This window comes from Mustela lutreola, chromosome 7, assembly GCF_030435805.1.
Source record: "Mustela lutreola isolate mMusLut2 chromosome 7, mMusLut2.pri, whole genome shotgun sequence".
Classification (NCBI taxonomy): Eukaryota; Metazoa; Chordata; class Mammalia; order Carnivora; family Mustelidae; genus Mustela; species Mustela lutreola.
The window spans coordinates 110,471,951-110,616,129 of NC_081296.1; the positions used below are offsets into that span (position 1 = coordinate 110,471,951).

General features: G+C 41.6%; 1 protein-coding gene across 2 annotated transcripts; it reads left to right on the top strand.

The window, feature by feature from the left end:
• Positions 1-38,017: 38,017 nt before the first annotated feature.
• On the top strand, positions 38,018-106,240 carry TMEM260 (transmembrane protein 260). 2 transcript variants are annotated; one of them, XM_059182175.1, is made up of 16 exons: positions 38,018-38,297; positions 43,366-43,397; positions 44,120-44,271; positions 60,809-60,986; positions 62,082-62,195; positions 74,729-74,908; positions 76,905-76,945; positions 80,809-80,892; positions 82,554-82,668; positions 83,965-84,134; positions 86,733-86,904; positions 90,953-91,101; positions 98,039-98,215; positions 99,702-99,755; positions 101,219-101,309; positions 105,288-106,240. In XM_059182175.1, exons 1-16 carry the CDS (start codon positions 38,138-38,140, stop codon positions 105,540-105,542), a joined length of 2,124 nt encoding a protein of 707 aa, XP_059038158.1. In that variant the 5' UTR covers positions 38,018-38,137; the 3' UTR covers positions 105,543-106,240. The 2 variants fall into 2 exon arrangements, with proteins under 2 accessions (XP_059038158.1, XP_059038159.1); XM_059182176.1 differs by lacking the exons at positions 82,554-82,668; positions 83,965-84,134.
• Positions 106,241-144,179: the final 37,939 nt, after the last annotated feature.

Here is a 144,179-nt window from a genome sequence, read left to right on the forward strand (position 1 = left end):
ACGGGCCGGGCATTCTTCTAAATCTTCTCTGGAGTTAGCTCATATAATCCAACAGGAACTCTGTAAGGAGCCGCTGTCATTATCCCCTTTCTGCACTTGGTGAAACTGAGGTGGGGGAGGTTGGTAAGCAGTGGGTCCGGATGCAGCTCAGGTGTCCAGCTCCAGAGCCTGTGCCCTTAACACCACCCTACCCTTCCCACGTAGATGCCCGAGCATTTCCTCTGGAAACTCAAGCAGTCCTAAGTTCTATTGAAGTATCTGGGCCGAGAAATCTTCTGACCTCCTAATGCTGCTTCCTGAATGAGGGTGAGGAGATCTGCTTTAGTCCTAGCTCTGTCACTAGTGAGCCACGCCTTTGGCAAGTCACACAACCACTTCTAGGCCTCCATTTCCTCAGATACAAATTATGTTGCTAGGTGAATTCTGACCATCACATCTAGCTACGAAGCTCTAGGATCCTAACTGCTTTGAGATTATACTTTGAGACAATCATTATACAGATTCTTATTGCAATCTTTTTAGATATATTCAGGAAATACCTGTAATAATATATAGATGACTTGCTAATTTGAGAGTAAAAATCTTCAGAGGGCATATGTCTTATCCTTTGGATGTTATTTTAACACCATGCACCTTCTAGTATTTTCAAATGGGATCAGGAAAGAAAAAAGGTTTCTGAAGGAGTTTTTTTTTTTTTTTTTTTTTTAAAGAGACAAGGCTGAGACGTGCATTAGGGTAAATGTTCTAATTATACATGGACATGTCGGGTGGGGAAAAGCACAACGGTTTCATTCATAGAGTCCCTTGTCCGTAGTTTGCATTAGCTGTTGTCCAGTGAAAGAGCATGGTCTAGGCAGACTTGAGACAGGGATTCTGGCTCTAGGTCTGGCGCCACCAACATCTCCTTGCTTCCCCGACCTCAGAATTCAAAGGGAGCTTGTTTCTGTTTAGTTCAACTAATTTCCTTGTGGGTCCAATGGTGAAGACATGGGCGGGGCCTCCCCAGAGGGTTCGGTTCTGGGGCCACGCCCCTAGTGCCAACAACCGAAGGCAACTGCACTGAAAGGAAGTCTCATTCTTGGCATCTCTCACAGGCTCCATCAGATATAGGGTTAAAGCTGGGAATTTCAAAGTTGTATCAAAATAATGCTGAGAAAAGAACAGAAGGATGAGTGCCCCCTTTCCTTCTCCCTGGCTCGGAGGATAGGATCCAGTACCTGCCCCGTGTATCATACCCAGGAGATAGACTCCAAAGCTCATGTTTTCCTCAGAGTGTAATGCAAGGCTACTGTCTCTGTGACTAGTTACCTTAGAAGCAGGGCTCTCAGAAATAATTCTCAGTTTTCACTAAATCCTAGCATCGTCCCTATTACATGTGTGTTTTGATTCACTTGGCCCTTTGGCGAGGAGGCCACAATAGATTCCATCTGGATCTTTCCCAGAAAGTCACTTTAATTCAGTTCTGTTCAGTTCCACATAACCCGCCTCTGGATATGCCTCCTGAGGGAGGAGAGGTCTGGTCTGATCTCTCTCACTCTGTTCTAGACCTGTGATCTTGGACAAGCCCCATTCCCTGTGACCCGCTCTAGGCCCTTCCCAGGAATGCTCTATCCCAATTCCTAAGCTAATCTTACCATGTTTTGCTGGCTGGAGAACTAGTCCATTAACTGCTTTATGAAACGACTGGACAGGTATAAGAGACAACCATTCCTGTCTGTGGCCTGTGTGTGTGTGTGTGTTTCCCAAAACTTCTTCCAAACTTGAGTTCTGTTAACCTTAAACACCTTTTTGGTTCTTCCCTGGAGACCCCTGAGTGTTATTTTTGTACCAGTATATTTGGTACCATATTTACCAACCCTCCAGCAGGCACTAATCCCCCACAGTGATTAGCCCTAACCAATATTTAAGTGCTTAATTTTTTTCTGGTTCTGTTTGTTTTGCCCATGACTCTAATTCATGGGTAGGCTATTACAGTGGCGACCATTTAGATTGCTAGAGACCTTATTTTGGGGAGAGGAAAAACAAAAAACAAAAAAAACCTAAAGGGTTGTTTATGTTGTCATTATTTTTGTTTTAAAATTCTGCCAGGATTTTCTCCCCACACCTTCCTTCATTCTAGGTATTTTAGGAATAACTAACAGTGAACTTGTCAGTGTAAAACTGCCCTGAGCTATTCTTTAAGTTAATTATCACTTCTTTTGGTTCTGTGAATGGCTGTTCAATGACACTGTCAGCAAGTGGAATGAACCAAATTACTTTAATTATGGAGTAATTGCACAGAGTGATGGTAATTAAATCTTGATCAGTTTAAGTGAGTGAATTAATTGCTTTAACTTGGAATGCATACCACAGCAAGAGGAGTTGTTTTGTAGTTTAATTAACACCATCCACTAAAGTCTTATCGAATCTAAAATGTAGACAATTAATGAGTTTGATATTATTCTCACCTTCACAAGAACTAGGACAGAATACATGCTGAGAAAGGTAGTGTATTAGGGGAATGAAAGAAAACTTAATATTCTTGTCCCTTGTATAGATGTATTGGTTGCAGTCTCTACTTTGCCTTCTGGAGAAATGTGCAAATAGAAGTATTTTCATATAATTAGCTTCTGGCCCCATTTCATTTCAATATTCCCTGATCTGTGCAACAGTACACATTTCCAAATTTGTTAATGTTTTTCATTTCCACAGCCTGAATTTATCCATCACTTGCTTCCTTTTCGTTTGGGGGAGTCTTGGCCTCGTGCAGGTGTGCTTGAGGTCTTCATAGAATTTGATCATTTATCAGTCATCACTTAGTGGTTTTCTATTTCCATGCTTTCTATTCCCCGGTGCTGGGAAAGGCTTTATGCCCAGATCTACATCAGCGATACTCAGCCTAGACTCTGAATCTGATCTGCAGAACTTTAAAAAATTGCCAACACCCAAACCCCATCCAGAATTTTGAGGGGGTGGAACCTAGGCATGAATATGTTTTAAAAGCTCTTCTGGTGAGTCTAATGTGCATCACAGGTTGAGAACTGCTGCTTTAAAAAGTCTATGCATCCCACCCCATTAAGCCTGAGAGAAAGATGGTATTGTCATGTATTTCCCTACAGAGCCCTTCTGCTTCTTGGAGTGGTCAGGACCTGGATCCAATCCTCAGACTCTCTCCTCCCATGTCTTAAGAGACAATTCCTCATAAATCTATTACAGCTGTACTCTAGAATAAATCAAACTGATAAGTCCTAGTTTGCAAACTAGAGAAGCAAAGAAGCAAAGATTTATTTGGCAGTCTTGGACATTGTCTTATTAAGCTCCAAATAAGGAAAAGATGTATTGTTCTAAGCCCCAAGACTGTTAATATGTGCACAGTTGGTTTCAGGGTCATTTCTTAAGTGTCAGAGAGTCCTGATGATTAAATAGGATTAGTTGGGGGGATGGCATTTGCCAGCTCGGCCCTGATTTGAGTTATAAGTAAATTTCTCAAGGTCGTACATTACCAGAACTTGAATCTGGTCTTCTCTCATTTCAGTGTCCACAGATGTGAGCCTCTACTTTATAGGATCTGGTTCGGAGTTAATCCAAGACAATGGCAACTTGGCCCAAGAAAATGTACAGTTTTTTGGAAGTGTTCACACACATGAGTTGACAGGTGAGCTGGATTCTGAAAGTAAGATAGTTTTCTATGGGTAGAAAGAGAAAAGGTCCTAAAAGCCAAGGTGCTAAAAGTTACGTGTGTGGGAAACTGCATGTGGTCTTGTTCTGGCTACAGACACACTGTGCAGGGTGGAGGTATGTTAAAGTCAATGGCCCCAAACCATCAATAACTCCTCCTTGGCCAGAAAAGCAGCTTGTTGTAGCAAGAGAGAACCAGCAGCAGAAGGTCCGTGGAGCCTCTCAGTAATAGAGAGTTGGGAGGGGCTCATGACTGGATGCAGGATCTTGCTGGGCGGTTCTAAGGAGCATCTGAGAAAAGTGCAGAGTGTTCTGAGAAAGTGTTCCATCTGAAGGGCTATTAAGAGCAGGGGCGATTCGATAATTGGACGTTTAATCATTTTATCCAAGGGACAGAAGCATCGCACTGCGACTAGCCATCATCCCCGGTGAGATCTTCTGTATTAGCTGGGAAAGGGGGATGGTCAGCCATTCTGTGGTCTGTGAGCTCTGCGAGCCAGTTCGTGTTGTGTTGGGCACGTCACAGGCTAGCTGCCAGGGATGCTTTTTCCTTTTCAAGGGTCCAGGCCTTTGATTGTCATTTAAGGAGCTAAGACTAAAATGTTGAAGTGTTTTGCAAAGTGGAATGACATAGCACAGTCTCTCTTTGGGGGAGACCAAGGGTGGCAAGACTGGATTCAGATGGCCAATAGCAGCAGAGGCAAAAAAAATGCCCCAGGAGTGGAAATGCAGAGGAAGGGACAGCGAAGAGATGCCACAGGGCAGACAGGGGACACTTGTGTGACATAAGAATTCAAAAAGAAGGGATGATACCAAGCTACGTGGACAAATCAAGCATGCCTCTTTATCTCCAGTGTTTCACTGGGGAAAACCATGACATTTTAAAGAGTTTCCTTTTCTTTGAAAACTAAAAGTCAGTGTTTACTATGTTCCTGCTGGGCGAATACAAATTCTTTGGCATGTGAAACTTGTCACAGCTCTGGTAATGTCACCATAGTAGGCTTTTCGTAGTCAGGATACTAAGTTTACAGTGTATTTGTCCTGGTACAAGTTCAGAGTAAATACACCAAACAAAGGGACTGCTGGTCCCAAGTTTTTTTTTGGGGGGGGGGAAGGCGGTGGACGATGGAATCTATATGTTGGTCTAAGGCCATGAGTCCTGAATCAGCTGCCAAGGGACTGAGCGGCAAAGAGGAAGGACAGGTGGGGAAAATCGGGTCTGACAGTCTCCACCCTCTCCTCATCCCATTCTACCCCAATGGGCAAAAAAGAGTAAATGGACTATTATGGGAAAACAAGGAATCAGTAGAATGTAGTAGAACTCTGGAGATTAGGAGAACAAGAACCACAAAAAAGAAAATTTTCTTTAGGGTAAGGCAGAAGATTGGCAGCCACTGAACATAAAGGAGAGGAGACCATCTTATTTTGTAGAAACAGTGCTAATCATATCGTTGATCTGCTTTTTTTTAATCCATGACATCGTCATTTACTGTTAAAAAAAAAAAAATCGATGTACAGAGAACACTCAAGTGATAGAATGGAAAATGAACCGAAGGATGAAATCCATCACCGTAAATCACAGAGCATTACAGCTACTAATGGCCATAAGTTAAAGTGGGAGAAAGGATAGGAAGAGACCCAAAAGTCTTTCCTTTTAGTCTTTTTGTTTATTTTTTGGGAGATTGCCACAAGTCACTTAATTTTAATCTGTGGCAGCACATTTATATAAATAGCTTTGCACAGAGTGCTTCTTAACACTTACTTCTACTCCATTTAACATAAACGTTTTGAGGAGCAGACATTGGTTTGAGAGCAACATTTCATAAAACTCAGATGTCTTATTTCCCTAGTACTTCTATAAGCCTATCCTGTGGATTAATCTTTTCTAAAACTGGTTTGTTTGTTTTTTTAAAGCCAAATGAAACCCTCAGAAAGTGAGGATTCTATTAGTTCATGACCTTATGTTTTAGTGGAGAAAGAGTGGCTTTGCAACCCATAAAATGCATTAACGTGGGATAGAAATCTTTATCCTTCTACTTATACTAGGTCCAGTCAACAGGATGGATTAGGCCTTACCTAATCTGTCATTAGTATTACAACAAACATTTAAAAACATATGTATCCATTACTGGAATATTAGGTATGGGGCTTTATTTCTTGGTATTAAGATATATCCTGACCCCAAAAATATTTAGCAGAAATCATGACTATATGTGAAGTTGGGTTGGGAATACAGATTATGACTTACTTACATCACTTTTTCAAGTAAAGATTGATGGCCACTGAAGAACTGATCAGTGAGGCAGCAGGTTAAAAAGAGGGTAACTTGGAGTACCTGGATGGCTCAGTCCATTGAGCACCCGGCTCTTGGTTTCAGCTCAGATCATGGTCTCATAGGTCTGAGATGAAACCTGTGATGGGCTCTGTGCTCAGTTGAGGGAGTCTTCTTGAAGATTCTCTCCCTTTACCCCTCCCCCCTCTCTAAAATAAATCTTTAAAAAATAAATCAAAAAAATAAAAAGAAGATATCTTGTCACATATTTTGTTTCTCTGCCATTGATGGTCCACCTGCAGTGTTGAAGGACATCTGCCATGAGCAAACAACACATCAGTGTTCAGACCACACAATGAAACTGGCTGTTGTTTGCAAAAAAGGCACGTGAAAGTCATCAAAAACCATAAGCAGTTCAATTATCAACAAATTGGAAGCGGCATTACATACCGCTACAGATGTGGTTAATTTAAATTATTTTCTGAAAATATAATTGTACATATTGTAAAATGCTATCCTATTGCCCAGGTTTTTCCAACACCTAATTATCACTCGTTTCATTAACGCATTTTATTTTGAGCTCCTGCTATTTGTTTTCATTCTGACAAAACCCATGGGGTATAGAGATGCATAGTATATTGTTCCTGATCTCATGGAACTTAAAATCTACAGGAAGACTCATTAAAGGTTAAATGGTGGCATACTAAAATAACACAAAATCAGTGATTGAAGCCACAATATATTCTCTGCTTGTGGCTGGTGGGAATCATTGTGGGGCCGAAGTAGTCAGTTGAAGCTTTATGAGGAAATGGGTATTAACCTGGCTTGTGAAAGACGGATAAGGGCTACAGAGTGCTAAAAACTCCCAGTTCTTGGGTTCTTGCAATTTCCCAAAAATACTTCCACTGTGTCTGATTTAAAGCTATGGAGCTAACATCAGGGATCATGAAATGGGAGAGAGATGCTCACAACTGGGTCCTGTGAGCCTGTGTAATCTGAGTTCAGCACACTGAGCGGGAGAGTTTTAAGTGGTGAATTCATTCAGTTCAACAAGTGCTTTGAAGAAAGAGAGAGAACGGTGTGGTTTTAGGTCCTCCTAAAGACAAAAATAGCATTTTGTCTTATCTTTTCCCCCTGTCAATCCCAAATTCAAGCTCAGTCCTAATTATAAATCCATTCCCTTTGAAAACTGCATTCAGGATCTTTCCTATTAAAGGTGACAATAGTGATCTGGCACCAGCAGGGCCTTGGAGGTGCTGTCCCCAGGGGTGGAGATAGTCTCACCCTGATCTATGTACCCCTTCTTTCTCAGCATCTCTTAGGAGCAGGACGCATATTTCCAAGATGATGGGCCCACATAAGAGGCCCAGATTAGAGGCACAGGTTGTGTTTCCAGAACAGATCAAAGTTACATATAAGCACAGAATTATGAGATTTAAAAACTGGTAGAACTTGGCCGATTTGCTCTCTCTCAGCTATACGTTTGAGGTGTTCAGTAGGGACACCAAGTCCTGATCTCATCGCTCAAGAAATGTTAAAATGCCTCTAGTGATTCCGACTTGAATTCACCATGACTGCTAAAACAGGAGCTTTGGAAAAGAAAACAGTAGCAAATCTCCTGTGTGAGATCAGAACTCTTAGGGGGACATTGTGTGGCAGCTTCCTCGGATATATGCATGTATCCAAAAAAAATCAACGTGACTTAAGTATTTCTAGCACTTTTCAAACTGCAGATGTATGATTGGGAGGAGGGGGAGAAAATGTAATTTGCTCATTCAGTCATTCACTCGTTCAACTATAAAGAGACAAAAATAGACCTCATTCTCTCTGCTTCAATCTTCGCCTCCTTTCTCTTTCTTTTTCCCTTTTAATTTTCTCTCCCCATGTCCTTTTTTTCCCTACCTCCCCTCCCAGGAACCTTGATTAATGCACAACCTCCAAGGTTACAAAAACAGCTTTTGGGAGAACTGTTCTGCCAGTTCCTGGGATGAGACTGATCCAGGGATCTCCCGCAAGAGTCATCAAAACCCAGAGCAGTCTCCAACTATTGGCCGCACAGCAAATATTGCAGCAGTTAGAGATAAAGAAATTGTAACCTGGGCCAGACCACAAGGTCCCACAGCCCTCCCTTCTCAGCCGGTAAGATCCCAGACTCCATCGTCTTGGAGAGTTCATGTGTCTTCAGATCCAGATTTGCATCAGCCGAATAAAAGCCTTTAACCTCTGTTAGAAAGACTTGAACTATTTCTTTTTCCCTGACACAAGAAACGCTTATGGAGCATTTCCTCTGGCCCCCACACTTACCTCGTTGCTTTAGGAACATCTGTGAAAAGACCCCTGAGCTCATGGGTTCCACATTCCAACTAACCACCAAACCACGGGCTGACTGGTTTTTGATATGGGACAGCAGGCTTACATAGGGGAGTCATAAATAGAAAGGCTGAAGGCAGAAGTCTAGGATTCTAGACCCACTGTCCACTCCTCAAATATTGTTTATGTCCATAATCCCCTCTCTGTTGTCCCATTTTCATTCTAAATTGGAATAATGACCTTTTATCGAACACTGCACTTTCCAGAAAGGAACCCCAAAGTACCAGACTCTTAGTACGGTATGAAGTGGGAGACTTAAAATACAAATCTTAATTTATTTGACAGAAGAAATGGAAGTTCAAACACTTAAGACAAAAAAGACTATTGATTTCTCTGAAAGTACATAAGAAGTGCCCAGCTCAGTGTTTTGTAAGAATTACTAAGGCAATAAAGGACTACTACCAGGATAGTCTTTTATTGTCTAGAATTCCTCATGCAATGTGTTAATAAAAAGTGGACTCACTTTTAGTTGATTTTATTGTGTTTAGACTCTCTTCAGATAGTACACTGCCATTCTGCCCGTACCCTGGGCTGAACCACTCTGATCAGCTCCTACCCTTGGGGACACCACTGTTCTTCCTTCAAACATTTTCGTAGATTCATCTCATCTGGAGAGTCTTTTTTAAAATATATTTTTATTTTATTTATTTGACAGAGATAGAAATCACAAGTAGGCAGAGGCAGGCAGGGGGCCGGGGAACAGAGAGCCCAATGTGGGGCTCGATCCCAGGACCCCGAGATCATGACCCGAGCTGAAGGCAGAGGCTTAACCCACTGAGCCACCCAGGTACCCCTAGAGAGTCTTTTTGACCCACCTATGTCAAGCTGACTCCTACTATCTGTTTCTTCCATGCCCTCTAGCTGTTACAATCCATTTCTTTTAATTGGCCCTTATTTAAATGCAACCTGGAGTGTGTGAATTACTCCTTCCTGCATATCCTGTATTTTCTCAGACTTAACATAATGGGGGCAGGACTGGGTCTGGCATCCATCACCCACCAAATGATAGGTGCGCAGTAACTTTATCAGTTGGTAGCAAAGAGGATGTGGATGGCTTTGGGCAAACCACCGTCCTCCTAAAGGCCTGGTTCCTTTAGGGGAATTTGCATCAGCGGAGCTCATCGGTGTCCCCGCTGGGCCCAGACTGTGCTTCCCAGGGAGACTCAGCTTCATCTCTTGAGGCAGTGCAGCCAGCCTCCTGGGGACAGAGCTATCCAGCCAGGCAGCTGCCCTAGCAGGGACATTCCAGGACGAAAGGGTAGAAGGCTGCTGAAGGGCAAGGTGGGGGCTTATGCAGGAGTCAGAAAGAGAAAAGGAAGGTCAGGCAAATCTTAGTGAGACCTTGAGGCCCAAGCAATACTGCCTGGAACCTGGGTAACAGAATGCATCTCCAGCAGGACAGGAGTCTGCCCAAGTGTGCCATCAGTCCCCGCGAGGTCTCCAGGCGATGGCAGGAGCTCTGGGGGAGAGCAACGGGCTGGGGAAAGAACGGCCGCGTCGGGGAAAGAGCTGTGGTGACTGGCAAGGGTGCCACCTATTCATTATAAAACCCTAACTTTCAGGGGCGCCTGGGTGGCTCAGTCTGTTAAGCATCTGCCTTTGCCTCGGGTCATGATCCCAGCATGCTGGGATCGAGTCCTGAGTGGGGCTCTCTGCTTAGCGAGGAATCTGCCTCTCCCTTTCCCTCTACTGCTGCTCTCTCTCTCAAATAAATACATGTTTTTCAAAGCCCTAACATTTATTGAAAACCCACCTTCTTGCAAACACTAGGCTAAGGTGCTTTATGTATATTATTTACTTACTCTTCATAATCCTTTGAGGTCATGGGATCTCATGGATATGATGTGACAGAATCAGGATTTTGATCAAGAACACACATGAGACACCTCCCAGGAGACATCAGACACGTTCGTGGGGTGAGCTCTCCAGGGGCTGAACATTGAACATAGTCTGGTGGCTATTTTATTTATGTGACCCCATTTGACGTCACTTCTGGTGAAACTCCAGAAAATACAGGCGATGATAATAAAATAATCATACCAGCTGAAGAGAAAGTAGATAGCCCCAAATTACAGATAAACAAAGTCGTCTGTGCTCCATTATCTGGAGGGCTGGGCTGGAGGGCACTGCACTGCCCTGATGTCCCCAGGGCAGATCACTAACTAGGAAAAAACCCATTAGCACTGAAGGCTGCCAGATTGCTGTCCCCACAGGAACTTGGAGAGGAACAAGTCTTGGGGGGACACATCGGAGGGAAGTGGGAAGTCTTCCCCTTCCCTCCCCACCACCCTTGGGGGAGGCTAATTAGCCCCTGCCAGTTCCTAGGCCAGAAAGAAGTAACTGCTCGTTACACTGAGACCTGTTTCTCAACCTATGCTGGATGCTGGACCCACCTGGGAACTTTAAAAATGGCCCCACTTACTGGCTCAGAGATTGTCATCCCCTGGGCTGAGGTGTGGCCTGGAGGGGCAGATCAGGGTTTTCAAAGCTCCCCCAGGTGATTTTAATGTGCAGCTGTCTCAGTTGAAAACCATCGGGTTAGGGCAAGCCCAGATGAAGCACCTAGTATTTATTGAGCCACTACTATTCCCAGGCACTGTGCTGGAGGCTTACGTGGGTCTTTTCTGATCCTTAAAAGCAGCTCGCAGGTAGGTATATGCTCCTTTCACTTTGAGAGGCGGGTATTCTAAGCCTCACAGCTAAATCGAGGTCCCAAAGGCTCTATTCCATCTGCCCTCCCCCAAACCCAATCCTTTCTGGATTGGGTTGTCCTGGCAGGACAGCACCGCCATTGCAGACTCTAAGACGTGGAAAGAGACCAGAGATTATCTTCTCAAACACTCTTTTTTTTTTTTTTTAAAGATTTTATGTATTTATTTGACAGAGAGAGATCACAAGTAGGCAGAGAGGCAGGCAGAGAGAGAGAGGGAAGCAGGCTCCCTGCTGAGCAGAGAGCCCGATGCGGGACTCGATCACAGGACCCCGAGATCATGACCCGAGCTGAAGGCAGCGGCTTAACCCACTGAGCCACCCAGGCGCCCCTTCTCAAACACTCTTTACGGGAGATTATAAAGACAGGAAGAGAGACCTCGGACACCTCCTCCTCCTGCATCCCATGACTGCCTTTGAGCCTGTGTCCTTCCTCACAGCAGAGCTGCCGTCACCTCTGAAAAACGTTTGGCTCTGTTCTGGGTAGTATTTCACCTTTCTCATTCTGATAGTGGTGCACGCCAGGTGCTAGGGGGGTAATCAGGGAGACAGAAGACGCAGTGCCTATCTTCGGGAAATCTTTTGTTGAGTCGAGCAACAACTATTAAATGAAACCACTTTGGAACAGTAATCTGCGGTAAGGGGGATTACTTGAAAGGCAGAGAATTGCTCTAGCAATGGGTGGTCCTCTAGGGTGCCTGGGGCTCAGTCAGGTAAGCAGCTGACTCCTGGTTTCGGCTCAGGTCATGATCTCAGGGGCGAGAATGGAGCTCCAAGTTGGATTCCACCCTGGGCGTGGAGCCTGCTTAAGATCCTCTCTCTCCCTATCCTTCTGCCCCTACACCCCAAATAAACAAATAAGTCTTTAAAAAAAGTAAAAGGAAAAAGCAAAGGTGGTCCTCAGACCAACAGCACAAACAGCCTATGGGAGCATTTCAGGCAGAAATGCAGAGTCTCAGGCACCCCAACCCAGACCTAGTGATTCAGAATCTGCATCTTAAAGAGCCCCCAAGTGACACATTTATATAGTAATGTTTGGAAGCAGTGGTCCTGAGCAATATTGGCATTACCTGGGTCCCGTGTTGTTGCTTTAGGAACATCTGTTTTATGCCCTTTCTCCTATGACATTCCCCCATCACACACTTTTTTTTTTTTAAGTGCATCGTTGCAATCTCCCTGCCCTTCTTAAAGTACATGAAATCGAGATGAACAGGGACCGGGGATCCTGTTCATAACGAAGTCTTTTGTCAGGTTTCCCTCCATGGCCCCAGGTGCCCTGGCACAGCTGCTCATATTTAGTGACGTTCTGCACCAGCAATTCTAGCATTTGGGAAGTGAAATTCATTTTTTCTCTCTCTCTGGCTTATGAAAGCCCGGGGCAAAGGAGGTGGGGAAAGGGGAGCTCGGAGGAAATCAGTATTGCAAGTATCAGGTGTAGCAGCGAGGTCAGCCCATTTTTTATCTTAGGGTCCTGGCGTTTTATTGAGGCCTAGCCAATCTATCCCTTTAAATGCAGATGGGAGAATTTCTTTAATAAGGCCACAGACAAAGGTTTGTAGTTCTAAGAGGCTCAACATCTGACTCACAAGTCCTTATATTGAGTTACACCCTCGACGGGGATCGTGTTCTGCTCTCTGTTTAATTACTCTCGGAAATGATCAGTGAGGTCCTCTCAAGCATGGTCTTCAGGCACTTGTAATATTAATTGTTCTATTTAATAAGCAAACCACAGGCCCATTTAACCTTTCATGGATGTATGATTTTCATCTAGTCAAGTAATAAAGCCAATCACTTTCTTAGGTCCTAGATCTCCTCTTTTACAAGCAAACCTGTTCTCCTTGTTTTAGCATTAAGACTAAAGACCTCCCTTCGCTACTGAACGGATTCAAAAACAAAATCTACCCAAAGAGAGGAATGAATTTACGGATATTGGGAAACTTTGGAGTTTCCGGATTACGGGTGACTTTGAAACAAATTGTATTATTCCTACAAAGTTGCAGAATGATGCTATATAATGTTTGCATTTGGGAAAATTAATCATGAGCTGAAGTCATGGGTCAGAAATATAATTAAACTGATTAGTGTCATAGGATAAAAAGAAAAAGCAAGGCCTGTGACAGCTTCCTGCAAAACCCCCCTACCCAGCTCCCCAGAAAGGCTCTTAAAGGAACATTTAAAACACAAGCCTTTGTTCCCTCAATCTATGGTGCTCAGGTCAGGTGGACCCTGCGGCGTGGCTGAAATATTTCAAACAGTCACTCACAAATGTGTCATTTGACCTGCTGTTCTTCCAAAGAGGTATGAAAAATGTGTTTCTTGCTGAGATAACTTGAAATCAAATAAACATAATCTCTTTAATTCTTTCTAAATAGTTCCATATTTTAAGTCTAAGCACAATAGAACACAAAGCTTCTAGCTTAAAAAAAAGTTTATTTTTTTTTTTTTTTACGTGTGTGTTGTTGGATTTTTTTTTCCTTCTGGTTTGTGTTAGTTAGATTTTAAGAGTATAATTTACACTTCAAACCAGGCAAATATATTTCCTTCGGTTTAGAGATACATACACAAAAGATGGCAACATTTTTACTTGATTAAATGTATACCTGTGCTTTCACAAGAGTGCTATCTTCAAGCAAAGACAGACATTCTTAGTTATATTAACCATCACTTGTTAAACCAGAGGAAAATCTAAACCGAGGCTTGCAACAAAATTGAATGATATTTCCTTATGCAAAATTGGTTCTGGTCCATTGTTTTTATTTATATGCAATAATGGCACTCACTCAAGTTTGTAATAACACTGTCATGGCTGAAGGGAGTTTGTTTTAGGTATTATATCTATTATCTGCTTCCTCTCCCTTCTTTAAACAGAATCTCCAAGGCAAAAGTCTGTATGTGGCATGGATTTAAGAAGAAACAAAAAATCAAAAGCTCTCCTAAAACCTCACTGGGTAGTATGCTATTTTAGATTGTTTTAAAATTTTTATATAATTCTTGTTTGTTTGCCCTTGGCATTGAACATTGAATAACACAGAACGTGCCTTATTCTTAGTGAAGAATTATAAGGCTTGGAGTCCTCGTATAATGTTCTGTTCATTTCCTTTGCTGCCTCCAGGCAAGCCCTACCTAACCTTTTGCCCAAACAAGGAGTATTTATCTAGAGCTCCCCATCCACGGATAAATTGAGCGGTTTGGAAGTGTCTACTTTGCATCACCACCACTAGAGTGTGCTCTAGTGCCATAAGATTCGGAAGGTTTGCTTCAGCTGGTTGGCATGGTACATGGTTGAAAGGCCTGGAAAAATTCTTTCCATCTAATTGCGTAAGTGTCCCTTGAAGTGTCTTGGTAAGACTGGATTATGTTCATGGATTTGATTAAGGTAGAACTGAAGACTTTACCTTCAATATGAACACATGACAGTATTAGGCAAAGTGCATTTTTGGATTTGAATGAGTTCCACTTAGCTCCAGTGGGATGGCAAGACATAGTAATTCCCCCTCCAGCCACACGCTCTATCTTCAGGCAATAACACTGTCAATTTACTTATAAAATCGTGTCGCTGTGGCCCCAGGGCCTGGATGTACAGTGGGGTGACTGGGAGGAATGGACTCCTGTGTGTCAGTGGTCTTTGTTGCAAATCCCTGGCAGAAGCCCCTGGAAGCACCTTGGCCGCAGGGTCATGATGAGAGCATAGTCTCCTTGGGTGTCCGTGCTGGAGGCCGCACGTGCTCCTCCATGTGCTTCTAGCCCCTGTTAGCAGCAGCTCCCTGGCCTTCAGCACTGTCTTTTGCTTTACTTCTCTCCCTGCCCCGCCACTGGGAAAACCAGATCAGTGAGACTCTCTTCAGGCACTGTGGCCCCTCAGTTCCCAGTGACCCACAGTCCTTTTGCTCTTGGTCCTTTCAGGAACTTCAGACCCAATGTCACCTCCTTCTCCTGGGGTCAGCCACCATTGCTCCCCCACGGACTGCAAGGTCCTTGTAGCTGGGACCACTTGTCTCCCTGAGACATCTAAGGCTCTTTGCTCAGGCTTCAGGGACCACCAACTCTGACCAGAAGTAGCCTACGACCGCTCTCGCGGATGTCCCTGGGTCTGCCTGGACAGATGGAGCTTCAGCCCAGGTCCAGCCCGGAGGCCACTCTCTAGGGACCACAGCCCAGGGAGCCATGTGAGGGGGCCCAGTGTGCCTGGCTTCCTTTGCCCCCAGATGGGCCTGGATGGATCCCCAGCACCTGTATGGGACTTTGTGCTTCCCTCTCCATACGAACCCAAGTTAGGTCGGGAACAAACAGTATCCCAGCGCTCTTTTCAGCATGGCAGTGGTGGTGCCTCTCTTCAGCTGATGGTTTCTCTGATACAACAGGAACACGAGAAGGTAGCTTGGGACATTTCAGGGACACCTCTTCCCCCTGTGCACAGTAACGTCCACCTAGCCCCTTTCAAAGACACACCAAATAAAAGTGGAATCTAAATAAAAACAGTGTCCTTGCTATGTAAGTACAACTTTAAGCCAAGTCATGCAATGAGCGTCTCTCCAGCTTCCAACCAGAGCCCCATCCATATGGACGTCCAGGAGCCATCTTTCCTCTGATGTGGTTCCTGGGCCATCAGTCCTGGAAACCCAGGGCAGCCAGTCCCTCCCAGAGTCAGCTTCCTGTGGTAAATGAACACCCTCTGTCCTGCTGCGGACCCCAAGATTCTATCAGGACTAAAAGCCCCAGGTGGCCCCTTTTGGATACTCCACAGGCTTCTAAGCACATTCATGGAGATTCTGCGTGTGACACCAAAGCCTCCAAGCCGACCCTGACTCTTCCCTTGCTCTCTTGAAATTCCTTCATCCTCCGTGTTTGTATGACTTGCAGACAATCTTTGATCAGAAAAAAAAAAACCAAAACGCAGAAACCCAGCCACCAACTTCTTACTTGGGCAGCGGCACAATCCTGTGTATGGGAAGAGCCTGTGCCCTTTCTCCAAATTCTTCAGTTGTGCGATCGCGGGAGTTTGCTCCAACTTCCTAGACCTCATTTTTCTTTTTTCTAAAGGAGAGGTGCTATGGGAACAAGGCTTAGTGCAGTATACTTCTAACCCCAAAGTGAAAATCGGCCCTGCGGCCTCAGGCAGAGAATGGGGCAAGCTGAGTGTGTGGTTAACCGATCAGCTCATTGGCGCGCGGTTCCTGGATCACATTTACCCAAACTGCCTTTCAGAAGGAAGTCATCTGTTCTTCCTTCTTGGATTTCTCTTACTTACTGAACAAGCTGTCATTTCAAAGCAATGAAGGTTTGCCAGACTTGAAAAGAGAAAGAGAATTCTGAGAGTGGCACAAAAACAAATATTTTCCTACCACAACATGGCGTTTGCACCACCGATCATGCCATAATATGTTGGCTTTTAAAAGCCACTTTGATTCCTTAACTGCAGTTTATTCAATGTGCCATGGGAGAAGTTGGAGATGTAAAGGCGAAAAACCAAAACCAAAACCACGGGGGTTCCTGCTTCTGAGCTTCTCTCGTGCCACGTGGGGACAGACCCACACAACTAAGAACTGTAGAAAGAGACGGTTAAATACAATCCATTGTGGGGCACCTGGGTGGCTCAGTGGGTTAAGCCTTTGCCTTCGGCTCGGGTCATGATCTCAGGGTCCTGGGATCGAGTCCCGCATTGGGCTCTCTGCTTGGCAGGGAGCCTGCTTCCTCCCCTCTCTCTCTGCCTGCCTCTCTGCCTACTTCTGATCTCTCTCTGTCAAATAAATAAATAAAAATCTTAAAACAAAAAATACAATCCATTGTGCATAATTATAGTTGCAGTCTATGATGACAAACACCAGCTGATAATCTCAGACCAATACACATACACTATTATTTGAGAGTGTTTCCTCCTAAAGCATTTTACCCTTGCAGCATCATGGCAGGAATAGAATATTGTGGAAGAGCACTGGACTATAAAGCCAAGTTCCGGTTCTGCCTTCAACCAGCTGGGTGGCTCAGGCGAGACCCTTAACCTTCCAGGTGTCTGCTTCTCTATCAGTCAAATGAGGAGCTGTAACTTTCCATCAGGGAGCCCCAGAGCACGCTGATCAACGGGGTCATCTGGGGAGCTCTGAAACGTGCGGCTATCCTGGCTCTCTCTGGAATTGCTACTTAGAATCTTTGGGGGTGGCTTCAGGAATCCACACTTTTTTAAAAGTTCTGTCACATGTTTCTGATGATCCATCAGTTTAAGAAATGGTTCGTTAGGACGCTGGCCACATCTGGCCTTTCTTTAACCCGCCTCTTTTCTCACCCTGCTTGAAAAGGTGTCTCTCAGTCTCACCTGGTCTCCATAAAAAACCTGCTGCCTGCTCTGGGATTTCATGACATACTGCTTTGCATCTGTGGCCTTATTAAACACATCTCTGCTCCTTCGGTGTCCTCTGTTCCCTCTTCCCCTGGGAGCCCCACACTGCCCTTACTGCTTGGGTTCCTGTCCCCCGCAGCTGACTGATCCCCATGGGTGAGGTCACCTATCAGGATGAACCCAGCCCCTCTCTCGCCCCCACCCCCACTCCCCACACAACCATACACCCAAGCTCCAGGGCCAACCCTAGCCCAAGACAAAGGCACTCCAAATATGAACATACAAGATGGTTTCCCACTGTGGTTAAAGTGGGAGCCCTGTGATGAAATATGGGGGTCTGAACACTTGTTCCACCACTTACTGGTTGTGTGACGTAGGCAAATTACCAAATCTCTCCATAACCCCCTTTCCTCACCTGTAAAATGGGAATACGAATGGCTTCAAGCTCACAGGTTGCTGGGAACATAAAAGGAGATCAGGTTTCACAGCTAACCTTTTTTGAGTGTTTGTTATGGAGCAGGCAGGGCTGTAAGCATTGTATGTGCATTAGTACATTTCGCTGGTGGAGGGCACTCTCAAACCCGGGCAGGGAAGCTCAAAATCCACAGTCTCAGCCACTGCTGTATAATTTATGTAATAGACTTGTTGAAGTGCCTAGAATACGGTAAGAGTTGAATAAACATTTAAAGAAAATCCAGGATCTGGGCTCTTGCTCTGTACACTGTGACTATTCCTTTATCTTATAGGTCAACTTCAGCCAGACTCTGCATTAGTTTTTAATCCCAGATGCCATCTTCCCGCTTTGTCTACTTACCCACTGCCCCCAGGACTCAGCCACCTCCTAAGAGCTTCCTTTTATAAGGCCTTCCTTCCTGACCTCGTGTCTTTAACCCCACGTGGTTTCTCTGCTCTTCTGCCATTACTATGAGAAGGACATGACTGTGCCAGCCCGATGGAAGGTGGGAGACCCACAGAAGGGACTTATGTCACATGGGTCCTCCCGGCCAAGGCCGTCCGAGACCAGTTAGGAGTCAGCGGGTCCTCAGACCTGCGAGCAAATTCAGCCAAGATCAGCAGTCACCATGCGGACTCCCCCATGGGCAAATATAAACCCTTATTGTTGTATGCCGCTGAGGTTAGTTGTCTTACTTTTGGTTTTCTCTTGGGTCTTGATCTAGGGTCATGGGGTTGAGCCCCATGTCTGCTTGAGATTTTCTCCATCCCTCTCCTGCTGCCCCTCTCACTCATGCTCTCTCTCTCAAATAAATAAGTCAATCTTTAAAAAAATAATAAAGAAAATTTCCATTATAAAAAGTAAGGAAGGAGAGGAGTCAAGATGGCGGAGAAGTAGCAAGCTGAGACTGCTTCAGCTAGCCGGAGATCAGCTAGATAGCTTATCTAAAGATTGCAAACACCTGAAAATCCATCGGCAGATTGAAGAGAAGAAGAACAGCAATTCTGGAAACAGAAAAACAACCACTTTCTGAAAGGTAGGACCGGCGGAGAAGTGAATCCAAAGCGACGGGAAGATAGACCCCGGGGGGAGGGGCCGGCTCCCGGCAAGCGGCGGAGCAACCGCGCACAAAATCAGGACTTTTAAAAGTCTGTTCCGCTGAGGGACATCGCTCCAGAGGCTAAACCGGGGCGAAGCCCACGCGGGGTCAGCGTGGCCTCAGGTCCCGCAGGGTCACAGAAGGATCGGGGGTGTCTGAGTGTCGCAGAGCTTGCGGGTATTGGAACGGGAAAGCCGGCTACAGAGACAGAGCCGACAGTAAGCGCGCAGCTCCGTGTTACCTTGAACCGGTCGCAGGCTCGGTGAGCTCGGAGCGCGGCCGGAGGTCAGGCAGACGGGAGTAACTGGGCGCTGTTCTCTGAGGGCGCACTGAGGAGTGGGGCCCTGGGCTCTCGGCTCCTCCGGGCCGGAGACCAGGAGGCCGCCATTTGTATTCCCGTCCTCTGGAACTCTACAGAAAGCGCTCAGGGAACAAAAGCTCCTGAAAGCAAACCCGAGCGGATTACTCACCCCGGCCCCGGGTAAGGGCGGTGTAATTCCGCCTGGGGCAAAGACACTTGAGAATCACTACACCAGGCCCCTCCCCCAGAAGATCAACAAGAAATCCAGCCAAGACCAAGTTCACCTACCAAGGAGTGCGGTTTCAATACCAAGGAGAGCAGCAGAATTCCAGAGGAGGAGAAAGCCAAGCACGGAACTCATGGCTTTTTTCCTGTGATTTTTTTTAGTCTTGCAGTTAATTTAATTTTTTCTTTTTCATTTTTTTTTTTCTCGCCTTCGGGTAAAATTTTTTTTTTTTTAACTGTTACCTTTTTCTTTTTTAACGATTTTTTACTAGTTTATCTAATATATATATATATTTTTTTACATTTTTCTTAGGTGTTTTCTTTTTTAAAAAAAATTCTTTTCTTTTCTTTTCTTTTTTTTTTTTTTTCTTTTTTCTTTCTTCCTTTTTGAACCTCTTTTTATCCCCTTTCTCCCCACTCACGATTTTGGATCTCTTCTAATTTGGCTAAAGCATATTTTCCTGGGGTTGTTGCCACCCTTTTAGTATTTTACTTGCCCCTTCATTTACTCTTATCTGGACAAAATGACAAGACGTAAAAATTCACCACAAAAAAAAGAACAAGAGGCAGTACCGAAGGCTAGGGACCTAATCAATACAGACATCGGTAATATGTCAGATCTAGAGTTCAGAATGACAATTCTCAAGGTTCTAGCCGGGCTCGAAAAAGGCATGGAAGATATTAGAGAAACCCTCTCGAGAGATATAAAAGCCCTTTCTGGAGAAATAAAAGAACTAAAATCTAACCAAGTTGAAATCAAAAAAGCTATTAATGAGGTGCAATCAAAAATGGAGGCTCTCACTGCTAGGATAAATGAGGCAGAAGAAAGAATTAGTGATATAGAAGACCAAATGACAGAGAATAAAGAAGCTGATCAAAAGAGGGACAAACAGCTACTGGACCACGAGGGGAGAATTCGAGAAATAAGTGACACCATAAGACGAAACAACATTAGAATAATTGGGATTCCAGAAGAAGAAGAAAGTGAGAGGGGAGCAGAAGGTATACTGGAGAGAATTATTGGGGAGAATTTCCCCAATATGGCAAAGGGAACGAGCATCAAAATTCAGGAGGTTCAGAGAACGCCCCTCAAAATCAATAAGAATAGGCCCACACCCCGTCACCTAATAGTAAAATTTACAAGTCTCAATGACAAAGAGAAAATCCTGAAAGCAGCCCGGGAAAAGAAGTCTGTAACATACAATGGTAAAAATATTAGATTGGCAGCTGACTTATCCACAGAGACCTGGCAGGCCAGAAAGAGCTGGCATGATATTTTCAGAGCACTAAACGAGAAAAACATGCAGCCAAGAATACTATATCCAGCTAGGCTATCATTGAAAATAGAAGGAGAGATTAAAAGCTTCCAGGACAAACAACAACTGAAAGAATTTGCAAATACCAAACCAGCTCTACAGGAAATATTGAAAGGGGTCCTCTAAGCAAAGAGAGAGCCTACAAGTGGTAGATCAGAAAGGAACAGAGACCATATACAGTAACAGTCACCTTACAGGCAATACAATGGCACTAAATTCATATCTCTCAATAGTTACCCTGAATGTGAATGGGCTAAATGCCCCTGTCAAAAGACACAGGGTATCAGAATGGATAAAAAAACAAAACCCATCTATATGTTGCCTCCAAGAAACACATTTTAAGCCCGAAGACACCTCCAGATTTAAAGTGAGGGGGTGGAAAAGAATTTACCATGCTAATGGACATCAGAAGAAAGCAGGAGTGGCAATCCTTATATCAGATCAATTAGATTTTAAGCCAAAGACTATAATAAGAGATGAGGAAGGACACTATATCATACTCAAAGGGTCTGTCCAACAAGAAGATTTAACAATTTTAAATATCTATGCCCCCAATGTGGGAGCAGCCAACTATATAAACCAATTAATAACAAAATCAAAGAAACACATCAACAATAATACAATAATAGTAGGGGACTTTAACACTCCCCTCACTGAAATGGACAGGTCATCCAAGCAAAAGATCAGCAAGGAAATAAAGGCCTTAAATGACACACTGGACCAGATGGACATCACAGATATATTCAGAACATTTCATCCCAAAGCAACAGAATACACATTCTTCTCTAGTGCACATGGAACATTCTCCAGAATAGATCACATCCTCGGTCCTAAATCAGGACTCAACCGGTATCAAAAGATTGGGATCATTCCCTGCATATTTTCAGACCACAATGCTCTAAAGCTAGAACTCAACCACAAAAGGAAGTTTGGAAAGAACCCAAATACATGGAGACTAAACAGTATCCTTCTAAAGAATGAATGGGTCAACCGGGAAATTAAAGAAGAATTGAAAAAAATCATGGAAACAAATGATAATGAAAATACAACGGTTCAAAATCTGTGGGACACAACAAAGGCAGTCCTGAGAGGAAAATATATAGCGGTACAAGCCTTTCTCAAGAAACAAGAAAGGTCTCAGGTACACAACCTAACCCTACACCTAAAGGAGCTGGAGAAAGAACAAGAAAGAAACCCTAAGCCCAGCAGGAGAAGAGAAATCATAAAGATCAGAGCAGAAATCAATGAAATAGAAACCAAAAAAACAATAGAACAAATCAACGAAACTAGGAGCTGGTTGATAAACCCCTGGCCCGACTTATCAAAAAGAAAAGAGAAAGGACCCAAATAAATAAAATCATGAATGAAAGAGGAGAGATCACAACTAACACCAAGGAAATACAAACTATTATAAGAACATACTATGAGCAACTCTACGGCAATAAATTTGACAATCTGGAAGAAATGGATGCATTCCTAGAAACATATAAACTACCACAACTGAACCATGAAGAAATAGAAAGCCTGAACAGACCCATAACCAGTAAGGAGATTGAAACAGTCATTAAAAATCTCCAAACAAACAAAAGCCCAGGGCCAGACGGCTTCCCGGGGGAATTCTACCAAACATTTAAAGAAGAACTAATTCCTATTCTCCTGAAACTGTTCCAAAAAATAGAAATGGAAGGAAAACTTCCAAACTCATTTTATGAGGCCAGCATCACCTTGATCCCAAAACCAGACAAGGATCCCACCAAAAAAGAGAGCTATAGACCGATATCCTTGATGAACACAGATGCGAAAATACTCAACAAAATACTAGCCAATAGGATTCAACAGTACATTAAAAAGATTATTCACCACGACCAAGTGGGATTTATTCCAGGGCTGCAAGGTTGGTTCAACATCCGCAAATCAGTCAATGTGATACAACACATCAATAAAAGTAAGAACAAGAACCATATGATACTCTCAATAGATGCTGAAAAAGCATTTGACAAAGTACAACATCCCTTCCTGATCAAAACTCTTCAAAGTGTAGGGATAGAGGGCACATACCTCAATATCATCAAAGCCATCTATGAAAAACCCACCGCAAATATCATTCTCAATGGAGAAAAACTGAAAGCTTTTCCGCTAAGGTCAGGAACACGGCAGGGATGTCCATTATCACCACTGCTATTCAACATCGTACTAGAGGTCCTAGCCTCAGCAATCAGACAACAAAAGGAAATTAAAGGCATCCAAATCGGCAAAGAAGAAGTCAAATTATCACTCTTCGCAGATGATATGATACTATATGTGGAAAACCCAAAAGACTCCACTCCAAAACTGCTAGAACTTATACAGGAATTCAGTAAAGTGTCAGGATATAAAATCAATGCACAGAAATCAGTTGCATTTCTCTACACCAACAGCAAGACAGAAGAAAGAGATATTAAGGAGTCAATCCCATTTACAATTGCATCCAAAACCATAAGATACCTAGGAATAAACCTAACCAAAGAGACACAGAATCTATACTCAGAAAACTATAAAGTACTCATGAAAGAAATTGAGGAAGACACAAAGAAATGGAAAAATGTTCCATGCTCCTGGATTGGAAGAATAAATATTGTGAAAATGTCTATGCTACCTAAAGCAATCTACACATTTAATGCAATTCCTATCAAAGTACCATCCATCTTTTTCAAAGAAATGGAACAAATAATTCTAAAATTTATATGGAACCAGAAAAGACCTCGAATAGCCAAAGGGATATTGAAAAAGAAAGCCAACGTTGGTGGCATCACAATTCCGGACTTCAAGCTCTATTACAAAGCTGTCATCATCAAGACAGCATGGTACTGGCACAAAAACAGACACATAGATCAATGGAACAGAATAGAGAGCCCAGAAATAGACCCTCAACTCTATGGTCAACTAATCTTCGACAAAGCAGGAAAGAATGTCCAATGGAAAAAAGACAGCCTTTTCAATAAATGGTGCTGGGAAAATTGGACAGCCACATGCAGAAAAATGAAATTGGACCATTTCCTTACACCACACACAAAAATAGACTCAAAATGGATGAAGGACCTCAATGTACGAAAGGAATCCATCAAAATCCTTGAGGAGAACACGGGCAGCAACCTCTTCGACCTCTGCCGCAGCAACATCTTCCTAGGAACAACGCAAAAGGCAAGGGAAGCAAGGGAAAAAATGAACTACTGGGATTTCATCAAGATCAAAAGCTTTTGCACAGCAAAGGAAACAGTTAACAAAATCCAAAGACAACTGACAGAATGGGAGAAGATATTTGCAAACGACATATCAGATAAAGGACTAGTGTCCAGAATCTATAAAGAACTTAGCAAACTCAACACCCAAAGAACAAATAATCCAATCAAGAAATGGGCAGAAGACATGAACAGACATTTCTGCAAAGAAGACATCCAGATGGCGAACAGACACATGAAAAAGTGCTCCATATCACTCGGCATCAGGGAAATACAAATCAAAACCACAATGAGATATCACCTCACACCAGTCAGAATGGCTAAAATCAACAAGTCAGGAAATGACAGATGCTGGCGAGGATGCGGAGAAAGGGGAACCCTCCTACACTGTTGGTGGGAATGCAAGCTGGTGCAGCCACTCTGGAAAACAGCATGGAGGTTCCTCAAAATGTTGAAAATAGAACTGCCCTATGACCCAGCAATTGCACTATTGGGTATTTACCCTAAAGATACAAATGTAGTGATCCAAAGGGACACATGCACCCGAATGTTGATAGCAGCAATGTCCACAGTAGCCAAACTATGGAAAGAACCTAGATGTCCATCAACAGATGAATGGATCAAGAAGATGTGGTATATATACACAATGGAATACTATGCAGCCATCAAAAGAAATGAAATCTTGCCATTTGCAACAACGTGGATGGAACTAGAGCGTATCATGCTTAGCGAAATAAGTCAAGCAGAGAAAGACAACTATCATATGATCTCCCTGATATGAGGAAGTGGTGATGCAACATGGAGGCTTAAGTGGGTAGAAGAATCAATGAAACAAGATGGGATTGGGAGGGAGACAAACCATAAGTGACTCTTAATCTCACAAAACAAACTGAGGGTTGCCGGGGGGAGGGGGTTGGGGAGAAGGGGGTGGGATTATGGACATTGGGAAGGGTATGTGATTTGGTGAGTGCTGTGAAGTGTGTAAACCTGGTGATTCACAGACCTGGGGATAAAAATATATGTTTATAAAAAATAAAAAATTAAAAAAAAAAAAAAAGTAAGGAAAAAAGGAAAGAAAGATGGGAGGGAAGGAGAGAGAAAGGAAGAGAAGAAAATGAACAAACTGTTAGGGATGAGTGATGAGTCAAAATAAGATCAGAACTGAAGACCTGTCACCAGTGTCACTTATGGTAGAACCCCAAGCTGAGCTATTAAGACCTAATTCGAAGCTGTGGATACTTTCATGTTAAAGGGGAAGCAAGTATGATATGGTCTTAGATATATATGAAGAGAAACTCACAATAGAATATGCATGCAAACAATCATCTCAAGGTCAATTAGGGTCTAATAGAGGCAACAGATCCTAGAAGTGGTAGAATCCATATCCAAGGACATAAACAATAGAGCAAGTCTCAGGACATTAAGAAAAAAATAGCAAGTATAAAACAAGAACTGGGAGTTATGAGGAAAAAATCTTATAATTACAAAAAAGGAATAGGACAATAAAGAATAAGAATTAGAAATCATGAAGTAAAAAATATAGTTGATTATATATATGTACTATTAAAAATTCATTAGATGAGCTTGTTAGTATAACTGAAGAAATATTTAGTAAGTTGGAAGAAGGAATTGAGTAAATCTCTCAAAATGTAGCTCCTAGAGATATGAAATGGAGAATATAAAATAGATGTAGAAACAAAGAAAAATCCAATTGGAGTTCCAGAAGAAAAGGAAAGATTTTATAATAAAGAGGCAATCTTTGAAAATATAATTGCTAATAATTTTTCAAAACCTAAAGAAAAAGGGAGTACCAAGGAGAATATGAAAGCTCTATGTAGAAAGTTCTATGTCTACATAGAAAAATTTAAAATTTAAAAATTTAAAAATAATAAAGGTGAAGAAAACAAAATCCTAAAACTTGCCAAGGGAAAAAAAAGGCAAAACAGGTGAAAGAATGACAATTACTTCAATGGATTTCTTGGCAATAGATGACAAGGGAAAAAAAATAGAGTAATAAAAGTGCTGAGGGGAAAATGATAAATCTAAAATTCAATACCCAGCTAAATCATTCAAAATCAGGGTGAAACAAAAAAGATAAGCTAGATCCACAGAGATTCAAAAATTACTAAAAGATACATTATTAAAAAAAAAAAAGATGAACCCAGAAGGAAATGTCATAATGAAAGAAGGAATAATATCAAAAAAGTGTTGGTAAATCTAAGTATTGCCTGAAAAAGCATTTTATTTATTTTTTTTTTACAAGGATTTTATTTACTTGTCAGAGAGGTAGAAAGAGAGAGAGAGAGAGCCAATGCACAAGCAAGGAGCTGATATGGGACTTGATCCAAGGGCTCTGGGATCATGACCTGAGTCACACAGGCATCCTGAAAGCACGTTATTAAAATATAAGTACTATAATGTGTTTGATTATATTTTTCCCTGTCTCCACTACCATTACTCCTTAGGACCAAAGTTAGCTCTCACCTAGATTACTAGTTTGGTTACTGATAACCACTTTCCCTGCCTCTAGTCTTACTTGTCTTTCTTCTCCATTCTGTAGCCAGAGTGAACTCTCTATAGCATAAATCATAAAGCCCTTTGACAATTTCTTAAGAGTTTTAGGAAAGAGGTCTTAGAATTACATGTGTGAGCAGATAAAATACAACACCAGCCTGAGTTTTGTTTTGGCTGCTCTAGATACTTTTTCCTTCTCCATCCCAGAAAAGAAGTTAGATCTCTGTGTTCACTTGGCTCTGTGTTGGAGAACTAAAAAGAGAGGTTACCAGGAAGAAGACAACTCCAGGTTCAGATTTCACTTGTGACATTTGGGCTTATGAGTGTTGGCTTGTCCCAGAGAGGGAGAGGAAGGGCAGAAGAGCTAAGGATTTAAGACCCAGAAATAGCCAAACTAGAGGAATGAGAGAGATTACCAGAGAAAACAGATCAGATTCTTGAAGGTTTCCAAGCAGGTAGAGACCCAGGTTCACTTATTAGCAACACTTGAGACTAAGCACTGATGGAGAATGCAGATAGTCAGGTAAAGGGAACAAGGATGAGACTACATACACACAGAGAGATCTCTTTGGTATCCAAGGGGAATATTTCTGCAGACCCAACTTGGCACTGGTGTTGATGACATCTGCCTTCAAGGAAGAATATGGCCTTGGACAATGGGCACACCAGTAGAGGCCACCATACAGACTAAGCCCAGAGTGTCGTGGCTGTATAAGCCTCAAAACTCTCATATGACCTGGATAAAGTGGAAAGGAACCTCAATAAGGACTGACAACCAAGTGGGATAGAGACTCAAAATAAATTAAGTTTGATTTATTGAAATAAAGTCAACGTGCCCTTATGGTGTACATTAAAATTCCTCTGCATTCCACTTGGGTTACCATCTCCACATGACATAGCTCCCATCCCCCACCTCTAACTTATCTAGCCTCCTCCTTCACAACCTACCCTGTGCTCTGCACATGGAATCATGACTTGTATGCATATAATTGAAAATATTTGATTCATTTTATCAACTATGTTGAATTCATCAACATGTTTCAAATCTATACTTCCATAACTTTTCTTTAGATGTTGAAAGCCTCAGTGCTGGAACCCAGAAATAAGAAAATATACTAAGCTGAGAGCCAGATGCTAGATTATTATTCCTGTGATTCAGAGTTTACAAACCCTGTCACATGGACGCTCCTTTACTGTACTAACTAAATGCCTCTGATGACTTTGGGTATGCTAGTTTGGGTAACCTGACATGTTGTACAGAAAAAGGGGGAAGAACTTGGAGTTTGCAGAGGCATCTTGGGAGAGAGGAAGATGAGGAGGAAAGCAAGTAGGAAGCTGAGGTGATGGCTGTTGGTGAAATACTTCTTTCCATTCTACTAGAACCAACTCATTTGGCACAAGTGGATTTCCATGGAAACTGGAGAAAGGGTGAGTTTAGGCTGATGCAGCATGACAGAAGAGCTAGAGGCAGAGGAGAACACGGTGGCAAGATTTTCCACCCTGAAATATTAGGAAGGGGTTTGGACTTCCACTGACCATGGAATTTGGTGCTTATCCAAGTTAGACAGAATTCCCAGGGGGCAAGGATCTTCCCAGATCACATCTAGGCTACAAACGAATGCTTTGTTTCTTTCACATATTTTCATTTCTTATATATTAACTTTGAAATGGAAGTAGAAAAGTATAAGTTTTACTTGCCCTATTTTAAAATCACATCCTTGAGTATTTCTTCCAAATGTTAGACAATAGTAATGATAGCAAATATTTATTGTGGCTCACAATGAGCCAGGTTTTGTTCTTTCTATTACTTTATTTATTATTCAGGCCAAACTTATGAGGATGGCACTATTGTCATTCTCATTTTTTTTATTTATTATTTTATTTGTCATTCTCATTTTTAAATCTGAGAACCATAAAAGTTGATAAACTTGTTGAAATTCACAAGGATAACTACTAGAGCCGGGACTATTCACAAGGATAACTACTAGAGCCAACCTTGCCTCTCACAAGCTGCTCCCTGAACTATTATGAAAATGTTTAATGTCACATATGTGCTATAATTTCTTTCTAAATTAGCTATGTAGTTATACGTCTCTTAAATTTGTTTTGTCATTTAATTTATATCTTCTTAAGTCTGGGTTAGGGAAGGATCTTCCTTAGAGTGGGTGGTTTAGATATAATCTCTTCTGAAAACAATTGGTAAAGTTAGATATCCTCTCTATGACATTTCTACTGCCAATCATCGAATACTATTTGAGTACTTATTATGTAGGTACTATGACAGGCACTGGGATAAATCCACAGTTTTAGTATTCAATATCCATATTCAATCTGATAGGTACATTTTAATATCATCTTTATGTAAATCTTTTACATCTAAATGTAAAAAACTTCATTATTTGACTCTGAATTAGAACAAAGATTTAAACAACTCTAGTCATATTATTCAGGTAGAAGTCCATTGGATTTTAGTACCATAATATCTGTTATGAGACTTTTCTGTGTGTGGGCCAGATATTTTTCTTAAATGCGAATTGTGTTAATGGTTTGACTTTTCCAGCCATCCTGTATCAAATGCATTTTCTTTGGTCAGGCAGAAGAACAAAAGAATATTTGCCCCATTTATCTTCTTAATTTTTGTATCAAGGGTCTTATTGGAGGGAATATTAAAGATGGCTATAATTTCTTTCCTATTCTCTCTCTTTTTTAAAGATTTTATTTATTTATTTGACAGGCAGAGATCATAAGTAGACAGAGAGGCAGGCAGTGGGGGTGGGAAGCAGGATCCCTGCCAAGCAGAGAGCCTGATGCCAGGCTCGATCCCAGGACCCTAGGATCATGACCTGAGCTGAAGGCAGAGGTTTTAACCCATTGAGCCACCCAGGCACCCCCCATTCTCCTTTATAGGTAGAGCCTAACTTCCCTTTCCTTGAATCTGAGCTTGTCTTAGTAACTTGTCTGACCAATGGAATACAGCAAAAGCAACATTCTTGGTCTTCTAAAGCCAAGACATTAAACTAAACAGAATAAAACAAATACACCCGCAGCTTCCACCCTTGCCTCTCATAATTCTTTAGGGAACTTGAGCAGCAATAAGGTCAAGTATCTCGAGAACGCGATGCTGGAGAAGCCCTATGTGGCCACTCAAAGCAAGAGTTTCAGCTGAGCCCAGTATTCCAGCCATCCCCACCCAGGCATCAGACATGTAACGAAGGCAGCTTGGACCTTGCGGACCATCGACCTGCTGAATGCCACCAAGTGACCCCAGTCACACCACACAGAACAGGAGAAACTTAGAGCTGAGCCCTGTCTACGTTTCTCACTCATGAGATTGTGAAACATAATAAATGGCTTTGTTATATGCCACTAAGTTTTAGGGTAGTTTTGTTTTTGCTTTACTTTTTATTTCTTTTAAAAGATTTTATTTCACTAAGGTCAGGAACACGGCAGGGATGTCCATTATCACCACTGCTATTCAACATAGTACTAGAGGTCCTAGCCTCAGCAATCAGACAACAAAAGGAAATTAAAGGCATCCAAATCAGCAAAGAAGAAGTCAAATTATCACTCTTCGCAGATGATATGATACTATATGTGGAAAACCCAAAAGACTCCACTCCAAAACTGCTAGAACTTGTACAGGAATTCAGTAAAGTGTCAGGATATAAAATCAATGCACAGAAATCAGTTGCATTTCTCTACACCAACAATAAAAGATTTTATTTATTTATTTGACAGAGACAGACACCGTGAGAGAGCGAACACAGCAGGGGAGTGGGAGAGGGAGAACAGGCTTCACACTGAGCGGGGAGACCGATATGGGGCTTGATCCCAGGACTCTGGGATCCTGACCTGAGCCAAATGCTCAGATCTCAGATGCTTAATGACTGAGCCACCCAGGCACCCCTTCTTTGCTTTTTTTTTTTTTTTTTTTAAAGATTTATTTATTTATTTGAGAGAGAGAGAGTGCTTGTACATGTGAATGGGGGAGAGGGAGAGGATCTCAAGCAGACTCCCTACCACATGTCAAGGCCAGAGGGGAGAAGGGGTTTTGATCGATGACCCTGAGATCATGACCTGAGCAGAAACCAAGAGTCAGAGGCTGAATGGACTGAGCCACCTAGGTGTCCCTAGGGTCGTTTTTAACACAAAAGCAAATCACTGGAACAAGGATTTTCAAAATAACTTCATAAACAAGTAATTTCTCTAATATGGTTACAATTATATTTGCAAATCAAAGCAGAATGAGTAAATGAGAAAATTTTCAAAATGTCATTTGAACAGGAACAGCCCGAGGGCAGACATGTATAGGTCTCCTATACTTCAGGCTCTTTACACACATATAAGCTGCAACTCAAGGCAGCTGTGGTTTTGGCCTTTTTTCATTCTTATTTGTTCCCTTACAAATGTTTTCTTATTCTTTATCAAATAGTAATACAATGCACACAGCAAAATGTATAATAGTACATGACAACTTATAATGAAAGCAGTGCTCTCCATCCTGCTTCTTTCCTTCCACTAGTCTCCTTTTTCAGAGTCAACCACTTTCAGCCTTTTCTGGTTTGGGTCCTTCCCGTGACGACTACTCCCCCAATAATAGGCCTCCAAAGCTACCTGTTGATTATCAGTTTTAAGACATTTTCTCCTGATGAATGAGGAGGGTAGACAGACAGACAGCATGAGCATGGGGTTCATCACTACGATCTTCCTCTTCACTTCTAATTTTGAGAGTCGTTAGGGTTCCTTGTCTAATTGTTGCTTTTGTGCCTTTAGATAGAATTCCTTTTTTAATGCATTATCTTAGAGTTTTGTTTAAAGAAACTGGTTCATCGAAACTTTGAAGACTGCTGATAGACATCACACGATAAAACCAAGTATTTGTTTTTGCCAACGGTCTAGAGAAATTTATGTTCAAAAGTAAGTTGGTCTCAGGAGTGAGTTTAGTATGCCATTGCAGTAGATCACCAGAAGGCATTCTGAAAGGAAATTTACTTTCATGCTGAAATCTATTTTTTTTTAACTATAAAACATTTCCCTATAATCTCTTATATTACACCAAACTAAAAAGATGCAGGGACAATCATGAGTTATCACATGCCAACTCAGGGTAATATTCTGCTTAGCATTCATTACAAAAATGTCTGCTAGACAACTGAGCCACAATCTCCCTTCCTTCCTGTTTTTTCATGGTGAGATGTATCACATATAGATAGGAGAGAGTGTAAAACATTTATAAATAATTTAAAGGATAATTATAAAGAGAATACCCAAGTAGCCACTGCCCAGGTCAAATACAGAAACATAGACAGCATAGTAAAGCCCAGAGGTACCCCTCCCCATCACAGCCCCCCACCAACCTCCAAGGTAACTACCATTTTCCTGACATCGGTGACAATTTTTATTTTCTTTACAGCTTAAAACTTTATGGATACATCTCCAAGCCATTTAGCTTAGTGAAACTTTAACTTTAAATAACTAGAATCAGGGACGCCTGGGTGGCTCAGTTGGTTAAGCAGCTGCCTTCGGCTCAGGTCATGATCCCAGCGTCCTGGGATCGAGTCCCACATCGGGCTCCTTGCTCGCAGGGAGCCTGCTTCTCCCTCTGACTCTGCCTGCCTCTCTGTCTGCCTGTGCTTGCTCTCGCTGACAAATAAATAAATAAAATCTTAAAAAAAAAAAATAAATAACTAGAATCATTCTATCTCTACTATTTTACAATTGTTTCTTTTGCTTGGTATTTTTTATGAGAGGCATCCATACTTTTCCAAAGTGGTTAACTGTAGTTGGTTCAATTCTTTTTGTTGCATAGCATGTTATTGTATAAATATACTGGGATTTATTCCTCTGTTCCACTACTGAGGGGTGTTTGGTGTTGTTCTTATTTGAGGCTCTTATGAACAACACTCCTATGAACATTTTTTTTTTTTTAACTGTCTCTGGCTTCTCTAAGAATTGCTAGGATCCAGCCTCCACATATCTTTGCCTGTCCTCGAAAAACATGTGCTTTTTAAAGTGTTGTACCAATTTACATTCCTGCTAGCATTTCCATTGTTCTACACACTTGCTGACATTAAACATGGTTGGACTTTTATTTTTGCTAAGTTGGTAGGTGTATAGTATCCCACAGGGGCTCTATTTTGCATTTCTCTGATGACTAATGAAGTTGAACACATTTTCATACTTTCACTGACAACTCTAGGTCAAATAATATAGGTATCTTATAGATTTTTGATACATGCAGCTAAACTGCCTTCTAAAATGTTATACCAAATTACTTCATCACTAACACGCTATAGATTTGAAGTATCTTCAACAATTGGAAAGATAAAAAATGACGTTTGGTATTTATTTCAAATTCTTTTGGTTACTAGTACATTTGAGTGTTTAAAATTATTTTTCTAAGGCTCTGTACAGGGACATTTATGTCTTCTTGTACTGTCCTATTGTAGATGGATTATTGGGTGGTATTCCAGGTATCTGATTTCTAATCTAAAGTCCTGAATCTAAAATTTCACAGGTATTAGTAAGATTAAGACACATCTGACTATTTTATGTGGGGCTTAGTTATAATAATGACTTCTAAATGACAATTTTTAAAGCAGATTTCAGTGCATTAATGTCAATGAAGATGCTGCAAATGTTCAGAAAGAATAAAACAAAGGAGAGAGACTCCTGCTTCCACAAAGGTAGAGTAGACACACTTTTCTCTATTCCTCTTGCTAAGTACAAGTAAACATTATATGTAAGACAATAATAAGATGACTAAAGGTGGAGAGAAGAAGCCAGACCAGATAGGAGCATCAGAAGTTGAAGAACAACATGCTAGTTAGTTCCCTGGGTTTTCTTTTTGCCTCATAGATCATAGATTGAATGCTAGAGAAGCTGACAAGCCAGAGATGCTGATGGGCACAGACCAAAAAAGCCCCAACAAAAACCACGCTCTTTCTGGTCAAAGAACAGGGAAAATGTCAAGACAGATATGTTAAGAAAATAACAACTCGGGCACCTTGATGGCTCAGTGGGTTAAGCCTCTGCCTTCAGCTCAGGTCATGGTCTCAGGGTCCGGGGATCGAGCCCCGCATCAGGCTCTCTGCTCAGCAGGGAACCTGCTTCCTCCTCCTCTCTCTCTCTCTCTGCTTGCCTCTCTGCCTACTTATGATCTCTGTCTGTCAAATAAATAAATAAATAAAATAACATCTCTACTAAAGCCAAAAAGCAAAGAAAAAACCGTGGCCCCAGCCCCTACCCAGCAAAGTCTCAGTAGGGACCTAAGCTTCCGTCCTCTCCAGTGTCCCCAAATACCCACCAGGGTGATGTTGGAGAAGGCGGAGGAAGGAACCAGAACTATCATCCTGGCTGGGTCATAGTGGGGCCCCTCATCTCCATGGTATCAGTGGAGACCACATGGGGAGCCCAGACTTCCACTCCCACCCAGCAGTAATGATAGGATGGTACCAGATGGGCCTAAAGGAGAGTCAGAATTTTCACCAGCAGCCCCCAAAAAAGGAGGTCACCTCTCTGCCCTGCTTCCTCCTCACTGTGGAGTCAGCAGAAGCCACAGGGGAACAGTAATAGGATGCTCCTACCAGCCACCCTCCGGGCTCCCACAGCTAGGGGGTATCAGTAGAAGCCTAGTGGAGAGCTGGAATGTCTGTGTCTGCCCAGCTGTATCGAGCCATTCCTTTAGGTGTCTACAGAGGCTAGGTGCTGGCCAAAGGTGCCAGGAGACTTGGATTTCCTTGGGGACCTAAGAGGGTAATGATCTTTTTTTCCCTTTTGTTTTGCTTTCAAGAGTCCCAGAATCAAATCTGGTATACCATAGGCCTACACATTCATGTATTTACTTTCCCTCAATCTGATATTCTATTTCTGATGTTCTTTGGATGAGTCACCTTGGCTTGGCTACATTCTTCAGTTTTTCAATCAAACAGTTTTTCAATCTAGATGTTTTTGTGAAGGTATTTTGTAGCTGTGATTAAAGTCTGTGACAGTTGACTTTATGACAGGGAGATTATCCTAAATAATCTGGGGAGACATGATTCAATCAGTTGAAAGGCCTTCAGAGCAGAGCTGAGGATTCCTGGATGAACGAGAAATTCCACCTGTGGATTGCAGCGTCACCCCCCCTCACCCCATGCCCAAGACTTCCAGCCTGCCCTTCCTGACGACCTGCCCTACAGATTTCATACTTGCCTAGCCAGCCTCCACAAACACAAGAGACAATTTCCTGCAATAAATTTCATAGCACCCATGTATCTCCTTTTGTTCCTCTGGCTGAATCCTAAGTGGTACTCATATTTTCCTAATTAATAGTATGTATTACAGTAGCTGTCTCTAACCCACTGGGAATGAACCAGAGCATGTATAATAGGTATATGTTCCTTATATATTTCATTAGTCTCCTCAAGGGTCAAGTTCGACTATTATGCGTTCTATTAATTTCCCTCCTAAACTCTAATGTTTTCATCCTTCCTCTTCTTTCTTCCTTGGTTCCATCCCCTCAAGCCTCCCGTACAACTGTACTTCATTACCATCTCTCTCCAAATATTCTCTTAAATTACAAATTACAAAAAACTCATTTGACACTTCAATCCCTATGAATTCCCATACCACTTCTCTCTCTCCCTTCGCCTCCACACTTCCATTTCCTCATTTCCTAGCCACTACTGCCTGGTTTCCATATCTACAACTCTACGGAAACTTACCCCCTGAACTTTCAAGGTTCAGATACTTCCAACTCACCAAATCCAACTACAGCAGCACCTGCTAGTTGCATTCCGATATCCATTCTCCCCTTCCTCCTTGGTAATAGAATCCTGAAAAACCATCTAGCCTCAAAGGTACATTTCTCAACTGCCTTTTTCCCTAAGAGTGGCCTGTTACCCAACTGTGACCAATGAGATGTAGCATTGTTATGCAGTGGCATTTCCATAACCCTCTTTAAAAGGATGGGACACTCCCATTGCTTCGCATCCTTTCTCTTTCTTTCTCAAGTACAGATGAAATGTCTGGAGCATTAGCATCCATCAGGGGTCAAGAGATGACCTTCAGGACATAAGTTGAGAAGGATGGGGCAGAGAGATAATAAGAAGCTCAGTTTCTTCCTTAAGGACATGAGAGAGTTGCCAAATCAATGTCGGACTGAACTGCTTTCAGACCCACATAAGAAAATAAATGCCGGCATGTTGAAGACACTGTAACGGGAGTCTCTGTTACCAGCTGCTAAATGCAATTCCCTAATGGATACACCAGCGGTCTCTCATTGTGCATATATCCATCCATTACACCAACATTTGTTAAGTACTATTTTGTGCCAGTCATCATTTTAGGCATGGCATATAGTGCAAATAAGACAGGCAAAGTTGGCCAGGTTTGAAATGTTGTTTAAATACATAAATAGGGAAATCGCAGTGCAGTTATTTTCTTTTAAAGCAGCTGCTAAAGCTTTCTCCTAAAGCAGTTGCTTTAAGGAAAGGATGGCAGTGTGTAGTTTTGAGATTTATTAGACTACATTTGCTACTTAAAATTTCAGTAAAATTATTTTGGGAAAGGACGCAGAAAAAGAAAAGTTAGTCTACAAGTGAGCCCTGGCACACTCCAGTGTTTGGAGGTCTGACAGAAGCAAGGTCGGGGCAGAGAGGCCAATGGTACAAAGAGCCAAAGCAGTATTGTCTCAGGGAAGCCTGGAGGAGATGGTGCTCCAGGTGGGAGGGAAGCATCAGCGCATGTCCTGAGAGAGAGAGCCGGGCGCAGACCGAGAACTGGCCCAACATCATCCTCAAAGGAGATCAACTGTGAGGCTAACTAAACTTCAGTTTCACGACCTGTCACTAGCAGGGGCTCCTTCCAATGCCTGTTCCTAATGTTGTATCTGCAGTTTTGTATTCTTTTGCTCCGATGATTCTCCAAATTGTATGAACTCAAGCCCCACAAAACCTCATTCTGGCTCTCTTCAGGTCCTTCACCCCTCTGGGACCACCTGACCACATAGCCTGCACCGACATCTCTTCTTCCCGAGCTTCTTGGGACACGTTACCCTCTGCCACTGTTCTCTCCTCCACGCCTGCCATTCTGGAAATGAAGATAGGGGCTAATACTTGACCTGAACCTTGTTCTTGATACACTGTGCCTGGGTGAACTTATTCATCCTACCCATCCCTACAGGAGAACTCCCAAATTCCTACTTCCGACACTGATCTCTCCTACCCATACGTGGGCAAAGAATTATGCCCTTTCAAAAATAATTTGCCATGATAAAAATGTATCTTTTCATAAAGCTCAGGAGCAAAAGATGAAATGGACATGCTTGGCTCAGCATGAATCACTGGCATGCTCTTTCAGGAAAGAAATAGAAAGCAGCCTGTGTTAGCACGATGGAAGTCAGGTTTTTAGAACCCTAATCTGCAAAGTGACGACGGTCACTCATGCCTTATGCTCCTGAGCACTCTGGCCCCCACACAGGGAGAGGGTCACATACAGCAATCAATACTCACAGTCCGGGGATCACTGGGCACTAATTTAAAAGCTGCCTACCACACGGCCCCTGACCTCCAGGAACCCCCAGTATGGACGAGAAAGTATTATGTTAAGTACTTGAGAAAGACAAGAGCCTTGCTGGCACAACCACCTATCTCTGTAGGTGTATGTCACTCTACAGTTGAGACATTGTGTTCCCATCAGAGTCCTTGCGACATGCTCCAGATTGTCACTAATCTTCGGTGTATTTGGAGAAGCATTCCGCAGAGGATGCCCTCTTCCCCTCCCACTTCGGAGTAATTACTATAATAACGGAAAACGTAAGCTTAAAAATCTTACTAAGAGCCGTGCTATGCGGTTGTCCGACAGTCCCCATTCTTTGACGCCTCATAGCTCTGTACAGAGTACAGTGTCTCCGTTTCACTTGTCATGCTGTGTCAAGGCTCCACCGCAACAGCCCTGTTCATTAAAGCAGGAGACAACTTAACAGGATATGAATTACTAGCATTGACCCAGACACTCAAGTTTCTCAACTCATCCGTTGAGTTTTCCTCGTGGCATAAGGGAAAAAATAGACCAACGAGCATACTTTCATCTCTCTGGAAGCAACTCTGCGATTTAATAATTCGCACAGGGATCGTCATGAAGGGTAGTGAACAGGCGATGGGTGCGACATACCGGCCTGCTTCGCGCCCACCGTGCGCTCGCTTTGCGCGGCTCTGGCGCCGTGCGGGCTCGGGCTCCGGACCGCAGCACCCCCTCGTGTAGTTCCACCCCACACCAGAGGGGGCAGAGGCGGGCCCGGCGCACCCCGGTTTGCGACCCCGCTCTGTCTCTGGCAGACCCGACCAAGTCAGTGTGAGGTGGAGGGGGGAGGCCGTACATCGGCATCTCCGGGCCCGGGCTTCCTTTCTTAAAAGAAGGCTCTTGCTCATGGTGGGCGACTGTAAAATACATTAGAACCCCATGCGTCCCACCGCGTGGCGCGCTACTCAGGAACCCCCAGCCGGTTCGTGCCGGGCGGGCCGTGCCCTCTCCCCGCGCCCGGCGCAGGAAGGTGCGGTCCGGGGAGGGAGCCGACGTCCGACCCGGAAGCCGCCACGCGCGGTGCGCTCGCCTGTCGCTGGGGAAGCCCGGGGCTGCTCGAGTCCTTGGGCCCGTCGCGGCCTCCTTCCCCGGGCCTCAGGGGCCCATGGGTCTCCATGGCGACGTCAGGGGCCCGGCCCGGGGGCGGGCAGCCCGGGTGGGGCCGCGGCGCTCTGGGGGCCTCCGCGGCGGCTTGGCCGTGTTCGCCGCCGTGGCCGCCGTGTTCACCCTCACGCTGCCCCCCTCGGTGCCGGGGGGAGACTCGGGTAAAGTATCTCAGGGCCGCCCTCCCGCCCCTCTCCCTGGTGGGTCAGCTCGCGCCCCCCGCTCCGCCCGCGCTCCTGGCCGGGTTCTGCGTGCCAGGACCACCTTCTGTTTTCCATTCCCGGAACTGGTGTCTGTAGTTCTCCGACTTTGAAGACGGGTCTGGCTGGTTTCGCCTGGTGGGACTTAGCGACCTCTGCACCTGGCCAGGTCCTTTTTCGGGACCCGAGTTTTTGCTTTCCACTCCCTTTTAGCCCACCGACGTCACTTACTGAGTCCTGATTGCGTTCCAGACAGAAGGGGTCACAGTGGTGGGGACCTAGTATCGCGGGGATTGTTGTAGGGCGGGTAGAGACGGTCCACACACTACTGACCAAACAGCGACGCACCGTCGGAGGGAAGGTGGGATCGACGGGGGCGCGGGGCCGAGCGCCTCCTCCAGAAGGGCCAGTCGGGAAAGGCCTCCCAACGCGGTATTTTAGCGGAAACCTGCATGTTGGAAAGGAACGGGCCACGCCGAGTGTTTGAGGGAGAACCCTTAAAAGAGTGGAAGCCAGTTGTGGCTTAAAGCGAGCTGCTTCTGTTAAAAAGAAAAGTGCGGACCACTGAGATCACATCAGCAGTTGTTACCTATTTGTTACAGGATCGGTACACATTTGGGATGAGGAGCGAGAGCCGGGGTTCGTTTTTGGTTTTGTCTTGGCAGGTTAAGTGCCCGTCCGATAATGGCAGTAGTGCTGTACCTTCTCGAGGGGAATCTATAGATTGAAAGAATGGAGTGTACTAGTTATGTCTTGCTTCGTAACAAGATGACCCCAGAGTTAGTGGCTTAAAACAGCAGATGTTTGTTATGTCACCTTTCCTGTGCATCAGGAATCTCGGCGCGGTTAGTGGGTGCCCTTCCTCAGGACAGGGTTGTAGCCATGCGGTCTTCCCAGGGCTCATTTTGGGGGAGGATTCCAGCTTCTCACCTCAATCCCATTCTTTGCCACGTGGGTTCCTCGGCAAGCCGACTGTTGTGAAGAGAAAGAGATGGCACCTTCATCTCACTCGTCTGTCATTTCCTGAGCCGAGTCGTGGAAGTGATTGATAGACCCCTGCCCGGTCTTATTCTGGGCAGTTCGTTGGTCAATCCAGCCCACGCTCATGGGGGAGAGGATTATATAGCTAGAACTCCAGGAGTTGGGGGTCACTGGGGGCCATCTTCCCCGGGCTAACTTCTAACTGAGGCTTCTTGATGTTCCTTTTATTAATCATTGCCATTATTCTTTCTTTCAAATCCTACTGAACAAATAGGAAATGTGTTTCATTAGTATAGTTGGGAATGGAGTTACTATGCTTCCAAGGCTTACATTAAATAATAGAAATACCTATAGTTTTGAGAGTTCTGACAATGGAGAGCATTACTTAAAGATTGAGTAGTTCTGTACCTTGAGGGAAAGAAAGAAAAAGGGAGGAAGGAAGGAAGAAAACATTGACAGTTGCTTACCATGGTTCTTCCAGCCTGAAGTTTTGGGTGAGATGAATAAAAATAATTAACACTTACTGAGCACTTACTATAGGCCAGGCACAATTCCAGGTGCTTTACATGTATTGTTGTTTTAATCCAGTTCTTAACCTTCTGTGAGGTAGGTACTATCAGTATCTTCCATCCAAAACTGAGGCTAAGCTGCGTCCAGAATCACACAGCTAGCAAGCAGGGGCAGTCGAGGAAAGAACTCCAGAAGATTGACTTTAGAACATACACTCTCTTAACCTCTCTTCTAAGTTCTTTGTTAAATCTGTCATCCCATATATAGTGTTATTTTAAATCTATGATTGGTGTCTTTATTAATACTGTTATTTTTTCCCAGTAGAATAAAGTTACTTATTTACATTAAGTTAACCAGACTCTCTAGGTATTTTGATTTGTTTAGTTTGATACTAAATAGTGGTTACATCTAAAATTCTGATGTTCTTTGTTAGGAATGATAAACTTTTCCAAGGATTGCCAGTAAAATTTGTGTAATGGTATCTTTGATAATCTTGTTTATATGTTGAAGGTACTGTCCTCCTTGAATGTTGTGGGGTTTTTTTATCAATAAACAGAACACATCTCAAAACCAATATAAAGTATGTATTTTTCTTCTTTTTTTTTTTTTAAGATTTTATTTATTTATTTGACAGAGAGAGATCACAAGGCAGGCAGAGAGAGAGAGAGAGGAGGAAACAGGCTCCCTGCTGAGCAGAGAGCCCGATGTGGGACTCGATCCCAGGACCCTGAGATCATGACCTGAGCCGAAGGCAGCAGCTTAACCCACTGAGCCACCCAGGCGCCCTGTATTTTTCTTCTTGATGAGTCTTAAATTATGCTCCATAAATCTATCACATTGGGTAGCCTTGCCAAAATTATTTTTTACATTGTTTGATGCACAGTTTACGGGTGGGAACACTCATGATCCTTTGGAGGAGAGTATAGGAATCTCGCCTCCACATCATTTGTTATACTTGGGAAAAATAAAGTAGCCTATTTATGTGTTTATATATTTTAAGGATACTGTCTAACAGACTTGATAGATGAGAATATAGTTATGTAATTAATATTAGAAAAAGTATAACACAGAGGGAGCTGGTTTTTGTAAAGTTTAAGCATCCACTAACAATTCTGAGCTTGCCACCTACTTGCATCTCAGACAGAAAAACTGTAATTCTCAAACTTGAATGTACCTCAGAATTGCCTGGCAAACTTGACCCTCAGTGCCAGAGGGTCTTAATATAGGTAGGTTTGGTCAAGGAATCTTCATTTTTAAAAAGAATCCAGGTAATTCTGGTGCAGGCTGTAATAAGGACTTAACTTTGAGGAAGCTGTAGGTTAAGGGGTGGGAGCAACCATATCCAGGAGGCTCTTTTCCCCCTCCTAGTGACATTCTCTTTTTTCGTTATCAGACTCAATTTTAAGAATAATGTTTCCCCTTTAGCTTTTTTCAGGGATATATTTATAGACGTTGAACTGTAGCTATCTTTCCTATTTAGGTTTTAGTTTAACATTTGATAAGAGGGGGTGATGGAAGTTTGTCACATTCCTGATTTTTACACCTACAGAACTTCGGTAAAGGGTAACAGCATTACGATTTTTTAATGGTAAGAAGTTAGAGAAAGTAGGGTATTTTTCTTAATGTAAAGTGCAATTCTAAATACATTTTACATGGAGGAGAATAAATGTTGACTTTGAAAATTTGAACTTAACTGTGTTTCCTCATACCAACAGAAATACCAAAAAGCTGATTAAAGCAGTTTGGGACTGAAGACAAGCTAATCCATCCTGGATAAAATGTCTTTGACAGTAGTTCCAAAGGGAAGTTAGTTTAAATATTTTTAGACCGTAAACTATTTCTTTAAAGAAGTCTGTTAAGATACCAAAAGTGCTTTTGGTTTCCAAAATGCTCTTGAATATGTCCAGAAAACTTGAGGGTATCCTTGAGTTATCTAACTGACTTAGATAAGTAGTATCTGTCTTTGGGTGCCCTTATGGGGCTTCCATGACATAAGCAGTCATTCACCCTAAGATAGGGGTGTCTGCAAAGATGACAATATGATTTGTCTTAACTGTCAACCTCTGTATGCAGGACTTGAATTACTTTCTTTGTGGGACCAGATGAGAGAAAGGTGGTGGTGTCTTCGACAGGCCCCTGAAATGGATAGGATAATATTTTCAACTTAGAAAAGACAGAAATGAAAACAACTAACTAGAATATAAAGCAGTCTAAATGAGTGCTAAATAGAGAAGTTAGAGCAGGTTCTATGGAGGAGGAAGAAGTGATTAATTCTAGTGGGGGAGGCTGGGGAGGGGTATGTATAAGGAAAGGTGTCACTGAGAAGGTGGCAATTGATCTAGGCTTTGAAGGATTTAGGAGAGAATACTGGGTGAGAAAATGAGTAATAAGAGGTGCAAAAGAACCATTCCAGAGTAATCAGATTTGACTGAAGCAAACATAGGTTTCACTGATCTATGCCTTAAAAAGGGACCCTGGAGCCTTTAGAGGGCTAGCATGTTATGCTGAGGAATGTGAACTCCATTTAGGAAGCAGAGAGCAGCCATTGAGAAATTTTGGATTAGTGGTACAGTCCAACCTGTTTCGGGGAGATGGCGTGGCAACAGGTGATTTCGTAGGAAGATGAAATAGAAAACTGGCCAAAGCTCTTGCTGTCCTCCAGGCCAGAGGGTAAAGATCTACATTGTGGCTGGGACCTAGAAATTAAAGAAGAGCACTGATAACCCATCGAAGGGCAGAAAATGGACTAATTAACTAATTAACTAATAAATACTAGTAACTCTCATGAGCCCATCAACACTGATTTCTTACATTGTCCTGTACTGCAGTGTACAGGAATGAGTCATAAATAGCCCTTGTGCTCTGGATACTTAAAATATTAACAAATAGACATTGAATTACTGCATTGTAATTTTAGAAATAATCACGGATGGTGAGGAATTACAAGGACTATGTAAATAATGTGATTTAGTGGTTTGCAAAAATGTATGGTAGTCAGAGCTTACCAAAATAACTTGGAACTAATAAGTGCTTGGCAATTATTTAAAGATATCAGAGATAATTAATGTAGAGAAGATGTTCAAATGCCTGTTTAGGGCTGAATGGTACATGTTAGGGAGTGTCCACGCCTCAGAGGTCTGCACATTTTACATTATCATAAAGTTGCATCTTTGTAGACATTTTTATACTAAATTCTTGAGGATCATTACGGCATATAACACTAACATTCTATGAGAAGTTTCTATGTTTTTGCAAGTGTGCACCACTTTTAGGAAGGAAAATAAGCACTTTTTAAAAACCAGAATTCACATATGTTTCCACTGACCAGTTATTAAAAGACTATCAAAGATCATTTGTTCAGTAAGACCTAAGGGAGAAAATATCCTTAGACTATTTCATGCTGTTAAATCTCTACAGATTTACAGTTTTATCCAGTCAAATTAATGCAAAACCCCAGTGCAAGCATTTGGATTTTGAAAACTTTGGAGGAGTGTCATTTTCTAATAGTAATTATTGGTTTTACATTATTTTTTCACAGGGGAACTGATCACAGCCGCACATGAGCTTGGAGTAAGTATTAGTTTTATTGTTTAATCAATGCTCTCATTAACAGTTTTAGGAATTAAGAAAGTTTAATTAAGCATGGAGTAAAGTAGATTAATTTATTTTCAAACCCCAGTTTTTAGTAACTTATAAGTACAGTACGTGACAATTTACTTTAAGTTTTAAATCCAATTAAACTAAATTATAAAGCAAAGCCTTTACTATATATACAGTAGCTAGCTTATTATCACCCCAAGTTTTGTATAAGCTATGGAGAATAAAATAAATCGGGTTAACAGTTTTAATAAGTTTATTATTTAATAAACTTTATTATGGTTCATGATCCCTTTAGGCAAGACCTTAGGACTGTCAGCATGGTGGTAATCCGATAGCGGTGTGGTCTTTCAACTTTCTAACCAATACGAAATTTCAGAACCTGCTTTTTTTCAATAGCCTTTTAAATGACCCTAATGTACTGTGAACCCAGAGAACAAACTGCTTAAGAACTGACAATGAAATATGTCACCCTTTCTCTAGGTGACACACCATGTGGTAGACACTGCCAAATCCGCTAAAGAAAATATTTATTTGTATTGGCACAAAAGGATTACAATAGAAAACCACTATTCAAACATGTTGTTCTTGCCTCTTAGTCTTTATACTTGCCCAAGCAAAGGGCTACTTTGCAATTAAAGCCAGTGTGACTCTTGTGGAGGTGAAAACCTTCTAACTTGCTGATTTTTCCATAGGTTGCCCATCCTCCTGGCTATCCTTTGTTCACGCTGGTGGCTAAACTGGCAATCATACTCTTTCCTTTTGGTTCAGTTGCCTACCGTGTCAATCTCCTGTGTGGCTTCTTTGGAGCAGTAGCCGCGTCATTACTTTTTTTCACCGTTTTCAGGTAAAGTAGTTGATGAGTTAATATTAATCTTGGCTAATTGGAGACAGAGTGTTTTGATGGCCTAGGTACATACATTAAATGAAACCCCCAAAACAAGACTCTTGCTTGAATGGTTTTTTCCTAATCACTGCTGTGAATTCACTTTCTTAATTTCCAGTAATTTCATACGTACTTGACCCCTCCGATGATTACATAGTTGGATGTGCTTCCTGCAATGGAGTCAAGGTGTCACCAGTTCGTTATCACAGTTCTAGAGTTAGGCAAAACTAAAAAGGTTTGTCATTTTATGAAGATGCAGATGGGCCAGTTTAATTCAACAGTATGAAGTTCCTGTTTTGGGAAATGGTAAATATCATTTAATTACTCAGAGTGTTGCTGATGGGCAGCTGCTTACCTGGTCCAGAGTTAATGCCTAATTATATTGTATTCTAAATATATGCATCTTGTATACTCTTAGAAATGAGGCTGTTAACTAAGGAAATCAGTTTGGGATATGGTTTTGGTAAGGTTTCACTTTGTTCCCTTATAGCTGTAGGGAAGGTATGCAAATTAGACCCCACTTATTTCATTGATGGAAGATTTTCTTAGTTTGGAAGGCTACCTTGCTTTTACAAAAATGGGTCATTAGCTTGGGACGTTGGTAAACTTCTTTGTCTTTGCTGCTCCTGTCTCCTTCATTCTTAACCAGTCTAACCTATGTCTAAGGAGAGTACAGTAAAAAATACAAGTTATGCTTTCTGCAAAGGGAGAACCAAATTAAAACACTTTTTCAAAAACTACTGCAGTTTTTATTATAAAAACAATTTTTGTATGCAAATATAATATAATTTGAATAGACAATTTCAAATGCCATTTTTGGAGACTAATGTTTTATTTGCATTAGTCGTAAAATTGCCCTTTGACTAAATTCTTTCTAAATTTCCTTTTTAATTATTTATAAAAGGGTAAAAGTTAGCATAATTTTAACCCTAAAGCTTACTTTTAAATTTAATTGTGCAAAGCTTTCAGATTCAAATATTGTAACTGTTGATCATTTACTACATTTGTATCTATATTATTTAATTCATCTTTATTTCAGTCTTACAGGTTTTCAGTGATAGCCAATCTTTCAGTATGAAATGATGAAAATAATATCTCTGCTTGGATTGATAGTATTATGAATACTTTCTTTTTCTAAGTAATTAGAATAATCTTTAGAATTGTTTCTCCTGAATCCTGTAATTAATAATCCGTTATTTCTATGGAGAGAAAAACTGATCTTTAAAAATTTTGAATATATAGGTTGAAATGTAGAACTGCTTGTCTTGTACTGAATGTGTGAATTGATAATCTTCACAAGACATTTATGACAAAGGCATTTAAAGAAAATTAATACTTGTATTTATTTTGGTAGTTCATCTGTAATTTATTTTTTATTTGTTATTTTTTTATCTGTGTTTTAGAAGCTCATTTCTATAACATATTTAAATGCTATAGGGCTATCAAAAGCTCTTATGCAAATAATTTGTTTTCTGAGAAAACTTTTCCATGCTTTTCAATATATTAATTGGTGATACCATTCTACATGAAAACCACTGTAAAAATCATACATAAAAATCATGATTTTACAGAATCCAAATAGCTTTGGACAATAATTTTCCTTTGAGTTGTCTATATTTTAAAATAGCTTTTATTATCCTCCATGATTGTAATGGGTTTTAGATTAGCACATTTAACCTGCGACCCCCGTTTTTTAAATAAAGTCTTAATGGTAAATTTGTATGTTTGCTGGCATACGCTTTAAATCAAAAACCCTTAATATGACTAAACTGAATATATTAGTGATTTAAGAATGTTTGAGGAATATTGTGCTTGGGAAAGTTGCTTTCTTTCAGAAAAGGGATCTCACAATATTATCTCTTACATACATTTTAATATGAAAATACTTCATTATTTTGAGTACAAATAATTGACAAGGTACACGTCCTCTGGGAACAACCCAGTTCAAGTGGCAAATCTGTTTTGTCAAACAATAGACACCCTTCAGGAAAGAGCAAGCCATCTCTATGGTAATAGGACTAACAGTAGCCTATTGATTGAGTGGAAGAAGACATTATACAATGTCAGCTGGCTTGTTACAATTTCATTTGTTGTATGACCTGAACTTAACCTTTAAAACCTTTCTTCTGTGAGTATAAACCCAACAGCAGGACACAGTACCTGTGCAGCCATTACAGTGACAGCTTTTTTCCAGTCCAGCGTATAGTAAATGTATTCCTTTACAGGTTGCCTCCTTTATTAGAATTTGTTGAGGAGACATTTTACTACTTTATTCATTGACAGGCCAAATCATCATTCCATTTTGTTGTGGAATATTGGAGGGTTTTGATCCAGGAAACAGTTTGATTCTTTTTCTCCCCCATCACTTCAGAGAACATTACTGTACACGTAGGATTAGCGCTGACTGGTGCGCAGTAAATTAATTCTTTTAACAGGTTTAGGTTTTTTTCAGGTAATTGTTCCCATGGCATTCACTATATTTAGCTCTTGGGGTGGACATAAAGACCTTCTGTACCCTTTAAACAAAGATTGTATTTTAAAAGCAAATTTCTGTTTAAATGTGTTGATGTAAAAAGCTCCATTTTTTTCAGTAAACATGACTTAGATCGAAAGAACAATTTATTCGTTGCTTCCAATTACTATGTAATTTTTGCCTTCCTTGCATCTTTCTCTTGCTTTTAAGAGCCATAAGATGTCATTAACACTGCATTTTTTGTCAGTCTTTCCTAATGGTTGACAAGAACTCATGTATATTTGCTTCGCCCTAATGTAGGAAGGCATAGGAGTAAAACAGCACTTTGAAAGCTGTATGCGTCGCTATACTTTATTGAATTAAAAATAGTCAGATTATGGCGTTTATTTATATATTGTCTCCTTCAGGGGTATTTTTCAGCATTCACAATGTGAAGGGAGTTTAATACATTTCATTTATATGAAATAGTATTCATTTTATTAACGTGTATGTCTGTGTTTTTAAGACTACCTAACACAGGGATTTGTAGGAACTGAGATTTTTCTCTTTTAAGGCCATTGAAGTAAATGATTTTTTAAGTTTGATGGTATGATACTTTAAGTGTCATTTTGAAATTCACAAATCTTAATAATACGAAATTTTAAAAGTTACAGGTCAGATAAGTCACTGATATGAATGTGATTTAGTGTTGCTTAGTACTTGAATTTCAAACTTCTTTTCTAAGCAAACTCAGACTAAGTCCTATATACTTAATAAGGGAGGAGCACTGAAATTACTGTCTCGAAACATCAACATGCTTCCATTTCTTATGCTCTGGTATCACTAAAAGAGAATGGAGTATGTTGATAGCATTTTATAAAAATTCTTTACCTCAGGGAGGATTTAAATTGCTTATGATCTCAGATGAGGGCATATCTTGTATCATTTATTTTGGTAGGTCGAGGGCAGGAAATCTATTCTCAGTAGGCTTAAGAGTCCAAACTATTATGGGCCAAATGGAAGTATGGAAGAATTAATTAACAATGTTTGTTGCGAATTGAAAGTAGAACTATTTTAGTTTTTATAACCAAAATACAGGTTTACTTAAATTAAGACAAAGTTACTAACCATTGAATAAACAGTTTTTCAGGTATTTTTTTCTCGAAGGTACTGTTCTAAGAAACTTGCATTAAAAAACTTTCTAACACCGTTAACATTGTATAGGAAGAAATCAGATCTCTTAATGTCCACCAGGTTACCTAGAATATATGAATGTTAATGATAATTGAAGGTATATTGAAAACTATGCCTGCTCACAACAAAGAACTGACAACCAATTTCAGGGATATTTAAATATCTTCTGGCAGATCATTTTGTGCCAGTATTTTACTTATGGGGTAAGTATGGGGTTTACATTATTTTTTATAAGTTACGTAATTCTAAACATTACGCTGCTGCTAAAAATTAATTCGATTAAACTTTTGGAAGAGGAATATTTGATTCAGAGCGCTGTGTCTGCGATTCTTAGAGCTCCAGCTAAGATTCCATTCAATAAAGAATAGGAAATTAAAATGCCATACCTTAGAGAATGTAGAATCTCCTGCTTAAGGGACATTTGGATTTTCTAGCTCAAAGAGTATTTTAGATTATTGCCATAGAGAATAATGTCAAGCTCTTCCTAATTTCAGAGGTAACTATGAATAAGTAACAAATAGTCACCAAGTTTTTGTAGTTGAAGAAGAATGGAAAGTACTGGAGCATTAATTTTCATTCAGGAGAATATCTGTCTTGATCCCTGGTTAATTAATCACATATTTCTCTCAAACTTGTCTTAAAATTGCATTGACTCAGACTGGTTAAGCATATTAAGAGCTTGGTTCATTTGCATTTTCTTCTAAGTAGAGGGACATATTAGGCTCAAATAGCAGCACTTCATTCTGAAGGGGGGAGAAAAGCAGGGCAAAAACTCTTTTTTAAGACTGTAGAGTCTTTTCTGACAGCTAGTCAGAGTTAGAATTAGTTCAAGGAAATGTTAATAATGCACTGCCTGGCCTAATCCCTTTGATATCACCAGGTATCCTCCTGTTCATGGGTTAATTGCTTTAAAAGCGAAGGCAATATTCTGAGCGGTGGGCCGCTTCACCTTTTCACAGCTGTTACCATTGAGTGACAACTAAATCCCATGTGTAAGATGAGGAAGAGCTCAATCTCCAATTGGGAGAAAATTTATGTAAACCACAATCCCTTCAGAATGTGCGGAAGTCATAGACTTTCTTGATTTACTCTGCTTTTCCCAGAAAGCTCTATTGTTCACTTTCCTAAGTCCCATCAACCCTTTGTAGCAGAATATCACAGCGGCAGCAGATAGCTTGAAATATATAAATGCTATCATAGCTCTGATTAATAGCAGTGCTTATGAGTCAAGTCTGATAACAGTGCAGCTCTCCACTCAATTTCAGATACTGCTAATGGAATCTGTCTTCTCCAATTGTAATATGAGAAGGCCTAATTTGCCATGGAGCTTGGAGCTGTCACCAGTAGGGGATTGTGGGGTCAGATGGGAGCTGCCAGGTTTTTGCCCTGCAGCTTGTATCTCTCACTTTGAATAGAGCAGCCCCCTGCCTGCCAGTTAGCTGATAGGCCGCTGTGGGGTTTATGCCACTGTATACAATAGGAAAGGGCTACATAGGCTGACTTTATAATTGTGAAGCTAGCTCATATTTCCACAGCTACTGTGCTGCATAATTTCTAATAAGTGGTTTTAACAAATGTCAGATTATGAAAAGTTTCCTCAATTACAAAAACTTATAAAACATTCAAATGGCTAAATCTGTTTCCTGCCGAGATTTTGCCACCGGAACTAGGCATCAGTCATTACGGCTATAATATTTCTTCAAATTACAAATAAAATTCCAGATCGTAACTCACCTAGATGGGCTGCCTTGCAGAGCCATAAAAACAGCGGTCTTAAGGAACTGATGCACCAGGACCTGCTTCATAACTTTGCTTGATAAGACTACTTAATATTAAGTCTCTGCTGTTTATCGAGTTGGTTAGTGTTGCTGATGGAAACTGTTCATACCCTCATTCTGCTGATTTTATTTATTTGGATCTTTTAAGTTTACCGCACCTACATTTAGCATTTTAGTGTTTTAAAAAAGTATGCAGCACCTTTTAAGTTTTGAGTGAAAAGGGACTTAGTGTGATGACAAGCCAGGGCCGGGGCCTCTGTGAAGAATATGCTGGGATATACTTTTTAACCATTCAGGTTAGCCGCTGAACACAGAGTAACACTATCAAGCTTGAGGAACAAGGTTATTTGAGGTCTTCTGTGTTTTTAAACATTTCGAACAAGATATGAAATTTGTAATTTGGTAGTTATTTTAAACCAGCCTGTGCTTTCAGAAGAATTCCCTCTCCTTGTACGAGTTATTTGGCATACCATGAGAACTTAGTAAAAAAGTAAAGTGTATGATGGTGAAAAAAGCCCAGCGTTTTTTTCTTTTGGATAATCAGGTAGAAGTTGATGAGATAATATAAGGTATTGTTCTAAACCTTTATGATTTATTGGTTAGTGAATAAATCTGGATTTTAATGGGAATTGTGTGATTATATTTTATATTCAGATGCTATTCATAATCTTACTCCCTCCCCGTCAGTTGTGGGGTTTTTTTTTTGTGGGTGGTTTTGTGTGTGTGTGTGTGTAACTCTACATTTTTTTCTCCAATTTTATTTAGTGGTTTAAAATCAGGAATAACACTTTGTACTTTAGTGTACTGGTAGTTGGTATTTATGTAGCTGAAAATTCAGGCCAGAACCTGAATTGAATCTCATGAAATAGAACAAACCTTGGGAGGATTTTATCTGGAGTGAAAGTAAATTTTCATAAAACGTAGGAAAAGGGATTATTTGCAAGTTTATTAAAGGTAGAAGTAAGTGTTTTATATCTTTTTAGGTGCAGTGGTGGCGGCTTCTACGATGTTATTTTAATATACCATGCCCTAAATGATTGACTTATGTTAATTAGGTCCAAGCTTTAAAATGAACAGGAAAGTTTAGGTTCTACTGTGTATTACATGGCCACTGGCTATAATTTGCTCACAGAGTGCCTGGAACATATTAGATGCTCATTATGTTTTTGCTGCCACTAGGTTGAGTGAACTAGCATGGAAAGAGAGGCTCAGCAGTTGCTAGCTTCCCAGTTTGACCTTTTTCCAAGTACACAGAAGAGATGAATATATGGGTGTTGATTATGTGATTGAGCCAGAAGGTAACATTTATATATTTTCATAAACAAGACCAGAAAGATAAGCACTCAGGAGGATGGGGGTGGTAGATTTGCTGTATATTGTGTCCTGCTTTACCTTACTTCTCCCCTCTAATCCATTACCTTTTTTTTTTTTAGTGAGTTGACACTAATAGTCATTTATTTAATGATCAGTCTTGGAGGCTGCATTGTGGCCTGCCTACTCGATTCTACAGCCTTCCAGCGGGAGTTTGCGGTGTAGGAGGGTGGTGTACCCTCCATGTTGGGTCCTTCGCATGCAAGGAACACTGAAGACAAACACATCCATGAATCTTATGAGGCACATCAAATGTGTGTTCTGAAAGAATTTCAGGTTTCTGTTATTTGCCTTTTGATTGAGGGTTAGACAAACATGTGACTATACATGAAAATCAAATACCACGTAGGAGAAAGAAAAATATACCTTATCATCAATAGCAAACCTGTGTCAATGGTGTAAATTGTAACCTCCTGATTTATCCATTGTGTCAACAGATGAAGAGTATTCCATCAGTGAGAAAACTCCTGCACAATCAGTACCTTTCCTAGGAATCTTATCTAGGTTTCATGGATTTTGTGGACCAAAAAGAAGGCAGTTATGTATTAACCATAGAATTCTGAGCTTCATGTTTGTTAGGATGATCTTAATCCTCACCCTATATTCGTTAACTCAGTGGAGAATTTTTGTTATTTGTGTCATCTGGGTGAGATTTTAAATACTTGACCACCCTTCCCGTACCGTCTGTCATACTCTTGGTGTATCTCTCCCTATTGAGTAACCACTGCTTTACTAGAATGGGAACTACATGACGTCAGTGTTAACTCAAGCAAAGAGCAATTAGGAAGATTTATTTACGCAAAAATACTGGAAAACATATTATGTGTCACATAAGAGTGTTTATTTATATAAAATAACTTCAGTGGCTTTTAGGTTATTTGATGTTATCAATCATCTGTATGATTGCTTTACACCATTAAGATGAACCCTTATATTTATATTTACTCTTTCACAGTGTAAAAACTTGATTTTGATTGTTAGTAGTAACATGTAGCTCTCTTTTACAATGTAGTGGTTGTGTTATTAAAGTTATCACAGTCGGGGCACCTGGGTGGCTCAGTGGATTAAAGCCTCTGCCTTTGGCTCAGGTCATGATCCCAGGGTCCTGGGATCGAGCCCTGCATCTGGCTCTCTGCTGGGCAGGGAGCCCGCTTCCACCTCTCTCTCTCTGCCTGCCTCTCTGCCTACTTGTGATCTTTGTCTGTCAAATAAATAAATAAAATCTTAAATAAAATAAAATAAAATTATCACAGTAATGGTGGTGTAAGTATGCAGTCATTTCTTCATATAGCCTCGTAAGATGTTACCTCCTAGAAATCAGGTTAGATTCTAAACGTATGTATTTCAGTTGAAGAAATGTCTTTTTTGATCTCTTTCTATGGGGCTTTATGAGAATCAAATTGAGAATGGGAAATACTTTTTCTTATATTGTATCTAATTCATCATAAGTTGTCCTTAAGTTAAAATGGAAAATAGTGGAGACTATTTTGCAATTTATTCTTGAGTTCTGATGAGAAGATTTCTTATTTTTATTTACAACCTCATTCGACTTTCTCTCCTCTTTCTTTTTTGCTGAAGTCATTTCATCGATGCGGTAGAAAAATCTGTATCTTTTAATTTAGGGAGCTCATTTTAAGATGCCACTTTATCATGTTAAATGTAGATAATTAAATTCCCTAACTCCTTAGTTGCTTTGTAAAATAATAAGCATGTTTATTCAAAAGAATAAAATGAAAATGAAAAGTAGGACTCTTTGATTGTCAACTGAAATCACAGTGGTGTTTTTGATTAGGTCAGTTTCATCTGGAAAAAAAAAGCAGACCAAGTCTATGAGTAGATGACTGTTGTTTTGCCTTATTCTGGTGCTACTTATATTTTTAGCCCGTCTGTACATCTCACCTTATGGATGATACCAAACAGCTCATTTTATGGGTTCAGAACAACAGTTTCATTCAAAATCCATGCTTTAGGAATAAAATAACATAAATAAATAAATAAACACCGGGAATAATGTCAGATTGGCTATTCTTTCCATATGCTTTTAAAAGAAAGATTACTTAGCCAGAAATTTAGGCTACCAATTCATTTAACAGTATTGCATGCAGTGAAGTATATGAATAGTGTTCCTTCTACTGACATAATTTAACTCTGCATCTCCTCACCCCCCCCCCAAATTATATATATTTGTTACAGCCTTTTCAGGGGAAAAAAAAAAATGTGGAGCATGTGTTCTCATTAGAGTTATTCGCCAAAAGAGGTTACAACTAACTTGACTAAACATTCACTCTGCAGAGAACACCCTTTCCTGAGAGGGATCCTGTTTGGCCAGTCTCATAAACTAACAAAGGCCCCAGCAATCAGAATGGACAATGGATTCATTGGAGGCTCTAGGTATTCTGTGGATTCGTACAAAAATACTTTTTTGAAGATACACATACACAGATAATAAAAGGATTTGTTCAGAATTCTTATTTGCTTAACAAGTTTAAAAATTAGATTCCCCTTCAGCCATATTCACCAGTGTGATTTTTACAGCATCACTTAGGTAAATCATCTGCACATTTAATATCTTCTATCTCAGACTTGCAGTGACTTATTGAATTGGTGGTTCATTAATATTTGGCTCAGTAAGACATAAGATGAAAAATTTGAGGTGTTTTGTTTGAAATTTCAGAAAAACAGAGAACCTAAAGGACTTTATTTACACGTCAGTATGCGAAAAACAATAGGTATGAATAACTATAAACCTGTATTTTCTCATTTCCTTTCAAATATTTTATAGACAAGGAATAAAGTAATATGAAAATTAATTTAAATAAATTATTATTTCTGTGCTCTTGTCAAAAGAATATTTAAACACTTGAATTAAAGTACGGGGTGGAGGGAAGCCTGGGTGGCTAAGTTGGTTAAGCCTCCAACTCTTGGTGGCTCAGATCCTGACCTCTGTGGTAAGATTGAGCCCTATCCTCAGGCGCTTCACAATTAGCCAGGAGTCTGCTTGAGACTCTCACTCCTTCCACTCCCTCTCCCACACTCTCTATTTCTTAATCTCAAATCTTAAAAAAAAAAAAAAAAGTATTATATCAAAATCAAAATGAACCCTTTAATTTTCCCCTCAATTTCATTTGTTACTAAGCCACCACTTTTATAATAGTAAAGCACAGCACCAATGAAGGACTTGGTTGTTAATATTTATCCATACGAAACCATCATTTCTTTCAAATTTTTTTTTTTGCAATTTAAAAAATAAAGAATAAATTCTAAATAATAGCATAAATAACTTTTTTTTTTAAAGATTTTATTTATTTGACAGAGATCACAAGTAGGCAGAGAGGCAGAGAGAGAGAGGAGGAAGCAGGCATCCCACTGAGCAGAGAGCCCGATGCAGGGCTCGATCCTAGGACCCTGAGATCATGACCTGAGCCGAAGGCAGAGACTTTAACCCATTGAGCCACCCAGGCATCTCCATAAATAACTTTATAATAAAGCATTATTTGGAAATGCTTGGATATAGGTTGAGATAATTAAAAACTTTAGTTATTTGAAGAGCATTAAAAACTAAAAATAGAGTAGGTCTGAAATATATAGGTGGAAAAACATTTAGCTTCCCCAAAATCAAAAGGCTTTTGTAGGGACACACACACATAAACATGTGAAGTGAAACAGACTTATTTTAAAATGCACGAATATGCTGAAATGGCTATATCAAGTAGTCCAAAAATAATTCTCTTGACTTCGCCATTCATTATTTAGAGGATTTTAAGTTCCCTAAATCTGTTTTCCTTACTATGTTTAGGTTAGGTTACAGTTAAAAATTTCTATTCCTTAGGTTTGCAAAGTTTTAGAAATACAGAAAAACCTGTCTATTCAGTATCCATTTAATATATTTAATAGACTCTGGAGAAGGGGAAATACCCTGGTCTTAGTGAAAATACTTTAGGAAAAACTTCTTGTGGGGCGGCCAAGTAGCTCAGTCAGTTGAGCATCTGCCTTTGGCTCAGGTCATGATCCTAGAGTACTGGGATCGAGCCCTGCGTTGGTTCCTTGCTCAGCAGGGAGTCTGCTTCTCCCTGCTCATTGGCACGGGTGATCTCCCTCTCTCTTTCATAAATAAGTAAAATCTTAAAAACAAAACAAAAACAACAACAAACAAAACAAAACAAAACTTCTTAGAAAGGTATGCCTATGCTGAGTTGGAAAGAGTCGGTGGGAATCAGCCACATAAAGGCAAAGAGTGGGTGTGTGAGGGGAAGGAGGGGGAAGAGAATCTGAAGCGGACTCTGCACTGAGCACAGAGCCCTACGCGGGGCTTGATCTCACGACCGCAAGATCGTGACCTGAGCTAAAACCAAAAGTCAGAAGCTTAACCAACTGATCACCCTGGTGTCCCTTTGTTATGTTTTATAATCAAAGAGGAGTCCTTATGGGGTTGGAGGCAGAAAATGCAAGATCAAATATGTTTTAGGTCCTTCACTCTGGTGGCAATTGTGGGCCTAGGGCTGGAGGCAGACCACATACAAAGCTGTTGAACTGAGGTGAGCCTGACAGCTGAGGTAGGGCAGTGATGGTATGCATGGAGAGGAGGATGAGTTTTTTAAATGTTTATGAGGTAAAACTGGCAGGATGTGGTATGTATGATGGGGAGAAGGGGACAGGAGCTTTGATGATGACTCTTAGGTTTCTTGGGTAACTAAACTAGGTGGGTATGACAATCACTAAGACAGTACTGGAACAGGAATCATTTGGGGAAGAGGAGAAATTACCTTTGCACATGTTGATACTAAGGGTCTGTTGGACACTGAGAGTTGGAGTGGCTTTGTGGTGAGATGTAGAGCAGTCCATTGGAGATGTGTCCCTTTGAGACTTAAGGGGGAGGTAGCGCAAGACAGAGATTTGGTTATCTCAGTTTGTGGTTGGCAGGTGACATCAGGATAGCGGATAAGGTCACCCAGGTGGAGTATGTAAGAGTGAGAGGAATTGTGTGAGAGTGAAAGCTTGGGAACGCCAGCTTTAAAGGAGATGATGGAAGAAGAGGAGCCATTCAGAGAAAACAAAGATGGAAGATCCAGAACCCCAGAGGGAACACCTGAGGGATGTGGAGCCCAGTTCAGCTCAGTAGAGTGTGCTCGGGGCTGGGATCAATACAGCAGCGAGGTCCTGAGAGCCTGTTATATGTGGGCAGTTAGATGGCAGCTGGGTGCTATTTTAATAGAATGCTAGGGTGATTACAGAGCATAGAGGCGACAGATGTGGACAGCAGGAAGCTAATTCTGAGCCTCACCATGATCCTGAACTGTCTTCATGAAGTCATCTTTGACTTCAGCTGGTCTTTATCATTTATCTCTGTCTTATTAGGGTGAAAGGAAGCAAGCTCAGATAATGTGATATGCCTTGCGCAGTAGAGCGAGACTGCCTACCTGCAGAGTCAGTGAATGAATTGAAGACCTCAAGAGTCTTCAGAAAGTCCTCATGGCTTGGGACAACTGGGTGGCTCAATTGGTGATCTAACAAAGTCTCTTGACTTTGGCTCAGGTTGTGATCTCAGGGTCTTGGGATCGAGCCCCACTTTGGGCTCCTCTTTCAGCCGGGAGTCTGCTTCTCCCTCGCCCTCTGCCCCTCCCCTCTGCTTATGCACTCTTGGTCTCTCTCAAATAAATAAATAAAATCTTAAAATAAATAAATCTCAAATAAATAAAATCTTAAAAAAAAAAAAAAGAAAAGTCCTCATGCTGACCCCTGCTGATGTCATCCTTTGCTTGTTAGCAGATGAGACTCTGCTCTCTGCTGACGTGGGCCCTCACCCCTCCCTGAGAGCATGTATACAGTGTCATGGCCCTGGGCCACACACCTGTCTTCCTACAAGCACTCACCCTGCAGACTTACTAGTGTATGCTATACTGCTTGTCTTTGGGACAAATACTTAGTTTTACTGGAAATCTTACGATTTTGAAAACAGCTTTATTAAACTATTTTCCATCACAGGCAGCCCTCAACAACAGTCTTGTTTAACTGAAGCCAGTTCCGTCCTTTAATGGTTCCAGTGATATTAAGGGTCAACCCACTTTGTACTACCTGGCCTGACTTTAGCTTTCAGTTCACTCTTCTCCCCAATGCCTCTGCACTTCTCTTCCATTTGACTGAGACCTAGAACCCTTTGCTCTTCCTTTTAATGTCTTCATCAGCCCCCCTGCTGCTTTGCTTTCTTCCCTATCCAGCCTGCGCCCCCTGGCTTATTTCATACTCCCTTCCCTCTTGTGCTTCTGTCCTACCTGTGTAGTGAAGCTGCTAACCCTGGCTCTCCCCAGCCTTTCCCAGCCAGCTCTGGCTGCTTCAGACCTTCCACAGCCGTGCTGACAGATCCCGCCCCTCATTAGCCTCCACTGAGCCATTACTGCTGCCTACAAATCCTTGTAGGTATCCTTCAACTTGGGAGTTTTTCCTCAACAGGTGTTTTGCATTTTCCTTGTTTTTGTAGTCCCCTCCATGGCCCATGAATGTTAATTGATTCTGAATCTTAGCATAAAGCAAACTTAAAGGCAGTATGTTAAAATACATATGTTTCAATGGACAGTCACAGTTTATCATTTAAACTGTGTTTATCATTTAAAGTTCAATGAAGTTCATACAAACTTAGCTTATATACAGTAGCCCCATGAAAACTCCACATCGAATAGTAAGATGATGAAGCCTCCGAAATGTTTCCTTTTTTAAAATATTTATTTAATTGACAGAGAAATCACAAGTAGGCAGAAGTAGGCAGAGAGGCAGGCAGAGAGAAAGGGAGAGGCAGGCTCCCTGCTGAGCAGAGAGCCCTATGTGGGGCTCGATCCCAAGACCCCAGGATCATGACCTGAGCTGAAGGCAGAGGCTCAACCCACTGAGCCACCCAGGCGTCCCTCCAAAATGTTTTCTATACTACATATCCTATATATGGATGCACACGCAAGTTTATTGTCTTGGACATACTACTCTCTTCTGTTTTTCACAAAGCTGTGACCTCCTCAGCATTTATTTTCAGAATTTACTTCTACAGTTTCAAGTTGCCTCGAAACCTTAATAGAAACTACAAAGAGGGAAGGCAGTGTGTTTTAGCCAGGGCTCTTAGGTGCAAGCAAAGGACTCTGGCTGTGTTTAGCAGGAGAGAAATATAGGAAAAGGAAGTTGAGAAGAACTCTACAATACAGAGGACAATCTAATTTTTAAGCAGGGAATGGATATGAATAAACTTCTTCAAGGAAGACCTATAGACAGCCAATAAACACTTGAAAAGATGCTCCATATCACTGGTCACAAACAGTATGTGTGTGTTGTGTTGTTTTTAACCATTTAAGACTAAGCTGCATAGAGGCTATCCTTTACCCTTAAACTCTTCATGGTATGTTTCTTAAAAACAACACATTTTCTTACATATCCACAGTGTAGTTCTCAAAGTCAGGCTATTATCACTGATACAACATTGTTATCTATGGAAGTGATTCAGATTTTGCCAGTTGTTCCAGTAATACCCTGTTTAGCAGAAGAGAATTCGAGATCATGCCTCTTATTCTGTTGCCATTTCCCTTTAGCCTCTTTCATATAGACTCATGGTCTTTTGCTTTTTGTTTTTGTCTTTCAAGACCTTGACATTTTCTTTGATCTATATCGGCCAGTTATTTTGTAGAATGTTCTTCAGTTGAGTTTGTAGGTTCAGGTAATACATTTTGGCAAGAATATCATAGAAATGATGCTCTGTTCTTTTCACTGGACTAGATCAGGAAGTATATGAAGTTTGTCCCATTACTGGTCTTTAACTTTGATCATGTGGTTAAGATTGTATCTGCCAAGTTTGCCCCTGTAGAGTTACCATTTTTCCCTCTGTAATTAATCTATTTACAGGGAGATACCTTTAGACCACATACATATTTCTGTAAAACTTTTACTCACTAATATTGGTATCCATTATTACCGTAATGGCTGCCACATTCCATTGTTTCTTCTACAGTTATTAGTTGTTGACTTTCTGTGGATTTTCTTTTCCCCTGTTTATTTATTTATATCACTTTAGATTCATAGATTATTTATTCTTTGGCTTATAATCTATTACTGTAGTTATTGTTGTTCAGATTATCCTGACATGTCCTCTTTTGAACCCTCCCTTACTTTCTGGCACAAGAGATTCTGGATTCATTTTGTACTTGACCTGTCCCAGATCTGGAATCAGCCATTTTTCCAAGGAAGCTAATTTATGTTTTAAGTAGAAGAAGGCATCTTGTATCTTATGCTGACTTTCCAAAGTAGTATTGGCAGATGAAACATAGAAATTCCTTTAAAAATGTTACTCATCCTTTAAGATTAATTCATTCATTCATGAAGTTTCCTTTCTGTGCTTGGAGTGAAAGACTTCCCATATAAATGAAACTTAGTTCCAGTTCACATTTTAAAAACAAAGTTGAAGTAATTATTAAAGGTAACTACATGCTACACATGTTCCAAGATGAGCTAGAAACCTGGGAATTAGAAGGAAATTTGAGAAAAGAGTAAGGCTTGAATAAGTAGAAGGAATCTAAGAAGACATTCGGTTCATGGGTACACCATGAGCAAAGGTGTGACACTGGGAATAGGCATGTCTTATCAGGGAATTTTGAGGAACCTAACTGGGTGATGGAGATAATAATATTGATGATTAGTGGCTAGGTACCATTTATTGGGAACTTTAACTTTTTTTTTTTCTGTGATGCTTGATTAAAAGGCATAGAATGACTCCACAGCTTTTTATCCAAAACAATGTGTTTTAGTTTAAAAGTGGTGATTTAGGGCCATATATTATCATTAACTATCATAGCACTTGTTATCTATTTGGTAACAGATATTTAATCATTTTAGATATATCGGGAAATAGGAAGTTATTTTGCTTTGATATGCTCTATCCACCCCATTACTAGTTTCACATCAAATCTTGGAATTGAGATCCAGATTCCTGATTGATTTGATTGATTTGATTGATTTGAAATGTCTGGCTCTCACTGGCGTTGGGGTTGATAAATTTATTTCCAAGTGTGGCTTTTGATTCTTTTTGTGCTATTGAAGTTCACAGTCCCATCCCTATCTTGAAAAAAATACGTCATTTTCAACTTCAGCTATGTGTAAAGAAGAAATCACTAGAAACTAAGGACTTAGCTTTCAAGATCTTAAAATCACCAGATCCTGTGACAAAGACATCTTTGCCATATGCTGGGAGATAAACTGGAGTGCGGGCGTGTGGAAAGTGCCTAGGCCCAAACATTCCACAGGAAGTGAGAATGAGTATTCCTGAGTAGATGTTTTGCCATTTCATTAATTCTTACAATTCAGCGTAGTTCCATCTTAACCAGACTGTCCTCTAATTTGTGGGTAACAGGTTTGTTATCTCTCTAGTTACTTACTGTCTCTTCAGGCTTTCTGAACTGGCTGGAATCCTAGAGGTTCCATCTAAGAACTAAACCTCCTTCAGTCCATAGGAGACTGAATGAATTTTGTTCATTTGTTTGTTAATAAGTTAATATATGGACTTCCTAATTAAAATCTGTTGGAAGAAATTATTATACAAAGTCATGTATTAATCATATAATGTGTTGGGATAGTGCTGGGCGACTGTCATAATTTCTCCTGCTACAGTTTATAAAAAGGGAAAGAAAGTCGGTTCTTTTTGTTGGGAAAGAAGATTTCACGTTATCTGTATTTGCAGGCTTTCTGGCTCACATGCTGGAGGAATTCTTGCTGCGGGGGTGTTTTCGTTTTCTCGTCTAACATGGCAGTGGTCCATTGCAGCCGAGGTTTTTAGCTTAAACAATCTGTTTGTGGGGCTGCTTATGGCTCTTACTGTACATTTTGAAGAGGCAGCAACTGCAAAAGAAAGATCAAAGGTAACCTATTTTGATCAAAGTGAAATCACTTTTTGTTTTAATTTTTAGACAGATGCTGTATTTCTTTTTAACTTTGGGTGCTGTTTATCTGTCCTGATTACCGTCAAGGTAATCTGGGCGCATTGAGAGAGAAAATATTCTGAGTTCTTTTACTGTGAACCATGATAGCCTTTATAAAGCATGGGGCTTTTTTTTTTTTTTCCCTTTTCTCCCAGAGTTCAGAAGTTTCGTGCGTGTGTGTGTGTGTGTGTGTGTGTGCGTGTGTGTGTGTGTTAGTAAGATGCCAAATTTTATTTAGATTGACCACCTTAAATTATATACCATTATGGTATATAATATACTCTCTAATTGCAAAAAAAGACCAAATTTGTACTTTATTTTTTAACTATCAAATGTATAAATGAAGTAGTTCGGAAGAGATTCCAGTGAATTATAAGGCAAACACTAATATTAAGATCATTAGAAATGTGAGGGAACCCTGTCTTCTAAGAGCTTACAGTCTGTACAATGGGAGGTATCAAACTGTCTTAATAAAGACGGCCTTTTGTTGTTAAAGAATATACAAATGAAAGAACACCATGGTTCCCATAGATGGATCTATGCTGCTATTAAAGTTCATTTTTGGTCTAAAGTAAACTTTCTTCTGATTATGAGAATTGCACATGTTCAAAGAGAGCAAAAACATCCGTAACCTGGTTTTTAAATCGAAAGTGTTCTATTTTATTTATGTAATTTAATAGGAGAAAAAGTAAAATGGAAAGAATGCCCGAGTTTTAGTTATAGACTTTAATAGGAATTACACAATATCCTATTACTGGTAGGACTTACCTAGTTATCACGCAGGACTTTCTAAAACTTACTATGAAGACAGTCCTATTAGGTCAAACTGCAATGATGTGATGAGAATGGACAATATTATAAAAAAAAATAGCAGTGCTAAATATTAGTGTCTGTAGAAGCGAGACTGTGTCTGAAGTTGACTTCAGCCTGACCTATGGTACAAATGCTTGGTTCTCATATAAAGAATAACTTTTTACTGTTGTGCTTACTTAAGAGTTTTAGATAAATTTTTAACTTAGATTTTTTTTTTTTCAGATAGCTAAAATTGGTGCTTTCTGCTGTGGCCTTAGCTTATGTAATCAGCATACAATAGTACTCTATATTTTGTGCATAACACCATGGATTCTCTTCCGACTTTTAAAAGAGAAGGTAGGTTTTTGGATGTTTTTAATGAAAATTCACAATATTTTGTTAAGGCCTGATATTTATGGCATAAAATGCGGGGCTTTCAATTTTTTTTTTTTTTTTAGTTTTATATAAAGTGTAAATGACCCGAGGCTCTAACAACATTGACTGAAAAAAAAACAGGATTTACAAAAATTATGCAGTATTGATTGCAGTGACAGCTGGTCTGATTCATAATTTTCTTACTGATTCTGAGCAGCACCTTGATAATAATAAGCTAAAAGGAGTGAAAACGAAATAACAGATTTCCTTGATTGTGTTATTGTATGTCCTAAAACAAAGGATAGTGTATGAATGAGAGTTTATTCATTTATCCCACTGTCTGTTGAGGGCCCGATCAATGCCGATCTAGATGCTAGAGATTGAGCTCTCCCGACTAAACAGACATCATCACTGCTCTCATGAACCAAGTAACAAAATCTCTGGAAAATCACAACCCTGTTTTCTCCTAACAGATTTCTCTAGAATAAAAATGATTTATTATAGTTTTCCTTTTCCCTCAAAGGAAAAAATGATTATTGATTGAAATGGTGGTGTAAAGCAATGTAAGAAAATTACTGTACTGTGTAAGTCATTGTGAGATGGACCGAAGAAGCAGGGAGCTGAGTTAGACATGAGGTTTTGGAAAGACAGAAGCCCTTTATTCTGTCAGTCTTGCTCCGAGAGGTTAAAACAATCTTAAATACAAAGCCAGTACTGGAGTCATTTTACTTATTATTTCTTTGTATTGTTTGTATTATTATACCTCACAAACACATTATTATGTGTTTGTTTCTCATTTCATTCTTTGCTGCTATAGTCAGAACTATATTAGAAAACACAGGTTTAGTAAAATGATTATACAGAAATAGGGAAATTATGACAAAACTTTAGGTGATTGTATTTACTGTACTCGAATATATTTTGTTTTTAGCTTCTGGCAACAAAACATAAAGGATAATATGGAGGTTATAAAATTCTTACTACGTGTTAGAAAAAATGGAAATAACAATTGACAGGGAAGATCAGCTTTTTCTTGGAACTGAGTACTGTGAAGTCAGTCACGTCCAACCTTACATGAGGAATACCCAGCAGCATAACAGGTCATGTCTAACAGTGGTTTTGTAGAATATACAGAAGGTTCTTTATCTGGTCTTTTATTATATAAACCCTTGATTTTAAATAATGGAGATATAACTTAAACTGTAATTCAGTGAAGACTTTCCCATAGATTGCAAACCTAAAGAGGCCCAAATACTTTTCTTGTGGATTGACGGATGGGTAGATGGGGATGCATTCACATCCTGCTGTGAGTTAGCTTAGCTGGCCTTTTTAATTTTTTTTATTTTTATTCAGTCTTCATTTCTTTCTCTCCTTTTTTTTTTTTTTTGGCCAGCTTATTGATATACAGTTGACATATAACATTGTATAAGTTTAAGGTGTACAACATGACGGTTTGATATATGGAGAGATGGTAAAATGATCACTACAGTGAGGTTAGTTAACACATCTGTTGCCTCACATAGGTACGCTTGTGTGTATTGAGAACTTCTTCTAAGATCTACTCTCTTAGCATCTTTCAAATATCTGGTACAGTACGGTAGTCCCCATACTGTACATTACATTCCCCAGAACTTATTCATGTTAGAACTGGAAGTTTGCAGACTTTGACCACTTTTTACCCATTTCCCTCGCTCCCTACTCCACGCCTCTAGTGATCACCAATCAGCTCTGTGTTTCTGGGAGTTCCATTTCTTTCAGTTCCACTGTAGGTAAGGTCATACAGTATTTGTCTTTTTCTATCTGACTCATTTCATTTAGCATAATACCCTCAAGTTTTATCCATGTTGTTGCAAATGGCAGGATTTTCTTTTTGTGTCTGAATAATACTCCAGTGTGTGTGTGTGTGTGTGTGTGTGTGTGTGTGTCTCTTTTCTATGTCTTCTCTTAGGAGTTTGATGTTTTCAGGTCTTACAATCAAGTCTAATCCATTTTGAGTTAATTTTTTATGCAGTGTAAGACAGTGGTCCATTTTCATTCTTTTGCATGGGACTGTCCAGTTGTTGTAACACCATTTTTTGTTTTCTGCTTGAATATTTTTGCCTCTTTGCCATAAATTAATTAACCATATATGCATGGGTTTATTTCTGGGCTCTTATGTTCCAGTGATTTATGTATCTGTGGTTTTTTTTTTTTTAAGATTTTATTTATTTATTTGACAGACAGAGATCACAAGTAGGCAGAGAGGCAGGCAGAGAGAGAGGAGGAAGCAGGCTCCCCACTGAGCAGAGAACCAGATGCGGGGCTTGATCCCAGGACACTGGGATCATGACCCGAGCCGAAGGCAGAGGCTTTACCCCACTGAGCCACCCAGGCACCTCTATGTATCTGTTTTAATGCCAATATCATACTGTTTTGAATACTGTAGCTTTGTAGGATAGTTTGAAATCAGGAAGCATGGTGCTGCGGCTTTGTTGTTCTTTTTAAAAATCGCTTGGACTATTTGGGATCTTTTGTAGTTTCATACAAATGGATTGTTTGTTCTATCTCTAAGATGACTGTGGAATTTTGTTAGAGATTGCATTGAATCTATAGATTGCTTTGGCTGTTTTAACAATACTAATTCTAACAATCCATGAGCGTGGAATATTTTTCCATTTATTTATATCTTCTTCAATTTCTGTAATCAGTGTCTTATAGCTTTCAGTGTATAGGTCTTTCACTTCCTTGGTTAAATTTATTTATAGCTATTTTATTCCTTCTGATGTACTTATAAACAGAATTGGTTTAATTTCTCTCTGATAGTTCATTGCTAGTGTGTAAAAAAGTCAACAGCACCTGGGTGGCTCTAGTGGGTTAAAGCCTCTGCCTTTGGCTCAGGTCATGATCTCAGGGTCCTGGGATTGAGCCTTGCATCAGGCTCTCTGCTCAGTGGGGAGCCTGCTTCCTCCTCTCTCTCTGCCTGCCTCTCTGCCTACTTGTGATCTCTGTCAAATAAATAAAATCTAAAAAAAAAAAAGCAACAGTTGTTTTTTTTTTTATATCAATTTTGTACCCAACAACTTTACTGGATTCAGTTAGTCGTTCGAACAGTTTTTTGGTGGAATCTTTAGGGTTTTCATTATATAAAATCATGTCATTTATAGATAGTGAAAATTTTGCTTCTTCCTTTCCAGTTGTATGCTTTTTATTTTTTTTTTCTGCTCTGGCTAGGACTTCCAATACAATGTTGAGTGAATGGGCATCCTGGTCTTATTCCTGATCTTAGAGGAAAAGCAGCTTTTAGCTTCTCACTGTTGAATATGATGTTAGCTGTGGGCTTGTCACATATGGCCTTTCAATGGCCATATACCTACTTTGTTGAGAGTTTTTATCATAAAAGAATTTTGTAAATTTATCTGCATTTATTGAGATGATCATATGATTTTTATCTTTCATTCTGTTAATGTGTATCATATTGATTAATTTGCTGATGTTGAACCACTTTGCATCCCTGGAATTAACTCCACTTAATTATGGTGTATAGTCCTTTTAATGTATTGGTGTATTGTCAAATTCATTCACTAATTTTTTTGAGGATTTTTTGAGGATTTTTGCATTTATGTTCATCAAGGATGTGAAGGATATGGCCTTTAATTTTTAAAAAATTTTTATTTATTATTTTTTTATTATTTATTATTTTATTTATTATGGGGTCCTTTTCTGGTTTTGATAGCAGGGTAACAGTGGCTTCATAAAACATATCTGGAAGCTTTCTCTATACTTTAGTTTCTTAAAAGAGTATAAGGAGGACGTATATTAAATCTTTAAATGTTTGGTCGAGTTCACCCGAGAGGCATCTGGTTCAGGAATTTTGTTGGGAGTTTTTAAGTTACTGATTCTGTCTCCTTACTAGTAATCAGTCTATTCAGATTTTTCTACTTCTTCATGATTCAGTCTTGGAAGATTATGTTTTTAGGAATTGATCTGTTTCTTCTAGATTGTTCAGTTTGTTGGTGTGTAATTATTCACATATTCACACTAGTCTCTTATGAACCCTTGGCTTTCTTTGGTATCAATTGTAACTTCTCCTCTTTAATTTCTGATTTTATTTATTTGAGCCCTCTCTCTTTTTTTCTTAGTCTAGCTGGAGGTTTGTCAATTTTGTTAATCTTTTCAAAGAACCAGCTCTTAGTTTCATTGGCCTTTCCATTGTCTTTTTTTTTTTTTTTTTAAGATTTTTTATTTATTTATTTGACAGAGATCACAAGTAGGCAGAGAGACAGGCAGAGAGAGGGAGGGGGAAGCAGGCTCCCTGCTGAGCAGAGAGTCCGATGTGGGACTTGATCCCAGGACCCTCGGATCATGACCTGAGCGGGAGGCAGAGGCTTTAACCCACTGAGCCACCCAGGCGCCCCTCCATTGTCTTTTAAGTATCTACTTCATTTCTTTTCACTCTGATCTTTATTATTTCCTTTTTTCTACTAATTCGGGGCTTTGTTCATATTTTTCTAGTTCCTTTGGTGTAAATTAGATTGTTAATTTAAGATTTTTCTTTTTAACTGTCTCTACAAACTTGCCTCTTAGAACTGGTTTTGCTGTATCCCATTGATTTGGTGTGTTGTATTTATTTTCTTTTTCTTTCTTTCTTTTTTTTTTTTTTGGTGTGTTGTATTTCCATTTTCGTTTGTCTCGAGGTATTTTTTAAATTTCTTTTTCGATGTCTTCATTGACATTGGTTGTTCAGTAGTATCTTGTTTCATCTTCACATATTTGTGATCTTTTCCTGTTTTCCTCTGGTAATTGATTTCTAGTTTCATATTGTGTTTAGAAAAGAAGCTTGATATGATTTCAGTCTTTAATTTACTAAGACATGTTTTGTGGCCTAATGTATGATCTATCCTGAGAATGTTCCATGTGCACCTGAGAAAAAAGAAGAAAGTGTATTCTGCTGCTTTTGGATAGAATGTTTATAGATACATAAGTATATGTATCTATATATATATATCTCCATTACTCCATCTAATTTATTGTTTAAGGTTGATGTTGCCTTATTATTTTCTGTCTGGCTGATCTATCCATTGATAAAAGTGAGGCATTAAAGTCCCCTAATATTATTTGTATTCCTGTCATTTTCTTCCTTTAGGTCTGTTTGTATTAGCTTTAAGCATTTAGGTGTTTCTCCATTGGGTACATAAATATTGATAAATATTATATCTTTTGCTGGATTGACCTCTTTATCATTCTGTAATACTTGTCTTTGTCATTATAGCCTTCTTTTAAAATCTATTTTGTCTGATGTCACGGTCGTTAGCCATGCTTTCTTTTGGTTTCCATTTGCTCGAAACATCTTTCCATCCTTCGTTTTCAGTCCATGTATGTACTCATATCTGAAGTGAGTCTCTTACAGGCAGCAGATAAATGGGTCTTGTTTCTTTATCAGTTCAGCCACTTTCTGTCTTTTGATTAGAGAATTTAGCCTATTTACATTTAAAGAAATTGTTGGCTATGTATTTATTGCCATTTTATTGATTCTTTTAATCTGTTTTGTAATTCCTCACTGTTTCTTTCTTCTCTTGATTTCTTACCTTGCAGTTTGATTACTTTCTGTAGTGCTACACTTAGAGTCCTTTCTCATTATCATTTGTCCATCTACTATGGGTTTTGCTTTATGGTTACCGTAAATCTCATATATAATGGTCTGTGTGTATATATATAACAAGCTATTTTAAGTTGATAACAAGTTATGTTTGAATGCATTCTAAAACTATATTTTTATTCCTCTTGCCCTGTGGTTTATTGATGTCATACTTTACATCTTTTTATTTTGTGTATCCCAAACTAATTACTATATCTGTAGTTATTTTTACTACTTTTATCTTTTAACCTTCCTACTAGCTTTCTTTTTTTTTTTTTTTTTTAAGATTTATTTATTTGTGTGTGTGTGTGTGTGTGTGAGAGAGAGAGAGAGAGAGAGAAGTGGAGGGTCAGAGGGAGAAGCAGACTCCCTGCTGAGCAGGGAGCCTGATGAGGGACTCTATCCTGGGACTCCAAGATCATGACCTGAGCGAAGGCAGTCACTTAACCAACTGAGCCACTTAGACACCCCACCTTCATACTAGCTTTATAAGTGATTAAATCACAACCATATGTTTACCTTTACCAGGGATATTTTTAAAATTTTTTTCTTTTTATAATTAATGCCCTTTCCTTTTAGCTTAAAAAATTCCTTTAACATTTCTTATAAGGCTAGTTTAGTGTCAGTGAACTCCTTTATCTTTATCTCTCTGAGTGATAACTTTGCCAGGTAGAGTATTCTTGTTTGGAAGTTTTTTCCTTTCAGTGCTTTGGATATATTATGCCATTCTCTCCTGACCTGCACAGTTTCTGCTGATAGCCTTATGGGGATTTCCTTTTATGTAACAAGTTGGTTTTTGTTTTGTTTTGTTTTTATCCTTAACTTTTGACATTTTAATTATGTATCTTGGAGTGGGTCTCTTTGGGTTCCTCTTCTTTTGGAATTCTGGGCTTCTTGGATCTGGTTGTCTGTTTCCTTACCCAGGTAAGGGAAGTTTTTGGCAATTGTTTCTTCAAATAAGTTTTTTGCCCCATTCTCTCTTCTATTTCTGGAACTCCTATAATACACGTTATTCTGCTTGATATTGTCCCGTAAATTTCTTTCTTTCTTTTTTTTTTAAAAGATTTTATTTATTTATCTGACAGAGAGAGAAAGATCACAAGTAGGCAGAAAGGCAGGCAGAGAGAGGGACGGAAGCAGGCTCGCCGCCGAGCAGAGAGCCTGATGCAGGGCTCGATCCCAGAACCCTGAGATCACGACCTGAGCCGAAGGCAGAGGCTTAACCCACTGAGCCACCCAGGTGCCCCTGTCCCGTAAATTTCTTAAGCTGTCTTCAGTTTTTAATTTTATTTCTTTCTGTTGCTTGGTTTGGATGAGTGTCATTACCCTGTGTTTTAGTTCATTTGATTCTGTCTGCTCCATTTAGTCTGCTGTTGAACTCCTCTAGTGTATTTTTCAGTTCAGTTATTGTATTCTTCAGTTCTGTGACTTCTGTTTGGTACTGTCTTATGTTTTCTCTGTCTTCATTGAAGTTCTTGCTGGGTTCCTCCATTCTTCTGTGGTGAGCATCTTTCTGACCATTACTTTTAACTCTTGTCAGGCAAATTGCTTATCTCAGTTTCATTAAGATTTTTTCCCCAGGATTTTATCTTGTTCTTTTGTTTGAAATAAACTCCTCTGTCTCTACATTTTGCTTGATTCTCTGTGGCTGTTCCTAGGTATTAGGCAAAATAGCTGTCTCTCCCAGTCTTGCAGGAGTGGCCCCACATAGGAGGTCAACCTCACTGTTTAACTTTGCTCTAGCTCTTGGCTGTCTCTCAAACCTTTATGATTGTTTAAGCAGCCTGAGTTTCTCTTGGTAGGTTCCAGTTCTTCTGTCAAGACCTGTGAGGGTTCCAGAAGGAGGGATTTCAGTCAGCACCTAGTTTCAGGCTGATTGGAAACTAGCCCCTCAGTCAGCATCTTCAAGGTATGCAAATATATACAGTCATGGGAGACTGCAGTCATAGACCCTGCTAGCGTCCAGACCAGGTGCTCTGGAGGATCTCCCCTTAGGGACTATTGCAAATTCAGGGATCCCGAGGAATGTTTGAGCTTCTTTCTGAGAAGTGCCAGCAGGCTGTGGTGAGGCCAGCTGAGAGCTCAAAGATGGTATCCTTCAGCCTGTGTTCACTGAGAGCACTTCTGTAGCCCTTCCATGTGTGGTAAACCTGAAACCTACCCTCAGGCTGCAGTTTTTTCATAGGAAAACCAGGGGTGGTTTTAGTCTGTTGTCAGTGCAGTCCCTTGGAGATGGTAGCCTGCCAAGAACTGTCTGTTCAGTTGTTTTAGACGCATAGGACCCAAAAATGCAGTTCCCCTTGGCCACCAGATCCAGGCATTTCAGGGGTATCTCCCGTGTAGACTGTGCACCCTGGCTGACTTTGGTGGAGCCCTGGTGGGAGTGGTATGTGAGGTCGGGCATTTGCGTGGCTGGATTTGGCAGAGCTGCAATGGAGTGGCACACAGGACTGGGCGCACTCACTGGCACTAGTAAGATAGAGGAAGAATGCCAGAAATGGCACCCTCCAGCATCTCTGTCCCCAGAGAGAGTTCTACCAGGCTTCTGCCCTTACAACAGACATTTTAAGATTAGCAAATGAATCTTCTTCACTTACGGTCTAGCACTTTCCAGACTGCTGCTTCTGTACCAGGTTCTGTGGCGAGTGAGTCTGTCTGTGAATCCTTAAGAGCAGAGTCCCTGTCCCCTACAGCACTATAATTTTCCTGAACATTTGACTTGTGGGCTTTCAAAGCCAGACATTTGGTGGGAGATCATCTTTCTGGTGCAGGACCCAAAGTTTGGGGTGCCTTATTTGGGGGCATAAACCCCTTGCTCCTCAGGGAGAAGTCCTTTATTTATAAGACCCCCTCTTGACTGTGGGTTGCAGCACTGGGGTGGGGTTTCGGTGAGACCATGTCTGTTCTTCTTCCACACGTGTTCATGTGGCCCTTTTATTCTTGGTTGTAGAGACCCTTGTTCAGATAGTCTCCATGTCTTTGTAGATTTGTTGTGTCTGGGGGAGGGAGTTCAGAATCTTTCTACCCTGCCATCTTGAACTCTTGATGACAATAGGTTCACAATGTGCTTTGACATAGGAAGTGTCACACCTCCAGCTTCAGTCCTCTTTTGCAAGATTAGTTTGGCTATTTGGGGTCTTTTTTGCTCCCATACAAATTTTAGGATTTGGTTTTCTATTTCTGTTAGAAATGCCACTGGAGGCTTGATAGGGGTTTCATTGAGTCTATAGATGGCTTTGTGTAATACGGACATTTAAAAATATTGATTCTTCCAGTTTGTGAACAAGGGGTATCTTTCCATTTATTTGTATCTTCGTCATTTTCTTTCATTAGTGCCTTTGTGTTTTCAGTGTACGGATTTTTCACCTCCTTGGTTAAATTTATTGTTACATATTTTATTGTTTTTGATGTTATTGTAAATGAGATCATTTTCCTTTTTTTCATAGTTTATAGTTATATTGTTAGTTTGTGGGAACATGACTAATTTTGGCATTAATATAATTAATTACTGAATTCCTTTATTAATCTAACAGGTTTTTGGTAGAGTCTAGGATTTTCTCTATATAAGATCATGTCATCTGCAAATAGAGACAGTTTTACTACTTCTTTTCTGATTTGGATGCCTTTTATTTCTTTTTCTTGCCTGAATATTCTGACTAGGATTTCTAGGACTGTGTTGAACAGGACTTGGTAAGAGCGGGCACCCTTGTCTTATTCCTGATCTTGGGAGGGAAGTTTTCAGTCTTTTACCATTAAGTATGATAGCTATGAACTTGTCACATGTGGACTTTATTATGTTAAAGTATGCCCCAGATCAAGTAAATCAGAATTAGTTGAGGGTGGGATCAGCTCCCGGCTCAGCTCTACAGACGGACTCGGGGCTTGGCTAGGATCTCTGCTTGGGCACAGCTGCAAGCGGGAACACCGTCCTCCAGATCTGAGCGCTGGTTGCTGAAAACCCTGCTTGCCTTCTGTCCACATGATCCCCAGTAGTTGAGCCCAGCAGACTCCTTTCCACCATGGTAGTCAAGAGGTGAGAACCGAATGAGCCTCTTGGGAAGTGTGCTGCCGTGCTGGGGGAGCTGGATGTCTGCCTTGGACTCTCCTTTGCCACTAGAAAAACCATTACCCCTGGGGGAAGGCTGTTAGTGCCGAGCTGGGCTGGTGTGGGGGAGGAGTGATGCCGTGATGTCTTGTCTGTAGATAGTCGCTAACTGGTTTTTCTGTGAGGAAGACTGAAGTCAGGAATGATCTGTGTTGCCATCCTGATGTCCTTACTCCTAGACAGCCTTCTGACATCAGAGCAGGTGCATTCAGATAATAGAGAGATGCAATTGGCTGACTGACAAGAATTTAAAAAGTAAATATTTTGTGTTAGTTAATAGAAAGAAGACCCATGTGCTTTGTATCAAACACAGAAGACTCAGAGTGGATGAGTTAGGAGGCTGGTCTGAGGGCCTGTTTATTTTGTGCTTAGGTCAGCACCTGATGAATGATGAAATGTGGGCAGGTATGACTCTTCAAAGGACATTTCATGTTCGCTAAATAGCAGAGGCTAAAAAATAAGGCCTACCAATGAAGTGACAGAGTTGGATCTCACTGGTCAGATGACTTGAGGCAGAGTAAGAAGTCCTGAGTCAGGGGGCCCCTGGGTGGTTCAGGGGGTTAAGCTTCTGCCTTCAGTTCAGGTCTTAGTTTCGGGGTCCTGGGATTGAGCCCCGCATTGGGCTCCTTGTTCAGCAGGGAGCCTGCTTCTCTGTCTCCCACTCCCCCTGCTTGTGTTCCCTCTCTCACTGTGTCTCTCTCTGTCAAATAAATAAAATCTTTTTTAAAAAAGAGGAAAAAGGGGCACCTGGGTGGCTCAGTGGGTTAAAGCCTCTGCCTTTGGCTCAGGTCATGATCCCAGGGTCCTGGGATCGAGCCCCCCCCGCATCAGGCTTTCTGCTCAGCAGGGAGCCTGCTTCCTCCCCTCTCTCTGCCTGCCTCTCTGTCTACTTGTGATCTCTGTCTGTCAAATAAATAAATAAAATCTTAAAAAAAAAAAAAAAAGGAAGTCCTGAGTCAGTTGGTTGCAACCCTGGCTACTCAGATGATCTGGGGACCTTTTAAAAAGTGTGTGTATGTGTGTACATAAATGTATATGCATGTATACATACATATATCTTTATATGTATGTATATTTATGCTGACCCCACTCCAGAATAGTTCCCATTTAATTGGTCTGGGGTGAGGCCCAGACATTGATATTTTTAAAAAGCTCTGCAGGTGATTCTCATGTATGTACAGCTCAGACTCAGAGCCACTCTCCTTCAGTATCTGAAAAAGCTCTCGTGTAATCGTCTCTCTGTTGATTTCTCGCACAAAAGGAAAATTCTCCGGCAGGTGCGTCATGCCACTCTAAATCATACTTTAGAACATTCAGAGAATGTCAAAATGTGAACATTTGCTTTTTTTAAAACTACTTTTAAGAAGAGCAAAGGCATATTGCTCGATCAGTTATTTCTTACTCTCCCTTCATGCCAGTATTTTTATGCATCTCATTACCCCTTTAGAAATAGCAAATGAAATCAGTCCTATAGCAAAAACACTCCACTTTCAATGAAGAGTGTTTATTTGAAAATGCTAGTATAAGTCAACTGCTTGTTCTCTTTCAGGTGAATGTGAACCTTGGTTCTTGTATCATATGAATATTCCCTTGTATACATATGAATTTTCCCTTTTTTATAAAGGAAAAGTAAGCAATTTCCAGTTATTATATTTGTAAGAGATTCCTTTTCCCAATTACTAAAGCAACCACTATTTGAATTTTTTTTTTTTTTTTTGACAGACAGAGATCACAAGTAGCAGAGAGGCAGACAGAGAGAGAGGAGGAAGCAGGCTCCTCACCGAGCAGAGAGCCCGACGTGGGGCTCTATCCCAGGACCCCGGGATCATGACCCGAGCCGAAGGCAGAGGCTTTAACCCACTGAGCCACCCAGGTGCCCCAGCAACCACTATTTGAATCTTTTAGTATGCTGGTATTTTTGTGGATGTAATCTTTGTAAGACTCTGTCAATATTGTCCTTTGTTTTAGAAGAATACAGATGAGGGGGTGTCTATGTGGCTCAGTCGGTTAAGTGTCCAGCTCTTGATTTCAGCTTAGATCACGATCTCAGGGTCATGTGATCGAGCCCCCGTTTAGGGCCCTGCACTCAGCAGGTAGTCTGCTTGTCCCTCTCCCTCTTCCCCTCCCCCTGTTCTCTCTCTCTCTCTGAAATAAATTAATAAATCTTAAAACACATACGCAGATGAGAGATACATTCTCTTATGAGGCAACATTGTTACACACAACAAATTTCCGTTGGTATTCCCTCTTGTATGTACACTGAGGGAAAAGAGCATTTGGATGAACTGGGAGGTTAAGTAAAAGCTAGCTTCATTTGTGACAAATATTTCCATGAAATATCCTAAACCCTTGCAGAAAGAATCCTACCGTCAGTGTGTAATCATAATAGAGAATATAGTTGAAGTCTTCTGGTGACGGTGAGGAAGGGAATTGTATTGGAACAATATCTGGCATATGTTCAGAATCAGTCAAACAATCACTTGCAAGCGTGTTATCCCAGACTTATAATGCTGCATGTATGACATGGTTTTAAATGTAAATATGATACTCCGGAGTCTTCCCTAATATTATTTGCTTCACTTTGATTTCCCCTGCCATGCAAAGGAGTTCAGGCTGATGCAATTTTCTAGTAATCCACAGCACTCAGAAGGTTTAACATAGTATTCTGTGGTGACTTAATAGAAATGGAGAGATCAGCTCTGAGTAAACATTTTGATGTTTTCCTTGATGTGTTCTTGAAGTTCCAGGGTGAATGGACTAAAAATAAACATTGTTATATGATATGCTTTGCTGCAGGAACTCTCCCTGGGCTCTCTGTTGAAGTTCAGTGTCTACTTCTCTGCTGGTTTATTGCCTTACGTCTACCTTCCTATCTCATCCTACCTTAATCAAGCTCGGTGGACCTGGGGAGACCAGACAACGTTGCTAGGATTTTTGACGCATTTTCTCAGGGAAGAATACGGAACATTCAGTCTGGTAAATTTATATGTAAAGCCCTTTTCAGGAAGTAAGTGATGAAGCTTCAGTGTTCTGCCTGGGCCTTGACTGAAGGAAAGCAATGCCTATCAATGACAGTACAGAATTTTCATTTCCATTATTTGTGTAACAAACTTGCTCCTTGCAATGTGGCCTTTAGCGTACATTAGGAAAAACTTGGAATTACTTAACCTGACATCATAATGTTGTATGTCCTGAATATGTTTTTCAGGATAACAAATATTAAAAAGACTCTGCTGCCAGCATGTGAAGCATTTCATTCTTCTTAGCATTGGGTACCATTTAGGTCCCTTGGTCTGTGATTAAAAATATTTGGAAAAGATTAGAAGGAAAAAAAAACCTCTCAAAATTTTTAATGTACTTTGACCAAAACACTTTCTTTTTTCATATTTGACAAATAGTGTTCATGATAGTATTTAGTATAATACCTGTATGTAAATACTTTATAAGATATAATTTCACTATGTTTTTTTAAAGTTCCAAAGGCCTTGCTTTCCCTGAAACATAAATTAGGGAAAAAACACTGTGGTTAGAGTAAAGGTTATCTGAAAAATAAAAGGACAAACACTATATATATATATTTATTTATTTATTTATTTATTTATTTATTTTTTACTTTAATAAAAACATTGGATCTTTCTCTCATGGTTGTGCTTTTTGTCTTGGGCAAGGAGGCAGATCTCTGAAGACTACATATTATATGATACCGCTGATACAAAATTCTAAACCAGGCAAAACAATCTATTGCTCAAGGATACATAGGGAAGAAGTAGAACTATGTATTTTTAGGAAGTAGGGAGTAATTAACACGAAATTCAAGGTACTAGTTATCACTAGGGGGTGAGAAAACCAAGGCCTGTGAATGCTTTGTGAGATACTTCACAAAGTGAAGTGTTCATGCAGTTCTGGTTCTTAAATGAATAGTGGCTCTATAGATTTTTTAAAACTCTATCCCTGGAACACCTGGGTGGCTCAGTCAGTTAAGCTCCTGCCTTAGGCTCAGGTCATGATCCCAGAGTCCTAGGATCGAGTCAGCCCCAGTCCTGGGGCTCCTTGCTCAGCGGGGAGCCTGCTTCTCTCTCTCTCTCTGCCTTGTGCCACTCTGCTTGCTTATGCTCGCTCGCTTGCTCTCTCTCTCTCTGACAAATAAATAAAATCTTAAAATAAAACAAAACACCTCTTTATCCCTTAAATGCACGATATATGTGTTGTTTGTATGGAGGAGCTATTTCATAATAAAATAACTTAATTAAAGGATAATTATTAATTACTTTTTGACTTAGAGAGTCTGATACTTTAAATTTATACTCTGGCTTACTTATATTGGTTATTCCATTACAATATTGCTTGAGGGCCATTCCAGATTTGAAACCTATATAATTCACACATAATTGTGAAATTATAGACTAACATGTGATAATGAGCTCTAATCAAAGTGCCTTAAAGACGCTCTGTAACAAAAGTGTCAAGTCAGTTAATTCATCAGTGTGTTAAATCATTCCTACTGGAATGATAGTTTGACTGATTTTTAGCCTGTCGTTATTTCTGCAGTTCTTCCTCAAGGATGTGTGCGTTTAGTTTCTAGTGGACTTCTCTTCAAAAACTCAGCAAGGCTCTGAAGCAAAGACTGAATGAAGAGAGATGTTGCATTGTCTACTTGGAACATGTATATTCTTTTTTTTTTTTTAAGATTTTATTTATTTATTTGACAGACAAGAGATCACAAGTAGGCAGAGAGGCAGGCAGAGAGAGAGAGAGGAGGAAGCAGGCTCCCTGCCAAGCAGAGAGCCCAATGCGGGGCTTGATCCCAGCACCCTGGGATCATGACTCGAGCTAGAGGCAAAGACTTTAACCCACTGTGCCACCCAGGCACCCCAGGAAACATGTATATTCTAAATCCAGATAGTTAAAATGCAATAGCTTAACACAGCTGCAGCTGAAGACTTACGCAAATAAACTTCTCTTTTATGTTTAGGCCAAATCGGAAACAGGATCCAGTATGTCTAAAATTTTGCTGTGAGTATGAAATACTTGAAACTGGTTTTAAGTGAATTCTCTGTTAGTTCCTAGACGAAGTGATTTTGGGGGCTTCTGGACTTGTCTTTTGTGAAGCAGTGTGTGTGAGAAGTGGCTCTCGTGGGTACATTCACTAGTTGTGTAGATTGTCAAACATTCTAGCATTTCCTTCCATAAAAGAAAGCTGAGAATGAGTGATAAATACAACAGTTAGCAGTAGACTGTCAACACTAGAATGTTTCCACTTCCACGTGGATATGAAATGACCCAGTGCACTGTTGCTTTACACATCATTTATCCTTTGTTTTGGTTTCTTCTCTTTTTTTTCAGAGAGATTTTATAAAATTGTATTTAGCAATTTGATTGTTTTCTTTCTTAGGATTGAGCTGCGTTCTTAAATTCTTTAGAGTTTCATTTGTTTAATGTGTCTTAAGACTTTTCTTTAGGCTGTCCTTAAGATCTGTTTTTGACTTAAATTAATATCCAACCTTTTTATAGCCAGTTAAGCAAATATATTTTATCTGTATCACCTACTAGGGTTCTTTGAAAAATGGGTTAATAATTGCTTTAAAATCCACACAGATTGGGACGCCTGGGTGGCTCAGTTGGTTGGACGACTGCCTTTGGCTCAGGTCATGATCCCGGAGTCCCGGGATCGAGTCCCGCATGGGGCTCCCAGCTCCATGGGGAGTCTGCTTCTCCCTCTGACCTTCTCCTCACTCATGCTCTCTCTCTCACTGTCTCTCTCTCAAATAAATAAATAAAATCTTTTTAAAAAAAAAATCCACACAGATTAAGACAACCTAAAAGGTATTCTAACCAATTCTGTACTATTTTTATAATATTTTCAATATAAAATTATGGAAGACTAGTCTTCTATAACACTAAAGTGGTCTCCTAACTGATTATTAACTTGTGATTCCCAGAACTATTGGAAAACCGTTTTTAAAATATGGGGAGAAACAATGAATTTTAGAACACTGAAAAAAAATTAAATTAAAAAAATTATAAAAAAAATAAAATGTGGGGAGAATATTTCAACCTTGTATGTGCGGCAATTCATAGATACTCAGCTTCCCTCTTGTTAACTTGCTAGCTTGTTTGCTTCCTTCCATCTGTCCTCCTTTCCTTTTTAAATGTCCCTTTCCCTGCTCTCAAAATGTGATACATAATAGAAAGTTTATTATTATTATTTCACTATAGAAAGTTTAGAAACCCAGGTAAGCGAAGGTTAGAAAATTAAAATTACTATAATTCCAACATATAGAGATAACCACTGTTGTTAACCCATTAACATTTTTGTCTGTATGCTTTCAATATTTTTTATATTTTTATTTTTAAAAATGAGATCATAATGTGCACACTGTTTTATTAGCCCTCTCATTTTCATTTTTTACTGTATCTTGAAAATATTTTCCTGCCACCAATTATTTTTATATAACCTTTTATTGGTTCTCACAACTGATTTTGAATATTTTTTTTTTAATGTCCGACTGAAACCTTTATGGCTCCTTTTTCTTTTTGATTGGGGAAAGGTAGCAAGAAGCTCAGTTACAAAGACAGCTTCACCAACGTCTGTGGGCTTTTATGGTATTCTGCTTTGCTGCAGGCCCGAAGACTCACTGCCTATTCTTTTCAGCCTACCTTGTGATCTCATTTGAGATTGGCAGTATATTTTGCCTTAATAAATCCCACATGAGGGGTGCCTGGGTGGCTCAGTGGGTTAACCCTCTGCCTTCGGCTCAGGTCATGATCTCAGGGTCTTGGGATCGAGCCCCACATGGGGCTCTCTGCTCAGCGGGGAGCCTGCTTCCCCCCTCTCTCTCTCTGCCTGCCTCTCTGCCTACTTGTGATCTCTCTCTCTGTGTCAAATAAATAAGTAAAATATTTTTAAAAAATTAAAAATTAAAAATAAATCCCACTGAACTCCAGAGAACTCTCAAGAGTACTGCTAGACTATCCATCCAACTTTTATTAGTTGCACATAAAACTCATCTATTGGGGATCAGAAAAGCCTCCTTTATATTGAAGAAATAGCAGTTAGCTGATATGCCTAGAAAAAAGCCTTGACAAAAGTGATGAGCACTCACACTATTTGTTCAAACATTATTTGTTCGAACCAAATCAGAATGTAGATTGGAGGCATAATCCTAGCACTCTCTGACTGAGTGAGAGAATGTCTAGTCTTTAATTGTTTCAGGTGGACGGGAGAGTTGAGAAAAGCAACTCATAATTAACCTACTAGAAAATCCTTCAAAATGATGGGACCTAATCATCTCTCCTCTTCCAGTCAAGCAAATTAAATTCTTTCCCCATGCATATCTCTAAGTTGCAATCCTGTACAAGGAAATTATGGAATCTAACCCTAGGCAGTGACCATGTTTTAGAGCTTACATTTAAGCAACAGATCTCCAAGAATTAATTTTGAGACTGACTTCATTCCTTTTGAAGAATGGTTTGAAATGGGCCTCATGCTGGAATCAATTTTTCAAGTGTGTTTGAAAATGAGTAAGAATATCTTCTCATAGTAGATGAGTCTCCATTAGTAAAATACACATTGTGTGGTTTCCATAATTATGGCATCACATTTTCTCCAGTAAAATTGCCAGCAGGGAGAAGAAAGTTCTTTGAGATAGTGTATATAGTCATTATTTTTTTAAAAATTGGAGACTGCTAGAGCTATTTCAGAACTCAGATAACACTTGGGAAACGCTTATTAGTTAATGGAAGAATTTAGTTTAATTATAGGAAAAAAATACATTTCTTATGGCTTAAACATTTTTGAACCAAATAATACAGAAAAGAAGGAAGCCTTTTTTTTTTTTTTTTTTTGAGGAAGAGAGAGCTCATGCCTACACACGGTGGGGAGGAAGGGCAGAAGGAGCGGGAGAGAGAGAACCTCAAGCAGGCTGTATTCCCAGCATGAAGCCTGAGGCAGGGCTCGATCTCACAACCCTGAGATCATGACCTGAGCCAGAATCAGGAGTTGGACGCTTAACTGACTGAGCTACCCAGGTGCCCCTGGACAACAAGGAAGCCTTTTAAAGAAGAAGACTGATTGGAGATCACCTCTCTTGTCTTTTTTTTTTTTCTTTAATGATCGGATATTCAGAAAATTATTTGCATTAATTTTGTTTTCTTTCTTTCTTTTCATTTTCTATTTATTTATTTATTTAAGAGGAGGAGAGTTGGCGGGATGGAGGGGCAGAGAGAGAGGGAGAGTGAGAATCCCAAGCAAGCTCAATCTATGACCCTAATATCATGACCTGAGCCAAAATCAAGAGATGAATGCTCAACCAGCTAAGCCACCTAGGCAACCTGCATTAATTTTCTTTTCACTTGCTAAATCACAGGAGGCCGTGTCTACACTGTTGACTGAAGTTCAAAAATTCATTTCACATGACTTCTTACCAAACCAATTGGGGATCTAGATTGGTTTATTATTATTATTATATTGGTTTATTATTATATTATTATAATTGGTATATTATTATTATTATATTGGTTTATTATTATTATTTTTCTACTATATTATCAATATAGCATACCAGTATTACAAATACAGAAGAATTAGTTGCTCTAATCCTATCCCAAATATTATAAATTGGTAACCAAATATTATAATTAGAAAACATCTTAGAACCATTTAACTCTTTCTTACGGTACTTTTTCTCCCAAATTTGAAAGAAGACAAAATAATTTAACATCTGCCTCCAGCCCTCAAAACTATTCAGTGCAAACAAACAAACAAACAAACAAAAAAACTACTCAGTGCATAATCAGATGTATTTTACAAAGAATGTTGTATTTGAAACTAACCAACTTCATTTTCTACCCATAATAAATTAGATTGTCTTTTACAGTTCTCAAGTAACAAGTATGAGGACCCAACTCTCACTCAACATTCAAGGCCTCGCAGTTTGGGCAAATATATGTTTAGCAAGAAAGTAAGTAATATAATTTATTTTCCTGTTCTTTTTCCCATATTCATTAATTCAATTCATATTTCAATATGCCCTTGGAGAACATTGCCAGTATTATTTTATATTCCAAATAAATGACTTGAATAATTTCTGTTACAGCAAATATATATTACCTTCTTCCTGTTTTTTGTTTTCTGATAATAAATTAATTATTTTGGAAGATTGAGCAGTAGATTACAATCTAAGTAACCAACTCATTTGATATCTTAAACTTCTGGTTTGATCCCATACTGTGCCTATAGCTACTCATTATTGTTGCATTGCAAAAGAAGTAAACAACTATTTGAATTCCTCTGAAGAAGAAAGCAACCTCTGATGATAAAAGAAAACCTAAAACATAACAGCACTCTTAACCTCCATTATTTTTGTCCATTTACTTTCTAACATGAGTGTTTTATGTAAATTTGTATATGTACACACATCTGTATTTCTGTTTCCTTGACACTTAACATTATATTGTGAGCATTTGCCCTTATGGTAAAAAGACTTAAGGTCATTTAAATGTCTGTATAAAATTCCCCTCTCCGACCTAAGAGAATTAACTTAAGTGTTTTTCTATTTGGGAATCTTCAGATTGCTTCCACTTCTAATATAAGTAATGTTAAAGCATTTTTAAAAAAATATTTTATTTATTTATTTGACAGAGATCACAAGCAGGCAGAGAGGCAGGCAGAGAGAGAGGGGGGAAGCAGGCTCCCCACTGAGCAGAGAGCCCGATGTCGGGCTTGATCCCAGGACCCTGAGATCATGACCGGAGCTGAAGGCAGAGGTTTAACCCACTGAGCCACCCAGGCGCCCCTATGTTAAAGCATTTTTATAGTTTAATCTTTATCCACATTTCTGGTTTTGCCTAAAGATTTATGCCCACATGTCAAATTACTGTGTCAGTGAGTGTGATTTTTTTTTTTTTTTTAAGATTTTATTTATTTGAGAAAGGATGCAAGCAGGAGGGGGGAAGGAGCAAAGGAAGAGAGAGAAGCAGACTCCTCGCTGAGCGGGGAACCTGATGTGGGGCTTGATCCCAGGACCCTGAGATCATGACCTGAGCCAAAGGCAGATGCTTAACTGGCTGAGCCACCCAGGTGCCCCAACTGTGATTATTTTTAAAGCTCTTGATATATGTTATCAAATTAATGTTTCTCAAGGATTGTACTCACATACGTGCTCATTCGGTTGCATCTGTTGCATCCAATACTGAGATTTGCTGTTTTAAAATCGTTATGATTTTTAGGCATGAAATTATTCTTTTGTTTTGCATATGTTTAGTTACATCTTTTTTAATTAACATGTGATATATTATTTGTTTCAGGGGTACAGATCTGTTTAATTACATTTTAAATTTAACAAGATTGATCATTTGCATTTCTTCTCTGAACTTGAACTTTGTATGTCTTGCCGCATAGTTCCAAGTGTAGTTGTCTGTAATATGTAATACAGTGTGTAGTTGATTCCTATATTTCAGTTATTTATTCCAGCTCAAGTTTTTTTAAACTGAGCTCTTTCTTTGTCCACAGTTAAGTATGGAACGTTTTATAGCTCTAATTCTTTGCTGTAGTTTAAAACTATGTAATATTTTTGATACTCATGCACATAAATAATTTTGGACATATTTAATTTTTTTATAGGGACAGACAAAATCCATCATTGGTATGGCTTTTTACTGGAATGTTTTGCATTTATTCATTGTTCTTTGCTTGGAGAGCGAACTTAGATATATCAAAACCACTTTTCATGGGTGTGGTAAGTTTTACTTAGATATCTCCTTTGTCCAGAAAGTTGGTGGAAAGTGTACAAATTTATCTTTATGAATCTTGTAGAGGAGCAGCTGATCTCAGAAACAGCTAATTTTTATAGATCGAAAGTCAAATTCTTGAACCAAATAAGACTGAGACCTTTTTTTTAGGGGGGAAAAATGCAGCAATTAGTTAAAACAATAGTTAGGTAGAAAAATAAAGGTAATGTAGTTTTAAGTTAGTTATTTTATGTGTGTGCTTGCAGATATAAGTACCCTAAAGATCTCCTGGAATTAAAAAAAACAAAAAAACAAAAAAAAAAAAAACCAGCAAAGAAAGAAAGGTTGTAGCTGAGGGTTCTTATGCAGACACTCCCATGGTTTTTACCTCATCGGTCTCAGTGCTGTGCAAAAGAGCCACCACGTTTCTGTCTTCCCCGGCTGCCATTTCTGAGATTGGAGTAATTCTCCTCTTTGTAGCAGAAACTATGAATGGAGACAGCTCCTTTTCAGTGACTCAAGCCAACTCTTTTTTATGTGTGTGTTCAAGAGGCCTCATAAATAATACCCTTCTTGATCCTCTGAGTTCTGAGTCAGTTGAGAAACGAGATAAACCCGGACAACTACAACGAGCGAATCCCCTTTATACTGGGAATGCTGAGATGGGAGAAGGTAGTTTCTATCTGTGATCAGGGGCCTTCCTCTTACTGCATTCCAGAATGGACGGACTTACCCCCCACCAACCCTACTGCCCTGCCCTGTCACAGGCGCCCCTCACCTGCCCGGCAGGGGCCACACGGAAAGGGGCTGTCCTGGACACGTGTGTCCTATGGGCAGATCACTTCCCAGAGGAAGAGTGGGGGGGTAAAGAGCAGGGCCATGTCCCAGCTGGCAGACTCCCCTTCAGCTCAGTGCTTACAGTCTCACAGGGAGAAGTAAGGACTCTCCTACTAGGGGCGCTTCCCCACTTGGGAGGAGACCTCAGAAGTAAAGCAGAAAAAGCCTTTCTCCATCTCCTCCACTTCTCAAGTGCCAGGAGTTCAAGGTGCATGCCATAGAATTGAAATATGGCATGGATATGTGGATCCAAAAAAGGGAGCTTCGTGTGTCCAACTGGAAAGGAGAAATGCTTGAAAATTGGAAAATAAAGCGACAAGGAATTGCACTGGGGAAGTCCGCAAACAAGACCCGAGTGACCGTGGGCATAAGCAGTTCGGGGTACATAGTGTATTTGTTAAATCCACAATACCTGGCCGATTGCTGTAACCAGTCAGCCAGATGTCCTGTCTGCATGTCTCTGGCAGGTGGAGAGGTTCTGGATGCAAAGCAACGCGGTGGTGGCCGTCCTCGCGGGCCTGGGTTTGGCGGCGCTGGCTTCCGAGAGTAACCGAGTACTGAATGTCAGGGCGCTTCAGTGTCTGGAGTGGCTTTCAGCAGCTCTTTTTATAATTTACCAAATATATTCTAATTTCAGGTAACACGTGCTTATTTTTATGGAAGGAGCACTCAAGCAAGAGACACATAGATATTTAGAGTCTTGGGCTTTATTTCCATTTCACCTCTTCCAGTTTTCAGAGCAAGACAGCTGAGTCTAAAGGCAGTGCTGCTTAAACTTTTGAACAGAATCTCAACGTGCCTGCTGTGCGGTGTCAGGGCACTGCAAACAAGGGCTTGGGTGGGTCATGTAACTAGTCGTACATCTTCCTCTGAGGAACCCTAGAAATGCTTGGTAGGATCTGGAGGATATAATAAAAGTCCATGATCTAAAATATCACTTAGATGGAGAGTAAAGACATTTGGGCCTTTTTTATGTCCTAAAATAAGTCTCTTTTATGCTTCGAAGATTTCATCTTTTGAGTAACACTCGGTCCTTATCTAGTTCACTCTGTAGGAGTGAATGTTAATTATTTTGAAATAAATTTCTAAAAGTTTCTCAGCTCTTAGGCATTCAGAGATAGATATATAGAGATATACATATATATCTATATATATTCAAAATCTGTTGAATAACATTGGCAGTGAATATCTCAGTCTGGTATAAAACATATCCAAATTTTAGATCAAAGTTCATTCATTTCTAGCAGTATTTGAGTAAACATTACAGCAGTGGAAGATGCCACTGGAGTTTCATTGTAGTGAGATTTGATTGGTATTTTATTTTTTATTTTATTTTTTTTTTAAGATTTTATTTATTTATTTGACAGAGATCACAAGTAGGGAGAGAGGCAGGCAAAGAGAGAGGAGGAAGCAGGGCACACTCCCAGGACCCTGGGATTATGACCTGAGCTGAAGGCAGAGGTGTTAATGCACTGAGCCACCTAGGGGCCCCTTGATTGGCATTTTAAAAGCTTCAGTTTCCCCCTGACTTTTTTTTTTTTTTTTAAAGATTTATTTATTTATTTATTTGAGGGAGAGAGAGAGAGCACAAGCGGGAGGAGGGGCAGAGGGAGAAGGAGAGAGAAAATTCCAAGCAGACTCTGCTCTCAATGGGGAACCTGATGCAGGGGCTTGATCTCATGGCCTTGAGGTCCTGACCTAAGCAGAAACCAAGATTCAGATACTTAACCTACTGAGCCACCTAGGCGCTTGAATTTCCACTTTCAACTTAACTTTAAAAATTGATGTTCTTGGGGCGCCTGGGTGGCTCAATGGGTTAAGCCGCTGTGTTCGGCTCAGGTCATGATCTCAGGGTCCTGGGATCGAGTCCCACATCGGGCTCTCTGCTCAGCAGGGAGCCTGCTTCCTCCTCTCTCTCTCTCTGCCTGCCTCTCTGCCTACTTGTGATCTCTTTCTGTCAAATAAATAAATAAAATCTTTAAAAAAAAAAAATTGATGTTCTTTATAATACCAGGGTAGAGCCAGTGTCAGGACTCCTGCGTCACTAGGAGGTCTGGTAGAGAGGGGATGCATGTCCCGGATACAATTCCATAGCTTGCTCAACAAGGGCTTACAAAGCCCGCTGTGTTTCCCAAGTCTGTTTTGTCCCAGTCTTTTCCTGACTTGGGTCTTTAGGGCAACTCAGGTTCAACACCACGGCTACTAGCACAAGCTAGGCAGTTTTATTTTGTTTTAATTCTTGCATTTGTCCCAGGGGTATGGAATAGATAGCAACTTTGCTAGAGGGCAAAATGGGAACCATCACCCTGCAAAGCAGAGAATCACAGCGGGGAGCGGTTGCATCAACTACAAAGGCAGGGGTGAATATTTTGTTTCTAGCAGTGTTCATTTGCTACGTGATGCTAGCCCAGTGATTTAACTTTAGGCTGTGTTTCTTAGAACCATTACATGTGACACACCTGATAATAACAGGAAGGACAATGCTTATTCCATTTTTTTGATGCTTTTGCTCTCTGGTTGTCTTTTTCTTTTTTTGTGGGAAGCCCTCAGAATTCACACCAGTTCTCTTTGAAGTTACAATGTCCACTCTATCACTGAAAGGAGTCATACTGCTGTTGTTGGCAGTAGCAAAAAATGCCTGGAGAACAGTAAACAATCCCACCAACTATTCCTTCCCTTCCTTCTCATTAGACTTCTTCTCAAATGATTTTTCTGTCTAGAAGGGAGAGAGGACCACAGGGAGCCTGTGGCTTGGGGAAGTGATGGAAAGGATCAAGTTTGCATGCAAGAGAGTTAAACCAATACTACACAAAGTTATGCTGGAAACTGCCAGATTTCCTTTTGCATTTCTGAAAATTTCTTTGGTCTAACTGGAATTGACTTGAAATTACCTTAATTCTAAGTGAAATCAGAAGCCTTACTTCTTTTTAGTGAAAAAGACTTAGTCTTGAGCACTAACCAGTTCCCTTTTTGTAGAAATGATTATAAATCCTAGCAGTAAAGCAATACACTAATTTTTATTTAGTTGCACAATTAGTTCCTTCTCTTTTTCTTTCAGATGACAGCATTCTTTTTTCAAATATATGCATCTTCTTAGAAGACATATATTAGACTACTTGGAAACACTACATGGAGAGTGTGTGATGGGAAAGGAATGTAGCAGGAAATACACCCGCTCTTGTACAAACTGTAGCAGTGTGTTGCTATTTTAATGTTTCATTATCCTTTTATTTAGCATTTGTGACCAAAGGACCAACTACGTGATTGATAAATTTGCAAAGAACCTTCTAGCCTCTATGCCCCGTGACGCAATTATCTTACTCCGAGGAGATTTGCCAGGGAATTCTCTCCGTTACATGCATTACTGTGAGGGACTGAGACCAGATATTTCACTAGTGGATCAGGAAGTAAGTATATAAAGAAGATACTTAGAATATAGTAACAGTAATCACTTTAAAACAAGTATTTTTTAAACTAATTTTTAATGGTAGATGGGTATAGTTTTCACAATTACTCTTAGGTAGAATATATATCATGTTCTTTTGTTTACTTTAACGAATAGTATAAGCATATGAATTGCTTCCTTCTCATCTAAACTGAATGTTTTAAGAATTGATGTTTTTTGTGTTAGAATCAAATAATAATTAGGTCTCTAGTTCACATGACAAACCATGAAAGTACTGTATTGTAAATTTATTTCTTTCATTTTATTTTATTTTATTTTATTTCTTTTCAGTGTTCCAGCATTTATTGTTTATGCACCACACCCAGTGCTCCATGCAATACGTGCCCTCCATAATACCCACCACCAGGCTCACCCAGCCCCTCACCCCTTCCCCTCCAAAACCCTCAGTTTGTCTCTCAAGAGTACACAGTCTCTCTTGTTTCATCTCCCCCTCCGATTTATCCCAATTCACTTCTCCTCTCCATCTCCCAGTGTCCTCTGTGTTATTCTTTATGCTCCACAAGTAAGTGAAACCATATAATTGACTTTCTCTGCTTGACTTTTTTCACTCAGCATAATCTCCAGTCCCGTCCATTTTGATAGAAAAGTTGGGTATTCATCCTTTCTGATGGAGGCATAATACTCCATTGTATATATGGACCTTATCTTCTTTATCCGTTCATCTGCTGAAGGGCACCTTGGTTCTTTCCACAGTAAATTTATTTTTAAATAGTTCTTTGATTGGGATGACTGGGTGGCTTAGTTGTTGGGTGTCTGCCGTCGGCTCAGGTCATGATCCCAGGGTCCTGAGATCAAGCCCCGCCTCCCTCTCCCACTCCCCCTGCTTGTGTTCCCTCTCTAGCTCTCTCTTTGTCAAATAAATAAATTAAATTAAAAAAAAAATAGTTCTTTGACATTCAGCCAACCCAGCCATTCAAATTAACACTGCCTACTGGTCCCAGGATTAAAATACATTAGGTTGAATATAAAATAAGTTATACTGCAGGGACGCCTGGGTAGCTCACTGGGTTAAGCCACTGTCTTCGGCTCAGGTCATGATCCCAGGGTCCTGGGATCGAGTCCCGCATGAGCTCCTTGATTGGCAGGGAGCCCGCTTCTCTTTCCACCTCTTCCTGCCTTTCTGCCTGCTTGTATGCTCTCTCTCTCTCTCCTTCTCTCTGACAAATAAATAAATAAAATATTTTAAAAAATAAAATAAAATAAGTTATACTGCAGATGAGTAAACATTTCACTCAAAATAGAAATAATTAACCACAGTTCTGCTATAGGATTTGTGTGTAAACTTTTGGCCTTATGACAGAATTACATTTGGAGAGGACTTGTGAAGATTTTCAAGTCTATTAAAACAGTCTTCTGGAACTGAAGAAATGTATTTAAGCTTTATATAAGATTTATAATTTAAACCGCAAATACCTAAAAGGGAATAAATCTATCTCTGGTGTTTTTAGACCAGTCATCAGGGAAAGAGAAATTCCTCATCTTGATACTAATCTTAATACTATGATTAGTTTGATTGAGCAAATTATTAGGCATAGTATTTATTAAATTTTATTGAATGAATGAATAATTTGAACTTTTTGAAGAAAACTATATAAACAGATTTGCAAATGTAGGGAAATTTGCACATTACACATTTTTGTAAGCAGTTGGCATTTATATCATCTACGCAAGTTGATTAATTTGATCTTCAGTGTAGATTCTGACAAAAGCTAGGCTGTTAGTTTATAATATGGTATCCCACCATGATTTTAAGTACTTAAAATCAGGATGGCAGCAACCATCGTTGAGAAGCCTGGATTTCAAAGTTAATTAGACCTAAATTCAAGTCCTCATTCTGTCACTTCCAGGATGTGTGACACGGGGCTAATGATTTTTTTTTCCTCTCAGCGCTTCTGTTTCCTGATCTATAAAATGGAAATGATCATCATATAAGTTAGGATGCTTTTGGATGCAAGAAACAAAATACCTGAGAGTAGCTTAAACTATGCAGTTTTTAATCTCACATAAGAAGTAGTCTAAAGATAGGAGGTTTTAGGATGAATAATATAAGCAGTTCAGTGATGTCAGTGTCCTGGGGCCACTTCTCTCCATCCATCTTGAACCGATGAGTGCCGGTTCCAAACATCACGTCCTAAAATGGAGCAAAGTGCCTCTCCCCTACTCTCCCCTCCCCTCCCTTCCTCTCCCTCTCTATCCTCCTCTCTCTCCCCCCGCACCTTCCTCTCTCTCTGCTGAGAATAACATGTGCCCCAGAAGCCCCTAGCAGACCTTCCCTCGGGTCCCCCTAACCAGTAGTGGGTCATATGCCCATTCCTAAACTACTTTCTAGCCGAGGAGAAAGACTAGACCCAAGCATTTAGCTTCACTTGGATAACCTGATCCAAGTCAGGATTGTGTGAGGGAGAAGAGGGTTTTAGCTGTTGAGTGGGCAGTCAGCGGTGTCTAATGTAATTATTCTCACACAATAAGGTTGCCTTGAGAATTATATGAGAACTATTGAGGTCAAAGCATGTAGAAAGTATAGAATTAATGTTAGTATCCCCAAGAACTGAAACTGTTGGGTAATAAAATCTAAATTCAATAAATATATTTTGAGGGGCACCTGGGTGGCTCAGTGGGTTAAGCCTCTACCTTCAGCTCCAGGTCATGATCTCAGGGCCCTGGGATCCAGCCCTGCATCAGGCTCTCAGCTCAGCAGGGAACCTGCTTCCCCCCACTCTCTCTCTGCCTGCCTCTCTGCCTGCTTGTGATCTCTGTCAAATAAATAAATAAAATCTTTAAAAAATAAAATAAAATAAATATATTTTGAGTTTTTATAACATATACCTAGATTAAAAGTAATTTGTCATTTCAAGTTAACTTACTTGTATAAAGCAAGTAAAACATAAACATAGTTGTTCAAAAGAGGATATATAAACTATAACAAAGCTTTGAAAGTATAAATAGTCTTTTCTTTAAAAAAAAGTAAATCTGTACATAGATAAGTATAGAATTAAGAGAAAGTGATTTTTCCTGATATCAATGATTTATTTCAATCAAAAGAACATGTGGAGGGTCACCTGGGTGGCTTAGTTGGTTAAGCGTCTGCCTTCGGCTCAGGTCATGATCCCAGGGTCTTGGGATCGAGCCCTGTGTTGGGCTCCCTGCTCATGGGGAAGCCTTCTTCTCCCTCTCCCACTCTCCTTGCTTGTGTTCCCTCGTTCACTGTATCTCTCTCTGTGAAATAAATAAATAAAATCCCCAAAGAACATGTGATGATATGTAGTCAGTTTGGATGTACTAGTAATGTCACATAATTTAGCCAAAAGGGGTTTTGTCTTTGAGGTCTAGATGATCATGCACTGAGCATCTCAAGGGCAGGGATTTTATCTTCTTCACTGTAGGTGAGCAGTACTTGTTTCTTGAGTACATGCATGAATGAAAGAATAATGACACATCTGGTCTGGCCACCCTAAACATTTCATTTCAGCAAATAGAATTTGAGAACCAGTCAGTGCCAGGCCCTGTGCTAGGTGCAGAGACACAGAGCTGAAGACAGTCTCTTCCCTCTAGAATCTCACAGGTGAGCGAGGAGTAGGGTCAGAGCTGTGACAGAGGTAGGTGCAAAGTGCTGTAGGAGCAGTCATTCTGCTGTGGAACCTGGGAGCAGGGAGTGCATCACAGAGGAAGTGGTACTTGAGTTTGGCCTGAAAGTTGGGTACACATCCTCTAGCTAGGAGAATGGGGTAAGATCATTCTGGGTAGTCCGACAGATGCACAGAGGTGAGATCAAACCAGGTGCTTATGTTACCAATAATAGTCACAGCTTAAGAAATGAAATCCAAGGTTTAAGTCATTAGAGGAGAAGTCAGTGCCACATATGTGAGTTGTGGTATTAATGTTTAATGAGTATATCTGTATCTTCGAACTTTTCCATTATACTTTATAAACTTGATTCTTTTTTAACAAGTATATCAAAACTATGACATCATTTGTTATTTTTCCGATAGATGATGACTTATGAGTGGTATTTACCCAAGATGGCGAAGCATTTACCAGGTGTCAACTTTCCTGGAGACCGGTGGAATCCTGTGGAAGGAGTATTACCTAGTGGAATAGTCACGTTTAATCTTTATCATTTTCTTGAAATAAATAAACAGTAAGCATTCTTTTCATATAATAGCTTTTTTAAAATCTTAAGCTTTCCTAAAATTGTTTATGTAGCAGCTGTGCCTCATCCAAAAGACCAATTTTCTACACCTATTTTCCTGTCACCGGTGAGATTAGCTTTGTAATTAAATTGAATATCTGTGCATAAATGAGGCCAGGCAGAAATAAATGTTATTGTTCTGGGTAAAGGAAAAATAAAGACAGATTAACAAGAATAGCAAATAAGATCTTAGTACAATTCAGAGAAATTGGAGATGTGCCTGTCTACTTGAAATCATTGCAGGTGGATCGCAAGCAATTATAGGTTCCCCTGATCAACACCATGGCCCCCTTTTAAGTGTAAAGCAAATGTTTTCCAGGAATAATCACTATATAAAAATAGCCTAAGGATTTTTCTTTTCTTATAAAGGATAAGGCATTTTTGTAAATAAGAAAAACACCTACAGTTATGCTGGCTGAGATAACATAGGAGAATTGTGAATTCTATACTTAAGAATATAAAATTGTTCATAGTTAAGGTCAAGAATGAATAACTCCTTCAGTGGTACAGTGTTGAACATTTTTCCTAGCCACAAAGTGCTTGGGATTATCCAGGGTGTGAAGAAGACTTGTTGGGTAGTTTCTGTTCTCTTATCAAGGGAACTTGAGAAATTATCTCTAAATTCCCAAGTTAAATTATCCCTTACTAAGAATATGATACGTGATGTTCAGAGCCTGAGTTTACTGTGGCTCATGAAGCAGTAAGTAATTGGTATCAATGTGTTATGAGAATAATATTTAATTGTTCTATTTTGGAATGAAATACCAAGAGCCATTAACATCCATAAAGAGGAATTTTTCGGGATGAATTTTATTTACTGTGACCCCACAAACTTTTATTGAATCTGCTATGTTCCAGCTCATGTTAGGCGTTGGCAGTAAAGTGAGATGAGTTCCAGATTCAAAGAGACCACAGTCTAGTTGCATCTATACATGGGTATGCATGTAACTGTCAGTAATATAATGGGATACGCTCTACACCGGCCAGGCTTTGTGTTTACTGAATGGGTGGTTTAACTGGGAGATGGATGAAGAAGCAATTAATTCTGCCTGGTGGCATTCCTTCCGCATTTACTTAATAAGCACTGATTGGCCAAGATGCCCCAACAACTGTACAGGCTACGGACGCTTGGGCACGGCCCCTGCTCTTGCGGGCTTTCAGGGAGGGTTTCGGGCCGTGTGTGAGGTCTGAAGCAGATAAATTACACGGTCATCTGGGAAGCATGGTAGTGTTGGTATGGACAAAATGTTGGGGACTTAAAGACAAACTAGGAGTTTGCCAAGCAGGCGGGAGAAGGCTGATTCAAGGGAAGTGCTTGTGTAAAGTCCTGGAAAGGGCTGGCTGAGCTCTAGGGAAAGTGGGGGAGGCCCAATAAGTGTGGAGCACAGGGCTTAGACGGCTAGGTGAAGGGATGAGTGTAGAGGGAGGGTGGGGTCCAGGTGGTCAAGGGTGTTACCCCATAGCCATGGATGAGGCCTGGCCTTGTTATGGAAATGCTGTATGCTCCTTGGAAACTCTAAAAAATACAGACCGGTAAGTGTTAAGAGCAGTAACCTCTGTCTTTAAGACAGAGGTCATAGTCTTAACATCTTGGTAAACTTTTTGGAATTCGATTCAGTTTTACCATCAATTATGTTCACACAAACATGTACCATTCTCACACAGTCATAGTGTACTAGCTGGGATCAAATTTAGTTGACTGTTCAGTTTCTTTTCACCTGGTATCATGTCAGACACATTTCCCCATCATTTCTTGACTGTTTAATATTCTTAAATAGATGCATGATAACTTAACAAATATTCTGTTTTTGGACACTTTTGTTGTTTCTGGACTTTGGCTATTATAATGTAACACGGTGATGAACTTTCTGGGCCATCAATTTTTGTTAGTATTTTTGACTAACCAGGGCCTCATGATTAATGGTGCATATTGGTAACATTTTAAAATAAAATTTTTACTTTAAAAAGTAGCATTGTTCATTATAGAAGAAGAAATTATTTTTTAGGGGCGCCTGGGTGGCTCGGTTGGCTGGGCAGCTGCCTTCGGCTCAGGTCGTGATCCTGGAGTCCCAGGATCAGGTTCCGCATCGGGCTCCCAGCTCCATGGGTAGTCTGCTTCTTCCCTCTGACTTTCTCCTCTCTCATGCTCTTTCTCACTGTCTCTCTCTCAAATAAATGAATAAAATCTTTAAGAAAAAAAAATATTTTTTTAACTAGAAAAAACAGTTCTATCACTCAGAAATACAAATAAATCAAAAATGCATGTTTTCTGCAAAGTTGAAAGCATAATGCAGAAGAATCCTTTTTTAATAAATATCATAAAACCATTTTTTAAATTAATTTATTTATTTTCAGCATAATAGTATTCATTATTTTTTCACCACACCCAGTGCTCCATGCAATCCATAAAACCACTTTTAATGTTTTTTACACACTCTGAATAGGTACATGTACTATATTTTAATAATAGAGGAATGGAACTATTAGTAGATATTTAACATGGCCTAATTTTTTACTATGGTAAAATTATAGACTATATTAAATGACTGTGTGTATAGTTTTTCTTTGGAGGGGGTGGAAGTTTGAATTTTTAGGATAGATTCTCAGAAATGAAATTACTAAGTCAGAGGACATGAACAATCAAGAGGCACTTGATAGAGACTTTTTCCCCCAAGCATTGCGCCATCAGTATCATATGAAAGCTCTCTAAATGGGTACTTTTTACAAGGAAGGAAGCTAATATTAAAATTTACTATTTTATTTTATTTTAACATGCAGTAAAATTCTATCCTTTTTTTTTTTTTTTTTTGACGTAGAGTTCTATGAATTTCAACACGTGTGTACACTTGTGTAAACTCCCACAACAGAACAGAGCCATGACCTCAGAAATTCCCTTGTGCTGCTCCTGTGTGGTCACACTGTCCCCAAGGCCTTCACCCCCACCACCATTGGCCTGTTCTCCATTGCTGTCATTATACCTTTTCCAGAATGTCATGTAATGGATTCATGAAGTATAACCTTTGAACGCTGGCGTATCACACTGAGCATAATGCCTTTGACATCCATCCAAGTTGTGTGTACCAATAGTCTATTCTTTGTCATTGCTGAGTAGTGTTCCACTGTAGAAGTATATCACAGTGTCTTTATCCATTCACTTGTTGAAAGGCATTTGGGCTGTTTGCAGTTTGGGGATAAAGCTGCTATAAACATTCCTGGACAGGTTTGTGTGTGAATGTGGATGGGATTATTGGATTCTTTCTCTAACTATTGAGTTTTAAGAGTTCTTTATGTATTCTAGGTATAAATTCTTTGTCAAATAATATGATTCATATAGTTTGTAGCTTGACTTTTTATTCTCTTCGAGGTGTCTTTTGCAGATAAGAGTTTTTTATTTCAAAGAAATCCAATTATCATTTTTTTCTTTTACAGATTATACTTTTCTCTTTTTTTGGATCATGCTTTTTGGTGTTACATCTAAGAACTTGTTACCTAATGCTGGGTCACAAAGATTTTCTCATGTTTTCTTCTAGGAGTTTAATAGTTTTATTTTACATTTCAGATCAATGATCTACTTTGAGTGACTTTTCATAAGGGGGGGCAGGGGATTGAGACAGGTTTCTTGGGGGTTTTATATTGTTACTTCTTTTTGGCATATAAATGTCAGATTGTCCTCATATTTGCTGAAAACGCCATTGAATGGCATTTACATCTTCTCTGTTTTTACAAAAAAAGAATTCTTCTGGGTTTTTTGTTTTAATTTGATTAGTGTTTTCATAGTATTTTTTAATTTTTAATTATAAAATTAATTAATTTTTAATTATTTTTTGAGATTTTTACTGTGTCTTTTGGTAGATTTTTTTTAAGCAGTTGATCTTGGGAATCACGGTATATGTACTGAACTCTTCACAGTCTACTCAGGATTAATATTTTGCTACTTCAAGTGGAATATAGAAAATTTACTGCCATTTAAGTCCCTTTAACCTCCCCACTTTTGGTTGTGTTGTCATGTATCTTATATCAGACCCGTGATAATTTTTGTTTTTAACTGTCATATGTACATTTTCAAATTTAAGAGAAAAAATAGTCCAAGATATTTATGCAGCTATTTACCAGATATGTTGCCTTTCTTTTTATTCTGATTGTCCAGTTGCCCTTTTGTATTATTTCTCTTTCATCAGAAGATATTCCTGTAGCATTTCTTTTAGGACAAGATGGTTAACAGTGAACTCTCTTAGTTTTCCTTTACCTGAAAATGTCTTTACTTTTTCCTCATTTTTGAAGAATTCTGGATATGAAGTTCTGAGTTGTTAGTGGGGGTTTTTTTGGTTCCCCCCCTTCCCTCACCAGCATTTCAGAAATGTTATTTTGCATTCTTTTGACCTACATGGTTTCTATTTGGGAAATTCACAGTCATTCAAATTGTTGTTCTCTGTGCAATGTATTGTTTTTCTCTGGCTACTTTGAAGATTATTTGTCTTCAGTTTTTAGCGGTTTGATTATGGTCTGTTGGCATGGATTTGAGTCTAATCTGTTTGGGGTTCACTGAGCTTCTTCTGTAAGAAGGTGTCTCACAAAATTTGAGAGCTTTTTAGACATTCTTTCTTTACTTCCTATGCTTTACATTTTTTCTCTTCTCCATCTGGGACTCTGATGATATGAACATCAGACCACAGATACCTGAGACTGTACATTTTTTTTTTTTTTTTAGTCTTATTGCACTTGGTTTAAATTGTATTATTTCTCTTGATCTGTCTTCAAGTGCCCTACCTGCCAGTTCCCACTTTCTCTCTCTTTTTCTCTCTCTTTCTTATCCTCTCTCTCTCTCTCTCTCTCTCTCTCCAGACAACATTAAGCCCATCTGGTGAATTTTTAATTTACATCATTGTATTTTTCAGGTCTGTAATTTCCATTTGGTTCCATTTCATATCTTCTATTTCTTTGTTGAGATTTTCTGTTTTTCCATTCATTTCAAGAGTACTTCCCTTTCCTTGTTGGTGCACGCTTATAACAGGTGTTTTAAAGGCTTTGTCTGACGATTCTAATATCTGTGTCATCTTGGAAATGACATCTATTGATTGCATATTCCAACGTGAGTTGAGATTTTCCTGGTTCTTCGTATGCTAAATAATTTTGGGTTGTATCCTAGACATTTTGAATATTTGGGCCTTATTTAAATCCTAAAGAGAATGTTGATTTTGTTTGTTTAGCAGCAGGTAAATCTCGGGCTGCAAGTTCTGACCTGCCTTCTGAGGCCTATAGTTCCAGTGTTGGTTCTGTTTTCAATGCATTTGGAGCGCTATCTAAATCCGTCCCTGTGTATGCTGCCCATTACCCAGTCTGGGACCTGGGTAGCCATCTGACCAGTGGCTCATTTCTCAAAGTCTGTTAACAGATCCACACATACAGAGCTCAGAGATAAGCCAGGAGTTCATACACAACTTTATGGGATTGCTGTCTTGACCTCCCTCCTTTCTGTCTTGACCCTGGCCCTTCCCCCACCTTGAAGCCTTCTTTCCAGTTCTCTGGTCAGAAAACTGGGGCTTTAATTTCCCTCTTCTGCCATGCACTTTCTGTGACTGTCTATGTCTGGGACCAGGCTGCCAGAGAACACAGGGAGGTAAAGAGCAGTGAGGGTTTGCTCCCAGCTCTTGCAACCACAGCTCCTCTGATTAGAGAGACATGTTCCTTTCCCTCTAAATTTTGGGAACCAGAAGGGGAAAGATGGCAAACTCACCACAGGTTTGGTGGAACTTAGAATTCTAGTGTCTCCAAGTCCTCCCATTCCACACATTCTGTCCACGAAGTCTAGTGTGCAGTGGGAGGGATGGGGAGAGTGTGCTTACTCCGTCTTCCCCAGAACCAGAATTCTTCTCATGTTCGAACACTGTATTTTGTATCAGTTACCTCATTTAATCTTTAATAGCTCTGAAAGGGTTATACCCATTTCACAGATGAGGAGACTAGACACAGGTCGTGAAGTAATGTTCTCCAAATCACAAGGGTCATAAATGGTGGGAAAAAGCCTTAAAATCTATGCCAAAAGTATTTCATTTCAAAGTTCATGAAGTTTTTCCACTTTCAAGTACTTTCTTCTAATATGCTCCCCTACCCCTCACCATACTTAGTAATAGCTACTCAGGCATACACCATGAATTGGAATAGAGCTATAGAGTTATAGTGAGTTTGAACCAAGCTTATTTAAACCATTTCTATTCCTGATTTTTGCAGGATTCAAAGCTCCTCATACTTTATTCAGTTTAACTAATTTTATTCAGCAAATAATTATGAATTAGTTAAGCATTGTGTTATGTGTGACTCAGAGTTAATTTAGAGATAGAGAGCCTATCCTCAGGTGCTTCTGGGCTACTCGGGGAGATTTGTGAATGCAAACAATAGGTACAATACAGTAATGATAAAAGAGACAAAAAATAAAGGACAGTGGGAATTGAGGAAGGAGACATCTAAGTAGGGAAGTAAATGCAGCTGTATATTTCCACCTGTAAAATGAAAAAACAAAAAAAGGTGTCAAAGTGTCTGTTTACTGTGAGACGGGACCACAGAAATGGACACTAACAATGTTTGTCCCAACGTGATTTCTTATAATGTTATGAACAGATCAGTTTTATCGTTTATGTGTGTTAACTTACCCCAGCTCCCCCAGACAGCTTTTTTACACTAATGTAAATTCTAAACAGCCCATATGGGAAAGATTTAAATAAACCAGAATGTTTACACATGGTTTTAACCATGTGTAATGGTTAAGTGGTTTTTAACTATTAATGGTTTTTAATGGTTTAAGGAGTCAAAAATCACCCTTCATAAATTATATTTATTAACATTTAGAACTTTGAGTTAAAATGTATGTATATTTTTCTGTTTTCAATAGAAAAAAAACATTTGTTTGCATAGGAATTCATGAAGGTGACCCAACCTGGAAAAAAAACTATTCACTGTGGCCTTGGGGCTCTTGTGACAAATTAGTTCCTTTAGAGATTGTATTCAACCCTGAGGAGTGGATTAAACTTACAAGAAATATCTATAACTGGACCGAAGAATATGGAAGGTATGAATGGCAGCTGTGTTTTTCATCAGATCATAGCAGTTTTGTGTGCTTAAAAACCCTACTAAATATTGAGATGCCCATGCACTTTTTAAATTTTTTAAAATTAGTTCTTAATACTGTTATTTGCTGCCTATGCGAATCCTAATAGAGAACATGTATTTCTTGTCTTCATGTTTAAAGAACAGTAGGGAGATTGGAGGGCAAGGGGGGCTGTGGCTCCCCGACAATTTGGGGCACAGCGTCTTCCACTTCCAGCTCTCATGACGCCATATTGTCTGTCATCCTCTGTCTTGCACCCTCAAAATGGAAGACATCCATTTTGAGGAGTAGAGCTTTGCAAGATACTCTGTGTCCCGTGAGAGTTTGCACAATGCATGAACTTACTCTATTTGTTGTTCTTTAGGAATGGCATGTAACTTCTCTCTGGGAGAGATTGGCCCTTGATGAGTAACTTGTTCTTCACAGTTGTTCGTCATTAGCCTCGTTATGTTTTTTATGGAATGATCTGTCTTCCTATAAGCATCTCTACAGAACGGACTCTCTCCCATGGAAATTGAGTCACCCTCGATAGGAATGTGCCTCCCTTGCATATTTTTAAGTTATGAATTATTTAAAGATTTGATAACTATTGCTTATAATTCAGGAACAGGCAAGATGATATGAAAAATGCTACAAAGGGGTTTTGGATCCATTTATGAGCAATCAGACCACATTGCACCCACTGGAGATGGATAAGGAGGTCTCTATCAAAGCACTCAGTGACCATCATGAGGAAAAGTTAGAAAATAATCTATTCTGGGGCACCTGGCTGGTTCAGTCATTGGGGCATATGACTCTTGATCCCAAGGTTGTGAATTTGAGCCCCATGTTGGATATGGAACTCACTTTTTTAAAAAAAGAAAGAATATAAACTTTTCTGCAAACAGCTGGCCAAAGGACAAGTACCCAACACCACTTGTTATGTCCATTCCATCAAAAAAGACACATAATAAAAAAGTTTAATTAAGAGAAAGAAAAATTCAGCAGATGGTTTAGCAAGTGTCCAGTGAGCAGCATCCTGGCTCCAGCCAGCAATGATGGTAGCAAAGCCAGGAGTCCCTTCTCTCAGGCTTATCGCCCTGCTTCTCAGCTCTTTGGTTCTTGGCTGCATCCGTAGAGCGACCCAGGCCTCGCCCCGTCCCTGTTGCCCAGCTAGCACTTCTTAAGGAACAGCTGGCTCTTCCGTGCCTCCAGCCTCTTCCCGCTAATCCTTAGTCTGCTCCCATAGGGCTCTGGGGCTCATTATGCAGATTAAGAACACATTTACCAAATTTTCAAATTCCTAGCGATCAGATTTTTCTAGGAGAAGTTTATTATTTCCATCCCTATCAGTACTTCAAGATCCAACCTATTTTATTTGCCCTGTGAAATTATAAAACAAAGATTACATGTCCGTAGCAATAAATGCAGCCAGCAGAAAAATGTCACTGTTTTCTTGTAACTGCAGGTTTGATCCATCTTCTTGGGAATCTGTGGCCAATGAAGAGATGTGGCAAGCAAGGTGACTAGCCCACACTTACGTGTTTGCAGTCTGTTTGGGATTCAGTGGTGATAACAAAATAGCATTTGTGAGCATTTTGTTTGAGGCGTGGTGCTGATCGCTGTACGTTCATTATCTCATTTTGCCCTCATAACAACCTAGAAAGAGGTTGCTATTATCCCCATTTTACAAAAGGACAAACCAGGGTGGTAGGGTCGAGCCCTAGGTGGGGTTCCACCCTCAGTAGGGAATCTGGCTCTCTCCCTCTCCGTCTGCCCCTCCCCACCACTATCTCTCTCTCAGATAAGTAAACCTTTTAAGAAATAAATAAAATACTCAAGATATCTAACACTCACAGACTTTGGCCTAAATACAATATTAAAGTCCTCGGGGTCCCTGGGTGGCTCAGTGGTTAAGCCTCTGCCTTTGGCTTAGGTCATGGTCTCAGGGTCCTGGGATCAAGCCCTACATCGGGCTCTCTGCTCAGCGGGGAGCCTATTCCCCTTCTCTCTCCCTGCCTCTCTGCCTACTTGTGATCTCTGTCTGTCAAATAAATAAATAAAATCTTTTTTAAAAAGAATTTTTAAAAATATATTAAAAAAATAAAGTCCTCAGTGGAATACCGACAGGGATATGAAGTACATGGGAAGCATTCCTTCAGCAAAGGAAGGGGGCCCTGTCTGAGCCAGAGACTGTGCTTTGCACTGAGGATTGAGTTATGATATAAAGGATTTACATAAGTTTAAAGAGGTTTTTTTGTTTTTTTTTTTTTTAAGTCAAGAAATGGAGCTTCAAAATAGCAATTACAAAAATAGCCATACTGCGGTTTAGGCAGCAGTGTTTTTGGAAAAAGTTGGAAGAAGGTCTGTTTGCAAGTGATCAGCCTAGTTATAGGGACAAACACTTGCTCTGAAGAACTGATCAAAGATGCACCGTATGTTTGCACAATACTTCACTATGACTGAAGGTGGGAAAGCTGGGGAGGAAATCACATAAAAGAAGAAAGCAGGTCATGATCCAGGCAGGTATTGACTTCATGGGTTTGCCAAAGACAGTTTGGATGAGACACATGGTCCAAGAGTCTGACTGCCTTTGAAGAACGAATCACACATGGCATGGGCCCTTGCGATGGGCACTTCGGGGCCGGGCTGACGAACTCAGTGCCCCTGTGCCCCTCTTCCCAGCTGCTCTCCCGTGACAGTGATGTACATCTGGTGGAGAACCGATGTATAATCGTGATGAAGAATTTAAGCTTTTTCCTCAAAGCTTTGGCAAGCATTGTGAATGCCGCGTGTTGGCAGTGGGGAAAGAAGTTGTTGTTGGTTCTGAGTAAACGTCTGTGACTATGAGAGGAAAACGTATTCAGTAAAAGGTTTTGTATATTCTCTATCAGTGGGAAGTCAGACAGATGTAGCTTTAAATGTGAAACTTGACAACAGGGTTTTAATGAAGGTTCCTCTCCCTCCCCAAACCCTGACTCCCAGGATGAAAACACCTTTCTTCATCTTTAACCTGGCAGAAACTGCGAACATACCTTCGAGTGTGAAGGCTCAACTCTACACCCACGCGTACAACGTATGTTACACTTTTATATCCCTAAATATGTTTGGAGGGAAGGTGGTGGTGATTGGAATGGACAGTTTTTAGTAAAGTTTTTACTTTGTCATGTCTAGTTTTATTTGATTTGTAAAGCGGTATAAATGGAAAACTACTCGTGTATCACAAATAATGTCTAAAGTAAATGGTGCAGTTGGCTGATGATCCCCCATCCCCAAAGATGTCCGTGTCTTCATCTCTACAACCTGTGAATGGATGGATGGGCTTCCATGACCGAGGGGACTTTGTACATGTGATTAAGGATCTTGTGGTGGGAAGATGATCCTGGATTGTCCAGGTGGACACAGTGTAATCACATGGCCCTTCTAAGAAGGAGGCGAGAAGGTCTGAGGCAGAAAAGGAGAGGTGATAATACAAGTGGAGGGCGGACGGTAAGATTCGAAGGCACTGGGTGGCTGGCCTGGAAGGTGGAGGAAGGGGCCACAAGTCGGGGAGGGCAGGTAGCTTCTGGAAACTACCAAGGTCAAAGAAATAGATTCTAGAGCTTCGAGAAAGAACACAGCCCTGCTGGTTTTGGAGAAAACAACAACAACAACTTGATTTTATGTATTTTAACCACCAGAAGTGGAAGATAATACACACCTGTTGTTTCAGGCCACTGTGTTGGTGGTGATTTGTTACAACAGCAACAGGAAATACATAGGAAGAAATTGGAACAAGACCCAGCCCCCACCAGACAAGTTCTGACAGGTGGCCCTCCATGCAAGCATCCTGCCCCTCATGGCACTTGAAGCAATAGGTTTGTGGCTGATTGGGACTTCGTGAGAAAGATAAAGGGTTTTGGAGACTGGCTCTGTGCTGGGACTGTGGCCCCAGGAGGCCAAACTAGCCTTCGAGGATGGGGGTCCTTGCTGTGGGGAACAGGAGGACAGGACTTGCTGTTCCCCATTCTTAATGAGTCCCTGCTTTTCTGCGATTCATAGCCCTGGGCTCTTGAGACACCGTCAGAGACTGTCTCGGAGCCTACTGTCTAGCAAACAGATGTCCTGGCAAGGGCCAGTGAGACCCAAGCCCTGGAGCCATGTGTGTGAGCAACCGAGGTGTCTGTGCTACCTCCAGGCTGCTGTGAGGCTGCCCACCCGGCACCAGTTCGGTGCTCAGTCCAAATTGCACGGTGTCCCGTCAGCATGACTCGTTTGACTCCTAAATATTGTGATCATGGGCTCATTGTTTATTTCTGTCCTCATTTACTCACCGAGCTTTTCTTGAGCGCCTAGACTGTACCCAGTATGTGGCAAAGATAACCAAGCATTGTCCCCGCTACCCAAGAGGTAGCAGCCTACGGAGGGAGACAAAAGATGAAGTCCTCAGTTACATTCAGTCTTGCAAGGGACACGCAGGGTTTACAGAGGAGCTGTAGGGACAGCAAGCTGTACATGCGTCTCCAGTCCTGGAGAGAGGCTGGTGAGGAAGGGAGGGGAGCCTTCGGAGGAGACGTCCCTGGAGTGTCACCTTGAAAAGGTCAGAAGGAGCTGGCCAGACACATGGCAGGTCAGAGTCGTGAGAGGGTAGGTGAGGGAGGACAGTCCACAGGGACAGAGGCAGAACCCTCCGAGGCACCACCCAGGGACAGCAAGGGATGGATTATAGGAGATGACAAGCTTGAGTTCCATCTGGCAATAGCAAGGTCCAGGTTCAAGGCCAGCGCCACCGTTAATTGCCAACTCTAAGCTTACCTTTCCAGGCCTCGATTTCTTCTAAAAATAGAAGTGGGCTTTAAGCTTTATCAATTATCTCACGTGTCCTTCTGAGGCCATATCCTATTCATCTCTAATACCCTGTGATTGTGTGAAAAACAAGCAGTATTCAGTGAGGAGAAATCTGAGACTTACTGTTATTTCATATTCTTATCATTGACCCATCCCATGGTCAATGGCTAGGCCATTACTGAAGCTAATTCACAGATATATTTTCCCTCTGGGCCTGTAAACTTTACTCTTTTCAGTGGACACAAATCGGTAGGTCTCTTCTGTGTGTATGTCTCCAGATGTGTGACCTTGTTTGCAAGCCAAATAGGGTCAAATACGTGATGGGTCCACACAAATCCACCTCCTGGCACTGGTGGTTCAAGAACATTCTTCTAGGTGCAGGACATTTTTGTTGTTTTTTATAGTATTCCACTCAATAGCGTATACAGAACTTTAAGTTTGGGGGACCTAAAGTTCAGGAATAGTGGGGGAGCAGGAAATAGCCGTTATCTTTAGGAATACATTTGATAAATGGGTGTCCCCAGTAAATAGAATAGAGTCTGCCAAGATAAATGTCACAGTAACCCATAGAAGAGGAAATATAATTCCACGGGATGAGAAGTGACCAGCTTCTTAAGATACAGCACATGTGGCTTCATGAGCCACCCCAGATAAGTCAATGGTGTGTCAGTAACAGTGTTCTAGAAACGGGCAGTATGATTGTTCCATAGCTAGAGAATACATAACAGGGAACACACGACTGAGCCTCTTTTTCTCTTGAGCCACTGGAACAGTGCTCACTGAAGGGCTGGCCTCTGTTTTGAACTCCAGAACCTTGGTAGGTCTTTGAGCACTCGGGAAGGTAAAGAAGCTGCACAGTTCTGAGCTTGTGCTCTGTGCCGGCCAGTGTGCCGTGCGCTTCACATGCGTCCCTCCCTCTTCGAAGGGACGCTTGAGAAGAGAAACAACAGTAGAGTCAATAGACCATGAGGAAAGGTAGAGAAATACTGGATATCTGACCAAGAGAATGGAAGAGTGGGAGGCTAGCTTCATAGCTATGATGTCCATCCAAGTTCAAGGTGACTGTTTCCTTTGTTCTGGAGGGAAAGAAGCGAAGGGGAAAACTGCTTTAAAAGCCAGCTTAAAGACCAAAGCTTATTAAATACCAAAATGACACATCGAACATGAATTCTGAGATTTTTCCTGTGAATGCAATTTAAAAGTAGGTTAGGTAGGGATGCATTTATCTGCCCTGGAGTGGAATTTGGGGCAATAGCTAGTATATCGGGTCCCTTTCCACTGAATGACGTGATGGATACCATTCTAACAGCGGAAGCCCCTGTCCCTGGAGAAAGCATCATTCCTTGTTCCTCGTTCTGTGTGTTCACCGCATCTGTGGCCAACTTCGTGTTCCTGCAGATCCAGCTCCAACTTGCCAATCTCCCAGAAGGCTGTGGAATTTCCAAATAAGCAAGTCTAGTATTCCAATGTGCAGATTTGGATCTACTTTATTTGTTAAATTTTAATGTTTCTCCCTGGAAAACTCAATATCAAAGGTTCAAACTCTGTCCAAATTCCTATGATCTCCGATGTTGCAAAACAAAATTCCTGATTTCGGTGGGCAAAATTTTAACTGTCGAAATTGTAATTATAGGATGCCCTGAAGATTTTTGGTATCTCGCTCTAAGGATGTCTCTTAAATTCTCCTACACCCAGCCTATTCAATGATGGATTTGTTGGAGCTGGTTTATTGTTGCCATTGTTACTACTGTTGTTTCTAACAAGAGAGAAATTTATGTGAAAAAGAGGGTCAAAATTTAAATTCCTTCCAGTTCTTTTTCTATGCAGTTTTCTAAAGAAAGCTATTTTTTTTCTCCAACAGCTAAATTTAGAGTTTCAACCTTTCTGCCTGTTGAGTAAATAGCTTTTCATGAATTAGAGCTAAATCCCTTTCCCAGAACATCTTTCTGGAGGAAGAGCATTTTGTCCTGACACAGTGCGTCTTGGGTTCCCTCTGCAACATCCGAAAAACCCCAGAAGCAGTTTCAGATGAAGCACATTTGCCTCCTGCCACCGTAATAATTACAGTCACATTCTTGCATTTTCTGCATGGCCTGGCAATGATTCGATTTTTACTATAGGCTGCTTGGATTTTTCCTCTTGTATGATTAATTCCTCTGTGTTTTCTGTGTTTTGAAAAAAAGTCAAGGGATAACAATGGCAAACCAACGTCTTTGCTGTTTTTCAGCTTTATAAGGAGATCGTCTCTTTACAAAAGGAACACCCAGTGAATTGGCACAAGAACTATGCCATCGCCTGTGAGCGGATGTTACGTCTTCAGGAAAGAGGTGTAGACCCCGAAGTCTTGTTATCGGAAACCATCAGACACTTTCGTCTCTACACCCAGAAAGCGCAGAATGATCCACAGCTGCCTGATCTTTTCGTTGCTCTAAAGCACCTAAGAAAAGAACTGCAAAGTCTGAGAAATAGGAAAAATGTCTAAGGCAGCAGGATGTGAAAAAGTTGCTCATCGTTCAGCTTCCGGAATTCCAAAGTCCAAACGTTTTTCCTCTAAGAAAAAAAAAACTAAAAAATTTTTTTACAAATTCAAGACAGTCATCTCCCAGATCTGGTACAACAATCCTGTTTCGTTGGGTGTTTAAATGATTGTGATGTGCTATGTATGCAAATTCTGTGTACCCTGTGTCAATTAGCATATCAGTGAGAATCTTCCTGAAAACCTTCCTACTTCCTCAGTCTCTCACCTAATGACTTTGCTTGATTAGATGCTAGAAGAGAATGGGCTATTTTCACTTACTTTAAATATCGATTGTGAGTCTTTTATTGGGATCAGTGTTGAAAATTGCTTATTGATTATTGGGATCAATTTTGAAGATTAAATTCATAAAATAGTAATACCAGACCAAAGACACATTTTTTGTTTCCCAAAAGCGATTTTTTTTTTAAAGAGCTAACTTTGCTCTGCTTCAAGTTAAAAATCCTTTTTTTTTTCCTGAGTAGCTATGGTTGTTACATAATCTCACACTTCAAGCTAAACACCAACCCAGTGAACATTCTGAAAAAAGTTGGGAGTTTTATTGTCTTTGACAATTCTCTGAAATGATTAAAAAATAAAGCTAATTTGTTTGCTTTCTTTCGGTTGCATAAAGTGGCAAATAAAAAGGATTTTGTATTTCCTTAGTTAATTTTATATTTATGTTTTACTTCTGTTTGGGCTCGTAAATCCGGGCCCAATAATTAGTAGGCTCCTGCTGCCAAAATGCAAAAAAAAAAAAAAAGAGAGAGAAAAAAGGCGGGGATCGGAGGGGGGCAGGGGGATGGGGAAGTGGTTCAATAAATTCATTTCTGTTACAAGCATCTTTTATACATATTACTAAAGAGAACATAGTAAGAAATGCAAATAATAGTTCTTTATTTTATTATGACAGTTAATTAATAGCAACCTGTTTTAATGAATAAAGTCACTCCGAGTCCTTCAGCATTTCCTAAGTAGAGGCCAGAATCTGTAGGGATTCTTTTCCCCCCAATTGTATAGCTCCTAGACTCCAAGCGCTATATAGGCCCCTGTATAGAAATGCTCACTAATGAAGAGGGAGGGCTAGAAGCTTGTCTGCATTCAAAGATCACTGGTGAGTCATTCAGCAAGAAAAGGCCCCTTACCAGGAATAGTCACAGTTCCGTGGCATTGTACTAGCAAAAGGGTCTGATCAAAGGTCTCCCGTGGAGCTTGCATGGTTCCCTTTCATACTACGACCATAATTAAAACCACTAATTCTCTTTTAAAATGCTGCAGGATGCCATGTAGGCATCTGTCTGGAGTGTCCTTTGTGATGTCATAAGCTGTTAAGGACCAGTGCCGAGGGCTTTTGAGTGAAATGCCAGTCATGAAGGTGCTTCAAGACAAGGGTGCCTCTCAAAGCTTGACAGGGCCTTGACTGCACAATTCGAGCTGAATTTGCCCCTTGTCAGCTGCCAGTAAATAAATCTCAAAGGGGGAAAAGCTGAAGTTTCATTACCTGATCCATGGGGCTTTGTTGGTTTTGGCATCACACGGGGGAAGCTCTTGCCCCTCCATTCTCTGGATTTGAAGATGTCCATTGGAGCCTGCAGTGCCTGGACAGGGTTCAGAGCGGAACCTTTTGAAGAGTGTCAATAGTTGTAACAGTTCAGCTGTTAGGAAGACAAATAAATGGAGGAGCTCATTAATCCGCTTTTGGCTCTCGGTGCCTTTTGCCCTTTTATCACAGCCTTATTAGGCTCCTACTCATCTTGAACCAGAAAAAAATGAATTGGAGTTGTTGAGTACTAATTGGCAAAGACTTTTCATCATGGGCCAAGAACTTTCACTGACTTGAAAGTAACTTCTCCACAGGGAAGGACCAAAAACCTGGTTTACCTTAAAACAAAAACCTGTTGGATGCGGCGTGGTGGAAAAAATGGACAGAAGCCCTGAGAAATCGTCTAAGTTTATCCGTTTGAAAGAAATCATGTGCGATTCGGATTTCCACTTTTCTTCAAGAGGAAAAGTACAATCAAATTCAAATGAACTTTCCCCGGCCCAGGCATTGTTTTTCTCGGTTCAGGAAAGAGATGGCGGGCACCGGTGAGGCGAGGGAGTATCTGGAGATCCGTGGGCATCTGTCCACACGTGGCGTCGGAAGGACCTCACGGAAAGCAACATTGCCTGTTGGTGGCCTTAAGGATGGCAAATGGTGGCCTCTTTCTGAGGATATCTGCCTAGTACGTCTGTGTCTCTGCAGAGGTGCTCCGGACGTCCGTCAGGATGGACGTCTGGTTCCGACTGTGGTCATATGGTGCATAGATTGTTCTGCCCGGTATTTTGTGTGGCAGTGGCTTTGGACCGCTCTCTCTTGAAGAAAGCAATGATATCTATGTGATGGCCCAAAGTAGATAGGGTCATAATTATTCAAATTGCTAAAAACCCTCAGCACCTGCAAAAAACAAAAAGCTGAGCTGAGACTTGGGCCCATCGGGCTTGTTCCCAGATCAGCTCTTCTGAAGCATTCTCTCCCTTCTCTTGTGCGCGGTTAAACAAGTTGCTTTCTATTTCTTGCTCTTCCTTTTCCTTGGCTGGTGCACAAGCACCACAAGACCTGACAGAAGGGGTCTCCTTTAGTCTCAACCCCCCCCCCCACCATGGAAGAGCATGCGAAGAAGGTGACTTCTCATGCAGGATTTGGCCAGGATTCTCCTAGCAATGTCCCCAGAGTGCCACGAGTTGGCAGGACGACAGGAACCCCACAAGGCCAACTTCTGCCTGGACTTTGGCCTGAGAGGCCTTCATGTGCCATTCTTAAGGCCATCAGTAGGCAATCTTGCTTTCTGTGGGAGCCAGCAAAATCGCCTGCCTCTCCTGGCGCTGCGGTGCCCTCCTGCCCGGCCCCGAGGCTGGCGCCCGGCCGAGGGTATGCAGGGCAGGACACAGTGGCTCTGTGCCCTCTAACCGCCCCCACCCCCAGCCCCATGCCCACTGATGAAAGCTGGGCTCCCTTCTTATTGTTGAATCCTCTTTTCTTAGTGTATTTCAGAGGCCCCATTCTTTTAAAAAAAAAAAAATGCTTTTGTCTTATGACCCATAATAAAGCCAAAATAGAAGGGCATCAATTTCTAGTGTACTTTCTTGAGATCGTCTAATAGACAGTGTGAAGTGTTATCTCTGTCCATCTTCCTAGTATTTCCTAATGATAGAACCATTGTTTCCTTAGCCTTTGTGATATCTAAATAAAGCCCATTTTGATTGAGTGTTACAATGATTTTTTGATACCCAGCTGATTTCTTCAAGTCATCAGGCTAGGACCTATGAAGACTGGTTTTTTAATTTATATTTTAAAAGTTAAACAATAGTTAATCATAGTTCCCATCAGTATCCCTTGGAATTTAGAAATGTTAATACATTTAGTATTCAGAAAGAAGAGTTTTAATACCAAAGGTTAAAGAAAAAATGGATCCTGTTACAGCAAATCCTTTTACTCTGTTTTAATGCTAGTATATTTTGTAAATGCACCAACATAGAGTATTACTTGTCTTCTCAGTGGCTCCAAGTCCTGTGGTTAGGTGAAGAAAAGAAATTGCAGCCCAGGAAAAGATTCACACTGCTTTATTCATCCTCCTATTTTGTTGTGGATGCAGAATCATTCTAGAGCTTATACTCACAAACAAATAAGGAACGTTTCCAGGGATTCTGGGAACATCTAAAGGCCAAGATCTTGGCACAGTGTTACCGAGCAAACAGGGAGCTACAGCTTTAGCAGCGATCATATTCGATGAAGACGTCATTGTCAGTACCCTCGAAAGGTCTGTTTGATTTGGATCAGCATAGGACAGTGCAAAAAAAGCCTCAGGAATAACACAATGTGCTTACCTGGATATAGGAAAGCAAACTAATAGGAATATATCTTGAGAAAGGGATTTTTCTAAAAAAAATTCTGATTTGCTCTTCAACACTGTAATGTACATCTGGTAGAAAGGGTATATACAGAAAGGTTAGCTTAGGTCATAGTGCAAAAAGAAAAAAGTTGGGGGTGGAGAGGTGCGTAGAGGTTCCCAAACTATAGATAATAAAAATAATAAAAAATAAAAAAATAATTGCGGAATACCACAGTTATTGACCTATAAATGGAAATTTCTGGATCTTTTCCTCAGATCCCAGGTGTTACTGGTTAGGGTTAATTTTCAGTGACATAGGTATTGTGGTGATTTCAGAAAAGTCGAGTTGATAAGGTAGAGAAACTTGCAAGATGCGGATCAAACACAAAGGCCGATAATTGGCCCGAGTTTCCATCCCAGGGATGGAGCTTCTCCAGCTCCCCAGTTGTCTTGCCTTGTCCATAATTGCTATTAGGTGAGGAGGATGTTAAATAACATTCTAATGAAAGGTAAATAGAAATCCAAATCTGAGATTTAACCTTCTCATAACTTCAATTGTTGTAAACCTGTATCAGTAATACCAGGGGACAGAAATATAATAGGTGGAGTAGAATCTCTATATATTCTAGATTACAAACTGATAAATGGATATTATGTCCTGTTTTTGAAAATATGCATACCACAATCATCATCTATGTAGAAGTGTTACCTAAAAAGAGGTAATTTTGTAATGGAACCTGGTAAAGAAGATATTTTGAGATTTTTCTCATCTCAGTGAAATAATCCCAGGATGGTGGAACCATTGGGAATACCCATCCTACCTGTGCTTGTGGCTTGTTACAGGAAAGTGCAAGCCACTGAACCCAAAAGAGAACACTGCTTGGGAAGTGAGACCCCGTTTTCTCGTCGTGGGCTAATGGTGGGATGGGACCTACGTGGGTCACCTGGTACCCTAGATCCTTGAGTATTGTTCGAGACCCAAGAAATCCCAGGGATACCCTGGCATGCCAAGATGCGTGAATGCCAAAAAGTTAGTAAGGGATCATCTAGCACGGCAAATTCAGTTTCGTGAATGAGGAAATGGGCCTGCACTCAGTAAGCGACTTGATTGACTTCACACAGCCAGGTTGTAGCAGAGCTGGGACCAGAGCATGAACTGTTTGGCTCAGTAAATGTGATTTCCATCACAGCTAAATAAAACCAGCTACACTGCACTGTCCACTTTGTGTCACGTTAAAGATCCCAAATAATGCAACCATATGAAAATGATAGACTTTTCTAGATGTTAATGGTATCTAAAACTGAGAACTATGTTGTAGGATATTGTTTAAAAGTCCATACACTGACCTGCTTTCTTCCCCTTCTCCAAACCTCTGAGATATAATTTCTTTTTTTTTTTTTTTTCCCTCCCCTTTTAGACAGAGCCTGTGTCCTTAGCCTTTGGCAGAGAATTTTCCTACCCATTCTGGGTTTAGGAACATGTATCCAAATTAAAACACTGTAAGTGTGATAAGAAAATGTCACTTTGAAATCTTGGAGCTTGTTAGCATAGATTATATTCCAGCTGAATCAACTACTGGAAGCTCCATTCGAAAAATGTTGCACTAATTTATGTATTCCTTAACCCTTCTGAGCAGGGTTCATAACATAATAGTATTTCTGTGTTTTGCAGAAGGAAATGTGTCCCAGCTCCACTGGAATGCTCACTGAGTTGGGGAATTCAACTTCTGTTCCCAGAAACCAAGGCCATCTAGAGCTAGTGTTCATGATCGTTCTGTTTGCTTCAGCCACTCTATTAAATTTTTTTTAAGTGTCCAAAAAGGCAGATTCCTCTTCAGAGACCTAAATGTCTGGTTTCCTAGTTGTGAACATTACCAATCCAGTGTTTAGGTAATAGTGATTTCTTTCCACATTTGGCTCTTGAGACATATGCGTGATTTGTAAAAAATGTATAGAACAGTGGTAATATCAATAACTATGATGGTTGTTGATAAAGCAACTAATTCCAGTTAGTAGCCATTGAATGGCTTCCGTGATCTGAAATCCCCCTAAATGTCCTATGTTTCCTGGCAGAGTTGGAAGTAGTTTGACCCTTCATCTCTGGGAAGCAAGTATGTCTGGTGTAATCCTTGAGACAAAGACCACACGAGCCACACTGCAGAACTCTGGGCTAAAGGTAAAGGAGATCTATTTCGCAGGGTTAGCATTTATGTGACAGTACTTTTCTCCTCCTCCACATCCCCCGTGGACAGTCAGCTGATCTCAGGTCCTGAACCTGTTGACTGTTACGAGCCAATAACAAGGTGATGTGTGAACAAAGCAGAATGTGTGAACCTACGGAAGAATTAAGCAAAACTAGAAACTGGTTTTAGAGTGATTTCTTGAAATTTTAGTAAGATAGAGATTCCATGTTCCTTTTTTATTATAGTGCAAGACTGTTACAGGATTAAAGAAATACCCTAACAAAAACCTTCGTCTCATCCCTGAAAGTGCCCATCACAGAGCGCAGTCTCCCACAGAAACTCACGAAGGGCAGGGCCCCTCCCATGCAGATTGCCCAGGTGGACAGGAACACGAAAGGATGTGTCCCTACAAGAGCAAAGAGCAGGAACTTAGTCCTTCCCAACTCTTCCATTCACTCTCCCAGGTTCCAGGCTGTTCCAGAAAGCACGGGCCTTTTGTGGATTGCACCAGAAGTGCTATATAGTATCATTATCAGACCTAGACTCCCAACTCTGCCGTTTACTAGCTGGATGACGTGGAGCAAGTGTCTCTGTGCCCTGATTTCCTTTTCTGTAGAGTGGAGATAGGAGAGATTCACTGAGGATACGTCGGTAAGGATAGAGGGGTTGCTCTGTATACAGTACTCATGGGCTTTATACCAGCTGCTCACAGGGCCAGCTGTTTCCATGAACATGCCAGTAAAACCAGCTCCCATCCATTTTCTACACCGGAGTAAAACAAGTCTAAAGAGCCCCCTGCTGCCTGCTGCCTTGCCTCTCTCTTCTTTATTTTAAAAAGGCCTCCCTTTTTATCTGGAAAACTTAAATAGTTCAATTTAGATGATAAATGGTTAATTATTAATTGAATGATAAATAACTTATTTACTTAACTTATATGGAAAACTGGCAGTTATAAGAGAGTAACCAAGAAGCACTGAGCAGACGAAGAATCGGAAGCCGTCCCATTCATAAGGAAAGCATCCGAGCGCACACACAAGGACGAGCCATCCCATGTGACCCCAGTACTGTGACGGTCCTTCCCTCTTCCTGTTGGCTTCCCCAAAGCATGGTCCACCTGGAAGGAAGCTTCAACATCACTACCATTTGCCTTCTCTCCTCAGACTTAGATTTTGCCATCTCTGCATTGGATCTGGATCTGATTCTACCTTTCCCCAAACAGCCTGGATTCTGTTGGTCCCAGAAACCTCTCCTACTCTCCGGAATAGTCTCCTTGACACAGATTCCCAGAGCACTTAGAGGACTGGCACGGGGCAGAAGGCTTGGAGTCGTGAACTCGGGACTGCTGCTGAGCTTCTGAAACCACACTTGGTCCAGAGTCATGGGTGTCCGGGTGGGGATAAGTGGGGTGCCTGCCAGTATGTTCTGCAGATGAGTACTCACCCACTCACCTATTTTTTTCTTCATTCATTTTATCAAAACCTTTTCTGAGTCCCTACAATGTGCCAGGCCTGGGTACTAGGTCTTTGGAGGGAGAGGGTGAACTAGACAGACAAGGGCCTGTCCCCTGTGGAGCTTCTGTCTGTAAGAGGGGAGAAAGCCAAAACGCAAACCTTACAGATCTGCCCAAGGGTCCTTTTCACCACCGCTGCTACCCTCTCACCCCACCGAGGGTAACCCGCCTGTGTCTTCACTGTTACAAATGCTCATGGGAAACTTGACCACCACTGCCTCACACGAATGAACAAGCTCCCACGCAGGCAGAGGTGTGCATCTCATCCTCCGGTGTTCTAGAGCCCTGCTGAGCCCACAGAGGGGCTGCGCTGGACCCACTGCCATGTGGTCCTCCTCTGCCCATGCCTCCTCTTCCACACCATCCTCCACCATCCTCCACCATCCTCTGCCTTCCCTGGCCACCCCTCGTCCTGCAGAGCTCAGTGGCACCAGATTTAAAAAAAGCACGAGTGGGGGCACCTGGGGGCTCAGTGGGTTAAGCCGCTGCCTTTGGCTCAGGTCATGATCTCAGGGTCCTGGGATCGAGTCCCACATCGGGCTCTCTGCTCAGCAGGGAGCCTGCTTCCCTCTCTCTCTCTCTCTCTCTGCCTGCCTCTCTGCCTACTTGTGATCTCTCTCTGTCAAATAAATAAATAAATAAATCTAAAAAATAAATAAATAAATAAATAAATAAATAAATAAATAAAAAGCACGAGTGCTGGGGTGCCTGGCTGAGTCGGTAGTGTGCAACTCTTGATCTCGGGGTTATGAGTTTGAGCCCCATGTAGGGTGTCTATACTTCTAAAACAAAACCAAACAAAACCCACAGTGCTATCTGCCAATAGCAAAGAAATGTTCTCACTTCTCCCTTCGTCACCCGATAGTAACAGAGAAAGGAGGAGGCAGGTGTGAGAAGCCTGTCACGTGCTCTTAGGCTCGTGCTGACCTCCCCTGAGACCCAGCACCCTGGTTCCAGAGGCGGGCTGGTTCATTCAGGCCTTCCACACATGCCCTTGCTTTACTCCACTGCAGGCGAGGACCAGGTCCCACTTCTACAGAGCGGTGAGGACAAATCAGCACTTCTGTAATATTCTTGCCCAAAATGTATAACCTCACTTCCTTGTGAGAAAACATCACACAAACCCAAAGAGAGGGACACTTCACCAGTACTCTTCAAAAGTACTCTTCAAAAGGTCATGAAAGGCAAGGAAAGACAGAGAATGTCCTAGGTTAAAGGAGACCAAGGACACAGGACAACTAAGTGCAATATGGGATCCTGGCTCGGCTTCAAAACAGAAGAATGGTATCAGTGGGAACACTGGTAAAATTCGAATTGAAGTCTGTATAGTGTAGTCAACACCACTGTACTAAGAGTTTCTTGGTTTGGATCATTGCACTCTCATGGACAATCCTGAATTAGGGAAAGTTCAGTGAAGGGTTTTCAAGAGCTCCCGGAACTATTTTTACAACTTTTCTGTAATTCTAAAATTATTTCAAAATAAAACTTTTTTTAAAAACTACTTTAATGGCAAAGTACTCCTCTTCCCTTTTGCTCTTTGTCATTCTGTGTTGCCTGTTTTAAGCCTCAAGATGAATAGGAGTTACAATAGTGGTCTTTACTACTTGGGCACACCACTGGTCAAGAGACAAGTTCCTTAAGGCCAGAGGCCACAGGCCTGCCGCCAGCCCTGCCATCAGGGTAGGTGGCCCTCCTTGGCCCTGGACCTGAGCACTCTCCTAGCGGCCACCCACTGGGAACTGGGTGAAGACTGGGCATCTCAGGGAGCCTTTGGCTGTGTCTCCAGCATCTTAGGGAGATTCAGCAAGGGTCTGTGGGATTAAGTTCCCTGCAAGCCACTGGACTCACACCCAGTTTAAAGATAGCAGGATCTGGTCTCGGATTATTCCTGTGGCCCCGGTTTCTCTCTTCAGGCAGTCACTACAGGAGAAGAGGGAGTGAAGGAGAAGCCCCCTTAATACCCTAATTCTTTCCAAAGATGATTCAGGTTTTTGTAGCTTCATTAGCATTTGCAGATAGAAATACATTTTAAGTGGCATTATGCTAAGTAATTATTCTTACAGGATGTGAAATTAAACACATTTTACTCAGCATGAAATTATTCCTGCCACGTACTGAGTTTGGTGACAGCTTGAGAGTTTGGACAGAGGGTTGCAGGAAGGGGAGAAGCAATCTACGTATTAAAAAAGAAATCCACCCCAAAATATTCCACCAAAGGTAAGTCCTTGTAGCGAAATAATTTTGGCTGGATAGAATATTAAACCTGCTACTATAAATTTCACGCCTTGCATTCCTAAAGCAGATGCAGTGTGATGATGCCAAAAATTAATTGGAAATAATGCGACTTGCCTTGTGTACTCTATCCAGTAGAGGGCATAGCAGATAAGCGTTGTGTGCGTTGGTGACTTAGCGACTGATAAGGCTTGTTTGTAATTGCTTCTGTAAAGATATGTAGCAACATGCTTGGATGCTTATTTACATTTAGGAATGTGGTTCAGAATAGGAGGTTTAGATTTATAACTTTGTTTTTGTCTGTCAATACATGGGAGACTTTTGGTCGTTGCAAGCATTATATTTACCAATGGGCAATGTTAAATTGCTGGATTTAATTGTTACAGTACAGTGAATTATTCTATTATTTCTTACTTTTTTTATCCTAAGGAAAATTCAAACTTTCCAGGCTTTAGGGCAGGATAAAATGGCTCTGAGCATGTCAGCGTCTCAAGAGCACATTATTTTCTTATTGGATTGTATTAACTTTACAGATGGAAATTTGAAGGAGAATTAGAAGGCTTAGGGATGGGAAATTTGGAGAAGAAAAGAATAATGTCTTAAGATTTCTGGAGGGGTTAACTGGTAAGTCATTTTGAAAGCTGCTGATGCTAATTCTCATAGCAAGAGACATAGCGGACCCTAAAATTATCAGGAACGAGGCACAGAATCGCTAAGAAGGAAGAGAATCTCGTGTCACACTCAGAATTGCCAAAGGATTATTCAGGTTTCCTCTTCTCTTCGCCCTTGTTCTCACTACCTGTTTTAACCGGCACAGATTTTCCTTGGGTAAACTAATGGGGCAACATTCCACGATGGGGGCAGAGGGTGTTCGGCAGCCCCTCATACTTTAAAACCCAAGCAGCCTTCTGCCTCACGTGCACATACTGCGACCCGAAAGCACAATGACATGACATGTATAAACAAACACTCACCACAAGCATCATACCCTGCAGCTGAAGGGAAAGCATCACAGAAGCTGACACAACATGGCGCTAACTGGAAGGGCATGGACCCACCTCCGGCAGGCGGATCAGCGATCTCCGGAAGGGTGGCCAAGAGCCGGCAAGTACCCACATCCTGCCCACCGGCGTGATCGGACCCATCCACGACCCGGCCCCAGCCGGTGATTCTGGAATCCTGGTTGCCCCCCACCACAGACTCTTCTCCTTCTGGAGCTCTTCCCTACCATTTTGGAGGTTTCCACACCGCACTCCCACCACCCCCAGAGCAGAGGCGCTCCACGGGGAAAATGGGCTGAGGAAGAAACCCACCCGAGAGCAGGTTCCTGGAGGGGGAACCAGGAGCGTGGGCTTAAGGGTGGCGGGAAACTTGATGTGTATCCTTTTTCGCTGTGAATTTTGTACCTTGAGCAAGTATTGCCTAATCTTAAAATTGTAGCGAAGTGGAACCAACATCTACAGATGTGGAAAGACTTGCCCATTCCTAGACCTGTGCTTGTTGTCAGTCTCTCCCCCTACCTTGGGAACTACTTTCTCCTTTTTGTGCTTTTCATATAGGAGTACTGGCCCCTTCTCCCAGGCATGTGCTCTACCGCAGATCTTGCCATCATGTCTCCCTTGAAACTTTGGTGTGTCGTTTATATCACAAGGTTTCTTTGCAAATGGAGTTCCCTGTGTGTGGGCATGCGTGTGTGCGTGTGCGTGTGTGTGTGTATCTTGTGCGAAAAGATGGTGACACTGAAGGATTCCTGCAGGAGAGGAGGGAAGGACAGAGAGACAACAGGGAGATAAGAGGAAAAGGGCACTGGTCATTAGAAAGGTTGTGGCAGAAGAATTAGACCAGCAGGCTCATCAATATATGGTTGAGTTTTAGGACAAGTCCAAGTTAATGGGAAGGTTAGTGTCTCCAGAGCTCTCTGCCTCCCATCTAGGTCTCAAAATCCTATCGGTGGTGCTGTCACAAAAGGTCCTAGGCACACCCCAAATTTTAAGAGCCTTAATTTGGCTCCTCTGTAGCTGCAGCTACCAATAAAAGACCTAAATCTTGCCTTTCAGATAGCTGCTTCTCCTGCCTTGAGATCTTTCTAATCAGAAACTATATTTAATATTTAATCAGAAACTTAATTTAATATTGCAAATATTGCATGGTATATGAGTCAGGTCCTGTTGCAAAGGACAGTATCCATACCAGCTAGGAAGGCAAGAAAGGGACCATGACAAGGCATTAAATGGCTCTCAGGATTGGAGGGAGGTCTGAAGAGACAGGCTCATTAACCTTCCAGAATGACCTCAGCACTGCTCTGTACCACCTAACCACCGTCAGAGCTAAACACAGCCTTCTACAAACAGGAAGCTCTGTCAAAATTGGAAGCGACTGCTCCTGCCTTCAACTCCAGAACCTCAACATCACTGTCATCCTCAGGATGCCACCATGGTCAGGAGGTCCCTGTACCTGCTCCATCCAGAGCCACACAAGGGCCCACTGGAATCCCTGCCAGCAAATCGCCAGCCCACCACACTCGCAAAGCTGGTGATCAGACACAGGGAAACTGAATCTACATGACTGAGCTTACCAGCAAAATGAACAGAAATGAGAGCTATGTCTCGGTCCTGCCTTACAAATCCCATGAAGTGCATCTGAGTGGGCTGAGCCATGCTCACATCTGAAACTCCAGCTGCAAGGGCATCTGGGAAATGCAGTTTTCATTGCCCAGGCTCTATAGTACAGAAAGCCTTCTAGAAGGTAGTGGAGTAAATGTGGAACATTAACACAGTGTATTTGCTATACTCCAAACGACTACAGAGATGAAAACATGCTTTTTTTAAAAAGAAATTTATTTATAAACTATAGACAAGAATAGTTTTTTTAAACAAAAAAAAATGTGCATTCAGAAATGGACAAATTAGTAATACAGGATTGTTCCACCTGGAATTTACAGGTACTGAGTCAACACAGAAAGGGCAAGGGAGGGTGGGTATTACTTTATTTCCTCTGTTGTAGCAGTAGAGGAATTAGCAAAGATCAGTGTGTTGCGTCTCTTCCTCTGATCAGGACCTGGTTAGAACACAGCAGAAGGACAAGAGGCAGGTGATTTTACCTACTAATGACATGGAAGCTGGTGGGAACTTTCTTGCTGTGAAGACTAGAAGTGAGAAAAGGAACAACTACATCACTAATGGAATGGGAAAAGATACAAAGCGATCATGGCCATTTGTAGGAACTGGGGGTGCTTGCATGAGCAAGGAATCAACATGCTTCCCGAGAGAACAGAGAGCCTGCCCACAGGAAAGCAACACAAAACAGAAATGGGAGCCCTTTCTACTTTCCATTGTCACTTGAGGAGCCATGTTAGGACAACACGGATGTGAGCGGAAGTCCATGCTTAGGAGGTTGCTGGAAGGCAGTGTGGGAAGTGCCCCTCACGTGTCAGAAGTGGGACGGTGCTACAGGAAAAGAACAGCTTAAAGTAGGAATTTCTGGGAACCTGAAGTCAAATGACCAAGAGACTACAGTACCTACACTGTCCCAAGCCTTCAGAAGCTAGAGTGCCACTTACAAAGAAAAGCATAACCTATAACCGAATAAAAGAGACCAAGGATTGCAGAAGAGACAGGAAGTGGACGGGAGCAGCCAGACACAGCAGAGATTATCCTGGGGTGGGGGGAACCTCACAAAGCTTCTTGCAATTTAAGATGGACAATTACAAGTCTGACTGAGAACCAGAGCATGAACAGGCAATAGTGTCCCGACGGCCATGCAGAGTGGAGTTCCTGATGTCACCAGTGCAATGGCATTGTGCCGGGAGGGGAAGCAGGATCAACTGTTCTAAAGCTCTGAGTTAGGGCACCTGGGTGGCACAGTCAGTTAAGTATCTGCCTTCAGCTCCAGTCATGATGTTACGGAGTCCACTTCTCTCTCTGCCCCTCCCCCTGCTCACGCTCCCCCGCCCAAATAAATAAATAAAATCTTTAGGGAAAAAAAGCTCTGAGTTACTTATGACCTTCAGCATAGACATGAACTGTTTTCCTTATTTAACAGATGTAGGGTTTTTTGTCTGGGGGGGGAGGTTTGAGCACCTGCTATATGTCAAATAATATGAAAACAAAGGTATGGTCCATTAAGGGGTTTATAGTTTTAGAGAGCCATGGGTCGGCAGAAAAGCAATTACATTACAACACCGTAACTACTCTAGTAAGGGAAGCATAGAGGATTATGCAGAACCCATAGCCAGACCCAAAGTGGGAGGCTGTCCTGGGGAGCAGGCCAGTCTGAGAGGGAAGAGGGGACAGGGGACTGGAGGAGAACTAGCAGGCGGAGGAGGGAAGGGCTCGTGCAGCAGGAGCGAGAGTATTGCCAGAAAAGGAAAGAGCAAGTGCAGAGCCTTGGAGGGAAAAGAAAGAATGGTAACTTTAAGGATCCTAAAAGAATTCTGGCTGGTTGAGAGGTGGAATTGGAAGTGGAAGAGGCAAGAAAGGAAGCCGGGAGGCAGTGTGATGGACCAGCTCGTATGGGGTCTTAGGAGCCACATTCAAGAGTTTGGATTATATCTCGAGGGCAAAGAGACTCTCTGGGAAGTTGCAGACAGCGGTGGGATGCTTTGTGAGTTTGGTGACAACAGTGGAGGGACTAGCCTGGGAGCAGAGCCAGGGCGTGCAGAAGAGAAGCCCATGGGAGGTGGCTGACAAACAGGGGTGCCGGCCTGATTGGGCTGGGTGGCCATGGGCATGAAGGAAATGGGCCCGTCCTGGAGACCCGCAAGCCCCCCCCAGACACCCCCATGCGCGTGGTCTCTCACCTTCAACACAACCAGCTTGCTTCTCTCCTCTCCCCCTTCCCTTACCTCTTAGCTGTCTCTTATGTCTTTGAGAAAAAAGAAGCCATTAGAAAGGGGCTCTTTCTCCCTCACCATCAGTCCCACTGACTTCTGTGCCCTTCTTCCCCTTTTGTCCTCCGGAGACCTCGTCGCATCACATACCAATGCCATGCTGACCTGAAATTCTATGCTGGCCGCCTTCTCAAGGTCTCCTGTCCTGTGGGTCTCTGCTGCGTCACTGGTGTCTCATTCCCTCTCTGTCTCTGTCTCTCTTTTCCTTTCTCCTCTTTCTGGGATCCAGCTCTGCCTTTCTCTCCAAGCTCCATCTTCTGGGTCCTCTCACGTTTCAGCCTCACTGGCCTCAACTGTTCCAAACCCTTTCCTTGCTGAGGGCCTGTGTGAAAACCGCTCCACCTGCCTGCAAAAGATCTTGCCATTTGCACCAGGTTGACTAGTGGCTCCCAAATAATCAGGTTCACCCAGAACCTCAGAACGTGACTGTCTTTGGAAGTAGGATCCTTGTAAATGTAATTAAGATGAGGCCATACTGGACTCAGGAGGGTTTTACATCCGGTGACAGGGATCCTTTATTTATTTATTTTTAAAGATTTTATTTATTTATTTGACAGAGATCGCAAGTAGGCAGAGAGGCAGGTGTTGGGGGGCGGGGGTTGGGAGGCTCCCTGCTGAGCAGAGAGCTTGATGCCGGGCTCAATCCCAGGACCCTGGGATCATGACCTGAGCCGAAGGCAGAGGCTTAACTCCCTGAGCCACCCAGGCACCTGACAAGGGTACTTACAAGAAGAGGAGTGAACACACAAAGGTATGGACCCAGAGCAAAGGCGGCCATGTGATGATGGAGGCAGACATTGGAGCAGTGTGTCTCCAAGCCAAGGAGCCAAGGAGTGCCTCACAGGTAGGAGGAGGCAAGGGAAGATTCTTCCCAAGCGCGTTCAGAGGGAGCATGGCCCTGCTGACATCTTGATTTATGACTTCCAGCCTCCAGAACTCTAAGAACAAAATTCTCTCGTCTTTAGGCACCCCACATGTGGTCACTTGCTATGGTTAGCCCTAGGAAATGAAGACCCCATTGTCACAAGACCCAGCCCTTCTCAGCCCTGTGTCTTCCTCTGGAGGGCCTCCCTGGCCACCTTACTGAAGATTTCTCTCGTGTTTTCTTCCTTGTTGAAACTAGTTCATTTTCTTCATAGCCCTTATTGTGAGAGGAAATCATTTTTTGTTTGTTTTTATTGTCTCTTTCCCACGCTAAGCACCGAGAGGGCAGGGATCGTGTCTGTTCACCTCGCTGATACTGGTCTGAAACCCGGTAGGTGTTCAGTAGTATTTGGTGACCGGGGAAATAATGAATGCAAGGACGGATGAGGTATTCAGACGCTACGAATGGACAGGACTCATGACTGGCTAGATGTGAGGAAAAGGGCCAGGGACTCTGGGTTTTGGCTGGAGTCAGGAATCTGGGTGCCCTTCATTGTGTCACAGAACATGGGAGTGAGAACAAGTTTGGGAAAAGGTAATGAGTTCAATTTTGAGTCTGAGGTGCCTACAAAGTACTCAAAAGTAGAACCCAATTAATCGTTATCCCTATTTCTGTCTGCCTCCCCACTCCTGCCTTTACCCCATCCCCATGTATTTGTAATACAACAGCCAGCATGAGCTTTTATTTATTTATTTATTTATTAAGATTTTACTTATTTATTTGAGAGAGAGAGAGAGAAAGAGAGAGCGCACGAATGAGGGGTAGAGATAGAGAGACAGGGAGAAATAGACTTCCCGCTGAGCCGGGAGCCTGATCCCGGAACCCTGGGGACCATGACCTGAGCCGAAGGCAGACACTTAACTGACTGAGCCACCCAGGCGCCCCTAGGGTGAGCCTTTAAAAACCTGCACGGGTGACATCCCTCCTCTGCTCACCACTTTCCAGCGGCTCTAACATACTATTTGTCTTTTTTGTTTATTTCTTGTCTGACTTCCCCTGCTCTAGTAAAATAGATGCTCCGTGAGGGCAGGGCTGTTCATCTGTTTCCTTCACTACTCTATATCCAGCATCTACAATAGTGTCTGGCAGCCAGGAGTCCTCAAGAAAAAGCTTGTTGAATGAACGAATGAGAGTCCATGAGGAGTTTGGGTTTATGAGTCTGGCCCTCAGGAGTGAGTTCTGGGCTGAAGGGGAGGGTTGGAGGCCATGGGTGGATAGGTGATACACGAAGCCTTCAGAGTGCATGTGATCTCCCATGGGCAGGGTGGAGAATGGGAGAAAAAGAGGACCCAGGATGGAGCCCCAAGGAACATGAAAAAAGGGCAGAGAAACTAGGGCCCTGGAAGGAGACGAGGAGGCAGAGTCCATGAGGCATCACACGACTGAGGGGAGAGAGCTGGGCGGGGAGAAAGTGGGCCACAGTCAAGTGTGGCAGAGAGGAAGCAGTCCAAGGTAGGTGGCTTTAGGAGCCGGCAGAGGCAATCTTCCGATTTCAGGGCAGAGCGATGAGGCAGGGAAGTTGAGCAGCCGGGATGGACCACTTTCCAGAAAATCAGACTGAGTAGGAGAAACAGGCAGATTCCTGGAGGAGGGCTAGGGGTCAAGAGGGAGGTTTTAATGTCACGATTGGAGAGAGCAGAGCCGGCTTGAGTGCTGATGAGGAGGCAGCCAAGAGAAGCGTGCACACCGCTGAGAGACTGAGGTGCCTGACACAGCAGGGAGAACAGGAAGAGAGAGGAACTCGTCCTTCTGTGCAGGAGGAGCTGCAGGAAAATGGGCAGCAGCTTATGACAGCAAGGATTTGTTTCTTGCTTACGCATCTGCGATTAGGTTGGAGTCCTGCTGATCTCCGAACTGGATACCGCTGACTTTGGTTCCAGGTTGTTCAAAGCACCTCTCATTTTTCTGGGACCAGCAAGAGAGCATGTTCCTCTCATTGGAATGGCCGAAGCCAACAGAGAAAGTCTGTTGAGACGCAAGCGCATCTCTAGCCTTTGCTGACATCCCATATGCTAACATTCCATGGGTGAAAGGGAATCACTTGGCCAAACTCAACATCAACCCAACTCAACTCAACGTGGGGGGCGTATGTTCTGCCCTCATGGCAAGACTGTGAGTGGGTGGGAGTGGGTGAAGAATGGAGGCAAAGATGTAGCCTACCAGAGGTGCTAGCATCGCCATTTTTATTACAATCACCCCATCGGGGCTGCTTGTGGTACATCACTATAGCTTCCAACCAGCCTCTGAGAGATCCTGCAAGACACCAAGCCCGGCCTCCTCACATGGCACAGTCACAGTGTCCCTCCTCTTTCCAAACCCTGCCTGTAAGAGAAAGCCCAAAGTCCTCTGCCAGGTATCCAAGGCCTCCAAACCCAGCTCTTAAAAGGCCTTCCCATCTCTAGGATGGGCTCTCCACTCCAGCGTCTAATTCTACTCCCCTGCCTGCCTCCCCTGCCCCTTCTCAACCCCTTCATCACTTACCTCATGTTCCCTCCTCCATGGTGAGGCTTCCATGATTTCACCCCAAACCAGTCTTTTGAACCCCTATAATTAAATGTCAGTTGAGTTTGTGGTCCTCTTTTAAAACGTGATTATATAGGACCTTAAACATAGTGACTTGAATTAGAAATACCTTTTGTTTATATATTTACTGGACAAACTTTTGTTTCTCTCAGAGGCCACCTGTCAGCCAACTAACGGGGTTGGCCCCACATGGCTGGCCACTGAGTGGAAACCTGGCAGTTTTGCCCCTGAGGGGTTTCCAACTGAGGACTAGAAACAGGTGGGTCAACAGGGCAACCACAGCATAATAAATGCTGACCTGGAGGTGAGCCTGGGCCATCATGGGAGTCCACAGGAGAGCGCCATAATGGATTTAGAGAAAATGGAAGGCTTTCTAGAGAATTGCAAGAGCCGAATGAGAAGGGGCTAACCAAGACTAATAAAAGTAAGGTGTCCTGCGTGGGGAGAGCAGCATGGGCAAAGGCAAGGGGATTGAAAGCATGTGGTGTGTCTGGGCAATAAGTAGGCCTGTGTGCCTCATAAGTGGGCGTGGGGGCTGAGTCATAGGGTGATGGGGTGGCATGGTAGGTTGAGGCCATCTGTTGAAGGCTCTTGTGTGCCACCCTTAGGAGTTGGAACTTTGTAGGGGAAGTGAGGCCAGAGAAACAGATGTGGAAGGAGTGGAAGGGCCTCCCTTTGACAGTTGTGCTCAGGATCACCGGAGCTAGGATTCAGCTCCCCACATGACAACCAGGTGCCAAAGTATAGTGAGAGCCCTGTGCCATTGCACGGCCTGCTTCCCCCATTAGAATGCCTCAGCCCAGACCTGAATGGGAGTCTTGGAGATGACAGAACAGTTTCCCATTCGCAGACAGCCCCTGGATTCCTTGTCTGAACCACCTCTCAGTGGACCGAATAGTGACTCCCCAGCTGCCACAGGCCCTCTTCACGCCTGCCCCCACCAGCCAGGGAGTGGAGTAGCCTCTGAGGTCCTGTTAACTTAGAATTGACCTCCACTTTATCCTTGATTTGAAGGGGCTCTTCTCTATGAACTGAAGTTGGCTTTCTTGTACACTGATCATGGTTTTGCTTCCTGGAGCCACATTAGGTGAATCCACAGCTCCTCTTCTAATAGCACTTTCCATAGTTTATCAAACACAAGGCCTCCCTCAGTCTTCTCCAGGTTAGACACAACTAATCTCTTCACACACACACACATCGCCCCCCATCTCAAAAAATTGGTCTCCACAGGTTCACACTGCCCATTGTGGTCACTTCTGGGGCCATGGGGTTAAAGGTCAATTTTCCGCTGGAAAGGCGGCTTCCAGAAATGAATCCAAAGCCATAGGTACAAGCTGAGCAGCACAGAAGCTAGGTGGGGGTGAATAGGCCCCTCCCTTTGTTGATGCTGCTTCAGATCAGCAACCCTCAGCTGGACCCACAAGCCATGATCATTACCACTATTTAATTCTTATTGAAATAACAGAGAGCCAGGGGCACTTGGGTGGCTCAGTGTGTTAAGCCACTGCCTGCTTGTAATCTCTCTCTGTCAAATAAATAAATAAAGTCTTAATAAATAAATAAATAAATAAATAAATGAGAGCCAGTTTCCATTCCAAACAAAATGGACTTATTTTATAGCACCCGTTTGGAGTTTCCTGATTTAGAAAACTGGGAGGTATCTTGGCATCAAATAAAGAAAATTCATGAGTTTCAGAGTTGAAGAGAATTGGGTTTGAATCCAGACTCTGGCACCTGTTATCTTTGTGACCTTAGGCAAGCGGTGACCTCCAATGAACCCCAGTTTTCTCATCTCTAAAATGGCAATATTGATATCTAGCCCCCAGGACTGTGTGGACATTAAATTGTATAATACATAACAGGTTCTTAGTAAATGTTAGCCTCCTTCCCTTGAGCTGTGTACTCACTGAGCCTTTGCTTCTTTGAAGACAGCTCTGAGACACAGGGAATGTGCCCTGCCCTGGGCAGGAGGAACCTTGGATTCTGGTCCCGACTCCTTCATCATAGCATGAGAGCTATGAATTCTGTTTAACACGGTCCTTATGGCTAATGTGCACATCAGCTACAGGGTAGGTGGAGGTGTCTTTGAAAAGATAAGCACTTAATAAATATTAGAAAATAAAATATTATTTATTTTTATTTGGCCAGCAGATATTTAAAGTGCATCTGTTGAGGGCCAGACACTACACTAGGCAGAGAGGTTGCCGTAGTGTGAAATTTCACAATGCCCTCCTCTGCCACACTGAGGTTTTGAGGAGACCAAGTCCAGTGCCTCTATTTATTCACGGGGTTGGAGAATCTCTTCAGTCCTTCGCTTTACAGACAGACCCTGATAGATTTAGCTCAGGTTTTTGGGCAGACCCATCTCCGGTCTGAAATGAACTCCCTACCAGACTACTTTCTGGGCCATCTGTGATGAAGCCACAAGCAAATGTTAGGAGTTTTGTTCTTCTAAAGAACAAAAGTTCTTTGAATAGCACCCCCACCATCTACATTCCTGAATTTCCCTGAGCCTCAAGTTGCTACCCTGTAGAATGGGCACACTACTCACATGGAACTGCACACATGGGTAAAATACCAAGGTGCACAATTGCTGAATTGTATGGCAAGACTTTGTTTAGCTTTGTAAGAAACTGCCAAACTGTGTTTCAAAGTGGCTGTACCATTTTGCATTCCCACCAGTAATGAACGAGAGTTCCTGTTGCTCCACATCCTTGCCAGCATTTTATGTTGTCAGTGGTTAGCCACTCTAATAGGTGTGTTAGTGGTAGCTCATTTTAATTTGTAATTCTCTGTTGGTATATGATGCTGATCATGTTTTCATGTGCTTATTTGCCTTTTGTACACCTTTTTTGGTGAGGTGTCTGTTCAGAACTTTTGCCCATTTTTTAGTCAAGTTGTTTTTTTGTTGTTGTTGTTGAGTTTTAAGAGCTCTTTGTATAGTTTGGGTACAAGTCCTTGCAAATTTCTCCCAGTCTACAGCTTGACTTCTCATTCTCTTAACAATGTCTTTGGCAGAGTGGAGGTTTTTAATTTCAATAAAGTTTAACTTAGCAATTTCTTCTTTCATAGTCATGCTTTTGGTATTGTATCTAAAAAGTCATCACCCAATCCAAGGTCACCTTGATTTTCTCCTGTGTTATCTTCTACAAGTTTCACTGTTTTGCATTTTACACTTAGGAAAATATCTATTTTGAGTTAATTTTTGTAAATGGTGTAAAGTGTCTAGATTCACTTTTTTGCATGTAGATATCCATTTGTTCCTGCATCATTTATTGAAAATACTATCTTTTCTCCAGTAAATTGCTTCTGCTCTTTGTCAAAGAAGAATTGATAATATTTGTATGAATCTATTTCTGTGGGTCCATTCTGTTCCATTGATCTACTTGCCTCATCTTTTGCCAATACCATACTGTCTCAATTTACTATAGCTTTATGGTAAATTTAGAAGTCAAGTAGTACCAGTCCTCCAACTTCATTCTTCTTCAATATTGTGTTGGCTTTTCTGGGTCTTTTGCCTTTCACATAAACTGTATAATCAGTTTGTTAATATTCACAAATTAACTTGCTGGGATTTTGATTGGAATTGCATTAAGTCTATAGATAAGGTTGGGAAGAACTGACAGCTTAACAATATTGAGTCTTCCTATCCATGAGCATAGACTGTCTCTCCATTGATTTAGATCTTATTTGATTTCTTTTATTGGCGTTGTTTTAGTTCTCTTCTTCTAGATCTTGTGCATATTTATTAAATGTATACCTAAATATTTCATTTTTTGTGCTAATGCAAAGATGGTTTACTTTATACTCTACTAGATAGGAAGTGAAATCAGTTGCTAAGGAGGAGAATGGTATTGTACATTTATTTTTAACAAGATTATTCTGCTAACAGCGTGGAAGACAGATTTGATTTGAGTAAACTTGGAGATAGGAAGACCACTTCGGAGGATTTTTTTTTTTTTTAACATGTACAAGTAGAATAAAGACCTAAACTGAGGAAGTGGCAAAAGGTATGGGAAATGGTTAGTCTAGATCAAGAAATAAGGCAAATAGTAAGGATCCTCTTTTCTGGAGGAAGCCAAGCAGACAGACCTTCCAACAGCCTTGATCACTATTCACCTAATCTTGATAACCCAGGGAGGGGACACTGAAAGACCAAATTGGCAGTGTTAGCTGCCTACCTCAGCATCCATTTATCCCCTGCCTCTTTTCCTGCCTAACACAATACTAATTTTGCTCAAATACCCTCCTTTCCCACCTGACCAAGTACTACAGGGGAAGCCTACTCTAACCCAAACTTGAGGGGTGGCATAATTGGTCAAAGGGTGACCTCACCCACATCACCAGGACTGGACCAGGAATGGGCATGGGGGCCAGTTCTGGCCCATGAGACAAAAGAGAGAGTCTGCTGAACGGGGTGGGTACAGAGGGTAAAAAACATTTCCTCCATCCTAAGTGAAAGCTACAAGAAGAAATAGTCTCTTGATTTGCTCTGAAGGTTGTCCTATCTTTGTGGCTCCCAGAATTTCAATAGCCATATTGCTCTCAGCCGGAAGATGGAGCCAACAGTGAAGGTGGTATAGCATAGAGAGAGCGTCACTGAGCTGCTGACTCAAGGAAACCACATCTCTTCATTGTTTTAGGCAATCTGAGCTGGGATTTCTGGACATCTGAAAGTATCCATCTGTTAAAACTGTCCTTATTTAGCAACTATGCTGAAGGAAGCTTGCCTGCTATCCACCCATCGCTTTGAGGATACTAAGTTTTTTCTTAGTATCTGACAGTAAGAGTTTGCCTGCTAGTTTTCTGCTGTATCCCCCACATCTGAACCCGACTTAAGAAATATCTAACGAGTTAATGAGTGAATGAAATACTCAGGAGCCAAAACTTGAGACATTTGTCTGGCTACTCTTCATTTCCCACTTTGTTTCCTCCTATCAGGATTTACCATTATTGAATTGTGAGTGATGTAAGTACGCCCTTGACAATTGCCAAAAATTATAGTAAGAAATACCTGTATCAGAGTTGCCTGTACATTTGCTATATAGAAAGATTGTCAAACACACTGTATGATGCTTTTGGAGTTCCTATACAAAGACCCTCAGATAAACTTAATGCCAGGAAAAAAACACAACTCTTTTGGAGAATTGTTCTGCTTCCTTTCAGTAGGTTGTATGGACTATCTAACTGGGTATCCTTTTTTGCCCTGGCTACCAGGAAGCTCAGTACCTAATCTGAGGCTAAATCACAGTGACTCTATTACACCTGACAGTCAATGCTTACTTCTTTCTCTTTTCTATGGCTTTGCTTTTCTAATTTTAGTTGAATGACCTTATTGTGTTTGCCTTTATTGTAAGTTGCTATAAATCCTTTTCAGAGAGAGGTGTGTATTTAAAAAAAAAAAAAATTAACAGCTCAATTCTAAAAAGCCATGCAGAGCCTGAGTTGGCACCACTTGCTCTTTGTAATAGCCTGGGAGGGCCCCCAAAGTAGCCTGTGCTTTATCTTTACAAACACATGTCAGCCAGAGCAGCAGTGCTCACCAGAGATCTCGGGAGACAAGGGCAAAAATCACCCGTCATTTTCTACTGAATGGGTGTCTGGAGGACCATTCAGGCTCCTAGTGGCTGGATTTGGTGGGGCGGATTAACGTGGAGAGCCCTTGGAAAACCAGTATCCACCCTGCCTGCCCTGCCTATTGTTCCAGAGGTGAGTCGCTCTGTCTGATTTGGAAGATGGAATCTCTCTGGGCTCTGGGCTCTGGGCCCTGGGCCCCAGCCCCTCTGGCTTAGTACACTCAGGGTCCTGTGTGCCCTCTCCCCCACCTCTGGGCCACCGGCCTCTCCAGCCAGCCCTCCCTGCCAACTGGCAGAGGGTGCTCTTGGATAGCAGATCTGACTCCCTCCCCACAAAGGAGCTCCCTGGACTTTCCTGATCAGCTGGGCTGCCTCCACCAGCTGGGGGCCCGGATACCCTCACTTGGGCAAATTGCTGTTTTTTTTTTTCCAAATCCTAGCCTAGGCCGTGCCCTCAAACCACTGCTGAACCAGCCTCACTCCCCTTTGAGCTTGTGTGCCTCTCTCTGCACCCCGGTTTCCCCTGCAGGTGGAACAGAACAAGGCTGTTGTTGGGGGACATAATTTGGTTTGCGGATAGCATATGTTGGTGGGGGCGAGAGAAAGAGAGTGCGCATGTGCGGAGACACACTGCCCTCTCAGAGCTCTGCAATAATAGATTTCATGATTTAATTGGAAATTTAGTAAATCTGCTAAAACATTTAGTGGTTTAAATTTTTCCTGTTCTGCAGAGAAACAAAGGCTTCTGGTTTACCCTGTGTCTTTCAACAACTTTAATTTCATTTGTAAATTACGGATGGAAGTAGCATTTCCACTCGATTGCATACTGGGCATTAAGAAGACAAAACCCTTCATTGTTTTCAGCCCTTGGGATTTTTTTTTTCAGACATTAAGCTGTAGGTGGCATTCTTTATACTTGACATCAGAGCACTTTTGTCAGGCGTTTAGTTGACAGGATTTACTGCCAGCCCATCCTAGGTGTGTGAAGCAGAGAAAACAAGAAAATATTTCGTTCAGGTGGGCAGAGAGAGGAGCGCAGAGGCCCATCAGCCCGATTGGGTAACCGCTGCTTTTCAAACTGCGTAATTAAAGATATTTAGAGTTCTTCGAAGGGAACTAATTAGTAGAGAAAGGCTGTTTTGTTTACAGTCTTTATCATCAACATAATCAAAAGCCAGCCTAGACACTGGTGGCAAATTGGACTGAATTCTCCCAAGCCAAGGGCGCCTCACGCCGAGCTTGCTTTCAGAGGTTTGCTCCATCTGTGCCTTAACTTGCCGTTGGGCAGAGGGGAAAGGGGGTGGGGTGGGGGCGGTGCTGGGGGTGCAGAGTGATGCACTGTGGAGGGGTAGAAGAGAGGTGTTCAGGAGGGTCAGAACATCTGTGGGTGGTGTGGAGTTCCCATCACTGGTACCCACCTGTGTGTATCAGTCTTTAGATTCCCCTGTCCAGATGGCTTGTCCATGGGTGACTGTGTTTTCCAGCCCAAACCGCTGCACCTGGGAAGCCCTAAAGAAACCTTCCAGGAATGGGTCACAATGGCTATCACCATCCTGGCCTGGTGGCATCAGACATAACCTGGAGTGCTTCGTAATAAATGCAGATGTCTGGGTCCCACTCCGACCCACTGAACCAGAACCTTCTGGGATAGGACTCAGGAATCTATGTTATTAACACACTAGGTACTTCTGTTGTTTGGCAAGGTTTGATATGCAGAATGATTTGTCTAGACCCCCAGGAGACCTTATTAGTCAAAGGGCTAGGCAGGAAATGGGGAAAAGGACAGGGGTACCCAGGAAAATTACGCTGGACCAGACAAGGCTCGTTACAGGGTATTAGACCCACGGCCTCTGAGTAGAGACTGAAGCTGCAGCCAGGAAGCAGCGAGAGTCTTTGCGAAGCACACATCAGCCCTCACCTTGAATGATCATCCGAGAAATCCGGCCTCAGCAATAGTGACCATTCTCTGAGCCGAGAGAGACCGCCGGGCAGCTGCTGCCCTATTGTTCCCCGTCCCTCCGAAATCTCATTTCATGGTGCCAGGGTGTGTTTGAAAGGACCAGCAGCCTGAACGGAGAGGCTGCGTTGGTCAAACCATTGTCCAGCTTGTGAGAAGCAGGTCTCATTAGGACCTGGGTGTTATAGGCCCAGTTTCATCTGATTGCGTTGGTGCTAATATTCCAGACCCTGTCTTGCCTGAGCTTGGCAAGAGCTCAGAGATGGCTTCCTCGGCTGTTCCAAACTGTGTCTTGACTTGGCCACCTCTGCAATCCATGCATACCATTAAATCTGGGTCTCCCAGAACCTCTAGTCCCAGCCCTTTACTTTAGTTTCATTGTCAAAGATTATATCACAGGGGCACCTGGCAGGCTCAGTCAGAAGAGCATGTGACTCTTGATCTAAGGGTCATGAGTTCAAGGTTCATGTGGGGTATAGAGATGACTAAAAAAATTTCATAAATACACTTCAAAAAAAGTTTATATTGTAAAAGTAATACACATATGCTGTTAAAAATAATTTTTTTTAAACGAGTCAAGGTATTCCAAGTGAGGAGTGGAAGCTCTTTGTGTCATCTTACCCTTCAGAGATAATCCCTCATTTTCAGGATGTGGACACTAGGGTTTGGAGAAGTGAAATCAGTGATTCTGTGGCAGAGCAAGGACAGGGATTCCTGACCCCTCCACACTATGCTCTTTCCACCTACTCTTCTTTGAAGGAGGCCTGTACCATCACCCCGTGTCTTCAGAGAATTTTTGATGCCACCCAAAGGAGGAGGCTAGCTCATTTCTCATGCATCAGTAAACGTGATCGGCACACTTCTTTGGAAGCCTGAAGCCACAGCTCCAAACTGGATTCTTCGGGATTATAGGAAACATACCGAATGGCTGATTCCCCCTCCACCCCTCTGGTCTTTACACCCATCGGTCTCTCATCGCAAGGCTTCGCTTTTCTGAACCAGGCTCCTAGAGCTTACAGATTCTTGACAAAGAAAGCAGAATTGAGCATTGTCGGTAACCGTTGGTTGAGTGGGGTCTTGGGAGCAGATCACCTGTGGCCATCTTGGAAAATGCCCTGGGGAGAGCCTAGGGAAGAAGGCAGGTAGGGCCACAGTCTCCCTAGCGGAGCCCACTGTGCTGTGTTCTGAGAGCTCACTTTGTCCCAGGACTCCTGGGCACTCAAGCCCGCCTGGTGGTGGTTCTCACCTTCTCCCACATACCATCCAGGGAACGGGCCAGGTGTGGAATTAAATATCCCAAGGGGGGGGTGGGCACCGGCTCTGTGTGGTTCTAGGGAGAGGCTTTCACAACCCTTAGCCAAATGGAGGTTTATGCCTTGGGGCGTGTGTGCTTTCTCCAGGAGTCCCCGTGAACAGGCACTCTCAGGCCAGCTCTCAGTACTTCCAGAGTCCTCCTGGGACAATAAAAACGTTCATGACAGAAACTGTTGGTTATGAGGCACCAAGCACAGGCCAGCGACCAGGCCAGGCGCTTCCCACAAAGTATCTCATTTAATCTCTCCTTGCAGAGGGCGCTCCTGTCATCTCTTCGAGAAGCTGGCCACCTCATGAGTCAGGTTTCCAGTCCAGGTTGATTGGATCGCAAAGCCTGACAATCGATCAGTGTTAATGCAGGCCTGGTGTTGGCTCTTGGCCCATTCCTTTTCCAGCCTGAGACAGAGCCGGTGGAAGAAGGCCAGGTTGGCTTGCGGGAGGACCGGTTTCTCACCCTTAATCCCGGTAAGAGGATGCTGAAGAGCAAGACCATCCTCCTGTCGTGCTGGGTGGAACTTTGAGGGACACTGGGTTACCTCAATACAGGACAAGGACACGTTCACCTGGAGCTAGGAGTCTGTTACCTGCCTGGCTGATTTATTTATTTTATGTTTAATCTCTTTCTTTCACCCTAGAAAAATGATCTCCACCTCTTTTAAAACCCTTTGCCAAGGGTTCTGTCGGCTGCAATGACGTAGATGGCCCACGGCCATTGATAAAGAACTAAAGGCCTCTGTCAGATGTCAGGGTGCAGAGGGAAGCCGAGGTGGCACTAATCAGGACGGATACCCAGCCAGCCCGGAGTTAAAGTTCAGGGGAGCCCAGAGCCCAGAGCGGCTTTTTTTTTTTTTTTTCCCTTTCACCATTTTAAAATCCATGTCCGTGAAGCCAGGTTCATGGTGCACCCCTCTTGCTTCTTAAGCTGAGTCCCGGATCTCCCCCGCCTTTGCTGTGCCATTGTTGGAAGAGACCTTCATTTTAATTCTTTTCTCTCCTCTGCGGGCCCCTCCTTCTCTCCCTCCTCCCCAAATGTTTTAGCATCTGTTAATCCCAGTTGGAAACCTTAGCAGATAAAAGTCGTGGTCCGTGTAGATTGCTTCCAGAACAAATACGGGGTGGGAGATAATTTAGCATTCGGTTTCAGGAGAGCTTAGGGTGGGGGGTGCCGAGGCCAGCACCTCTCCCTCCCAAGACATCCAGGAAAAGCAAAAGCAGAGTAATTCCCAAGCTCAGATGGAATGCATGTAGATCAGGTTCATTTCCAGAACGGCCGCTGCCTGCATTTAGGTGATATTAGAAGCCACCATGAAGCAAAGTAGTTTTATGCATAGCGGCTTAGCAAACACTCTGAGAACTAGTTCAGTGAAGCTATCAGGTTGAAAAATACCAAGTCACAAAGTTTTAATGAAACTAAGTGTGGATCAACGTATCATAAAGGGCATCCAGGACGACTTAAGAGATCCACGGGTGGAAATTAGAATGGATCTTCGGGATTTATTTGGCAAAGCCTGTCTATTTTGACCTTTTTTTTTTTTACCCCCGTTTCCTATTAAGGCTACTGAAAGTGTGTTTTGTTTGGCTCAGGCTGGAGGAGGACAGCCGCTCTTGGGGCCGTTCCGCGGAAGCTGCCGCTGAAGTTGAGCGGCATTAATTGACTGATAAGGGCTGGGCATCAAACAGCAGAGAGAAAGACCATCACAGATTTTCTTGCTTTATTTCTCTCTGCACTTCATTTACATCTTAAGCCATATTGGTGATCCAGATTTGAATAAAGCCTCCGCTTAAGCCGTGATTAGATCTCAATAGCTTGGATTTTCAATGAAATTGCTGCATTTTTACTAGATGTATTTAGAAATACTGGTGAAAACTGACACCTTGGGTAACTTTATCATTTAAAATGGTGCTTCGGGTGGATAAAAGAAAAAAATGCTAAAATGGGGGTATTAGTCACCAGGCCTTTGACTCAAGCAGTGTCAGGGGTTAGAATTATACAAAAGCCAAGCTGAGCGCGATGTGGGCAAGAAAGAAGGCAGATAACCCAACCCACCACCTTCCCCTAAGCCCGCTCTCCCCAAAAATGTTAATCGAAACAGTGATCCCATAACCTGAAGAAAAATAAGAAAAGCAAAAGGAATATATAATGCAACAAGGAGCTTTTTTAATGCAGAGATTTTTTTTTTTTAATCACGAAGCAATATTTTTAACTCTAAGGTTAACCTGCTAATCTTTAAGCTGGTGATATGACAGTGTCAAATGTGATGGGATTTTGTGATTCTCATTATTGTTATGTATTGTTCTTTCCATGGTATTCCATATTAATATTTATAAATGCCCTTTTTATAGAACCAAGAGGGCCAAAACCCATTATTAAATTTTTAAAATGGACAACCCTCGCATCCAATATAGTTGATTACGATTTAGAACAAAAAGGATTTTGGTAGTAATCCACTTCTTGCTTCTCCTGGTTGTTGATTTCTGTGGGCAGCAGAGCTCCTGATGTTATTTAAAACAACAACAACACGCCCTCCCCCCAAAAAAAAACCTTCCCGCTTGCCCAAGGTAACATCCAAATGACAGAGAATAAGCGAACATCGATCCTGCTTCACAGGAGAAGGTGAAAGACCCCTAGAGCAGGTAAGAGGGCAGGATGGAAAAAAGGTGCCTATTGACAATGCTAAGTCCCCCACCAAGAGCAAGGGCAAGATGAAAGAATCGATTAAAATTTGAGAAAGGAGGTTGTTCATTCAGTTGTTTTCAAGAGCCTCATTTTACTTGACAAGTGGCCTCCGAAGGGTTCAGTGGGCATCCATGTGTGTGAAAGAGGAAGTCTCGCAATAAAGAGAGGTGGATCGATCATCCCACAGCCTGACCGTCAGGAAGAGCCAAAATTGGTGACGGATCTACCCAGCGCGTTCTCCTTTCAGCACTGTGGGACACAATCAAACATCCTTAGAGTCAAGAAAGGAAGGAAAATTCTCTCAGCCCGGCGACATTACTCTGTCCTTAGCTCTGGGTCTCCAAGAAGAGTCTTCAGCCCCAGCAAGCGATATTCCTCATGGAAGAAAGATATTTTATGGCCAGCGGGCCCCACCCCCGCCTCTAACTCTGGGTAATTCACAGGAGTGCGTAGACTGAATTGGCCGTCCTTTGGGGAGCCCCGGGGGAGGTGGTGGCCAGGTGGCCTCATTTTGTAGACGAATCATCAAGGAGGAGAAAGGGTAACTAACATCTCTGCTCATGAAGCCGAGAACCTGGAGCAGTTTTGACAAATTATTAGGAATGGCTCCACTGGGGCACCCCGGCTCCACTGGGGCACCCCGGCTCCACCCGGGCTCAGTCGGCTAAGCGTCTGCCTTCGGCTTGGGTCGTGATCTCAGGGTCCTGGGATGGAACCCTGCATAGGGCTCCCTGCTCAGCGGGGAGCCTGCTTCCCCTCTCCCTCTGCCCCTCCCCCATGCTCCTGTTTTCTCTCACTCATTCAGTTAAATAAATAAAATAAAATAAAAGAAAGAAAGAAAAAAGAAAAAAGAAATGTCTCGACTCTATCCCTTTGGAGAGAGGCTGTTTTCATGAGTTATATTTTTATTCTTGTTCATAAAAGTCACTTTTTTCCCAACTCAGCATCTGAAGCCTAGGGTTCAGAATCAGACCCAGTGTGAGTCCTGCCTTTTTTCCCTTCAAACTGGGCAATTGGGGCAAGTTACTTTATCTAATTTCCTTAATTGTAAAATAGGGAAAATGAGGTGCGTGGGCAGCTCAGTCAGTTAAACGGCCAACTCGGCTCCATCTCAGATCATGACCTCATGGGTTGTGGGATAGAGTCCTGTGGCCATGTGACATACTTCTCCCTTGGCCGGGAGTCTGCTTACGAGTCTCTACCTCTGCCCTTACCCCTACCCCCTATGCTGTGTCTCTCTTTATCTCTCTCAAAATAAATAAATAAATCTTTTTTAAAAAAACTAACAAAAAAGGAAACAAACACTACTTCATGCTGTATTGGAAGAGCCAAATGCGGCCTGATCCAGAGCAAGTGTTCGAGAAATAGTAGCTCTAGTTAATAACTATGCCCATGGCTTGTGAGATTTGAAACTCTGATTCCTTATTTGTGGCTCACTGTCTCTCTTTTATCCTCTTCTGGTTTGAGAATTATAGCCATGCATCATTGTAACTCCAGGTTTTCATGTTCAACTAAACAAACCAAGTGCTATGTATGGGGGGCCCAGGGTGCTTGAGGAATTCCAGACTATGTTTAGCCTTCCAAGATAAAATATTGCGGCATTTATTTTTTTTTTTCTTAAAGATTTTATTTATTTATTTGACAAAGAGAGAGATCACAAGTAGGCAGAGAGGCAGGCAGACAGAGAGGGGAAGCAGTCTCCCTGCTGATCAGAGATCATGACCAGAGCCGAAGGCAGAGGCTTAACCCACTGAGCCACCCAGGTGCCCCACTAGGGCATTTCTTTCGAAACACATCTAAAGTATTTTCGAACACCAGTAAGGAAAGAGGAGTCAGAACTGATGCCTAGGGGTTCTGACAGTTACTCTATTATAATGCAGAATTATGGCCCAGGGAAAAGGTGTGTCAGCTCCCAGCTCTGTGTGTGGAAAGCAGCAGTGGGGTAACTCAACTCCTATGAAACCCAAGTCTGGGGAAGCAATGAGAAAGCTTTACCTCGTGACCCATCTTTATAGAAACTGGCCTCGCCTTCTGCGGAAGCATGTCTTCTGTTTCAATCACGTGGACTGGCCTAGTTTTGCAGTGTGGTGTTCGTTCAGAAAGTAGGCTAAGGATGCAGGCTTCTCGGAGCTCTCTGGAAGTCCCTCACAGCGTCCTGTCTTGAAGCATCTTCATCTGAACTCTTCTTAGAGGGAGTCCTCCTGAGTGAGGTTGGAGTGATTTGCTTTGGGTGCCTTCTCCTGTTTTCCACAGGAGACTCTGGGCTTCTCGCCAGGCTCTTCTCAGGCAGTTGGGGACCTGAATCGGCCCCCTGGGTCTCCTGTCTCTACCATCACTCACTGCCCCCAAACTGTTTTCCTCCTGGCAATGTGTCAAATTGTACCCATCCTCTGCTCCATTTCCTTAAGAGGACCCTGAATGAGCATCCCAGCACCCTAGTAGAAAGCTTGATAAAAGCTTGATTAGAATTGAATAATGTGAACAATGCATTCAGCCACGGGAGCTAGCCTGACGTAATAGTGACTTCTTCCCTGGAAGATAACCTTTCCTCTCTGCCAGACAGATTTGGGGCCCAGGCTCGTGTAGACTCAGACTGCCTGTTCCCCCAGCCGGGACTATGGCAGCTGCTGTGCTCTGTTGCAGCCTGGAGCCCCTTTTCTTACCTGTGCTTCCTTCCCTCTGCGTTCTGCCCCCCGGGGCCTGCAGGAGCCAGTCCACCACGTTCACACACACACGTGTCTGCACAGGCGCACATGAGTGCGCGTGCACACACACAAATGTGTGGGTGTCCACAGTCAGCACTCCCCCAGAGCACACTTGGACCAACAGAGACAGGGGCCCATGGCTAAGACTCCCCTCTCCCGTGTCTTTTGCACAGTTCCTCAGAAGTTCCTCCTCGGGGACCAAGCCACCTGCCCATGATGGTAGCTAGCTCCCAGATGCACCCTGTCTTGCCTTCCCCTCCTTCCCTGTTTTGTTCTCTACCATCCCCCCACTCTAGATCCCCAAGGTTACTTCTCAAAATAAACTGCCTGCCCACAGACCCTTATCTCAGACCCTCCTTTTTGGGAGAACCCAAGGCAAAATATCTTTCGAACAGGAGACTTCTTAAGAAGACTTTCTCAACTGAAGAAAATACATCTGTACAGGTAGAATTTCTGTGCTGTAGAATACATGTTGGGGGCAGTGCTCTTCCTCTGTGCTCCTAACCCATAGTTACTAAGGTATAATCTCTTATGGCTTTTGCCATGTTAAGTTATTTTGACCTGCTTCTTGGTTTGTCTCTCCAATACACTGATTTCATGGACAGTATCTCCGCACCATGTCTGGCATGAAGTCGCCATTATTTGATAAACATATTCTCAATGGATGGAAGAATGAATGAGTGCATGCAAGGGACCCAAGATGGCCCCCTATCACTTACCATAGTTAACAATTCACCCTATCTAACCACATCTACAGACCCCAAATACAAACATAACGTAATATAAAAACAATCTCACAGGATTCAGGTACATTTTAGAGGAAGAAACACTCACACACACCATGAACACCTTTGTCATCACTTGTGCCCCGCCGTCATCATTCCTGAGTCTCTTGTTTTGTAGCCACTGAGTAGCTGGTCCCAACTTGATCCCTTTTTAATGCCTTCCCAGATGATCCTTTAGGCATAATTTGGATCTGCATAGACTTTCCTTCAGACATTCCTCTAGGGGATAAGGAAGTCCTATCAAGAATTTCAGGTTTCCTCTGAATTTTTAGGATCCCTCAGAACTGGAGTGACAGGCACATAGTCTCCATATTTTCCCTGGGTGCCTATAATAAAAGACCACGCCATCTTGGGAAGCCGGCACCAAGGAGAGTAACTCATCTTGAAAGGCGTCTCACGGTGCCAGCAAGCTCCGTTCAGATTTCCTTACCCTCCGTCTGAAACTCCCTCTGCAACTGTGATGATTTTTTTCCATGATCTGTGTATTCCCCCTGGGGAGATGCTGAGCCCAGCGGGGGGGGGGGGGGGCGGGGGAAGGGCAGGACCTCCGTGGGGAGACTGGAGCTGGAGTGACCATGCTCCCCTCTTTGGCCAGGAAGGCTCAGCATCCTGTACCTGCAGCTGGAAGGCATATTCTCTCACTAGCTCAAGTGGAGTCTAAAAGCCTTACTATGAAGCATTTGAAACAATTCCAAGTTTGTACATGATCTTTTTTTAATGTAGTTTCCCCTTTAAATGAGAAATTGAGCTCAGAGCAATGTCTGCTACGAGAGTGGTAGTCGCTGACTGAGGTAAGGTTCACTTGCCTTGCTAATAGCCAGGGTTTATCGGTTAGGAGGTTTTTGGTTACCAGTAACAGAAATTCTAAATCAAATATCTTTGAACAATACGAAATGTATTAGCTCACATAACAGAAAGAAAAGAGGTGCATTAAGTTCCCGGGCTGATGAAGTCAGCAGCTCAAAGATATCATCAAGGACCTACGGACTCTTTACTCCATCAGGTTTGGTGTTGGCCTCACCTTTGAGAGCGAGAAGGTTGTAACAGTCAGTCCCGGGCTTCACACCCAGACCCTGGAATCCAGAGGAAAAAGAAAGACTACCTCTTCCAGTGTTTTCCTCTTAGGAGAAAGGAAACATTTCCCAAAGATCCCCCATCTGACTTTATCTCCTATCTAGAAAAGGGTCTTAGCTTGAAAGTAATCATACTCTAGAAACAAATAATCCCCAGAATGGGAGGGTGACCCGGCTGTAACATCTGTCATCTCATTGATGGTCAAGGTTGATTGGGCTGATCTGGCTGCCTAGGTGAGTGTCCCCTTTCTTCCTCATGGCTCCATGTGTGTCCCTCCCAAAGCTGCCCAGTCAGTGGAAGAGGGCAACCTTAGCTGATAGAGGAGGATTTTCCTTCAAAGGTATTCACGTAACTTCAAACAAGTCCTAAAGGTCTAGTTGTAGAAGGTGAGGCCAGTCAAGCTTCTAAGATTCCAGATACATTCAAATGAGGTGCTGCATGGGGCAGCCTTTGTCAGGAAGGAAGGAAGGAAAATAGGGAAGAAGGGAGGAAGGATGGACTCCCCAAATCTCACTGGTTTCACACAGCAAACATTTACTTTTTGTTTCATGCAAAGTCTACTGGGAGTCCAGAGACTTTCCAAGATGGTGATCTGCATGGGTTGGCTCAGAAATCTTGTGATGCCTGCATCTCCAAACATTCTTCCATAATCACTGGAGCAGAGGAAGAGAGGGGTGGAAGGTCTTGTGCAACAGTCTAATGCTAAACCCTGGGGCCGTACTTGTCACCTTCCTTCATGGCCCATCCAACTGCAAGGGGTTGGAGAAGTGTGATCTTCCCATGCCCTAGGGATGGACTTTAAGAACGAAAAAGGGAAGGTGTCAGAAAGTCTCTGTCAGTGTTTCCAACTTCCGAGGGGTGAGAGAGAGGTGAGCAGTGTTTATAGGCTGATCTAGAGTGGGATGGGTGTTAGGGACTGAACCATATATCTATTCCAGGTGGTTTGTACACTAAGGAGAAAACAGATAAAGCTTTGAGAAATCACAGAACAGGTCATTCTGGAGTGACCATACATTGACTACCCATTCCTCGATTTGATCATCAGAGAAAAGAATGACAATTTCAGTTACCTGTCTTAGAATCTTACTGAAACACACCACCACCCTCTACTTGAAAAGTCCCTTCTGCCCAAACAATTTGAATCGGGAGATACAAAGTTTTTGACATCAGGGTTCATTTGCATTTCACAACTGACTATTTGAGAGTCCATGAAATATGCTTCATGACCCTGCGGAGCCGTCTCTGATAAATTAAAAATCTATTAAATCTCTAGCAATCACACCCAGTCCTGGGTATGAGAAAGAAGTGGGTGGGCAACTTCTGGAAGCTCTAACTTCCTACAAAACTAAATCTAGGACACACCTTAAAAGGGTTTATTCTGTCCCCGCAAGTCCCCCAAATGGGACTGGACTCCTCTTCTCTAAAAGGTAACATCTGCCACATTTTTTAAGACTTCTTTTAGTCCTCTTGCCCATCCAGTGAAAGGAGAACTTTCAAACCTTGCACAAATGGGAAAAAAGGTGAATAAATAAATAGAAATAGAAGCAGCTCCAGACTCTGCTCAAATGGCTCCAGAATCTGGATTTTTTATAAAGTCTCTCGAGCCATCAGGACACAGTTGCCAGGCTTCCCATCCCAGCAGTCTGTCAACAGGTAGAGGGCCCCCTATGGACACTGTTTTTTTCTTCACTTGATGGTTACCTTATTGAACAAATAACGAGTCTCATTAGCTTAGGAGGGAAAACAAAGTGATGTTTATTGAGCCTAATAGACTGATAAAGCCAGTTGGCAGCCACTTTATTGTGTCTGAGATTAGTTATTTTGTGTCTTGGTGCTTTTCTGATAAGCTCGATGAGGAGGTCTCCAAAGCAAGTGTGGATACTTCTTGCTGATTTGACTTATTGTAGAATGACTTTTAATGCCACTGAGCCCATTTTTAATATAGTTTTCTTCCTTTTATTCCTTGCTAGCATTCATGGGTTCATGGGTTGCCCTTTAGAGTAGCAACTGCTGGATGATAGAAACTTGCTTCCACTCTGCTCCTCAGTTTATTCATCTGTGAAATTGAAATAACGATAGTATCTATTGCAAGAGTTTGTTGAGAACAGAGAACCCAGCAGCAGAGCCACACAGATATGCTCACCTGAATTTTAACAAAGATGCAAGAGAAATTGAATAGAAGAAAATAGTCTTTTCAAGTTTGCTGGTGCCACTGGACATCCTTTGGCTGTGGGGTACAGGGGAGGTCCTCCCTTATTTTCACACCGCATACAAAAATTAACTGAAAATGGACCTTGGCCTAAAATAAAACTTTTGGAAGCTAACATAAGGAAGAAATCTTTAGGATCTTAGACTAGGCAAGGAGTTCATAAAAAAGGATCCATAAAAAGAAAAATTGATAAATGGGACTTCATCAACATTTTAAAGTTTGCTCTGCACAAATTGATAAATGGGACTTCATCAACATTTTAAAGTTTGCTCTGCACAAATTGATAAATGGGACTTCATCAACATTTTAAAGTTTGCTCTGCACCTGTTAAGAGAAAGAACAAGCTGCAGAGTGGGAGCAAATATCCCCATAAAGACTAGTATCAGGGCGCCTGACTGGCTCATCCGGTAGAGTGTGTGACTCTTGATCTTGGGTTGTTGGTTCAAGCCCCACCTTGGGTATAGAGATTATTTTAAAAATAAATAAATAAGCTTCTTTAAAAAAAAAGACTAGTATCTACAATATATAAAACTCAAGAACTCAAAACTCAACAGTAAAGAAATCCAATAGAAAGTGAACAAAAGACATGAAGAGATGTTTCATCCAAAAATATGTAGAAATGATAATAAGCACATGGAAGTATGTTCACCATCATTAGGGAAATGTAAAAAAAAAAAAAACTACAATGAAATATCAGTATACATCTACCAGAAAGACTAATATAAAAAATAGTGACAACATCAAATGCTGGTGAAGATGTGGGAAAACTGAATCACTCATATGGTCCTCGTGGGAATATAAAACAGTCTGGCAATTGCTTAAGAAACCCAACATGTGGAGCGCCTGGGTGGCTCAGTGGGTTAAGCCGCTGCCTTCAGCTCAGGTCATGACCTCAGGGTCCTGGGATTGAGTCCCGCATCGGGCTCTCTAGTTGGCAGGGAGCCTGCTTTCTCCTCTCTCTCTGCCTGCCTCTCTGCCTACTTGTGATCTCTCTCTGTCAAATAAATAAATAAAATCTTTGAAAGAAAAAAAGAAACCCAACATGCAACTTCCATACAACCCAATAACTACTCCTAGGCATTCACTCCAGAGAAATAAAGACCTATGTTCACACCCAAACCTATATGGGAATGTTTACTTGTAACAGCCTAAAGCTGGAAACCATGTAGATGTCCTTGCCCAGATGAATGGTTAGACACATGGTGGCACGTCCATACCATGGACTAGTACTCAGCACTGAAGAGTCATGAACTTCATTGACACATGAAACAATCTGGGTGAATTTCCAGAAAAAACCCACAAAAAGATAATGTGCTGCATAATTCCACTTACATGAAAAACAAATTTATAGGAATGGAGAACAGACTAGGAGCTGTTAGGGGTTAAGAAGGGGAAGGGCTGAGAGGGAAGTAGGTATGTCTATAGAAGGCCAACAGGAGGGTCCCAGTGGTGATAGAAATACTGTGTATCTCAACTGGACGGATGTCAATATCCTGGTTCTGACACTGTTCCATGGTTCTGCCGGATATTACCACTGGGAGAAACTGGGTAAAGGAGACACGGGCTCTCTCGCATTTCCTACAATTACATGGGAATCTACAATTATCTCCAACTAAAAAGGTGATATCCATGACAGATGCATAGTAAGTCGTTAATAGATTTTAGCTATTCTTGATTGCCCTTTCTGCAGTCCCTTGGTACAACTTCTATTTTGTCCCTCTCTCCCTTCTGAAATACCATGCGGGGACAGCACTGTGGTGACGGAGGGCCAGCCAGAGTCACCCTCAACTTCCAGTCATAACTGACCAATATGAATCTGCTCTACAACATCAGGCAAGATATAATCTTCCTCGAGCCTTATTTCCTTCATCGGGAATTTGAGGGTAATAATCTCCCTCTATGCTCATCGAAGGGCTTTTAGGTTTGTTTGTTTGCTTGTTTAAGAATCAGAGGATGTACGGAGGGGGGAAAGCTTTGAAAACTGTTAAGTGCTACAAAAATGCTTCTCACTGAACATACATTTATTAAATACCTCGTACTCATCTAACTATGGCTATTACTAATAAATATGACCACTTACTCGCTTGCAACCCTTGTTGGAATTTGGCATGCAAATTTCCTGAGTGTTGCTCATTTGCATTGGAAAAAAGGAAAGAGGTGGGAGGCCTTTTGAA

Coding starts and splice junctions, on each gene's coding strand:
- TMEM260 (XM_059182175.1), top strand. CDS start 38,138: ATGGGTCTCCATGGCGACGTCAGGGGCCCGGCCCGGGGGCGGGCAGCC. Junction 43,398..44,119: donor CAGCCGCACATGAGCTTGGA/GTAAGTATTAGT, acceptor ATTTTTCCATAG/GTTGCCCATCCTCCTGGCTA. Junction 80,893..82,553: donor AATATATGTTTAGCAAGAAA/GTAAGTAATATA, acceptor ATTTTTTTATAG/GGACAGACAAAATCCATCAT.